General features: G+C 43.1%; 13 protein-coding genes across 28 annotated transcripts in view; 9 read left to right on the top strand and 4 right to left on the bottom strand.

The window, feature by feature from the left end:
• LOC110503805 (dual specificity tyrosine-phosphorylation-regulated kinase 1B) overlaps positions 1-17447 on the top strand; it is a 77613-nt gene extending 60166 nt beyond the window's left edge. For 2 of the 5 annotated variants that reach the window (XM_036970397.1, XM_036970377.1), the window contains exons 2-11: positions 6454-6599; positions 8325-8444; positions 9233-9421; positions 10875-11022; positions 11541-11827; positions 12977-13123; positions 13205-13366; positions 14506-14824; positions 16161-16264; positions 16412-17447. In XM_036970397.1, the coding sequence (XP_036826292.1) occupies positions 6537-6599; positions 8325-8444; positions 9233-9421; positions 10875-11022; positions 11541-11827; positions 12977-13123; positions 13205-13366; positions 14506-14824; positions 16161-16264; positions 16412-17173 (2301 nt within the window). In that variant the 5' untranslated portion in view covers positions 6454-6536 and the 3' untranslated portion in view covers positions 17174-17447. The remainder of the gene's footprint in view (positions 1-6453; positions 6600-8324; positions 8445-9232; positions 9422-10874; positions 11023-11540; positions 11828-12976; positions 13124-13204; positions 13367-14505; positions 14825-16160; positions 16265-16411) is intronic. The other 3 variants (XM_036970380.1, XM_036970383.1, XM_036970390.1) reach the window with 3 other exon arrangements.
• A 3188-nt stretch (positions 17448-20635) lies between these two features.
• zp3d.1 (zona pellucida glycoprotein 3d tandem duplicate 1) lies at positions 20636-24315 on the top strand. Its single transcript, XM_021592725.2, has 9 exons — positions 20636-21293; positions 21397-21509; positions 21612-21715; positions 21800-21974; positions 22069-22180; positions 22279-22367; positions 23194-23264; positions 23381-24060; positions 24186-24315. Exons 1-9 carry the CDS (start codon positions 20721-20723, stop codon positions 24240-24242), a joined length of 1974 nt encoding a protein of 657 aa, XP_021448400.2. The 5' UTR covers positions 20636-20720; the 3' UTR covers positions 24243-24315.
• A 3421-nt stretch (positions 24316-27736) lies between these two features.
• On the top strand, positions 27737-29978 carry LOC110512192 (taste receptor type 1 member 1-like). Its single transcript, XM_036970414.1, has 2 exons — positions 27737-27985; positions 28162-29978. Exon 2 carries the CDS (start codon positions 28817-28819, stop codon positions 29882-29884), a length of 1068 nt encoding a protein of 355 aa, XP_036826309.1. The 5' UTR covers positions 27737-27985; positions 28162-28816; the 3' UTR covers positions 29885-29978.
• A 172-nt stretch (positions 29979-30150) lies between these two features.
• On the bottom strand, positions 30151-45945 carry LOC110503794 (aldehyde dehydrogenase, mitochondrial). The gene is made up of 13 exons (XM_036970409.1): positions 45727-45945; positions 44936-45040; positions 44169-44309; positions 38945-39024; positions 37556-37667; positions 35573-35701; positions 35350-35463; positions 35114-35216; positions 32634-32818; positions 31667-31831; positions 30853-31010; positions 30588-30702; positions 30151-30394 (listed from the first exon to the last, which is right to left on the bottom strand). Exons 1-13 carry the CDS (start codon positions 45841-45843, stop codon positions 30362-30364), a joined length of 1557 nt encoding a protein of 518 aa, XP_036826304.1. The 5' UTR covers positions 45844-45945; the 3' UTR covers positions 30151-30361.
• Positions 45946-52869: 6924 nt separating this feature from the next.
• Positions 52870-58818, bottom strand: LOC110503786 (telethonin-like). The gene is made up of 3 exons (XM_036964264.1): positions 58771-58818; positions 53554-53735; positions 52870-53330 (listed from the first exon to the last, which is right to left on the bottom strand). Exons 1-3 carry the CDS (start codon positions 58816-58818, stop codon positions 52928-52930), a joined length of 633 nt encoding a protein of 210 aa, XP_036820159.1. The 3' UTR covers positions 52870-52927.
• Positions 58819-59624: 806 nt separating this feature from the next.
• LOC110512168 (frizzled-6) lies at positions 59625-73745 on the top strand. 2 transcript variants are annotated; one of them, XM_021592719.2, is made up of 8 exons: positions 59625-59844; positions 61389-61791; positions 65000-65196; positions 65480-65888; positions 67774-68376; positions 70822-70970; positions 71143-71574; positions 71671-73745. In XM_021592719.2, the coding sequence occupies exons 2-8, from the start codon at positions 61606-61608 to the stop codon at positions 71825-71827; spliced, it is 2133 nt and encodes a 710-aa protein (XP_021448394.2). In that variant the 5' UTR covers positions 59625-59844; positions 61389-61605; the 3' UTR covers positions 71828-73745. The 2 variants fall into 2 exon arrangements, with proteins under 2 accessions (XP_021448394.2, XP_021448389.2); XM_021592714.2 differs by having other exon boundaries at positions 59627-59844; positions 61480-61791.
• Positions 73746-75011: 1266 nt separating this feature from the next.
• LOC110512131 (collagen triple helix repeat-containing protein 1) lies at positions 75012-82029 on the top strand. Of its 4 annotated transcripts, none has more exons than XM_036970452.1 (5): positions 75012-75401; positions 76183-76266; positions 80013-80231; positions 80531-80747; positions 81350-81511. In XM_036970452.1, the coding sequence occupies exons 1-5, from the start codon at positions 75291-75293 to the stop codon at positions 81475-81477; spliced, it is 759 nt and encodes a 252-aa protein (XP_036826347.1). In that variant the 5' UTR covers positions 75012-75290; the 3' UTR covers positions 81478-81511. The 4 variants fall into 4 exon arrangements, with proteins under 4 accessions (XP_036826347.1, XP_036826351.1, XP_021448377.1 ...); XM_021592702.2 differs by lacking the exon at positions 81350-81511 and adding an exon at positions 81518-82029 and having other exon boundaries at positions 75033-75401; XM_036970456.1 differs by lacking the exon at positions 76183-76266 and having other exon boundaries at positions 75030-75401.
• On the bottom strand, positions 82023-90361 carry LOC110512120 (mitochondrial folate transporter/carrier). The gene is made up of 7 exons (XM_021592693.2): positions 89701-90361; positions 89295-89445; positions 86900-86985; positions 86101-86255; positions 84102-84215; positions 83727-83872; positions 82023-83442 (listed from the first exon to the last, which is right to left on the bottom strand). The coding sequence occupies exons 1-7, from the start codon at positions 89918-89920 to the stop codon at positions 83319-83321; spliced, it is 996 nt and encodes a 331-aa protein (XP_021448368.1). The 5' UTR covers positions 89921-90361; the 3' UTR covers positions 82023-83318.
• Positions 90362-90410: 49 nt separating this feature from the next.
• Positions 90411-93245, top strand: LOC110512109 (tRNA selenocysteine 1-associated protein 1). The gene is made up of 7 exons (XM_021592684.2): positions 90411-90571; positions 90958-91055; positions 91227-91326; positions 91537-91589; positions 91851-92007; positions 92098-92131; positions 92325-93245. Exons 1-7 carry the CDS (start codon positions 90548-90550, stop codon positions 92474-92476), a joined length of 618 nt encoding a protein of 205 aa, XP_021448359.2. The 5' UTR covers positions 90411-90547; the 3' UTR covers positions 92477-93245.
• A 2801-nt stretch (positions 93246-96046) lies between these two features.
• Positions 96047-107314, top strand: LOC110512078 (syntaxin-12). Of its 7 annotated transcripts, none has more exons than XM_021592670.2 (10): positions 96047-96195; positions 97177-97329; positions 97777-97846; positions 102856-102949; positions 103180-103317; positions 103472-103518; positions 103644-103755; positions 104185-104257; positions 104419-104501; positions 106642-107314. In XM_021592670.2, exons 2-10 carry the CDS (start codon positions 97230-97232, stop codon positions 106732-106734), a joined length of 810 nt encoding a protein of 269 aa, XP_021448345.1. In that variant the 5' UTR covers positions 96047-96195; positions 97177-97229; the 3' UTR covers positions 106735-107314. The 7 variants fall into 7 exon arrangements, with proteins under 7 accessions (XP_021448345.1, XP_021448346.1, XP_021448348.1 ...); XM_021592671.2 differs by having other exon boundaries at positions 96081-96195; positions 97195-97329; XM_021592673.2 differs by having other exon boundaries at positions 96153-96237; positions 97195-97329.
• Positions 107315-114816: 7502 nt separating this feature from the next.
• On the top strand, positions 114817-117507 carry LOC110512064 (popeye domain-containing protein 3). The gene is made up of 3 exons (XM_021592665.2): positions 114817-116000; positions 116111-116219; positions 116781-117507. Exons 1-3 carry the CDS (start codon positions 115498-115500, stop codon positions 117108-117110), a joined length of 942 nt encoding a protein of 313 aa, XP_021448340.1. The 5' UTR covers positions 114817-115497; the 3' UTR covers positions 117111-117507.
• Positions 117508-117910: 403 nt separating this feature from the next.
• On the top strand, positions 117911-127002 carry bves (blood vessel epicardial substance). Of its 2 annotated transcripts, XM_021592659.2 has the most exons (9): positions 117911-118082; positions 118743-119019; positions 119738-119862; positions 120521-120708; positions 120877-120985; positions 121215-121382; positions 124397-124538; positions 124941-124988; positions 125778-127002. In XM_021592659.2, exons 2-8 carry the CDS (start codon positions 118755-118757, stop codon positions 124979-124981), a joined length of 1038 nt encoding a protein of 345 aa, XP_021448334.1. In that variant the 5' UTR covers positions 117911-118082; positions 118743-118754; the 3' UTR covers positions 124982-124988; positions 125778-127002. The 2 variants fall into 2 exon arrangements, with proteins under 2 accessions (XP_021448334.1, XP_021448328.1); XM_021592653.2 differs by lacking the exon at positions 124941-124988.
• A 2687-nt stretch (positions 127003-129689) lies between these two features.
• The window catches only part of LOC110503781 (protein lin-28 homolog A-like), an 11832-nt gene continuing 881 nt past the window's right edge, over positions 129690-140640 (bottom strand). Inside the window, exons 2-4 of the mRNA XM_036970514.1 lie at positions 140412-140596; positions 136843-137036; positions 129690-130947 (exon numbers count right to left, since the gene is read on the bottom strand). Coding sequence (XP_036826409.1) covers positions 130578-130947; positions 136843-137036; positions 140412-140596 — 749 coding nt within the window. The 3' untranslated portion in view covers positions 129690-130577. The remainder of the gene's footprint in view (positions 130948-136842; positions 137037-140411; positions 140597-140640) is intronic.

Below are 140640 nucleotides of genomic sequence, written 5' to 3' on the forward strand. Positions count from 1 at the left end.
CCGGCGCTGTGAGCAGGCCAGTGATATGAGGAGGTTTAGCTGGTGTCTGGGCATTGGCAGGTGGAGATTGTCACCAGGAGGACAAGGAGTTTTTCCTGACCTGGACTCAGTTTATAAGCCTAATCTGCAGTCAGTTCACTCCGTAGGATGGCTCACACTTCCAGAATTTCCTCCTTTATCAAACTACTGTGATACTGTGGTCATATGATGATAGGTACTTCCCTCTGGCCTGTCTTCATCCTGTTGGATTGTATCCGAAGCCAAGGTGGTTGTATTTTCAGTCCAGTGATTGACAATGACCAGATGTACAAGCCAGTCATGTCATGACAATGATCTGATGCACCAATCATGTCGGGCAGTGCAGGCTGGAAGCGGACATTACCGCTGTGTCCTGATTGGATTGTTGCCCGGCATGTGGAAGCAAGAGTGTGACATTTGACCTTTGAGAAGTAGCTAATGGTCCGGGTCAGTACAGTGAGGGTCCAGAGCCTTTACACTGAGGGACATACTGAGATTCTGGACAACTAGAGAGGTTTCATGTGGAGGGACACACAGGTACATTATGACATAGAATTTGACAGATGGAATGTCATATTCATGATGTACAAGCAGCCAGTCTTGCATACACACATTCTGTCTCTCCCTCACTCTCACACCCCCTCTTTCACAGTCTGGGCTTGAAAGCCCAGTGTCAGAGTGCGCAGTATTTGTGTCTCAGCTGTGCCTGTCCCTCAGTGCCAGCGAGCCGGCTGTGCCGGGAAAGAGGAGCATGAGTGTCCGCAGTGACCTGACCTGGCCCAGACACAGTGGGCACCACGAGGGCATGGGCTTAGCTTCCCCTGCCACACTCCCTCGCCCTCGCTGGGTCTGCACCCTGCACGAGGTCAGCTCAGAGACAGTTCTAGAAGAAGATTTAGCTTTTGTAACTTTCTATTGACTGTGGTGCCTTCTCTTGTGACCACTGACAATGGACAAGGTTAGTCAGGAAAGTAGTCTGGCTGTCGTCAGCGTGACGACAGGGAAAGTGTTCTATTTACTGTTGTTCTAAACACAGAAGTAACTTGTTGGCAGCATTGAGTTGCTGTCTTCAAAGTTCAAGGTGATTTTACCATTCACAGAGGGAGCTCTAACGGTACTGCATTACCTGCCTGTTACCTGGCTCTGTTAGGTGTGCCTGTATGAGAGCTTGGAGATCCTGACCGGACATTGGAGAGGTGACGGTGGTCCTCCTTGCCCGTGTTGTGGCGGCGAGTGTGTTAATGTGTGTAGTTAGTATGTCAGTGTACCAGCCAGGCATCCACAGTGTCGTTGCATGAGTGGGAGGGTAATGGACACCAGTGACTTAAACAGTGGGAAACCGGTGGCCAAAAAGCTTCCTTCTGCTTTGAAGCATACAGACCTAGCTCTTTACCCACACTCTATCCCTTCTCTCCTTCCATCCCCCCACCACCTCTTGCCTTTTGCCCTGTGTCCAACTTTGGCTTGGTGGCACCACTACTCCCGTTACCCTAACAGGGTATAAGAGGGGCCAACACGGACAGGGGCGGGGGGAGGGACGGTGGGTTCAGCTTACACCCCCCCACACCATTTCCTTCCTGTTCCTTAGAGACAGATAGTGGGATGGTCTGTTGCTATGGTGACACACTGATTGTCAGCTGTAGAGGGGTGTGGTGGGATACCTCACGGTCCATGCACAGTTAATTGGTGCAAATGATTACTTCAGACACCCCTGTCTGTATATATTTAACCCAGTCCGATTTGACACTTGCATAAGTGAGGATGAATTCTACCCTGTGCAGTACACCTGTGTGTCTGTATATAGATGGCTGTGTGCCCTTACCTACTATATTTTATTAATATCCAGCCCCATTAGAGACAACATTTGTGTGAGTGCTTTGGCCGGTTGGGTGGGAGAGAGAAAGAGGTAACAGGCAGAGAGAAATAGAGGAGGAAGAGGGAGGGTGAGAGCTGCATTGTGGGAAGGGTTGCTGATACAGCACAAGCTACCAGGTTTATTTATAGAGACCTCACCGCCCAGCCCTTGGATACTAGCAGCCAATGAGCAGCCAGAGAGGAAGGGGGTGTCACACTCAGGAAGTTCTCAATGTGTTCACTTCAGCATTTAAAGGCACAGTGTGACATTTCTCAGTGCTCGGCAGATAGCCCTCATAACTATCGTCATATCCCTCCCAACTGAGGCCAGGGCAGAACAAGGCCTCTCATAACAACAGCAGTTTCCGTGCGTTATGAAATTCCTCTTCTGTTTTTTGTAGACCGGTTTTCTACAGTTTTCTTCGCAATTCTGATCCCAGTGCATCTACAGTCATTACTGTAGCAGAAAATGACAACATTGCAGGTGCAGCTGTCCTATTTAGTTTAACAATTTAAACTGTGTTGTATTGTTAACCTCTCACAATGCATGGCCAATGCTGGAGATTTATTAAACAGTCTTTGCTGTAGAACGTGGTCGTATTGATCTGAAAGGCTGATTAACTGTAACACTGTAAGCTCTGGATACAGGTCTGGTGTGAGTGTGGTTACCTGCTCACAATAATGCGATTATTGTGGATAGTCAGATTAATATAATAGTTTGATTAAACTGTTTACATGCTTTGCAAGAAGAAGGATTTCCATAATGATCCTGTTTACATGGACACATCTGAGATCAGGCTTCCTGGAAATAAATCTTATACCACAGCGAGCATATCACATTTAGAGTTTGGACAAAATTTGTATGTGAAAACGACTTCTAAAACGCATATATTGGTGTTCCAAACACACTTCACTCGGGCTAAAGAGGGAGGCCCGCTCTGCTGGTGCTAGCACATGCGCAGATCAAAGACACCGCTGGAATGTCGGTGTTCAAGTGTCCTAATAATTAAAAAGATTGCTCAGAAAACCGGGTGTTTTAAGATGAGCAGAGTAAGGTGTTTTTACATGACAATTGCATTATCCGCCTACTGCCATAATCAGTTTAATATTGAATTATTAGTGTACCGGAGATATAATGTGTGTGTTTCAAGTTTTATTAGTCGTATGTACAGGATACACATGACGTACATTGTTCAATAATGTGCTTACTTGCAGGTTCCTTCTCGACAATGCAACAGCAATAAGAAATATTATAAATATTTGTGTCTGAGTGTTTCTCTCTGTATCTGTGCTGAGACAGAAAGCAGTTTGAGATGAGTCGGCGTATGTAATGTTTCCTCCTTCCTTCTCAGCCCACTCCTGATGTCGGTGTTGGGACTCATCCTATAATAGGAGGGAATGCGTGCAGTCACCCCTCAGGATTGATGGTGCTCAGACGTGCTGTTTTGCACATTGTTTAAACTACGGCCATTGATCGGCGGGCTATTTCAAGTTGTAATGTGTCGTTGATAAATTTCACCCCCGTTATTCCTCACTTTAAAAGCCAGTGATAAAAGCATTGGCTGTGAAATATCTCATCACTTTTATATACCCCCTTTTTTCATATTCTTCTTTCTGCACTTTACCGGAGACATGCACTTAATCTGTTGGTCTGGCAGGACACTAGCAAGGTGGTCAATTGGACGTTGCACTGTAAGGGTTGTGTTGAAAGGGTTTTGCACTATAAGTAACCAAATTATTGAACAGGACATGCTGTTGGTACTGTTCAGTAGTGTAAGGTCATTGGTGCCCCATGTCCTCTTTTTAATCTTCCTCATGTAACGGATGTGAAACGGCTAGCTTAGTTAGCGGTGTGCGCTAAATAGCGCTTCAATCGGTGACGTCACTTGCTCTGAGCCCTTGAAGTAGTAGTTCCCCTTGCTCTGCATGGACCGCGGCTTTTGAGGAGCGATGGGTAACTGTTGTTGATGTGTGCAGAGGGTCCATGGTTCGCGCACACGGGTATGGGCGAGGGACGGTCTAAAGTTATACTGTTACACTCACATCTGGAGGGAAGAACAGAGTTGGAGACGGACAGACTTTTGACCGTCAGAATGTTTTATTAACTGGACATTTGAGAGATTTACCGGACCCATGTGTATTGGATGCATAACCTGATTAGGGCATCCACCCACAGTGCTCAGAATGACAGAATTCACATTTTACATTATGGTAATTAATATTAACAGAACATACAAGTTGAGTATACAACGATGTGCGTCCTTCTTACTGAATTCTGACGTGCACTTTGAAGATGTTAGAATAACTGCACGTTTATTTTTCCTCGGCCAACAAGAAGAGTAACGAGCAGCAACATCACTAGCCTGTCAATCTACTATCCCCATAGTGGAAAAGTTTACATGTTATATTGGTCAGTTTGTCGAGAAAGAAATAGCCCATTCCAAACAGATTCTGGGACAGTTGTGGAACGAAAGATCCCAAATTCATACAACCAGTAGGTCTAGGCTACATGAAAATGAGTGATGCAACCGATCAAAACGCTTAGCTTCAAATGTTGATCAAATATTAGTTCACATTTTAAGCCCAGCAATGCGCACAAGGTAATAGGCTTCGCGAGAATGTTCGTTCCATAATGCAATTCATGGGAAAACACCGTTAGCAAAGCGTACTGCACATGCGAGTGGTTTCATGTGACAGAGATGGAAATATCTGTTAGAAATGTAGAAAGAGGGATATCTAATGTGTAACCTTGCGCAGGTTGCTAATAGGACTAGTATTGTGCTTTGGCTAATGGACAATGAAAGAAAAGTTGCTATAAATAATTTTCTCGCATATGGTCTGATTTTGGCTAGGCTACTTTGAGGCAAGGTAAAACATGCCTCATATGTAGTAAAATGTTCATGTTTCAAACAATTAAGTATATGTTTTCAAAATGCGTACTTTCTCCAGCTCATTGCAAAATGGTGTGTGATACGCTGATGAAGCCTTCTTTTCGTTTCCTATGCATTTTCTGTTTGAGACGGTGTCTGACAGATTTTCCACTCTGTATCTGTAAACTGTACGTGTGATAAATATGATACATAACGAATATACTGTATATGCGCCAATTTAATTCCACTAAATTATGCAAATTAACCAATAGACCGATAAGTATGACCAGTCAAGTGTATTTCCATCGACGGGTATTTCCATCAATGAATAGGCTAAAAATCATTATTTTGCATTGTTTTGGCTGGCGCCAATTTTATTCACCGGCTTTAAAAAAATAAAAATAAATATCTGCCAAAAGCCGTCTACAGATTAACGGAAACCCTGGTCTAAACTTAAACTTTTATTCAAACTTTAACCTAGAACAACCAGGATGAACGTCTTGTCTTAAACATTCTACCATCCACAACTAGGTCAAAGTGTAGTCTGACTCCGTATGTGTTTATTAATGCCAGTGGAATGAGTTTCCAGGCCGGTTTGCTGAGCCACTGGCGGATGTTTGTGGTTTTTGTACAAGCGACCAGCCCCCCTCTAGCAAAGTTAGTGAGAGAGGTCAAAATTCTGCGGAGGCCAGGGTTTACCCAGGAGCCAGCGGTCTGAACTGCTGTGTCTTGGCATTGGTGGAAATCAGGCTTGAGCGTGCGGCACTGTCAATACCACCCTCGACTGCTCTTACCAAGCCTGCTGTGTTCCAGCCATTTTAGCTCGACTGCAGTCAAACTGCAGTCAAAGCAAAGTCTCAAGACTGCAGAGAATCTCAGTCAAATTGAACCTGGGATTCTGACAGAAAAAACAAGTCTGGTGGAACTTAATGAGAAAGCAAAGCAGCACACTAAACAGTGACTCGTCATTTTTTTGGGAAGGATGATGCAACAGTCTTGTCACACAGTGGTTTGTCCCATTGAAGCTCTAACCCTTCATTGTCCATATTTGCTAGCTACCTTGATGGAATCAGAAGATTTTAGTGCTCACAACATTCAGCAACAAAAATGGTTTGGTTAAGTTCCATCTTCTATATTTTGTGAGAAGCCACCTCTCCTTTTGTCTTTTCATATAAAAGCAGGAGTTGGAGAGAAAGTTCTGTTTGGAAATGTCCTGGTTTTGAGGCGTGTCAATGTGGACTACTGACAAAGGTCTCTTATATCTTTCTCTCTGTCACACACATGCACATTCTCACTTACAGACAGACACACTGGCTTTGTCAGGTTGACCTGCGCTAATGCTGATTCTGCTGAAATGGGACACCCTCTTGCATAGAGATATTTCACTCCACCATTATTTGTGTGGTCTTTCTGGCAGGGAGCTAAATAGCCCTGTGGAGTGGTACCCTACTAAGTAGCCACCCCACCCTCTTGCTCTACATCCTTGATAGGGTGTATGTGTGTGACTTCAAAGAACAGCCAAGAAGGGTGTGTGAGAGAGCACATGTGTGCTTTTCCTCTGCAGTGCAGTGCTCGTGCCCACACCCACGGCAGTGCCCGTGTATGTATGATGAGTTAGGAAGCTTCATGTCGATGTATTGCTTCTAAAAACCTTTCCCTCTCTCTCGTCCTTTCCCCCCCTTTCCTCCATCTCTCCGTCTATCCTGCGAAGGTGGAAGCAGCTCAGGATGCAAGCCCCCCTCCTCTACCCTCTGCCAGCCTGCCGCCTTGGGCTTCTCCCCCGCTGAGCCAACCATGTCGAGCCAGCACAGCCACCCCTCCTTCAGCAACATCCACTCCATGGCTGAACAGCAGCAGGTACCCAGCGGCTAACGCCCTCACAGGACACTCCTTAATGCTCTGTTTAGAATAATACTCTGTTTAGGAACAGACCTTTATACTGACGCTATATATACACACACACACACCCAATGCTATACACACACACCCTTATACTGACGCTATACACACCCACAACTCATCACGTGCACGGAGGTATTAGCATCACATACTGAATGGACATAATGAGAAGCTGTTGGATTGTAATATACATCCACAACCTCAAACACGTCAGCATCACATACAATACCGGTCAAAAGTTTGGACACACACTCATTCAAAGATTTTTCTTTATTTTTACTATTTTCAGCATTGGAGAACAATAGTGGAAACATCAAACTATGAAATAACACATGGAATCATGTAGTAACCAAAAATGTGTTAAACAAATCAAAATATGTTTGAGATTCTTCAAAGTAGCCACCCTTTGCTTTAATGACAGCTTTGCACACTCTTAGCATTCATTCTCTCAACCAGCTTCATGAGGAATGCTTTTCCAACAGTCTTGAAGGAGTTCCCACATATGCTGAGCACTTGTTGGCTGCTTTTCCTTCACTCTGCGGTCCAACTCATCCCAAATAATTTCAACTGGGTTGAGGTTGGGTGATTGTGGAGGCCAGGTCATCTGATGCAGCACTCCATCACTCTCCTTCTTGGTCAAATAGCCCTTACACAGCCAGGAGGTGTGTTTTGGGTCATTGTTCTGTTGAAAAACAAACGATAGTCCCACTAAGCGCTAACCAGATGGGATGGCATACCGCTGCAGAATGCTTTGGTAGACATGCTGGTTAATGGTGCCTTGAATTCTAAATAAATCATCAACAGTGTTACCAGCAAAGCACCCCCACACCTTCACACTACCTCCTCCATGCTTCACGGTGGGAACCACACATGCGGAGATCATCCGTTCACCTACTCTGCGTCTCACAAAGACACAGCGGTTGAAACCAAAAATCTAAAATTTGGACTCATCAGACCAAATTTGACCTTCATGTCTTAAAGGAATGATGGGCTGTCGTTTCTCTTTGCTTATTTGAGCTTTTCTTGCCATTTTATGGTCTTGGTCTTTTACCAAATAGGGCTATCTTCTGTATACCACCCCTACCTTGTCACAACACAACTGATTGGCTCAAACGCATAATGAAGGAAAGAAATTCCATTATGAACTTTTAAAAGGGTACACCTGTTAATTGAAATGCATTCCAGGTGACTACCTCATGAAGCTGGTTGAGAGAATGCCAAGAGTGTGCAAAGCTGTCATCAAGGCAAAGGGTGGCTACTTTGAAGAATCTCAAATATAAAATATATTTGGATTTGTTGAACACATTTTTGTTTACTATATGATTCCATATGTGTTATTGCATAGTTTGGATGTCTTCACTATTATTCTACAATGTAGAAAATAGTAAAAAATAAAGAAAACCCCTTGAATGTGTTGGTGTGTCCAAACTTTGACTGGTACTGTACTCTATTGACAAGCAACTACAACTACCATCACTGATAGACTGTTCTGTGGCTAAGCAACAGTGTTGCCTGTATACATAGGTTAACTCAAACATCCACAGTTATGTCATTGGAAGTTACTCCTGCCACTCACATTGTATAGTGACCTTTATTTACTTTAGTTCTAATTACCGCTAGTTAGAATACTGCAGGGTTGTCTTGGCCAGTTTTGGGGCTCCCCTCACCACCTGTCCCTTCCAGGTGCTGTCTGATGCGACCATACTGCAGAGGAGGATCCCCCCAAGTTTTAGAGATCCCGCCAGCGCACCGCTGAGAAAACTCTCTGTCGATCTGATCAAGACTTACAAGCACATCAATGAGGTGAGTGGAGTGTGTGTGTCAGCCAGCCATCAGGTCCTACAGGACTCTGCTGCTGCTGTTAGGTGATGTTTCCTGGAGATCATGACTCCTGCAGGAAACATCACCTCACAGCTTATCCAGTTCGCGGGTGGTTTGAGTAAAATAGATATGTTTTTATTTGTATTTATTTTTTCAATATTTTTGTGGGGAGGACTCAATATACTTTCAAATGAAAAACAAACTAATCAAAACTGTGTAGAAATGATATGACCTACATTCATATCGTTTCTTGACTGTCCAGCTCGCTTATCGCTTAAATAAAAGCTGGCAAGTCAGGGAACATCAGAATTCCCAAAACGATGGATAGAGGAATTTTTTTAGCAAAATGGACGGCGAGGAAGTATAACCAATTTTCAGTGCGGCCCTCTGGACCTCGTTGAAGACCAAATGAGGCCTCCAGGGCAAAATTCGTTTTACACCCCTTGTATAAACATTAGATGTATGGTTGCAAATTTCTGGTTGCTTTCCCAAATGTCGCTGGTTTCCCAGAAATCCCGGTTGGAAAGTTACCAGAGTTTTGCAACCCTAGGTATATGTAACCGCATTAGCATAAACTGATGTACTAGTGAAGGATATCAGTTTTATCATTGGTTTGGTCCGCCGAGATCTATCCAAACAGTAGTGTGGCAAAATAAGAAACATTAGTGACTTACCCCTCTTTCTCTTTTCCCGCCCATCCCTTCCTCTCTCCATCTCCTCTCCTCTCTCCATCTCCTCTCCTCTCTCCATCTCCTCTCCTCTGTGTCCAGGTGTACTACACGAAGAAGAAGCGGCGTGCCCAGCAGGTGCCCCCGGAGGACTCGAGCACTAAGAAGGAGCGGAAGGTGTACAACGATGGCTACGACGACGACAACTACGACTACATCGTCAAGAACGGGGAGAAGTGGCTGGACCGCTACGAGATTGACTCGCTCATCGGCAAGGGCTCCTTCGGGCAGGTCAGTGGACATGGGGGACAGACGGTATAGAGAGGGCAGGTCAGTGGGGAGAGGGTATAGGGGAGGATAGGTCAGGGTGGAGGATAGGTCAGGGGGTGTGGGGAGGATAGGTCAGGGGGTGTGGGGAAGATAGATCAGGGTGAAGGATAGGTCAGGGTGAAGGATAGGTCAGGGGGTGTGGGGAGGATAGGTCAGGGTGGAGGATAGATCAGGGGTAGGGGGAGGATAGATCAGGGGGTAGGGGGAGGATAGGTCAGGGGGTGGGGGAGGATAGGTCAGGGGGTGTGGGGAGGATAGGTCAGGAGGTAGGGGGAGGATAGGTCAGGGGGTGTGGGGAGGATATGTCAGGGGGTGTGGGGAGGATAGGTCAGGGTGGAGGATAGGTCAGGGGGTGGGGGAGGATAGGTCAGGGTGTGGGGGAGGATAGGTCAGGGGGTGTGGGGAGGATAGGTCAGGGTGGAGGATAGGTCAGGGGGTGTGGGGAGGATAGGTCAGGGTGGAGGATAGGTCAGGGGGTGTGGGGAGGATAGATCAGGGTGGAGGATAGGTCAGGGGGTGGGGGGAGGATAGGTCAGGGGGTGTGGGGAGGATAGGTCAGGGGGTGGGGGGAGGATAGGTCAGGGGGTGGGGGGAGGATAGGTCAGGGGGTGTGGGGAGGATATATCAGGGTGAAGGATAGGTTAGGGTGAAGGATAGGTTAGGGTGAAGGATAGGTCAGGGGGTGTGGGGAGGATAGGTCAGGGTGGAGGATAGGTCAGGGGGTGGGGGGAGGATAGGTCAGGGTGGAGGATAGGTCAGGGGGTAGGGGGAGGATAGGTCAGGGTGGAGGATAGATCAGGGGGTAGGGGGAGGATAGGTCAGGGGGTGGGGGAGGATAGGTCAGGGGGTGTGGGGAGGATAGGTCAGGAGGTAGGGGGAGGATAGGTCAGGGTGGAGGATAGGTCAGGGGGTGTGGGGAGGATAGGTCAGGGTGGAGGATAGGTCAGGGGGTGGGGGAGGATAGGTCAGGGGGTGGGGGAGGATAGGTCAGGGGGTGTGGGGAGGATAGGTCAGGGGGTGTGGGGAGGATAGGTCAGGAGGTAGGGGGAGGATAGGTCAGGGTGGAGGATAAGTCAGGGGGTGGGGGTAGGATAGGTCAGGGGGTGTGGGGAGGATAGGTCAGGGTGGAGGATAGATCAGGGTGTGGGGGGAGGATAGGTCAGGGGGAGGAGGGAGAAAGAAGAGGATGGAAGAAAAGAGAGGAGAAACACTTTAAAAATGTAAGGTGAAGAGTTACATGGGGTGAATGAAGTATGTCTACAGACGTGAGGAGAATAAATGGGTAAGAGGAAAGAGGAGAGGGATAATGAATATGTTTTGTTTGGTGAAGGAGCTTTGCCTTGGCCCCTACCACCTGCAAATGCTACAATCAACATGGCTGCCTGTCTGATCTGTGACCTTTGCCATCCCGCAGGTGGTGAAAGCCTATGACCACCACGAGCAGGAGTGGGTGGCCATCAAGATCATCAAGAACAAGAAAGCCTTCCTGAACCAGGCCCAGATAGAGCTGCGACTGCTGGAGCTCATGAACAAACACGACACCGAGATGAAGTACTACATAGGTGAGGACACACACACACACACACACACACACACACACACAGCTTTAAGCCCCACTTACGATCTAACACTATTGCATTATTGCATGTATACCATCTACTAAAATTAATTGATACTGTGCCTCTTTGATGTCACATGCAACCTGCTCCACATTTAACGTCTCAATTGAAATATAGACCAATGCCCTACTTCTCATATATCCCTATGTATAAGTATCATGCTACATATATATCAATCCAGTAGCCTTCGCAATGATAAACCTGTCACAGAATCACCTCTACCTCACTAAGCTCCTATAGCGCTGAGCGAGGTGATTGACACACAATAATATAATAATAGATGGCGTTTATATGGCCGAGCTGTTTTCCATGTGGTCAAAGCACCTCCACTCCAAGGGCACACTGTCACTCTGGAAGTCACCTCAACCACTACCCATGTAGAGCAGAGCACCCAGATAGGTTACTGCAGTATACTGTTTCCCCTACTAACCTCCCCCCTCTTCTCTCCTCTCCCCCTCTAGTCCACCTGAAGAGGCACTTCATGTTCCGGAACCACCTGTGCCTGGTGTTCGAGCTTCTCTCCTACAACCTGTACGACCTCCTGCGCAACACCAACTTCCGCGGCGTCTCTCTCAACCTGACCAGAAAGTTTGCCCAGCAGCTGTGCACGGCGCTGCTGTTCCTGGCCACGCCCGAGCTCAGCATCATCCACTGCGACCTCAAGCCCGAGAACATCCTGCTGTGCAACCCCAAGCGCAGCGCCATCAAGATCGTGGACTTTGGCAGCTCTTGTCAACTAGGCCAGAGGGTGAGGAGACTAGCTGACTAACCAAGCACAGAGATATAGAAGACCCTAATGAACCAAATGCATGTGCTGGGTGGGGGTCAGGGGAGGGGTGTTGAGGAGAGAACACCATTGGGTTAGGAGAGAGGGAGAAGCAAGGGGAGGGAGGACTACACCTTACCAAGCACATCAATATACACAGTCTACTCCTGAAATCAGTGCATTGCAGTTCACCACTCCCAATGGATCCTTTGTGAATTTTTCTGGGTATCTGCGTGCTTCTGTGTATTATATTTAAGATCGACCTAAACCAATGCATGCATCAGCAGTCGACTGTGGTTTAATATAGTAGGCCCTTAATGCATGCTATATCCCCTCTAGATGCTGCGGGGGGGGGGGGGGGGGGGGGTGTTGGGTGGAGAAGAGAATTGGAGCAGGGAGGGAGGAGGGAGCTATTGGGGGGGATAGAGACGCAGGGGAAGGGAGGGAATGGTAGAGGTAGAATGAATAAGAGAGAGCTTTTTGTAAACCAGATAAACGTTCAATGTATACTAACCTTTTCTAAAAATGTATAATTTGTGTGCTAATGCCTCTGGATATCTAAGGAAGAGGGAGAAGAGAAGGGTGGGGTAGATGGATGGATGGATGAGGGACAGAGCAGGAATAGCCCACAGATGATTCCATCTCTCCCGTTTCAAAAGAGAATGAGCTCAGTTTTCTGCAGAGGGTAAATAGACATGGAGAGGGAAGCTATGGAGGGAGGCCGTTGCCAGGTTGAATAAGAACTGGCATTCACAGCACGTCTTTGAGGACTCTTGGGAAGATGAGGAAATGGGCCTCACTACAGTGCTCAAGTATAGAATCCCAGCGGCTCTGCTGCACCCAGTTTAGATATTTCTACTCAGTTTGGCCTGCCCCGTGTGGATAAACGGTGTCACTGCACCACTTCCACCACCATCCTGTCTCCCTCCACCAGTGAGTGTGCTCTAATTTAGATTAGAAATGTTATTAAAGGGCCACAGCTCTGTTCTGCTGTAACCAACATACTGGAGCTAATACCTCTATCTTTTCTCATCACATTTTCTCCCCTCGTCTCTCTCTTCTTTTTTTTTCAACCTATTTTTGTTTCTTATATCACCTCATTCTGTCCCTCCGTCCTCTCCTCCACCACAGATCTACCAGTACATCCAGAGTCGGTTCTACAGATCTCCGGAGGTGTTGCTGGGCATGCCCTACGACCTGGCCATTGACATGTGGTCCCTGGGCTGCATCCTGGTGGAGATGCACACAGGAGAACCCCTCTTCAGCGGCTCCAACGAGGTAGGCTGTGAGAACACACACAGCATTGGGTGTTGATGCCGAATCTGTCCCTGACCTGTCCTGTTGTTTCTCTCTCTCCAGGTGGATCAGATGAATAAGATAGTGGAGGTGCTGGGGGTCCCTCCCAACCACATGCTGGATCAGGCTCCCAAAGCACGGAAGTACTTTGACAAGCTGTCCGACGGTCTGTGGACCGTCAAGAAGAACAAGGACATAAAGAAGGTACTTTACCCCTCGGCCTCCGTGAGTAAAACTCTGCTCTTACTTAATCTTCTCATCTCATCTCCGAACCACATCCCTCCTGTCACTCACAACGCAGTAGGTTCAAGTTCCCCGGTCACACCACAGATCTTGAATCAGATTACCTTGCTCTTACCCCCAAGCCTAAACTTAACTGCTAGGGGGATTGAAAGATATTTGAACCAAGTGTCAGTGGTTAGAGGCAAATTCTCAACGAACCTACTTGTATTAACCATTCACCCGTAGATAGAGAAAGAGAGATGGGTAGAAAACCGAGGTGGAAAAGGAAGGGGAGGAGGGTTAGCTTGATATTGGAAAGTAGTTTGTGCAGAATAGGTATTTTCTCCCTTTTCTCATTTCTAACCTAAACTCCCAATTCTTAGGAAGGAGATCTGAGTCCTCAGCATCTTCCTCCAGTCATCATCATCTAAACCGTAAAACCCCTCGTCACATAAGCTTTCTCTAATTGTCTAGAAAGGTCCTTATCGTTCCATTATTCTGTGTGTATCAGAAGCATTACATAGCCCTTAATAAGATAGAGGTTGGAGGTTGAACAAAGGGAGAGGCCTGGGTTACGTTGGAGGTGAGAGAAAGAGGGGGAGAAAAGTTTGGATCAGAGGTTAATTAACTTTGTCCAAAAGGGATTGGAGATGGTGGGGGATCAGCCATCTCACCCCAGAGGCAGGCACACCTGTGTGGGTGTGTGAGCACGGGTTTACACCTATGGGTGTTGGCATGTATTTTCACTAGACGATTAGGAGTTAAGTGAATGATATAGTGCAGGATAAGACAACTTATTGTTAGTTTTAGGACTAGGAGCTGATGGTCTTTAGACCGGAGAGCATGTAAGGATACATGTTGGTCTCATTCATTACAGCTTCTCATCACTGGCTTGGTGTTATGTAAATAAAGTAGACCTAATAGTGAGTCTATCCATTCATAATATGCATTCTACTGACCATCAACCATTTCACCGTCATAACAACATGCATGCTTGCATGTGTGAAATTCAACCATAATAATAACTAAGTCGCTAAAACTACCTCGAAGAAAATGAGAATTCAACAGTGTTTCTCTGCACCTCCCCGCATCCATATTCTCCATTCTCCCCCTTCTCTCACTCCCTCTATCTCCCTATTCAGGAGTACAAGCCTCCTGCGACGCGGCGGCTCCATGAGATCCTGGGGGTGGAGACCGGGGGTCCTGGCGGGAGGCGGGGCGGAGAGCAGGGGCACGCTCCCTGCGATTACCTGAAGTTCAAGGACCTGATCCTGCGCATGCTGGACTACGACCCCAAGACACGCATCACGCCCTTCTATGCGCTGCAGCACAACTTCTTCAAGAAGACGACGGACGAGGGCACTAACACCAGCAGTTCCACCTCCACCAGCCCGGCCATGGACCACAGCCACTCCACCTCCACCACCAGCTCCGTCTCCAGCTCCGGTACGGGACACAGCAGTTAGTATACAGTATACCCTTACCATAAGTCACAGTCCACTGCATGGGGAAACATCTGCAGAGGTCAAACCTCAAAAGAGCAAACTAAACATGGGCAGCTTATTTGATCCCATATTTCCCCCAGATAATTATCCCCTATGTTTGTAAAAAACACCAAGATTCCTTAGATTGAGAGCTATTGAAAGTCCATTGAAACCGTGTTGGTTAGTACAGTACTGTAAAGGATCTTGTCTGGGAGATCCCTCCCACCTACATAGTCTTCGGGGGAACACTGCAGTCTACTGCGTCATAGTGATGGTGGTTCAATGTTACATCTCAGCCAGCCCCTACAGCCCCTCACTCTCTCAACAGCTACACAGTCTCCGTAGAAACAAGCTCCTAGTCACTTCAGCCGCAGCTCAGTCCCTACAGCCTGCAGCACACCGTCACCATAGCAACAGCTCAGCCTCAGCGGCCTTTCCTCTGCCACAGCTACAGCTCCCATTCACCATGGCAACAGCTAGTCATCTTAGCTACAGCACCATGTTCAGCAGCCCAGCAACAGGTTATGGTCCCAGCAGTGATGGACTGTCAGTATGTTGACGTAACAAAACTATTGTGTATTCTGACCGACCGAGTGTCTTTTCCCCCTCTCCTCCCTTACTCCCCCTCTCCCTACTCTCCCTCTCCTCCTCTACTCTCCCTCTCCTCCTCTACTCTCCCTCTCCTCCTCTACTCTCCCTCCCCTCCCCAACTCTCCCTCTCCTCCCCTATTCTCCCTCTCCTCCCCTACTCTCCCTCTCCTTCCCCTCTCCTCCCCTACTCTTCCCCTACTCCCTCTCTCTTCCCCTACTCCCTCTCTCTTCCCCTACTCCCTCTCTCTTCCCTTACTCCCTCTCTCTTCCCCTACTCCCTCTCTCTTCCCCTACTCTCCCTCTCCTCCCCTACTCTCCCTCTCCTCCCCTACTCTCCCTCCCCTACTCTCCCTCCCCTCCCCTAATCTCCCTCTCCTTCCCCTCTCCCCCTACTCTCACTTCCCCTCCCCTACTCTCCCTCTCCTCCCCTACTCTCCCTCTCCTCCCCTACTCTCCCTCTCCTCCCCTACTTTCCCTCTCCTCCTCTCCCTTACTCTCCCTCTCCTCCCCTCCCTTACTCTCCCTCTCCTCCCCTCCCTTACTCTCCCTCCCCTACTCTCCCTCTCCTTCCCCTCTCCTCCCCTACTCCCTCTCTCTTCCCCTACTCTTCCTTCCCTCCCTTACTCTCCCTCCCCTACTCTTCCTTCCCTCCCTTACTCTCCCTCCCCTACTCCCTCTCTCTTCCCCTACTCCCTCTCTCTTCCCCTACTCCCCCTGTCCAGGTGGATCTAGCGGTTCTTCCAATGACAACCGGAATTACCGGTATAGTAACCGGTACTACAACAGTGCAGTTACTCACTCAGACTACGAGATGCAGAGTCCACAGGTGAGCAGAGGTTTAAACCTGACCTCACTCTGATGTCTCAGATCTCATCACATGGAACAACATGTTCTTCCTCTATACATGATATACTGTAGATTGTGCATTCTCTGTTTCTAACGATGACCTCTCTTCCTCCCCCCCACCGCCAAGGCTCCATCTCAGCAGCAGCTGCGCCTCTGGCCGGGTGGAGAGGGGGGCATGGGTCCCCTGTCCAACAGCGGCAGTAGCGTTGGCGACCCCCCATACCCCCAGCTGCTGCTGCACAAGCCGGCGGCCACCCAGCACTCACGCCACTTCCTGGGAGGCGGCGGCGTCGGGGGCATGATGGAACCCCACCACCCGCACCCCATCTACGGCGGTCACCACGGCAATGGGCGGGGCCTGCGGCAGACTGGGCAGGGGAACCAGCCCCAGGGCCAGGCTTCACAGGGCCAGCAGGGCCAGCCCCTGATGCCCATCTCCTCCCCACAGATGCCGGACAGCATCGAGCTCAGCCTCACACACCACCACCATCTGGGTCAGTCTTCCATCATGCCGCCCCCATCCAGCTTGGACTCCAGCCAGTACGGCTCCTCCAACCTCCACCTGGGCCTCTCTGCCTTTCGGACTAGGACGGTCATGGCCCCCCAGCCGCCCCCCGCCGGCTCCCAGCAACAGTTGGCTCAGCCCCCAGCCTCTCAGGACAGCTTGGTCGCTGCCTCCGGGCTTGGATACATCCCCCCATGCTACCCGGGAAGTAACAACAATAACAACCCTCCCCAGGGTAGCGTGGTCGGGGGCGGGATGCTCACCGGGGGGCCCCCACCCAGGGGAGTAGGGGGCGGTGGGGGGAGGCCGGACTCTGAGGAGTCCACCATGATGGGTGTGTGCGGCAGTGGAGGAGGCGGTGGTCAGAACACGGCCAACTCTTGATAAATCTTGAACAAATTCCAAAAGCCATACAATTTTAACAACGACAACATTACAATTTCAACATGCATACATACACAGTATACACTCTTGAGTTTGGAACAAATACGGCCACACATACAGTTACAGAGACAAACTTGTGAAATATCACAGGAGTTTTGTTTTGTTTTGCATGGGAGAAGGTCGAGGGAGAGTGGGAGAGTAAGAGAGGGAGAGTGGGAGAGGGAGAGTAAGAGAGGGAGAGTAAGAGAGGGAGAGTAAGAGAGGGAGAGTGGGAGAGGGAGAGTAAGAGAGGGAGAGTAAGAGAGAGGGAGAGAGGGAGTAAGAGAGGGGGAGAGGGAGAGTGGGAGAGAAGGAGAGTGAGGGAGGGAGGGAGAGTAAGAGAGGGAAAGTAAGAGAGGGAGAGTGGGAGAGAAGGAGAGTGAGGGAGGGAGGGAGAGTAAGAGAGGGAAAGTAAGAGAGGGAGAGTGGGGGAGAGGGAGAGTGGGGGAGAGGGAGAGGGAGAGTAAGAGAGGGAGAGGGAGAGTAAGAGAGGGAGAGTGGGAGAGGGGGAGAGGGAGAGGGAGAGTAAGAGAGGGAGAGTAAGAGAGGGAGAGTGAGAGGGAGAGTAAGGGAGGGAGAGTAAGGGAGGGAGAGTAAGAGAGGGAGAGTAAGAGAGGGAGAGTAAGAGAGGGAGAGTAAGAGAGGGAGAGTGAGAGGGAGAGTAAGGGAGGGAGAGTAAGGGAGGGAGAGTAAGAGAGGGAGAGTAAGAGAGGGAAGGCTTTGAAACCATTTTTATCCTTTTTTCAGTTTCTTTGTTTTTATTTTGTTGAAGGAAAGAAACGGGGCTCAGTAGTTGGAATGGAAAGTTTCAGATAAGTTTGTTTTTATTGTTATTATTATTATATTATTTGATTTTATGTGATTTAAGGAAAGGTTTGCAGCGAGATTTTTGTTGTTTGGGTTGTTTTTTGGAATGAAGACCGCAAAGGTAAATGAATGGTTTGAAAAGTGGTAATTGTTGGTTAAGAAGAGGGAGGCACGAGAGAGTACCCTTATGCTGGGTACCCTTATGCTATTTTTAAATTCCTATTTTTTTTCTTTGTTTTTGTTTAGATTTTCTGAAGTCTAGGTTTAATTGTACATGTTTTATTTATTAAACATCACTACATGGGGAGGAGGGTAAGTGGGGAGATCGGAAGAGCGCTAAATTGAGAGGTGGTTTATTTATTCATTTTTATTTTTATTTATACAGGTTTAGTTTTATTTGCTGATGGACAGAAAACACTTGCGCATACACAGAGAAACAAACAAACTAGGGTCTTTTTAGTTTGTTTTTCAGTTCAGTATATCTCACCCCCGAAACACACACACACTTTTGTTACATTTTTTTTCTTCTCTCGCTTGACACTGGCTTATATATCTGAAACTATGAAACAGATCATAGAAATAAAATGAAGCAAATGACAAAAACCATAGTCACCACACAGTGAGAAACTATACGATGAGGAGGCTGAAACATTTGACGAAGTGAGACGCTTTCAAGAGGAGAGGGGGAACAGAACTTCTTCACAAAAGGAGGAAGTGATTCAAGAAGAACAAAAAAACAACAAAAGATTTTGCCACAAGGAAAACCAAAATGCTTCCCTGTTGTTTAAAAAAAAAAAAAATAGTCTGCCTTCTACTTCAACATCTAACCAGAATCTTTCACCCTCTTTCTCTCTCTCTTTTCTTACTCACTTTTGTTTTGGACCGTAAACTACAGAAACGTAACACACATTTTGGGTTGGAGTAACTCTGGATATGCTAAGCCAAATCTTGCTCACTCTCTCTGTCTCGATCTCTCGCTCTCTTCTCCTCTCTGCCCCATTTTTCTGTTGGAAGGGAGGGGGGCAATATATAGCAGGAGGGAGGAGTACATACATATGAGGGGACACTTTCATGCCCTCCTTACCCCTACAACCCCAGTGACTCTGACTTCTCTGGCCTCTTTTCTTACTCCTGTCTTTTGTTCTCCCCTTCCCTCCCTCCTTCACGACACTCTGTGAGTGCTGTTTGCCATCAAGTTAAAAAAAAGTGAACTACTTCTCTCTCGGCTGCTATCTCCACTTTCAACCATGTTCGGATTGCTGCTAAAGAAAACAAACAGACAGATAAATAAATAAAAATAAACTTTTTAACCCTCCTGCTTCAGAAAAAAATGGAAAAATAAACCACTGCATCTCATGTATTTATTACTATTTAACAAGAAAAAGAAAAGGTAAAAATGAACCTGTTTTCTTCTGTTTTTTGTTTGGTTGCCTTCTTCCTGCTGGTGAAAGTTGGGCATTGACTAAATGTAACAGTTAAAGGTGGTATTAAAACACTGACTTAGTTTAAGTCAGCCACTGGGCGGGGCCTGAATGGGGGAAACTGGGTAAGAATAAAGTTGGATATATAAGAATAAAGAGTATACTTTTGCACACAAAGGTCAAATGCAAATCACAGCTTTCTGCTTTTTTCAGCTTTCAGTCGACAGACCCTCATCTGAGCAATGTGCATACAGTAGCAGGCCTACCACAAAGACAAACTGTTGATGTGGCAAGCTAAGTGATCACTGACATGGCATAATAAATCTGAGATTTGCGTTTGACCTCAAGTTATTTCATCCATTTTTTTGTACCTGAGTGTAACTGGTGTTGGGTGTGGTGGGGATGATGTCCATGAAGAACCACAAAGTTGGTGTAGCTACTAATGAACTTATTAGGAATCAGTCTCATTGTTTGGATAGTCTTGTGACAATATTTTATTGTTGCCCATATACAGTAGCAGGCAGCTCTGAGTAAAGTGTAAACATAGCATTACAGCTAGATACATTGATTGCTGGTTTACTATCAAGGTGAAAAGGTGCTACTGGAAGTGTTAAAGACAGGTTCTTGTTATCCTGATGGCCTACACTATACCCCTAGCTGTATCTTTGGTCTCAGCTTACGGTGGCACAATCCTCCATTCATCTATTCCGTTGTCAATGGAAATGCTGTTTAGTTCAACATGTTGTCTCTGTGAGGGGGGGGGGGGGGGGCAGTATGGTCACCTATACCATAAAACGACATGCAATTAGAACCAATTTAGGACCGTTTGACTCATGTTCATCAACACATTTGAGCTCTTCCTAGTTGAGAGTTATTGAATATGAATATAACAGGTGAAGGTCAAGTTTTGTATTCACCCAAGTCACTGAGTAAAATTGAGAGCACGGTTTATACTGGCATCTGGTGGATAGATAAGTGAATTACATACTCAAAGTTTACATTGTAACATAGTAGGCAATGCAAAATACGTTTTCATATGTCATTGCAAATATAATTAATCGAATCATTCATTGATAATCTACGCTCAGTAGCCTACATGCAACGAACGTCGCCGTGTGTGCCAAGTGCGTAATTGTTGCGCCAAAACCAGGTGAGCGCAATTAACACGCGCCTACAACATTCATCTTTAAATGGTCAGTCTAGTTTGCTAACAACAGTGTGTCCACGAGGCGCTCTGGACTACAGAGTTTTATTATTTTATTTCTGCGGTCACGTTGAACATGGCGCAAGTTGCGTGGATGTTTTGTCTGTTTGCATGGATTTTTTCTGCCTTTCCATTCACACAAGTATCAGCGGAAGCTGATTTTAATGTTGACCGATGGGAGGGTCAAGTGCATCAAGACTACCAATTTGCGGAGCGGGACCTCCTGGGCAATGTACCAGTGCGTGAGGTGATCAAGCCTCGGATAGGGGAAGACGATGCCATCGGTGCCCAGCGGTCAGAACCACCATACTACTTCCTTCCCATGTTCCAGCACTCGGCGGTTCCCGTCGTCGATAGGGACTTGTTCAGACCAGTCGTCGGGAAAATACGTTTCCCCAGTATCTTCACCACCCTCTTGTTTCCACCACAAAATAGTCCAGAGCGCAACCACTTCTCTCCCGTGCGTAATCCGCGTGGAGTGGAGGTGTGGTGCGGGTACAACCAGATCTCCGTGCGCATCAACAGAAGTCAGCTCAGGTTTAGGTGTCTGGCCTCCATGCTCTTCCTGGGCACTTGCCCCGTCACCCGGGTCACCCCACTTTTCTTTTACTTCCATTATGACTTGAATGACTGTGGCAGTACTCAAACGGTAAGATGTGTTGGGATGCATTTTGCCCTCACTATCCATTAGGAGCAGACTCTTAAACTGACCCTAAAATATGTACTCTTTTTATTCTGTTAATGACTTCCAGACCATGAATGGCCAGCTGGTGTACTCCAGCTCACTTCGCTTTTCTCCAGAACCACAAGGGCCAGTGATAAGAGCCATACCTCTCAACCTCCCCATTCAGTGCATATATAACCGGTATAGTGCCCAATAGACTAGTCTACAGTAGGCATTTATACTTCAGTCTTACTACTGTGTGATGAGTGGTTTTTGCTGTTTTACCATCCATTTCCTTAACAGATTCCACTACTCCTACAAAGTTGGCTATGTACCTGAGGTGCATGACCGCAATCTCTTGAAGAGTATGAATGGCAAACACATCTTTAGGCTCACTGCATGCAATGGTAAGTAAACATGTCCCATTACAAGAGTTTGCAAGTTGATTTAAGGGGCAGAGAATGAGGGGAAATCTTTCTCTCCAAATGCAGAGCAATGGGAACAATTGTCATCAGAAGAGGGCTATATGCTTGGGGAGCCAATGTACTTCAAAGCCTACGCTGCTTTTGTCCCCAAAGATGAGAGTGTGTTTGTTGATTCCTGCTTTGTTACGACATCCAATGACCCAAATGCCACACCTCGCCTTGAAGTCATTCACAACTTTGGGTAATCACACTTAAATTCTCACACACTGATGTAGATATAGCATTTGTATCAATCAATTCTAGTGGTGGGTATATCCGCGTGTATGTGTTTTTAGATGTATGGTGGACAGCAAGCGGAAAGGCAGTCAGTCCCAGTTCTTCTCCAGAGAGTCAAATGTCCTGCGCTTCACTGTGGATGCTTTCCTGTTTCCCCAAATCACTGCCAAGGTTAGGCTATATCCTTTTATGGCACACAAATGTTTCCACAACACCAGTGAATAAGGGAGGGTGTATCACATATCTATCTCTCATACTCTGTTCCACAGCATCTCTACCTGCACTGTACTATGACTGTCATGAAATCCACTTCTAAGTGGAGCGCCAAGTCCTGCACGTACAATAGAGCAGTGGGAAGGTAAACTGTCTTTTTGGAATCTCAACAGTAACCTCGACCAATCAGATGTATTTCTATATCCAGTGGTGGGAAAAGTACACAATTGTCACACTTGATTAAAAGTAAAGATACTTTTACTTGAGTATTAAAAGGTAAGTCACCCAGTAAAATACTACTTAAAAATCTAAGTATTTTATTTGAAATCTACTTAAGTATCAAAAGTAAATGCTATAAATCTTCTCAAATTCCTTGTATATGCAAACCAGACGGCACTATTTTAAAATGTAATTCTGAGTAGCCAGGGGCACACCAATACTCAGACATTTACAAACGAAGCATTTGTGTTAGTAAGTCTGCAAGATCGGAGACAGTAGTGATGACCGGGAGTTCTCTTGATAAGTCTGAATTGGAACGTTTTCTGTCCTGCTAAGCATTTGAAATGTAACCAGTACTTTTGGGTGTCAGGGAACATGTATGGGAGTAAAAAGTAAGTTTTCTTTAGGAATAACTAGTAAAATCTATATAAATAGTAATGTACAGATCTCCCCAAAAGGGTTGTACTTTAAAGTATGTTTTACTTTACACCACTGTCCCTCACAATCATTTACTCAAGAATTACATCACAAGTTACATAGACTGGTCATGATCAATGTGTAGGACACTGATGACAACATAAGTAATTCAGTTATTTCATGCTACATTGTTTTTTGCACTGGTTAACCAGGGGTTTATTCACTAGAAAGCTAACGAAACAGTGAGTGACCTACCTGAATTTGTCCAATAGAAACTCGTTTTTGTTGCAAAATGTTTTGGACTAATGATTACACCCCTGGTTATTTCTTGTTAGGTGGGAGGAGCTGTATGGCCCTCCCTCTGTGTGCTCCTGCTGTGATTCTGTCTGTGAAGTGTCAGAGTTTTGTAAGTATACAACAGTCAATGCTGGACCACCTCTTTTCTCTCTAATTCATCTTAAATTAATTCTTCAAAACTATGCATGTTGATCTGTAACTTGTGGTTCTGCCTGATGTAACCAGGGCCAGCCTTGACATCTCCTTCAGTGAAAAGCCTGATCACCAGTAAACCCTGGAGAGTGTTGGAGGACAGGGAGAAGAGTTTGCCCATTCAGGCTGAGGAGAGACAGGCAGATGGTGAGGAGAGGGTGGAGGAGACCTTGGCAGTTACTTATAGAGTGGAGAAGGAGAAGTTTAAAAGCTTGGCAGTCGCTCCTTGGGAGGAGGAGAAAAACATGTCAGTTGCTGTTATGAATAAGGTAGAGGAGGTGCAGGAAGGGACAGTTCTAGGAGAGGAGGGGGTGGTAGCCAGAAAAGAAGGGAGTGTGGAGGAGCCGATTGATGACAAACGGGCTGAGAAGGAGATGATTGAGGTGGCAGCTGACGAGCTTGGCACAGACCAAGTGACATCAAGTGTAACTTTGGAACATGTACCTGAGGAGAATACTGTGACGGTTAAGGAGGTAGCTCAGTGGAACATGTCGAGTGTCACCATGAATGCTAAGGTGTCAAAGAAAGCTAAGGAGCAGGTTGCTGGGATAGAAGGGTCAAAGGTTGAGAGAGTGGGGGTTGGACAGATGCCTTTGGTGGACGAAGCGGCAGCATTTCTGCAGGGGTACATGGAGCCTGCCGAGTGGAGAGAAGATTACCAAGGACCAGCCCTAGAGGAAGAGCTGGGGAGGTTTTGGAAACCATCCACAAAGGTTAGTTTTCATAGTCTAGTGACTGTTTCAATGCTGCCTACTTGAGTTTTAATGTCAGTTTAAGTTGCAATCATTTGAAGTGTTTGTCATACCAGCTGTTTTAAAATGTATCTATTTATTTTCAGGACAAGCTTGCTGTGCTGGAAACTTCTGTCCCTATTGGAACATTAACTTTAAATTAAATATTTCATAAGAATTACACCTAAGTGTCCTTGTATGATTGAATATTAAATTACCCCTGATATAAGCAGTGAACAATGCTCTGAATGTTTATGGTAGCTGGGCATTTGAGGGATGTATATTTGTGGGGGTGTATATTGAAGATGTAAACATATGGCATTCTCTGAAGGGTACAACTATTTTACACACAAAAATGACAGGGAGCTCAAAGGGAGACTGCAGAACTAGGGTTGCAAAGCCACTGGTAATTTAACAAAGTTCCTGGAACATTCTGTAATTTTGTTAACTAAAAGGTAATCTATGCCAACTTTGGTCATTTATACTTGAATATTTATTTCATTTAACCAGGAAGGTCTCATTGAGATTTAAAATCTATTTTTCAAGAGCGTCCTGGCCAAGATAGGCAGCACCAAGTCATTAAAAAAATGACAAACATGGAAAAACTACAAGTAATCTAGTAAAAACCATAGACTTCACAAGAGTATAACAAAATACCAATTCCAGTTTAAAAGTATTTTGTAAGGCGTGCCAAGACGATGGCGCAGAGTACATAAAAGCCCTTTTACCAAATTCAGTTCGGACATTTGGAACAGTTAACAGGATAAGGTCCAGAGAACGAAGAGAGTACGCACCACATTTCTGAACAATAAGGTAGTAAACCCAAAATGGCTTTGTAAATAAAAGTATACTAGTGAGCCTACGAGTGACTAGAGAAGGCCAGCCAACCCTGGTATACAAAGTGCAGTGGTGCGTAAGGGTTTTGCAGTTTAAAATAAATCTCAAAGTGCCATGGTAAAGAGTGTCAATTGATCTCAAACACTGAGCGGGAAGCATTCATATATAAAATATCCCCATAGTCTAGTAAAGGCATAAATGTAGCTGATACTAGCCTCCTTCTGGCTTCAAAATAAAAACAGGCCTTATTCCTAAAATAAAATCTCAATTTAAACTTCAATTTTTTTGTAAGTTGTTGAATATGCAATTAAAAAATGTTAATGCATTCATAGTATTTTTATCTATATTTGGGTCCATGAGTTTCTAGTGGATGGACCATATGTTTAATTAGAAAATAACCTAATTAATGAAACAATCTAAAAGATGCCATTATTTTCAAACTCTGCAACTCTTCCAACTTGACTTTTCACAACTGCCACCAGTCGGGTGCGAAAACATTAAAGACAAGTTTAAAAAATAAAGTGTATTTAATGCTGAAATCCTCATATTAAGACAAATGGTATTCTCTAAGTTGATGGTTTATATTTCGGATCATGTTATATGATTAATTCATATTTTACATGTGATAAATAAGGCCATGCAGAGGGCCAGAGATAATTAGACATCTGTGATAATCTGAAGTACCACTATGTCCTGTGATTTTAAAAAAAATCTAAAAACTTTAAATTACCCAAATGCTGGTAGTTTACTGGTAAACTTTGAAAGTTACCAGTAATATACCCTCCCGTTCAAATTGAATTGGCCGCATACACATATTTAGCATTAGGAGCTAGAAACAGAGCTGCCATGTCTATCGGAGCCACCTTGGTCACTACATGCAACCCTAGGCAGGACTGATGTAAAACTCTGTTTCAAGTTATTTTGTGGGGATGGCAACAAGTGGTGCATGAACAGTGTCTTTCAGATGCAAATGATGATGAACATATGTAAATTGCATAGTGCTGTCTGGTTCCAAAGAATATGACATTGATGCCACCAGTAGCATTGAATACAAGGCAAGCCAGCGAGCCTTTTGTATAAAATAATAGCCAATCAGTGTAGATCAACTGTGAATGGTCCTGGCACCCACAAAAAAAGTGTCAAGGGAAGTCAGTTTGGATTTGGCTTCACTCCAATCACATTGTATCGAGAGCAAATATTGACAAACTGGTTGTGCATCTCATTGTATTGTTGTCCTCTGGTGGTTAGCTAGTTATCTAAATTTGGCCCTTTCCTAAATTAGCCATGGATGATAGAGATTTGGACTTGTGGTTTTACTTAATTCTCTGTACTGGCCAATGATTATAATGGCGATTCTGATCCAACCATAAATTCATACATTGTGCCCCTGGCCAGAGAGGATGGAAGTTCAATATGTAACTAGATGTAGAAGGCTAATGTTAACTAGCTAACATTGCCCTTGAAATGAAATTTAGGCTAGCGGGCAAGCATTTTAGCCAGGTAGCCTAGGACAAAAAATGAAAGTGTGTACTGTATGACAGAGTGATAGACCGTTTCATAAACGTGAAAGAGAGGAGGATGGCATTGGCATTCTCTACAAGTATGGTGAGTCAACATGTTTTTTCTATTTTTACAAACACGACTGACTACATCATATTTATCTTATGTTTATTGGACTAAATTGTTTTTGGTATCTTTTAGTTGTCACTTTATTAGACTAAGCAGAGTTGATTTGATGATGTTGAAGGTGAAATTGTGCTGGAATAGTGGAGGCAGCTCATGTTTTCTTTGCGACTTGCGGTAACTCACCATGATTCTAAATCAATAGTTCTTTAGTGGTCCTAAAATGTTGGAAACATGAACTTGCTTGACCATGCTGTAGGTCATGTAACTGATTGGTACATGCAATATGCTTTGTGGACTTCACCAGACAGGTTGCTCTCTGTTTTTGTGAAGAAACAAAGGCATGGTTGAATTTATTCTGCCACTGTGTCTTCTTATTGTCTCAGCCTTAGGCCTATGTATCACGGTGTCAAGGCATATGAACTAACACATTATAGAGTAAACAATGCAATTATCACAACACATAGGTTGTAATATGGCTTTTTATTCTGGCTTGGCTTCTCCAGTGATTTTACCCACGCATCGCTACTGTTTATTCCATTCCATCCATTAATGCGCCCGTCCTCCTATAGCTCCTCCCACCAGCCTCCTCTGGTGGAAATGTCTAATTATTTTGTATAAAGGGATGTGTGAAAGACCTGACAGATATTTTCATAAACCTCAAGACATGTTTCCATAATAGCCTGACCATGGAAAGGTGGTTGTGGTTATCCAGGTATCTGAAGCACGGAAGAAAAACAAGGAAGTAACACAACATGTGAAAGATGATTGGTATCAGTCACCTCAGTAGATGGAGAGCATTTCAGCCTCGGCTCTAACAACTCTCTCTTACTTAGAAATCTACAATGTTGTTTCTTGTGGTGATGGTGTCATTTCACCTGGTGAAACAAAGTGACACATGCTCCTCTTTACCACGACTGAGCCTGGATGGAGACTACATTGTGGGGGGACTATTCCAGCTGCATGAGAAGTATGGAGGGACTGGTCCAGCGACTGAAACTGAAAACAGAAAACCTGAGGTGCTTCAATGTCACAGGTAAGGCCAAGTCTGCTTTCACCACTGGGGGAAGAAAAAAAATACTGTAAATGTCAAACTTTTTTGTTGCACACATGGACAGTAAAACTATGCAACCTTCTACATCCCAGGTTTACATTTTCCTCAGCAAGCTACCAGCAGATTCAAGTCATGAGGTTTGCTATTGAAGAGATCAACAACTCCACATTGCTGTTGCCTGGTGTCAGCCTGGGATATGAGATTTTTGACTATTGCTCTGACTTGCTCAGTTATGGGGCTGCTCTGGACTTTCTGACCCAAAAGGGAAGAGGAGGCATCCCCGTGTGGAACGGTACAAACTACAGACCTAAAGTCATCTCAGTCACTGGCCCGTTTGGAAGCAGCCAAACCATCAGTGTCGCCCCTCTGTACATGTCTGAGATGATTCTAATGGTAAGTAGTATTTTATGGCACAATATAACCTCATGATGGTGCTATTTATACAGTAGCTGCCTTGTGTTTGTACTCTTCAGGAATGGGTCTGTAGAACATTGCAATATAAATGTACCTGTACTGTAACAATCCTTGTTCTCACAAAAGCATTATCGTTTTGTGTTTTACTTCAACAGGTGACTCATGGGGCATCAAGTGTCTAACAGAGCTCCAAAAACAGATTTCCCTCCTTTTTCCGAACTATTCCCAGCGACAAATATCAGGTGGAGTCTATAGTCCGTATACTCCAACAATTTAACTGGAACTGGGTGGCTTTCATCGGTGGTAATGACTACAGCAGAGATGCCTTGACAGTTTTTCAGGATAAGATTAGACCAGCTAACATCTGTTTGGCGTACCAAGGCACCGTTCCCCAAAACCAATCCTTAATAGGGCGTCTATTCAACAACATAGCCATGTTCAATGTCCAGGTTATTGTAGTCTTTGCCAATGTGGAGTTTGTCATTCCTTTCATCCAAAAGGCCATAGATCTCAGAGTGAAGGAGAAGATATGGATCGCTAGTGAGACATGGTCCAACAGGTCAAATTCAAATTGGACAATCAAAGTATAGAGATTGATGAGAACGGGGACCCACCGGCTCATTACGACATTGTACACTGGGACTGCAAAAATAAAATATGTTCTAATGTGGACATTGGCTCATACCTTACCAACCCCACACCAAGCTTCCACATTAATGCAACTCTCATACATTGGTTTGAGGGCACAAAGGTTAGTACTTCTTCAAACTGGCTTCCACACCTGCTGTTTTGAGTGTGAGATCTGCTCTGATGGAAAGTACATCAACCACACAGGTACTGAGCAACATTGTTTTTGCCTGGAGTTTTTCCTTGACAGGTCAATCCGTCAGAAAGAACACCTGGCACCATTTATTACCTATGAATCACATGACAAAAATTGTTATCTGTACACATATTAGAATCTGTCACCCAGTTCTCTTCCCTTCCTCTCCCAACAGCCGATCCCTACAGCTGCATAGAATGCAAAAGGATGAGTGGGCCAGGAATGGCAGTACCTCATGCACTAAGCGCTCTATAGAGTATCTGCATTCTGATGCTCCATTGGCCATTTGTCTGATGTTCCAGGCCATTTCCATCATCCTCATCTCAATTACCATCTTGGTTCTGTTCCTTTGTAAGCATGACACCCCTGTGGTAAAGTCAGCCGGTGGGAGGCTCTGCTTCTTCATGTTGTGTTGCTTGTCCATGTCCTCCTCCAGCGTCTTCCTCTACATCGGCAAACCCACAGAGGCCATCTGCACCTTACGCAATTCTGTGTTTATAGTCTTCTATGTGGCCTGCCTGTCCTGTCTTGCTGTTCGCTCCTTCCAGATTGTCTGTATCTTCAAAATGGCCGCCAAACTGCCCAAAGCGTATGATTTCTGGGTCAAGCATGGTGGTCAGTGGATCACTATTATCACAACCACTGTCATAATGCTGTTTCTGTGCATTTTGTGGATAGCCATTGAAGGACCCAAGCCCAATCAGATAACATTGTATAGCGAGGTAATTTTGGATTGCACATATGGAGTCATCCCCATCTTTTATGGGATAGTACTGTTTGCCGTTTTGCTGGGTATTGCATGCTTTAGTTTTGCCTACATGGGAACTGACCTGCCCAAAAACTACGAGGGTAAATCTATCACTTTCAGCTTGCTTATCTTCTTCATCTCTTGGGTCATCTCTCTGACGGTGCACCTGTCCACCAAAGGAAAGCACACACTCTCCGTCAATCCTTTCTCTGTGCTGTGCAGTCTGTATGGTCTACTCTTACCTAAATGTTTGGTTACTTCTTCCCTAAATGGTTACTTCTTCCCTAATCATTATCATTACACCTGAGCATAATACAGCAGCCTATTTTCAAACTGCAATCCAGAGTTACACACTTCAACCTAGATAATGTACAGATGTTGAGACATATGACTTGTGTTGTGTGGCACTAGAACTGCCACTACTGTGTTTTGTTTCTTTTCAGTCTATATCTATATTTTGTAATCCCATACGGTTTTCCTCCTTAAAAGCATTTTGAATTGTTTGCCTATTAATAAAACACTTTTGCAATTACTGTTAGTCCAATCAGATGACAGCAGGTTCAAAGCAAGTAATAGCGTGTATCAAGTGCATTTATTATCCAAAATCCTTTCAAAGTTCACCCTTTCACTCTACAAGAGTACAAAACTACTCTGCATTGTAGCAGGGATTCACCATATTAAAGTCCAACTGAATAACTGAGGACTCTGTTATAAACAAAATAAAGGCTGATTTAGTTCCGTAGAGCCTTCCCTTTCCTTGATTGGAGGCAGAGTTCTGACGTCTTTACGAGTTTTTCTGGGGGACCTTGATCGTTACCTGAGGTAAAGAATAAAATATGTTTTGAAGCTTTGACATGAACACATTTTGTGAACATACATACAGCTGCTTGTGAGATGTTGCTGTTTATTACGTATGTAACGTGGCAACAGCGTTCATACGTTTACGTATGTGGCCCACTGGGGCCTGAACATTTTCTCCTACAGTTTTGTGGTGGTTATGGGGTCCTTACTGTTTTCACTTCAGTGTAGTTGTCCAGGCCATACTCTCCCAGCTCACGACCGTTACCAGAATATTTGTAGCCACCGAAGGGGGCTTGTGCTCCAAACACATCATAGCAGTTAATCCTTAGGAGAAAGAAATGGACAAACCACATACACAATTAGCTGATTATAAATGGGTCAACTTCAGCCAACCTCTGGACCTTAATACTACGAAAAGAAATGGACAATTTGATGGACATATTGTAAAATAAAGTAAGCTAGAAATCAGCGTACCAGACAGTGCCGGCGCGAAGTCCGCTAGAGATGTAGTGGGCCTTGTCGATGTCTTTGGTGAAGACAGCAGCTGCCAGGCCGTACTTTGTGTCGTTGGCTCTCTCAACCACCTCCTCCAGAGTCTTAAACTTCAGGATCTGCATCACCGGCCCAAAGATCTGAACACAGACAAAGTGTTATAGAGGATAAATTAATTTAAAGAATCTAACCTAAAGAGATCGGTTCTCTGAAGACAACATGTTACACACGTATGATCTTGTCTGGCTACTTTCCTTAGAGCTAGAATACTTAATTGAAACAAAAGTGTTCTCCTCGCCACAGTTTCGCTAAAAAGCTACGGGATGGAAAAATGTAACCACTCAAATTCATAGACTGTACATAGACGGCAAGGACCGACCATCCGTGATATCCAATGTATAGGTTTAACGATGTTTTGAGGCTATACATTGTTTGTTTACATTTGTTGTTTACAGACACTAAGGTAAAACAAGCTTATATTGTAAGTTCTGATGGGGTATGACAGGATATGAACTAAGCTCATGAGGCATTTATACATTCTATTCTTTAAGAATCAATTGGTATATATCATTAATTTACAAGTTCAAAAATGAATCTAGCAACTAAGGATTCTAGCTTCAGAATAGCCACACAAATATACTTTAGACAACCAAAATATACAGGCTTTTCTTTTCATTTTCATGGGTATAGCCAGTAGGGGGATTCTGTCAAGGCAGCCCCAGGAGCCAAAATGGTGAAACTTGACAGCCAGTTTCATGAAGAGTGAGTTGTTAATAATGACAATGCATTGCTGTACCTCCTCACGGGCGATGGTCATGCCGTCCTGGACATCTCCAAAGATGGTTGGTTGGATGAAGTAGCCACGGTCTGCAGCCACTCCTCCCCCGCACATCAGCTTGGCCCCCTCACGCTTCCCACTGCTGATGTAGCCCAGAATCTTCTTGAACTGTTCCTCATCCACCTAGATAGGGAACCGTTTTACAGTGCTCGTAAGTGGGTGCCTTATTAATGTGTTAGGAAGAGAGCTATAAACCAAACCAGACTACAAGTGCTTGTGTATATGCATGCAATGCAAGTGCATTCTTGTAGTTGTTTTCTGATAAAGGCTCTGCATTTGGAAATGCTGGTACCACAGTTATTTCAGTACAATAGAGTGTGCAGCTCTTCTATTTTTATCCAGTGTCTTATGTTTGGGTGTGCGTCTTCAACTCCTACTCTACTCGTCTGGGTGCGTCTTTAACTCCTACTCCACTCGTCTGGGTGTGTGTCTTTAACTCCTACTCTACTCATCTGGGTGTGTCTTCAACTCCTACTCTACTCATCTGGGTGTGTCTTCAACTCCTACTCTACTCGTCTGGGTCTGCGTCTTCAACTCCTACTCTACTCGTCTGGGTGTGTGTTTTCAACTCCTACTCTACTCGTCTGAGTGTGTGTCTTCAACTCCTACTCTACTCGTCTGGGTGTGTGTCTTCAACTCCTACTCTACTCGTCTGGGTGTGTGTCTTCAACTCCTACTCTACTCGTCTGGGTGTGTCTTCAACTCCTACTCTACTCGTCTGGGCGTGTGTCTTCAACTCCTACTCTACTCGTCTGGGCGTGTGTCTTCAACTCCTACTCTACTCGTCTGGGCGTGTGTCTTCAACTCCTACTCTACTCGTCTGGGTGTGTGTCTTCAACTCCTACTCTACTCGTCTGGGCGTGTGTCTTCAACTCCTACTCTACTCGTCTGGGTGTGTGTTTGTGCACCATGCAGTATTTCTAACCTGCGGTCCCTGCTCAGTCTTCATGTTGAAGGGGTCTCCCACCACCCTGCTCTTGGCCCGCGCCACACTGCGCTCCATAAACTCATCATAGATGGTGTCCTGCACGTATGTACGGGAGCCGGCACAGCAGCACTGGCCCTGGTTAAAGAACAGGGCAAAGTGGGACTGTTCCACCGCCTCCGCCACTGCAGAAAGAGAGAGAGAACACAGTCATACATAGCCGATATGTTTCCACTTGACGTTTTGCAGCATTGGACTCCATGAAATTGACATCTTCCATCCCTGGATTGAGGTACGTTTTCTGGCCATATCCTGCATTTGTCACTGCAGTGCAAACATTATAGCTGAGCGAGGTTTTGACTTGAAGCGGAAGGTGTATTTACTGCTGAACCTCAAGTCGAAACATATCGGCCAAGTCAGACACAGCAATCGCAATCAAACAAATAAAGACACACAGGCAAACATGCACATGCCTTAGTAGATTTCAGAGGAGGTACTATAGGAGGACGGGCTCATTGTAATGCTGGAATGAAATAAACAGAACCGTATCAAACACGTCAAACATATGGAAACCATTTTTGACTCCGTTCCATTGATTCCATTCCAGTCATTACAATGAGCCCGTCCTCCTATAGCTCATCCCATCAGCCTCCTCTGGTAGATGTCCGTTGTAAAAGTAGCAGATGCCTGCTGCAATTGATACTTCATAAACAAAAACGGACACCACGCTTTGCTTAAGATATTGCTAAATAATCTGTAGCAGACTATCCAAATGAAGTGTTCCCATTTTTTACATACAGTGCCTTGCGAAAGTATTCGGCCCCCTTGAACTTTGCAACCTTTTTCCACATTTCAGGCTTCAAACATAAAGATATAAAACTGTATTTTTTTGTGAAGAATCAACAACAAGAGGGACACAATCATGAAGTGGAACGACATTTATTGGATATTTCAAACTTTTTTAACAAATCAAAAAGTGAAAAATTGGGTGTGCAAAATTATTCAGCCCCTTTACTTTCAGTGCAGCAAACTCTCTCCAGAAGTTCAGTGAGGATCTCTGAATGATCCAATGTTGACCTAAATGACTAATGATGATAAATACAATCCACCTGTGTGTAATCAAGTCTCCGTATAAATGCACCTGCACTGTGATAGTCTCAGAGGTCCGTTAAAAGCGCAGAGAGCATCATGAAGAACAAGGAACACACCAGGCAGGTCCGAGATACTGTTGTGAAGAAGTTTAAAGCCGGATTTGGATACAAAAAGATTTCCCAAGCTTTAAACATCCCAAGGAGCACTGTGCAAGCGATAATATTGAAATGGAAGGAGTATCAGACCACTGCAAATCTACCAAGACCTGGCCGTCCCTCTAAACTTTCAGCTCATACAAGGAGAAGACTGATCAGAGATGCAGCCAAGAGGCCCATGATCACTCTGGATGAACTGCAGAGATCTACAGCTGAGGTGGGAGACTGAGGCCATAGGACAACAAAAGTCGTATATTGCACAAATCTGGCCTTTATTGAAGAGTGGTAAGAAGAAAGCCATTTCTTAAAGATATCCATAAAAAGTGTTGTTTAAAGTTTGCCACAAGCCACCTGGGAGACACACCAAACATGTGGAAGAAGGTGCTCTGGTCAAATGAAACCAAAATTTAACTTTTTGGCAACAATGCAAAACGTTATGTTTGGCGTAAAAGCAACACAGCTCATCACCCTGAACACACCATGCCCACTGTCAAACATGGTGGTGGCAGCATCATGGTTTGGGCCTGCTTTTCTTCAGCAGGGACAGGGAAGATGGTTAAAATTGATGGGAAGATGGATGGAGCCAAATACAGGACCATTCTGGAAGAAAACCTGATGGAGTCTGCAAAAGACCTGAGACTGGGACGGAGATTTGTCTTCCAACAAGACAATGATCCAAAACATAAAGCAAAATCTACAATGGAATGGTTCAAAAATAAACATATCCAGGTGTTAGAATGGCCAAGTCAAAGTCCAGACCTGAATCCAATCGAGAATCTGTGGAAAGAACTGAAAACTGCTGTTCACAAATGCTCTCCATCCAACCTCACTGAGCTCGAGCTGTTTTGCAAGGAGGAATGGGGAAAAATGTCAGTCTCTCGATGTGCAAAATTGATAGAGACATACCCCAAGCGACTTACAGCTGTAATCGCAGCAAAAGGTGGCGCTACAAAGTATTAATTTAAGGGTGCTGAATAATTTTGCACGCCCAATTTTTCAGTTTTTGATTTGTTAAAAAAGTTTGAAATATCCAATAAATGTCGTTCCACTTCATGATTGTGTCCCACTTGTTGTTGATTCTTCACAAAAAAATACAGTTTTATATCTTTATGTTTGAAGCCTGAAATGTGGCAAAAGGTCGCAAAGTTCAAGGGGGCCGAATACTTTCGCAAGGCACTGTATTTCTAACTGGATGCCCATCCAAAAAGTAAAGTCGCCTTGAGCCGTACTCACTGTTGGCATCAGACATGATTATGTTGGGGCTCTTTCCTCCCAGCTCCAGAGTGACCTTCTTCAGGTTGCTGGAGCCAGATGCCTGCTGGATCAGGTGACCTACCTGGACACATGGAGCTGCTTAGACAGTACAGGGTTCATTCTCATACACACACTAATACACTAAAACACATTGGCCCTTTGAAAGCAGTGACTCAGTTCTTTGAGATGCCTAAAGTATGGGCGGTCTGTCTTACCTCAGTAGATCCTGTGAAAGCCACCTTATCCACATCCATGTGGGAGGCGATGGCAGAACCAGCAGATGGACCCATACCAGGCAGGATGTTCACCACACCTGGAGGGAAACCAACCTGAGAGGAGAGAGAGAGGAGAGAGAGATAGAGAGAGAGGGGGGAGCTTAAGAAGTGTGGTAAGGAGGGTGTGTTTGTGTGTTATGTGTGTGTGTATTAGTGTACCAACCTCCTTGATGAGACTGGCCACATACAGGGCAGTGAGGGGGGTCTGCTCAGCCACTTTCATCACCACAGTGTTGCCTGTAGCCAGAGCTGGCCCCAGCTTCCATGCCTGCATCAGCAGAGGGAAGTTCCACTGAGGGAAGATAGAGAGGAAGACAGTGAACGGTAGAGTGAAGACAGACCATGTCAAACGTGTGCAAAGTACACAGACATAAATCCATGCAGGCACTCAACACATTAAAGTCCAGGCTGCCACTATATTTACACAACACAGCATTGCAGCCCTACCAGGTTTTGGAGGCAGGGTGTCACCTTATATTACCCCTCTCCCTCCTCCCAGTCTCTTTCACCATGAGACTGGTGGGACTGAAGCCAGCTCACTGAAACTGCTCTGCCTGCTCTTAATTCCTCTCCACTCCCAGTCTATTTCACCATGACAGACAGAGCAAACAAACCTGCTCTCACAGGCAAGAGGAAAGGGGCCACAAAATGGCAACGCTGGTCATTTACAAAATAGCCTCTAACACTCTACTCAGCAAATTGGATGTAGTCGATCACAGTGCCATCCGTTTTGTTACCAAAGCCCCATATACTACCCACCACTGCGACCTGTATGCTCTCGTTGGCTGGCCCTCGCTTCATATTTGTCGCCAAACCCAATGGTTCTAGGTCATCTATAAGTCTTTGCTAGGTAAAGTCCCGCCTTATCTCAGCTCACTGGTTACCATAGCAGCACCCACCCGTAGCACGCGCTCTTTCACTGGCCATCCCCAAAGCCAACTCCTCCTTTGGCCGCCTATCCTTCCAGTTCTCTGCTGCCAATGACTGGAACGAACTGCAAAAATCACTGAAGCTGGAGTCTTATATCTCCCTCACTAACTTTAAGCATCAGCTGTCAGAGCAGCTTACCGAGAATTGCACCAGTACACAGCCCATCTGTAAAAAGCCCACCCAACTACCTCATCCCCATATTGTTATTTATTTTTTTGCTCCTTTGCACCCCAGTATCTCTACTTGCACATTCATCTTCTGCTCATCTATCACTCCAGTGTTATCACTCCACTATGACCTATTTATTGCCTTACCTTACCTTGATCCCATGTGTAACTAACTCTGTGTTGTTTGTGTCACACTGCTTTGCTTTATCTTGGCCAGGTCGCAGTTGTAAATAAGAACTTGTTCTTCCAAACCCCTGAACAGCTTAAGATTCATCAAGGAGGTCCATTCCTAACCCCTGAACGGCTTAAGATTCATCAAGGAGGTCCATTCCTAACCCCTGAACGGCTTAAGATTCATCAAGGAGGTCCATTCCTAACCCCTGAACAGCTTAAGATTAATTAAGGAGGTCCATTCCTAACCCCTGAACAGCTTAAGATTCATCAAGGTCCATTCCTAACCCCTGAACAGCTTAAGATTCATCAAGGTCCATTCCTAACCCCTGAACAGCTTAAGATTCATCAAGGTCCATTCCTAACCCCTGAACAGCTTAAGATTCATTAAGGAGGTCCATTCCTAACCCCTGAACAGCTTAAGATTCATCAAGGTCCATTCCTAACCCCTGAACAGCTTAAGATTCATTAAGGAGGTCCATTCCTAACCCCTGAACAGCTTAAGATTCATCAAGGAGGTCCATTCCTAACCCCTGTAGAGCTTAAGATTCATCAAGGAGGTCCATTCCTAACCCCTGAACGGTTTAAGATTCATCAAGGTCCATTCCTAACCCCTGAACGGTTTAAGATTCATTAAGGAGGTCCATTCCTAACCCCTGAACAGCTTACGATTCATTAAGGTCCATTCCTAACCCCTGAACGGTTTAAGATTCATCAAGGTCCATTCCTAACCCCTGTAGAGCTTAAGATTCATCAAGGAGGTCCATTCCTAACCCCTAAATAGCTTAAGATTCATCAAGGAGGTCCATTCCTAACCCCTGAACAGCTTAAGATTCATCAAGGTCCATCGCTAACCACTGAACAGTTCCTTCACTTACCGGGATGATCTGGCCACACACACCGATGGGCTCATGGCGGGTGTAGCAGAAGAAGTCTCCATCAATGGGAATGGTCTTCCCCTCCCACTTATCTGCCCAGCCTGCATAGTACCTGTGCAAACACATGCACACACAGACAGACAGTAAAAACTTGGACTCAAGAATCCTCCAAAATATTACACCTTTCAAATACATCAAAAGGGATATGGGGGGTGTCAATATTTCTCAACTGCTTTACGTACTCACTACATTCCATACTCCGTAAATACCAGGACACTAGACTCAGTAGGGTTACCATGTATAAATGTTTATTATGAAATAGAACTGCAGAAACTATAGTTTCAGATATCAAGAGTAGAGGGAAATTCGGTTATTTATTTTTTCAAAGAAGGAAACTGTAAATGAGTATTTTTCCAATCTATTAAAAGGTAAACAAGCAGACTTGCAGTAGATTGAGATAGTGATCGGATCCACAGTGAGTATACAGTAAGCAGTCTAGGTCATGGTGCTGGGTGCCAGTCAATCAAATACAAATAAGGGAGGTTTGGCAGTCTGCAGTCACATTCTTCAGTCACATTCTTCTAAGAACTAATTCACAGTCAGTCTCATCCTCTTTTCCCCCCTCTCTTTCCCATCACAGTCAGTCTCATCCTCTTTTCCCCCCTCTCTTTCCCATCACAGTCAGTCTCATCCTCTTTTCCCCCCTCTCTTTCCCATCACAGTCAGTCTCATCCTCTTTCCCCCCCTCTCTTTCCCATCACAGTCAGTCTCATCCTCTTTTCCCCCCTCTCTTTCCCATCACAGTCAGTCTCATCCTCTTTTCCCCCCTCTCTTTCCCATCACAGTCAGTCTCATCCTCTTTTCCCCCCTCTCTTTCCCATCACAGTCAGTCTCACCCTCTTTCCCCCCCTCTCTTTCCCACCATTCTGTCTCTACCTCACCCTACAAACATTCAACCATATAGCATAATGCCACATCTGGCACTTATGATTTATGACAACTCATACATTTTGGTTTGCAGAAAGTAATAATAATAATAATAATAATAATGTATTACATTTGTAAAGCTTTTCATTATACAGAATAATATCAAAGTGCATAAAAAATTAAAAAATAGAACGTTAGAATGCAACTGACACAAAGAACACAGCTGACACTACAAGGATCACCAAGGAGCACAGCTATCAACCGAAAGCCTTCCTAAAGAGAAAGGTTTTTAGGCCCGTTTGTAAGGATCCCAGAGTCTGTGGTGCCTTCAGGTGATCCGGGAGGGCATTCCAAAGGCCGTCGGCAGTCGAGCTGAAAGCCTGATCCCCCAAGGACTTAATGCATGCGTTCATTTCACTGCTCTCACACATACACACTGCAATGTATATTACTGTGACTGACCTGAGGCACTTGACCACCATGGGCACGTCCACACTGTAGGATACGGCATAGGGCTTCCCATTGTCCAGGGTCTCCAGTTCCTATGGCAAAATAAGGTCAAAGTGTCAGAGTTCCGCCATGGCCTAACTGATGACGTTTGATTGAGGACAGATAGTAGCAAGGCTGTATTCTGTATTACGAAACATTGTCAAACAAAAGGTGTCATTGTACGCTGATGATTCATGTTTTCTTTTAAAACCACCATTAGAATCCCTCCACAGCCTCAGAGGATCTAGATACTTTTGCTAACCTCTCTGAATTAAAACCAAATGATGAGAAGTGTAATTACTATATTACGTATTGGATCACTAAAAAAATACAACTTTTACATTACCATGTAGTTTACCAATAAAATAGTCTGATGGTGATGTGGACATACTCGGTATTCATATCCCGAAATAAAAAAATGATCTCACTACAATACATTTTAACAGAAAGTTTGCAAAAATAGATATGATCTTGCTACCATGGAGAGGAAAATACCTGTCAGTGGAAGTCGGAAGTTTACATACACCTTAGCCAAATACATTTAAACTCAGTATTTCACAATTCCTGACATTTAATCCAAGTACAAATTCCGTCTTTGGTCAGTTAGGGTCACCACTTTATTTTAAGAATGTGAAATGTCAGAATAATAGTAGAGAGAATGATTTATTTCAGCTTTTATTTCTTTCGTCACATTCCCAATGGGTCAGAAGTTTACATACACTCAATTAGTGTTTGGTAACATTGCCTTTAAATTGTTTAACTTGGGTCAAACGTTTCAGGTAGCCTTCCACAAGCTTCCCACAATAAGTTGGGTGAATTTTGGCCCATTCCTCCTGACAGAGCTGGTGTAACTGAGTGAGGTTTGTAGACCTCCTTGCACACACACACTTTTTCAATTCTGCCCACAAGTTTTCTATTGGATTGAGGTCAGGGCTTTGTGAAGGCCACTCCAATACTTTGTATTTGTTGTCCTTAAGCCATTTTGCCACAACATTGGAAATATGCTTGGGGTCATTGTCCATTTGGAAGACCCATTTGCGACAAAGCTTTAACTTCCTGACTGATGTCTTGAGATGCTTCAATATATCCACATAATTTTCCTGCCTCATGCTGCCATCTATTTTGTGAAGTGCACCAGTCCCTCCCGCAGCAAAGCACCCCCACAACATGATGCTGCCACCCCCGTACTTCACGGTTGGGATGGTGTTCTTCGGCTTGCAAGCATCCCCCTTTTTCCTCCAAACATAACAATGGTCATTATAGCCAAACAGTTCTATTTTTGTTTCATCAGACTAGAGGACATTTCTCCATGTGCAGTTGCAAGCCGTAGTCTGGCTTTTTTATGGCGGTTTTGGAGCAGTGGCATCTTCCTTGCTGAGCGGTCTTTCAGGTTATGTCGATATAGGCCTTGTTTTACTGTGGATATAGATACTTTTGTATCTGTTTCCTCCAGCATCTTCACAAGGTCATTTGCTGTTGTTCTGGGATTGATTTGCACTTTTGTACCAAAGTACGTTCATCTCTTGGAGACAGAACACGTCTCCTTCCTGAGCGGTATGACGGCTGCATGGTCCCATGGTGTTTATACTTGCGTACTGTTGTTTGTACAGATGAACGTGGTACCTTCAGGTGTTTGGAAATTGCTCCCAAGGACGAACCAGACTTGTGGAGGTCTACAATTTTTTTTACGAGGTCTTGGCTGATTTCTTTTGATTTTCCCATGATGTCAAGCAAAGAGGCACTGAGTTTGAAGGTAGGCCTTGAAATACATCGACAGGTACACCTCCAATTGACTCAAATGATGTCAATTAGCCTATCAGAAGCTTCTATAGCCATGACATAATTTTCTGGAATTTTCCAAGCTGTTTAAAGGCACACTCTATATAAACTTCTGACCCACTGGAATTGTGATACAGTGAATTATAAGTGAAATAATCTGTCTGTAAACAATTGTTGGAAAAATGACTTGTGTCATGCACAAAGTAGATGTCCTAACTAACTTGTCAAAACTATAGTTTGTTAACAAGAAATTTGTGGAATGGTTGAAAAAACAAGTTTTAATGACTCCAACCAAAGTGTGTGTAAACTTCTGACTTCAACTGTATATATTTCATTAGTGATGCTCTTGCTGTCCCTATCAGTGGTGGAAAAGACTAACTTTATGCTTATGGGTTTACCTACACCTAGCGACTTGTTTTTTAAATTACATGAGCAAAAAATATTTCATTTTATTTGGAACGGCAAGCCAGACCAATTTAAAAGGGCCTATTTATATAACGAATATGAATTCGAAGGGCAGAAATGATTAAATATCAAAGCATTAGACCTCTCACTAAAGACTACATTCATACAAGAGTTAAACTTAATACGAACTGGTTCTCTAGCAGATTAGTAAGAATGTCTCACCACATGTTCAAGAATGCCCTTTTCCCATTTATTCAGATTACAACCTCTCACTTTCGGTTATTTGAAAATGAAATAATCTCCAAAATATCGCTTTTAAAAAAAAAAAAGCCATAGAAACTTGGTTGCAATTTCAGTTGAATCCACCAGAAAATACAGAACAAAATATTATGGTTAAACTCAAATATACTAATTGATAATATATAAATATATTGAATATATATTTAAAAAAAAATAGGAATAATCTTTGTAAATTATATCATTAATAGGACTGGTGGAGTTGTCACACATGCAGCTAACAAAAATATATAGAAATGTCTACTCTACACAAAATTACAACCAACTAATTGCAGCATTATTGCAAAAATGGAAGAGGCAAGTGGGGAAAAGTAAGGAACTTGTCTGACAGCTCGCTTGGAGTTCTCCAAAAGGCACCTAAAGGACTCTCAGACCATTAGAAATAACATTATCTGGTCTGATGAAACCAAGATGGAACTCTTTGGCCTGAATGCCAAGCATCACATCTGGAGGAAACCTGACACCATCCCTACGGTGAAGCATGGTGGTGGTAGCATCATGCTGTGGGGATGTTTTTCAGCGGCGGGGACTGGGAGACTAATTAGGATCGAGGGAAAGATGAACGGAGCAAAGTACAGAGATATCCTTGATGATAACCTGCTCCAGAGTGCTCAGGACCTCAGACTGGGGCGAAGGTTCACCTTCAAACAGGACAACGACCCTAAGCACAGAGCCAAGACAACACAGGAGTGGCTTTGGCACAAGTCTCTGAATTTCCTTGAGTGGCCAAGCCAGAGCCCAAACTTGAACCCAATCTAACAAATAACCTGAAAATAACTGTGCAGTGACGCACCCCATCCAACCTGACAGAGCTTGAGATGATTGCATGGAAGAATGGGAGAAACTCCCCAAATACAGGTGTGCCAAGCTTATGGCGTCATAACCAAGAAGACTTGAGGCTGTAATCGCCGCCGAAGGTGCTTCAACAAAGTACTGAGTAAAGGGTCTGAATACTTATGAAAATGTAATATTTCAGCTTTTTATTGTTAATATATTTGCAAACATTTCAAAAAATCAGTTTTTGCTTTTTCATTATTACACAGTGTGTAGATTGAGGAGATCATTTTTTTAAATCCATTTTTAGAATAAGTCTGTAACATAACAAAATTTTAAAAAAGTAAATAGGTCTGAATACTTTCTGAAAGCACTGTGTGTGTGTGTATATATATATATATACACACATTTTGGTTTATATGGGGGATTGGAAACCATGCAGACAATTATATTGCTGGAAGCCATCTGCAATGTTAAAGCTGATCTTACCCCATAAAAAATGTTGAATTTAAGAAAAATGCCAGATTGCTATACCTTCCTAGAAAAAGCTAATGGATAATCAGTGTTGTACACAGAAGCATACAGTATGTATTTAGAGGTAGGCCCTGTCACATGCTGCTAATGGGCCAAACAGATGTTATACTATAACATTGTCATATCAAATTACAGGGACTATTTGCTGCTACAGGGTGTTAACCAGTTCAGAGTCCAGTTAAACACCAGTAACCCTCACTTTAGTTAGGTCACCTTAGAATCCAATATTTTGAAAAACAGAGACCGTTGCACAAGCAAGACAAACCCCAGGGAATTCATTGGCTCATCGTCAAGAGTGAATCAAAGATTATTGTTGTCCACGCACCATTTATTTGGCTTGGCAAATGGGAACACAAGAGTACATGTGGTCAACATAACACACACTGCAAAATGTATCTATATACAACATTTACAGGCACATACAGTTCATGTTGAGCACATTGGACTGTACATACTTGAACATATTAGCCAGTCTTACAAGTACTAACGAGTCACTGGTGTTGGCTCTGGACAGACTCCCTCTCACATACACACCATATCCATATTTAACATGTAGGTGGAGCAAGCTCAGTGGACAGAATCAGTGCTATTTCCAGACCTGATGGACCTTGCACCCCTTGATAAGCCAATCTGACAGTAGTTAATCAAGTCCAACCTAAATACTGTACTAACAATCCTACTCTCTTATAATACACCCCCCCCCCCCCCCCCTCCCACACACACACACAAACTAAGCAGCTTGTTTCTCTCTCCATGAACCCATCCTTGTGTAAACAAAAGGAAATCTGATTTTAGCAGGGCCTCATTTACCAGGCAAAGTAGGGCAGCTTCCTATGCTGAAGCTGTTCATTCTTTTATCAAAACAAGCCCAGAGAAACCCTTTCACCACTATAGCCTTTCCCCTATTACTTTCACCAAACAAGCAAAACCTGTAACATAACATCAACAAATATGCTTTGTGTCTTGGAAGAGCAGCACTAAGGAATCATTTTACACCACTTCCACTGCAGATTCTCAGTGTTGATCATGTGACCTAGCCGTGACCCTGCGTCTCTATCTCTACCATGTGGCTTCAGTGCGGGTGCTGCTTAGGTCAGCAACCTGTGGAATACAGGACTAACACAGTGACTCTGCAAAATATGGTGCTGCTGTTTACAAGCCAAATCTATATGAACATACATTTTTTGAAGATAATATTTCTGGGTAAAACCTTTTCTCCACTGGAAGGTAACATTTGTCATCAGACAAAGCACTGTGCCACACAAGTAAACTCTAATACAACCCAAACAACTGCTTTCTTTGGCATGAGTGCCAGACCAGGAATGTTGTGCATCTAATTAGCCGCTCATAACACCACTTCAGGTTAATCATTTCCATTGACCAGCAGTAATGGGACGCCGTCACTGACCGCTAGGTAGGCTGTGTCCCTCTCGATTGCGTCTGCCAGCCGGCTCAGGAGCAGCCCGCGGTCCGACGCGTCCATGCGTCGCCATGGTGACCCAAACCGGAAGGCCTCCCTGGCAGCCTTCACAGCCTTGTCCACATCTGCCTGGAAAGACGGAGAAGGAGGCCAGAGGGAAACAGAGGGAGATGAAAATAAATATTAGATCGTATCATTTAAAAAAATGGAAAATAGAAATGACAACGCCTCACACTGCTGCTCATGCTCCCAGGTGATATTAATTTACAACAACGTTTCAGCCCTTAGATCATCAGGCATCATTTAAAAAATTACTTATCTAGTAATTCAATTACAACAATGTAACACAAAAAAGATGGTCACACACCTGGCCCCTACAAGATTGTGATCTAATTACGCCCGTTGTTTAGGTTAACCTTTCCCCTGGTTATTTCACCCTCTCGTCCTCCTACCACACCTAATTGTCATGTTTCTGCTTCAGGCAACTTCGTTGTCTTAGCATGCCAAGGATGTAGTGTTGTTGAATACAGGAACAGTGAGGGGCCTGTTCAAATGCTTTGAAAATGCCGCCTTCCTTCCTCCCTTCCTTGAGACAGTCATTACGACTGCATAGGTCCAAGCTATGTAGGCTAGTGGAACCCCTGCTTTCACCAATCCAATTATATTGGATCAGTGATTACTCCAAGGAACCAAGGATGTAAGTCTTGTAATTAGACAGAACAGGGCCAGGTTTCAAGGCAGTTCCAGCCACTGACCTTGTCTGCCTCAGCCACCTGACAGATGACCTCTCCTGTGGCTGGGTTGATGGTGGGGAAGGACCTCTTGCTGACGGCATCCTGCCACTCGTTATTGATGAACAGCTGTAATGAGACAGAGGAGATTTGATTAGGCTCTATGTTTAGATTACAGATGTTATCACAACTCTATCATCCAACAGACCAAAAATAAATTGGGAGCCAGTATAAACACTGTATTGTCCAGTTACATCCCATTACTTCCCTTCAGTTTTTATTTGTGCAGTATTGTAAGATACTGTCTCTGACATAATATTGCAGTGGTATAGAAGTCTCTTTATAAATTCCCCCAAAACAATTTAACAGAAACACATGCATGTACATTATGTGTTGTGTCTGTCTATGTACAAGATGGTCTTTCAACTCTAGCAAACGTTTTATTAATGCAACCCAGGAAGGTTTCTGGCTGTCTGCCACATTACAGTTTTGCATAACACCATCATACCCAACAATTATCTAGTGTATATGTAATTCAGTTGACCCAATGTATCGGATAAGTACGTAATCACAAGGTTCAATCAGGTCAAGCGTTTTAATGTCAACAAGAGTTATAAACAAGTAGGCTAGCTAGTCAAGCAAAAATAAAAAAATGCATCTAGTCCAAAAGATATTGCAATTCTCACGTAAACCTAGTTGCCTTGCAATGAATTGCACATGGCAGAAATACACTAAACCGATCATTTCAGTCGTGTGCAACAATGATAATAGCTACTCAACATGTCATTTACATGTTGTGAATACTTATCGCTTACCTTGTTGTAATGGACTTCGGGCTGTGCGCTTGGTACCGGGATGGCGGCTGCAGAATACTGACAATTCGAAATGCCAGAGATTCGAGGCAAAGTTCGGGATAACACAATTCGGAGCATCGTGCTTCTTCAACACAAATGTGTGTGTCAACCAGGAGAGCGGGCTTTCACAAAGTATTGTACAGTGAAGTCGATCGTCATCTGTCACCCGCCCCCAAGAGCATGCGCAGTAGAGCCTTCCTTAGATTACGTTTACAAAGTGAAATGTAGGCTATAGCGCCTGCATCAATACCGTTCAATTTCATAAAGAGGAAAACATTGGTGGAAAACATTACATAAATAAAATAAAAAATAGCAAATGAGACCTCAAAAACACATTTTGTTACAATACTTCACATCATCTTTGCAACAGCCTACCTAACACCCAAAAACAAGCAGACAGGTTATGCACACCCTCATTTCCAGTGGTGTAAAGTACCTAAGTAAAAATACTTTAAAATGCTACTTAAGTATAATTATATATTTTTTGTTGGGTTGGGGGGCTGTACTTTACTGTTTATATTTTTGACAATTTTACATTTACTTCAATACATTCCTAAAGAAAATAATGTACTTTTTACTCCATACATTTTAGCTGACACCCAAAGGTACTGTCACGTTCTGACCATTGTTCGTGTGTGTTTTCCTTGTTTTAGTGTTGGTCAGGACGTGAGCTGGGTGGGCATTCTATGTTGGATGTCTTGTTTGTCTATTTCTATGTCTGGCCTGATATGGTTCTCAATCAGAGGCAGGTGTTAGTCATTGTCTCTGATTGGGAACCATATTTAGGTAGCCTGGGTTTCACTGTGTGTTGGTGGGTGATTGTTCCTGTCTCTGTGTTTGCACCAGATAAGACTGTTTAGGTTTTCACATTTAATTATTTTGTAGTTTATTCATGTATAGTTTTTCCTTTATTAAACAAACATGAATCATCACAACGCTGCGTTTTGGTCCGACTCCTCTACTTCACCCGAAGAGAACAGTTACAGAATCACCCACCACAACAGGACCAAGCGGCGTGGTAACGGGCAACAGCAGCGAAAGGAGGAATGGACATGGGAGGACGTTATGGACAGCAAGAGTATGGACTATACTACTTGGGAGGAGATAGACAGGTGGGCGGTCAACCCAGGGAGAGTGCCGGAGCCCGCCTGGGATTCGATGGAGCAGTGTGCGGAAGGTTATCGGAGAATGGAGTTGGCGAAGCAAGCACGGCGGCGCGGACGGAAGCCTGAGAGTCAGCCCCAAAAACTTATTGGGGGGGGGGGGGGCTCACAGGGAGTATGGCTACGCCAGGTAGGAGACCTGCGCAAACTCCCTGTGCTTACCGGGGGGCTAGAGAGACCGGGCAGGCACCGTGTTATGCTGTGGTGCACAAGGTGTCTCCAGTGCGGGTGCATAGCCCGGTGCGGTACATTCCAGCTCCGCGTATCGGCCGGGCTAGAGTGAGCATCGAGCCAAGTGCCATGAAGCCGGCTCTACGCATCTGGTCTCCAGTGCGTCTCCTTGGGCCGGCTTACATGGCACCAGCCTTGCGCTTGGTGTCTCCGGTTCGCCTGCATAGCCCAGTGCGGGCTATTCCACCTCGCCGCACTGGCAGGGCGACCGGGAACATTCAACCAGGTAAGGTTGGGCAGGCTCGGTGCTCAAGAGCTCCAGTGCGCCTGCACGGTCCGGTCTATCCAGTACCACCTCCACGCATCAGCCCTCCGGTGGCAGCTCCCCGCACCAGGCTTCCTGTGCGTGTTCTCGGCCCAGTACCACCAGTGCCAGCACCACTCATCAGGCCTACAGTGCGCCTCGCCTGTCCAGCACTGCCAGAGCCTTCCTCCTCTCCAGCGCTGCCGGAGTCTCCCGCCTGTTTAGCGCTGCCAGAGCCTTCCGCCTCTACAGCGCTGCCGGAGTCTCCCGCCTGTCCAGAGCTGCCAGTCTGCAAGGAGCTGCCAGTCTGCAAGGAGCTGCCAGTCTGCAAGGAGCTGCCAGTCTGCAAGGAGCTGCCAGTCTGCAAGGAGCTGCCAGTCTGCAAGGAGCCTCCAGAGCCGCCAGTCTGCAAGGAGCCGCCAGAGCCGCCAGTCTGCAAGGAGCCGCCAGAGCCGCCAGTCTGCAAGGAGCCGCCAGAGCCGCCAGTCTGCAAGGAGCCGCCAGAGCCGCCAGTCTGCAAGGAGCCGCCAGAGCCGCCAGTCTGCAAGGGGCCGCCAGAGCCGCCAGTCTGCAAGGGGCCGCCAGAGCCGCCAGTCTGCAAGGGGCCGCCAGAGCCGCCAGTCTGCAAGGAGCCGCCAGAGCCGCCAGTCTGCAAGGAGCCGCCAGAGCCGCCAGTCTGCAAGGAGCCGCCAGAGCCGCCAGTCTGCAAGGAGCCGCCAGAGCCGCCAGTCTGCAAGGAGCCGCCAGAGCCGCCAGTCTGCAAGGAGCCGCCAGAGCCGCCAGTCTGCAAGGAGCCGCCAGAGCCGCCAGTCAGCAAGGAGCCGCCAGAGCCGCCAGTCTGCAAGGAGCCGCCAGAGCCGCCAGTCTGCAAGGAGCCGCCAGAGCCGCCAGTCTGCAAGGAGTCGCCAGTCAGCATGGAGCAGCCAGAGTCGCCAGTCAGCATGGAGCAGCCAGTCAGCATGGAGCAGCCAGAGCTGCCAGTCTGCCAGGATCCGCTATTCAGCCAGGATCCGCCATTCAGCCAGGATCTTCCAGATCCGCCAGTCAGCCAGGATCTGCCAGAACTGCCAGCCAGCCAGGATCTGCCAGAGCCAACTACCTGCCTGAGCTTCCTCTCAGTGCCGAGCTTCCTCTCAGTGCCGAGCTTCCTCTCAGTGCCGAGCTTCCTCTCAGTGCCGAGCTTCCCCTCAGTGCCGAGCTTCCCCTCAGTGCCGAGCTTCCCCTCAGTGCCGAGCTTCCCCTCAGTCCCGAGCTTCCCCTCAGTCCCGAGCTACCCCTCAGTCCCGAGCTACCCCTCAGTCCCGAGCTACCCCTCAGTCCCGAGCTACCCCAGTCCCGAGCTGCCCCTCAGTCCAGTGGGGCCCTTGGTGAGGACTACTAGGCCAAGGTCGGCGGCGAGGGTCGCCTATATAGGGACGCTAAGGAGGTGGACTAAGACAATTATGGAGTGGGGTCCACGTCCAGCGCCAGAGCCGCCACCGCGGACAGATGCCCACCCACACCCTCCCCTATAGGTTTAGGTTGTGCGTTCGGAGTCCGCACCTTGGAGGTGCTGACCATCGTTCTGACCATCGTTCGTGTGTGTTTTCCTTGTTTTAGTGTTGGTCAGGACGTGAGCTGGGTGGGAATTCTATGTTGGATGTCTTGTTTGTCTATTTCTATGTCTGGCCTGATATGGTTCTCAATCAGAGGCAGGTGTTAGTCATTGTCTCTGATTGGGAACCATATTTAGGTAGCCTGGGTTTCACTGTGTGTTGGTGGGTGATTGTTCCTGTCTCTGTGTTTGCACCAGATAGGACTGTTTAGGTTTTCACATTTAATTATTTTGTAGTTTATTCATGTATAGTTTTTCCTTTATTAAACAAACATGAATCATCACAACGCTGCATTTTGGTCCGACTCCTCTACTTCACCCGAAGAGAACCGTTACAGGTACTTGTTAAATTTTGAATGCTTAGCAGGACATGAAAATGGTCCATTTTACACACTTATCAAGAGATCATCCCTAAAACATTCCTAGAACATGCTCTAGATACTCAACTAGTCTAAAGAAGGAAATTTGTATTGCTTCTATAATCAGGACAACAGTTTTCATCTGTGCTAACATAATTGCAGAAGGGTTTTCTAAAGATCAATTAGCCTTTTAAAATTATAAACTTGGATTAGCTAACACAACGTGCCATTGGAACACAGGAGTGATGGTTGCTGAAAATGGGCCTATGTACGCCTGTGTAGATATTCCATTAACATTTCTAAGTGACCCCAAACGTTTGAACGGTAGTGTATGTTTTGAGAGACAGATAGGCATACATTTGCACAATGAGCACTATTTGTTTTCAATAAAAATTGGAGACCAAAATGTGTTTACATGCTGTGAAAATTCTAAGCCAACCCCATCTTTTTTGTCCCATAGTTGGGCACACGTCAGTTTTGTTGCTAAACAACCAACCATATTTCAGAGGCAGTGCCTTTTTAATAGTGGGGTATAACGTCAGACTGTTCAAAAGAGACAAATGTTTACCCATGAAACAGGATCTGGCCTGCCAGCCCAATAAAGTGAGTTAGATAAGGATAGATAAGACAGGTGTGTCTTCCCATGCTTTATCAGCTTCCTGAAAAAAACCTGCAAAGCTCTATTGAGACTCATTGTGTGGCTGTGTGATCAGCAAGGCCTTAGTAGACAATGATGTGTATAAACCCTGGAATGCTAATGCTATGTAGTGGCTAGTGAGAGGCTTTGAAGCTACTGGCTGCCATATTGGTACTCCCCAGAAGGAGCCGTTCTCCATAGGAATTAATGGAATTGTACTTTATTTTTAAAAAAACTTCAAAGGACAAAATGACATGTATTTAAGTATTTCTTTGTTGTAGTGGGGACAGCAACATTTGTAAAAATAAAATAAATGTTTAAATGCTTTCAGGAATATTTTTTTAGGTGTTGATTTTGAATTTTCAGGTTCAGTTCACTTAATATAATTTAAAAGTATGCATTATGGTGTCTGTAATAGAATATACTTATCAAAAACAAATGTAGACATTAATACATTTATTTTAGAGCATTAAAATGGCTCCGTGGTAGCTTCAAAACAGCGCTGCCAATATTTAATTAACCGTAGTACTACATTCGGGTAGGTATGGTAATCCTTGAGGCATAGTAATCCTCTATCTGCTGTATCTACGGCCAGGAACAAGTTGTTTCACCCCACCCCAGACAAGGGTGCTGGTTCTAGGCTGAAGCAGTAGCCCAGGGTGCCCAAGGTTCCTATGTGGGAAGGTGGGACAGAGGTGTGGAACTGTAACTGAACTTGAACTAGTAGGACCATGGACGGGACCTCGAGAGATATTTCAGCTTCTGCTAATGTGATGCCTAGTCACTCTACCCCTGCCTTTATGTACATATATGCAAATACCTCATACCCATGCACAGTGTTATATTTCTGGTACTGCCTGTGTATAGCTTCATTATTTTGTATTTTATTCCTCTTGTGACATGTATAATTAGATTTGATTGATTTGACTGGACTTTGACAGCAGTGCTCTGCAGAGTGGGGCAACTACACTGAGTGTACAAACATTAGGAACACCTTTCTAATATTGAGTTACACCCCCTTTTGCCCTCAGAACAGCCTCGATTCATCAAGGCATGGACTCTACAAGGTGTTGAAAGCGTTCCACAGGGATACTGGCCCATGTTGACTCCAATTTTTCCCACAGTTGTGTCAAGCTGGCTGGATGTCCTTTGGGTGGTGGACCATTCTTGATACACACAGGAAACTGTTGAGTGTGAAAAACCCAGCAGTGTACTTACCATACCCAGTTTAAAGGCACTGAAATATTTTGTCTTGCCCTTTCACCCTCTGAATCACACATACACAATCCATGTCTCAATTGTCTTAAGTCTTATTTAACCTATTTAACTTTCCGCACTTTCATCTAAATGGATTGAAGTTGATTTATCAACTGACATCAATAACGGATCATAGCTGTCACCTCGATTCACCTGGTCAGTCTGTCATGGAAAGAGCAGGTGTTCCTACTGTTTTGTACACTCAGTGTATACTGTGTGACACCAAGCTGTTTTTCTGCAGTAACTGTATGTTCATGATGCCACCTTGTGGCATAGATGTTTAACTGTATTATCAAATACAACATTACCACAGAAATGAATTAGTATAGAGTACCACAGTATGAGTCATAATACCCATAAAACCTAGTGGTCAAAAAGGGAAATGGTTCCAAAATTTTTTCCACCATTCATTTTCCCCGTAGGGGATTTAGAAACACTTCAAATAAGGGCTGTGTTTTGTGTAGGCATACGTGACATTTTAACAACTGTGTAAAGGTGACTTTTATCAATATATTTGCCTGTATTTACCCCCCCCCCCCCCCCCCCCCCCCCAAAAAAAAAAGCTAATTATCTGCTAATGTGGCTACCATAAAGAACTACAAATAGCATGATAATTTGGATGAGCCTGAAGATTTGAGGCAAAGGTAATATTCTCTGGATTAACTATCTAATGTTAGCTATATATAGTAATTAATAAATTGGCTACATTTCTTTAAATTGACAATTCTGTCAACTGTCTTGGGCAAGTTTTAAATTGGCACAATACCTGTTAGAAAAGGTGTCAGCTAGATATGACCTGCAGGAGCTTGCAGGGATTTGCAGTCTTGCATGATGTCTACTTTGATGATAATTAGTATTTTCGAAACTGAGAGTAAATAATGGTGAATATATTGATAAAAGTCAACTTGTCCAAGAGATATTTACATGGTTTTCAAAATGTCTTGCCAGGATAAGCTTACATGAAACACAGCCCATATTTCCCTATGGGAAAAATTGTGGAAAAACGATTGGAACCATTTCCCTGTTTGACCACTATGTTTTATGGGTATTATAACACCTCCACCGTGGGGCTCTATTACACAGAACCTTTAGAATTTTGTTACTGATGTCAACTATAGGCAAGTCTGTCTGTGAATGAAATGAAATAAACACACCTGTGAAAATACATACTGAATGGGTGGGGGATGAGATCCCATAAAGAAATCCTTTGTTTGGATTCATTTTTATTATTGCATGTATTTGTTACATTACAGATCACAGTACACCAGTCAAAATGTTACACGTAGGTATAGGAAAGGCATTTTCATTTCCATCTTGATGCTTCACCACTAGATGGAGACATTAGCTTATGTTTCCTCGTATCGCAGCACCAGCTAATGTCCATGACAATACCTTAAGAGGTCGGTCCTACATGAGGTTTGCCAATAAAAAACTTTCCTAGGTTGAATATACTGACCATGATATCTATGATACTGATCAAGAAAATGTTGTCAATTCACTTTATCCTTTCCACATGTTAACAGCTCCCTCAACATAACGTTCACAGCCAGAATTATGTTAAAAGTCTCTTTATAAAGAAATTAATAATTCCCTTCACCTTTCCCTTTGCCCATTTACACATTGCTGATATAATTTCCTCTGATTTGACCTCCAACGTCCTGCATTCATTCTTCCTTTTCAACCCCTGAAGGAGTGTGAAAAGTCACGTGTTGGGGATATAAGACTAGATGCCCTGAAGTTAACACGGATAGGTTGGGAGACTTTAGGCAAGTCCTTAGTGATTTCAAAAATCTCCTGTTTATCTGAACATACTCCTTTGGCGATCGTCTCAAACTCCATGATATACTTGTACTCTGATGGAGAGGGAGATCTGTACAGGTCTTTCGGTGAGGCGGCTTTGCTGGGAGTGAAGATGGGCACACGGAGGGCGTTCTTGTACGGCAGCTGGTACTCCTTCAGCATCCCACCCCTTGTGCCCATCTTGATCCTCTGACTGGGGTTTCTCTGGACCAAGAAAATAACCACCTGTTTCTGCTTGTAGGTCTCCTTTCTCAAGGAGTCGTTTTCAAACAATGTGGTCCTGGAGTCAAGCAATAGTGTTTTTTAAAGAGCCGTTTGAAAGTGTCCTGCTGTTCTTAGACACATGATTAGTAAGACCAATATAATATTTGTGAAAATGTGTTCATTTAGTGAATGATGATAATGAATTTGTGGCACACATTGAACATGACCACCAGCACTCGGCTGGAACAGTGATTATAAGCTCAATTTGATGAAACTATCGATCATGCTAATGTACATACTGTTGTTCTGGTCTCGTTTCCATCACCAAGTCCAGCCAAGTGGCCTGGTAGGACTCCTTCTTCTCCTGGTCCTTCTCCTTTACATCGCAGTGGGCATTTACTAGATACACATCCCCACTGTTTAGACTGTTAATCTTGTGTGTGTAGAGAATAGTGGAGAGAGAGGTGAGAGAGTTGACTAACTACCTGTTAGATGTGCTAATCTATAAGCTTCTCTGGGACTTGCTTTTGGCTGGAGATGAAGGACAGTTGGTCTGTGTGTGAGGTTGTGTGTTGTACTGTGGTTCTCCAGAGCCTCTTATAATGTTAAGGTTCTATTTTTACCCTACTACATCATACCATTGCCAATGCTGTCACCGTGGTTGGCTCAGGTTGGTTGGTGTTTCAGGTTGGTTCACAGCTGTCCTGTGAGGAAGGTAACCAGTTGAAAGAGTGACTAACACCAATTTAATTTCATTGAGTTGTATTAGCATTGTATTAACCACACAAACAGGTTAAAGGTCAGTCATGCGCCTCAGACTTCTCAGATACCTCATAGGCTAAATGCTTCAGGATATTTCTCAAGGTAATATGACCTCTGGTACCAGAGTTGAGCACATAGTATACATTGTATTTAATCTTTCAAAGAATTGTACAGTTGTATAAATAAACCTAGGTGGAGACTTAGAGTAATGTTCAGAGTCCATTGTTCTTGTATCATGCGTCAAAGTTTTCATCATCAGTGCATGTATTAGTGGACAGATTACCCAGGTATTCCTCAGTAAGGGTTGCCCTGTAGTTACATCGGTACAATAATTCCATGTGATGATGTAGAGGTATAGATCCTGGAAATGCTAGCATGCTATCTGGAAGTTTTGCAATAGATGGACCTCTCTTTACATTGTCCTTTAACAATACTGATTTTGTCACTGAACAGATTGACCAGATTTGAGTAGTAAATAATATATTTAAGATATTTTCAACATCAAGGCCTTTTTAGCGATGCCATACATGCTATCTATATAATTTTCTAAAGAAAACAGAGAACTGTACAAGTTTATGTGTGCCTTTACTGATCACCAATCATCACTTTGGACAAACAATATGTTATGCCACATTTGTCATAGACCAACTGTGGGTCTCACAAGCAAGTTGTTGTGTATATAGTGCCTTTCTGTTAAATGTGATCTTTGCCTTACACCATTTTAATAACAACATGGTAGATTAATCATCGAAACTAAGAACTGACTATTTAGATGTGATCATTTTCTTCTGATTATAGTTTTAGGGAGGAATACAAACACCAAACTACACTGAACAAAAATATACAGTTACAGCTCATATAGGGAAATCAGTCAATATAAATAAATAAATTAGGCCCTAATCTATGGATTTCACATGACTGGGCAGGGGTGCAAACCGGATGTGGAGGTCCTGGGTTGGTGTGGTTACACGTGGTCTGTGGTTGTGAGGCCGGTTGGACGTACTGCCAAATTCTCTAAACCGACGTTGGAGGTGGCTTATGGTAGAAAAATTAACATTACATTTTCTGGAAACAGCTTTGATAGATATTACTGCAGTCAGCATGCCAATTGCACGCTCCCTCAAAACTTCAGACATCTGTGGCATTGTGTTGTGTGACAAAACTGCACATTTGTTTGTGGCCTTTTATAGTCCCCAGCATAAGGTCCACATGTGTAATGATCATGCTGTTTAATCAGCTTCTTGACATGCCAATGGCAATGACAGTTATCTTGGATTCATCCCAATGAGAACAGCCTGTTCTGTTGAATCCATCAGTTCCCAAGGAAAATATGTATGATGCAGAGTTATCATGGCACTGAAAGTAAATGAGCAAAGGTTAATTTCAAACAACAACAGAGCATAATGTTACTTCTGATTAAAACCAATAAAATATTGGTTATCTGTTTCCTCGGATAATGCTTTTTATAACTTTATAACATATAAAATATGATTAATCACCCTGGTATCAAGACTAATTCAAGGTTGAGTAGGCTAAGTAAGAAGTGTGTCCACAAATGTAGTGACATTTCTATTATATGTAAATAGTTTATGATTAGTGAAAGCCATAATGTAGTTATTTTGCTAGATACTTGTAATGATCATGCTGTTTAATCAGCTTCTTGACATGCCACACCTATAAGGTGGATGGATTAACTTGGCAAAGGAGAAATGCAAGGATGTAAACTAATTTGTGCATAGACTTTGAGAAAAATAAACTTTTTGTGCATATTTTTTATTTAATCTCATGAAACATGGGACCAACACTTTACATGTTGCGTTTATATTTTTGTTCAGTATACATTGATAAATCATGGCTGATGGGTCTATGAGACAGTATAACAGCCTCTGATTGAGGAACATCAAGTGCCCGCTGGGGAAATTATTTGGGGTCATTCTGTAAGGACACTATGATGAAACAGCTTTATGCCATGAGTTCAGCGGGTAGGCATGTGAGCAATGATTGATGCAGTGATGGAAGATTGAAAATGTCTCCCTGAACTGACATTCTCTGCGTACAGTGCCTTGCAAAAGTATTCATCCCCCTTGGCTTTTTCCTATTTTGTTGCATTTGGATTTCATGTAATGGACATAAACAAAATAGTCCAAATTGATGAAGTGAAATGAAAATAATAACTTGTTTAAAGAAAAAACTGCATACGGTATTTATTCCCCCCTTTGCTATGAAGCCCCCAAATTAGATCTGGTGCACTCAATTACCTTCAGAAGTTACATCATTAGTTAAATAAAGTCCACCTGTGTGAAATCTAAGTGTCACATGATCTCAGTAGATCTCAGTAGACCTGTTCTGAAAGGTTCCCAGAGTCTGCAACACCACTAAACAAGCGGCACCATGAAGACCAAGGAGCTCTCCAAACACGTCAGGGACAAAGCTGTTGAGAAGTTCAGATCAGGCTTGGGTTATAAAAAAATATCAGAAACTTTGAACATCCCACGGGGCACCATTTAAATCCATTATTAAAAAATGTAAAGTATACGGTACCACAACAAACCTGCCAAGAGAGGGCCACCCACCAAAACTCATGGACCAGGCAAGGAGGGGCATTAATCAGAGGCAACAAAGAGACCTAAGATAACTCTGAAGGAGCTGCAAAGCTCCACAGCGGAGATTGGAGTATCTGTCCATAGGATCACTTTAAGCCGTACGCTCCACAGAGCTGTGTTTAACGACAGAGTGGCCATAAAAAAGACATTGCTTAAAATAAAAAATAAATAAGCAAACACATTTGGCGTTCGCCAAAAGGCATGTGAGAGGCTCCCCAAACATATAGAAGAAGGTACTCTGGTCAGATTAGGATAAAATGTTGCTTTTTGGCCATCAAGGAAAACGCTATGTTTGGCGCAAACCCAACACCTCTCATCACCCCGAGAACACTACCCCACAGTGAAGCATGGTGGTGGCAGTGTCATGCTGTGGGGATGTTTTTCATCGGCAGGGACTGGGAAACTGGTCAGAATTGAAGGAATGATGGATGGTGCTAAATAAATGTAAATTCTTGAGGGAAAACAGTTTCAGTCTTCAGAGATTTGAGACTGGGATGGAGATTCACATTCCAGCAGGACAATGAACCTAATTATACTGCTGAAGCAACACTTGAGTGGTTTAAGGGGAAACATTTAAATGTCTTGGAATGGCCTAGTCAAAGTCCAGACCTCAATCCAATTGAAAATGTGTGGTATGTCTTGCTGTACACCAGCAGAACCCATCCAACTTGAAGGAGCTTGAGCAGTTTTTTTATGTCACAATTCAGTGCCACATACCATTGTCAGCAATAGGTGCTGCAGCTGTTATCATGCATTGCTCCAGGAAGCTACATTGGTGTCACAAAGCTTAGTACTTCAAATACATCAGCAATTCTTCAGCCCAACTTCACATGGAAAATTAAATGAACAAGCTGTCACAGGCTATGGCGTGGGTTCTTGGCATTAACCTCTAGCCGTGAGGCTGAAACTTAGTAAGCTGGTATTGGGCAATGACAGTTATCTTGGATTCATCCCAATGAGAACAGCCTGTTCTGTTGAATCCATCAGTTCCCAAGGAAAATATGTATGATGCAGAGTTATCATGGCACTGAAAGTAAATGAGCAAAGGTTCATTTCAAACAACAACAGAGCATAATGTTACTTCTGATTAAATCTAAAATATTGGTTATCTGTTTCCTCGGATAATGCTTTTTATAACTTTATAACATATAAAATATGATTAATCACCCTGGTATCAAGACTAATTCAAGGTTGAGTAGGCTAAGTAAGAAGTGTGTCCACAAATGTAGTGACATTTCAATTATATGTAAATAGTTTATGATTAGTGAAAGCCATAATGTAGTTATTTTGCTAGATACTTCACCCTATTAGCAGAAATCGTATTTTGTCTAAGTAATTTTAGCTGTCGGCTGTGGCGTTAGCTGTTCGCTCTGAACTGATTCAAACTGATTCACAAATCATGGGAATGTATCGTGCTTTGCAGACTGACTCCCAGAGGCCGGTGTTGCTAGGCAACCCCCTGCACTTGCGGGGCAGGTGGCCTGCTCCCTTCGTGGCTAAAGCCAATGTGAGAAACGTGCCATTAAACATTTGTGCTATGAAACAACATAAATACGTGATTCTGCCCCACAACAATTATTTGCTAGATTCACGATAGTGTTGTTCGACAAAGCAAGGAAAGTAAACTTCAAAACGTTATGTTTTATTGGAATTTGCAGCTGTTGTTAGTAAGTAATGAATCTGCTAGCTTCTGACATGACTTTCTATATCTTTAAGTGTCTGATATCGCTGATTAAGACATTTCAATTAGGTCTGAATGGTGAGGAAACATGATAGGGTTGATGGACATAGACGGGGAAAACATGACATAAAGTCCAAGACACGATCCAGTGGGATAATCAGAAGAGGGAAATTAATGTGTGATTAAGTTAAAGATACAGTCCGGGATCTTAAGCACAACACATTTGTAACATATTGTACGAAGTTGATTCATAACATTTCATACAAATTGCAAAAATGTAACATGTCTTACGAAATGAATGACAAAGTACACCATTGGATTACATAGTAAACAAAAAAATGTGTACCCGTTTTGGCTTGTGAGCACTACATTCAAAACTACTGTCTGAAATTATTCAAAAGTTCTGGAGCATCACTTTAATGCCTGATGACAAACTGAATTATTCAGCTCCATTGTTCCTACAAACCAACGTTAGTGGGCGTGGCGTATCGGAGCATGGAGTTTGAGTAGCCAGGCATCTTTAATTCTGCACCATCAGGATGCAGTGGTCGTCCACTTATGGGTACATGATGGAGGCTACTTGTGTGAAAGAAACAGCTGCTGATGGGACAGCGTGAAAATAAGTGTTTTTCAAGTTACAGGTTTTCTAGTAAATCTTTATTTTCTGAAGGCAAGTCAAGTGCTATGCTGCCAGACCCAATCCCCCCCAGTTGAGAAAAGAGGAATGGGCAGCACCTTTGACCAAAATGAGATGGTATAGAATGCAGCCGAGATTGTATGCTATTATTGTGTTGATGACATGTGACCCCCTAAACACGACTTCAGTTACTGTAGTGCACTGCCTCTCATTTGTTTTTATAACCTGATAGGCCTACTATCTAGTCGCTAAGTGTCTCAACTCAAGACTTCTCAAATGTATGTGTCAAGATGTTTCCAGACTTCAAGATGATGGCTAAGTCCTATGCATGACATTTGGATTTTTGTTACCGATTTTTGTCCCCAAAATTGGCTACAATATGATACACTGTAGGCCTATGCTTCCTATAACCATTCCTGCCATCTGCTGGTGAATCCAGTCAGTCACATAATACAACCATGATCTGCATTTCCTTGTCATTTCATCTGCAGCCTTTTTATGTGAATGTTGTATCTTTAATGTTCAACTTGAATTCTCCCCTAACAGTGAAAAATATAATAATTTAAGAAAAATCATAATTTAATTGTACAAAATTGATACAGTGTTATGATGCATGTATTATCTGAGCTCGAGGACTATCCATCTTGGAATAGTACCACTATAAAATACATAATGTTTGTGGCTACACTGTCTACGCTTGATAATAGCACCTGCATATAACAACGGCCAGTATTTCCCCGGATTGTTACTGTAATGGGTGTTGTATCGAACACCGAGACAGACAGGATGTGGAGCTGAAAGAAAGAAGGCGGAGAATAGTTCAAAGTCGCTGGAAACATTGTCGCAAAATCCGAAAGGATTGCAATGGAACGATTACCTTTATTTAGAATAAACTAATAACGAAAGGGTAAGTGTAATTGTGACTTTTCTGTCCTTGTCTAAATAAATGTTACATTCGAAACTTATCGAGGCCCTTTCCAAGGCACTGAAACAGGGATATTTACTAGTCGCACTTCCCGAAGTTGGCTGCCAGACACGGGGAACAAATGGAGATTCCGAATGCCAATTTGGGAAAAACATGAAGAAAGGAACTGTATATTCCCATTCTATTCCATGTAACTGCAGTATTCCATGTAACTGCAGTGTAATTTTCTTAAACCTTTGATAATAGGGTTTATTCTGAAGTAGTTAGATTTTTCATTTTTAAAGTAAAAAACATGTTCTTTTAAATAATTTGACTGGAGTGTACGTGATTTGTAACCAAGTCAAAACATTTTACTATTCAGTAGCCTAATTTGGGAATCGAATATGTTTTTTGTTGGCTAAAATATTCCAAACTATTGAACATGATAGAAACAGTCACGTGGTTCGCTATATGCCAATCGATACAGTAGCAAAACATTAGATTGTTTGGTAAAATCACAATAATAATCATTAAATTAGTTTTGATTGATTTGTTTATTGTTAAAGCAATTCTCTCCACAACTCAAACATGTAAACATAACCAAAACAACCATACAAAAGTGCATAGGACTATTGCAGCAGATTAAAAATTGAAATAAGTGATTTATGTTGAGAGGTACAGCAAATTATACACTTATTGAATGCAAACTGCATGCATTCCAGACGGTGCTTTCTGTGAATGATTACCTGTGTGAGATTAGATGTCGTGGCATGCTCCAATCAGACATTGTTACATACCAGACTTCACAAGACACTTAAAGCTTTAAACCTGTATCAACAAGCTGATGCTGTTATTGAATTAGTCTGCAATTCAGTGTGCAATTCCACCACATAATCTATTCTCGACTGCAGAAGAGACTGGACAGATGTATTTCTCACTAGCAATAATCCACTCAGATCAATATGAATTATCTGTGTGTAACCTTTATTTAACTAGGCAAATCAGTTAAGGCCAAATTATTATTTACAATTACTTTGTAAAGTTTATCAGTAAGGTGTTATAAATATTGACGTTCAAGGCCCAATGCAGTGAAAAAAAAACGTGATTTCCTGTGTTTTATACATATTTCCACGCAATGAGATTGTGAAAATTATGATAATGCCCTTTTAATGTAAGAGCTGTTTGAAAACACCACCTGAAATTTCAACCTGTTTTTCTGGGATGGTGTTTTTGCCTGCCTGGTGATATCAATAGAACAATAAGAAAGAGTTCAAAACCTCTCTGCTAATAACAGCTAGTTTTCAGTTTTCCTCTCCCGACTGAGACCACTCCCAGACAGTCCTAGCAAATGTCTTTGCTAAGAAGCTACTCATTTTTTTTGGGACCACTTTAATAGAAAACAATCACATTAAGGTACTTAATTGTAACCAGAAATGATTTGAAATTGAGAAAAAAATGCTGCATTGGACCTTTAATGCTTTGGAACCAAACTCCATACTAGCCCTTCAAAACACACCAGATAAATTATTCTCTGTTCTTTTTCAAAGCTTGGGATTTCCAAACATGCCACCGTGCTGATGCCATGGTGGCAGATGGGAACGTTTTACCTGTCATTACTCCTTTTGTCTCCATGGATAGGACCCCAGCAAGCCTAGAGGAATGTAGATGAAGAGTGATTCGGCCTCCAACATAAAGTTATCCCTCCACTGAACCAAATAGGGCTGTTTATACACAAAGAGTTTAGCCTAGCAACCGGCTGCCACCATGATGATATCCAGGCTGGTCTGGGTGTGCCTGGCACTGATAGGGGCGAGGAGCTGCCACGCCCACAGTCTATTCACCTGTGAACCCATCAAGGTGCATCGCTGCCTGGGGATGCTCTACAACATGACTTTCTTCCCCAACATGATGGAGCACTATGACCAGGACATAGCAGCCAGCAGGATGGAGGTGAGTGTTTTTCACTGTGATAAAACCCTTAGATTTCAGAAACGTTCAGTGTAGTGATGCTGGGCGGGCGGGCAGGTGAGGGCAGCGATCGGTTGAAGAACATGCATTTTGTTTTACTTGCATTTAAGAGCAGTTGGAGGCCACGGAAGGAGAGTTGTATGGCATTGAAGCTCGTCTGGAGGTTAGTTAACACAGTGTCCAAAGAAGGGCCAGAAGTATACAGAATGGCGTCATCTGCGTAGAGGTGGATCAGAGAATCACCAGCCGCAAGAGCGACATCATTGATGTATACAGAGAAGAGAGTCGGCCCGAGAATTGAACCCGGTGGCACCCCCACAGAGACTTCCAAAGGTCTCGACAACAGGCCCTCCGATTTTGACACCCTGAACTCTATCTGAGGAGTAGTTGGTGAACCAGGCGAGGCAATCATTTGAGAAACCAAGGCTGCTGAGTCTGCCGATAAGAATGCGGTGATTGACAGAGTCGAAAGCCTTGGCCAGGTCGATGGATACGTCTGCACAGTATTGTCTTTTGTCGATTTTGATATCGTTTAGGACCTTGAGCGTGGCTGAGGTGCACCCATGACCAGCTCTGAAACCAGATTGCATAGAGAAGGTACGGTGGGATTCGAAATGGTCGGTGATCTGTTTAACTTGGCTTTTGAAGACCTTAGAAAGGCAGGGTAGGATAGATATAGGTCTGTAGCAGTTTGGGTCTAGAGTGTCTCCCCCTTTGAAGAGGGGGATGACCGCGGCAGCTTTCCAATCTTTGGGGATCTCAGACGATACGAGAGGTTGAACAGGCTAGTAATAGGGGTGGCAACCATTGTGGTGGATACTTTTAGAAAGAGAGGGTCCAGATTGTTTAGCCCAGCTGATTTGTAGGGGTCCAGATTTCTGGATTTGTGTGAAGGAGAAATGGGGAGGCTTGGGCAAGTTGCTGTGGGGGGTGCAGAGCTGTTGACCGGTGTAGGGGTAGCCAGGTGGAAAGCAAGGCCAGCCGTATCTATAGTAATAGATGCATGCAGTACCTACTGCTGACAGACAATCTGACCAAATGGCCTGTTGGAAAGTGTGCCATAATGGGATCTAGGTATTGTTATGAAGTTGACTCTCCTGTTGCTCTTCTGTTCAGTGTTATTCGATAGGATTTTCCGGGTTGAGGACTAGCCCTTTCCTTTAGGGGCATTGTTCCTGTTACGAATGTCAATGTGCCAATATTCCTCTAGTATTTGGCAGCTTAGTGGTAACACTTTCAGCACCTGTAAGGAAATAGACCTAAATAGAGTGAAAAACGAGTATATATTTTTAGTATACATAACAAACTCAGCTAATGCATTTTGAAGTTAGGATGCCATATTGCGTAGCCAGCCCTTTCCTGCAGTCAAATGACCAAATCGCCATCTAGTGGCCTCATGGGTGAAATGTTATTCATATTTTCATATATATATATATTTTTTTAACTGACAGAGATCCGGTGTTTCTATGTCAAATGGTTTCGTTATTGTTCAGTCTTCTGTGATACATATAAAGTGTAATATTGGGATGCTATATTTTTATTTAATACATTTCAACTCTATTTCTGACATGGTACAGGTGTTTTCTTTTTCTAAAGCCCAGAACCATGTGTGTGAGGTGTATATTTGTTTAAGACTACCAAGAAACACTCTGTTAATTGAGTCATTGCTATCCATAGTCAAGGGACCTTGTGTGGAAATCCACAGTAGAGGGATCAAACTTTTTGAATGAGGATATACAGAGTCCCCAATTCCAATACACTCTAAACATAAAAATACAAGAAACTGCAGATTGTAGACTAAAAAGAGCTCTTTGAGATGGAGTTTGGAACCTCTAAAGAAGTGAAACAAGGACTCATACAGTCCGAGAGCCAGTTCCCCAGCCCCCGTCTAGATCTGGGCTGCAGCCAGCCTGGAGCTGGGGAAACCGTCAGGGAGAGAACGTTGAATAGTGTGGTTGTTAGATTGGTCCTGTGTTGATGGTTGGATTGATGGGGAAATGTTGCTTATACAGTGTTAACATCGGCTGGATTCACTGCCTCCAACAGTCATAGTTCTTTCTGCATAACTGCATTTGTAAACTGAACAGGACTGTTTGATAACATGGTGTATCTGATCCAAACCAAGTGGCCCTTAGATTAAGATGGCAACATGATACAGTCTGTAACCTTTGAAGGATACAGTTATAATTGTTTTGGGAATGATTTGTGGCAGTTGTTTCAGATGGTATCTTAAGATTTTGTGATATGGTCGTTACTTCGACAAGATCTGTTTATTTGGATAAACTCTGTTAAGCGTGACTCAACAATGACAAAAATAACCATTCATGCTTTGGAAAGATATGTATTCATACTTTGGTAGAAATAACTGTGAACTGTTTAACGGTTGCTAGAGCAGAGCAGCAGCTTTAGTGTGATGGAATGGATACTGAGCAGAAGCCCAACAGTTCTGCCCATTCCAGTCAACATCCCTCTTGACTCCTGGTTTCCAAATAGTCCCAGAGTCATTTCCTGATGCCCACCCCCACCCCCTCTACTCAAATCTGTTGAAACTGAGACAGCCTGTGAAAGGAATCCTTTGTGTGGCACCATAATACAGTGCATTACAGCCTCTTATGTACTGTAGCCTTTTTAGCTTTTCCAACCAAGTCACGTGTACAGGAAAATAAAACGATTCTATTTCTGGATCTGCCCATGGCAAGGGAACTGCATGGACTGTATTGTGGCCGTGAGTGACGGTATTAACCTCATGTTGACTGACTTTTTAATTACAAACTGTTGTGATGTCTAGATGAATCTAGTTGAAATCAATATTGGTTGTTTGTATTAAAAACATACCTGACCAGTTGTTCAGCTCCACCCTTACAGGAACATGGTACTAGTATTTGCTAGGGTAGAAAAATTCCGGTAACTTTCCCAGGTTTTCCCAAAATCCTGTTTGGAAGATTCCTGGAATTAGGACAGAAATCCAGAAACTACAACCAGGACTTCTGGAAAACCTTTGAATTGAGGGAAAGATACTGGAATTTTGCAGTCCTAGTATTTCTTGAACCATAAAAATCTGAATGGATATATGTCTATCTTTTGCTCTCTCTCTCTCTCTCTCTCTCCCTTTCTCCCTCTTTCTCTCTTTCCCTTTCTCTCTCTTTCTCTTTCACTCCCCCTGTCCCCTTCCCTCCCTCTGTCTCCATAGCCCTTCATGCCGCTGGTCAACCTGCGCTGCTCTCCGGACGTACATCACTTCCTGTGTCAGGCCTTTATCCCAGCATGCACTGAGGACACCAAAGTGATCCGGCCATGTCGCGACCTGTGTGAGAAAGTGAGGTCAGACTGCAGGAAGGACATCAGCACCTTCGGCATCACCTGGCCTCCGGAGCTGCAGTGCGACAGGTAAATGTGACTGACTGAGTTGAACTCAATTCTCATGGTCTCAGGCCAGGTTACTCATCAACGTGGGCGAGGTTCACTGAACCACAACATCAGTTACGTGTTGTACTGTGCCAAGTTGTATAGATGAAAAGGCCTGACATTTTTCAGGTGACCAAATAGTAAGCGTTTATAAACTGCTTGCTAACAGCCAGTTGACCAGTTATTACATTTATCAGCACTAAGTTTTGAAATGGTATCCATTTAGTTATGGTTTTGACTTTTTACCCTACTTTTTCTCCTCTAGGTTGGAAGATTGCCTCTACTCTCCAGATGGCTCAGTCCTGCCACCAACCAGAGTGACCACACCCAAGACCTCTCTGTCTGCCAAGAGGGACATGGGCTTCTGGTGCCCCCTTCAGCTGAAGACCCGACCCGGCCAGGGATCCACGTTCCTGGGTGCCGGGGACTGCGCTCCCCCTTGCTCCAACATGTACTTCAAGCCCCATGAAATCGAGTTCGCCAAGACCTTCATCGGGGTGTGCTCCATCGTCTGCCTCTGCGCCACGCTCTTCACCTTTCTCACCTTCCTCATCGACGTCAAACGCTTCCGCTACCCCGAACGGCCAATCATCTTCTACGCCGTGTGCTACAGCTTCGTGTCGCTCATCTACTTCATCGGCTTCCTGCTGGGGAACAATGCATCCTGCAACAAGGTCTGTTTATGTCTGTCTGAAATGGCAACCAATCCCCTGTATTGTGCACTCCTTTAGACCAGCCCCCAGCACCCTATGGACCCTGGTCTAAAGTATTGTTCTACAGTGCATTCGGAAAGTATTCAGACCACTTTTTCTACATTTCGTTACATTAGTCTTATTCAAAAATGATTTTAATTGATTTTTTCCTCATCAATCTACACACAATACCCCATAATGATGAAGCAAACATTTTGCATTTTTTGGGGGGCAAATGTATTAGAAATACAAATATCACATTTACATAAGTATTCCGACCCTTTACTAGGTACTTTGTTGAAGCACCTCTGGGAGTGATTACAGCCCGAGTCTTCTTGGGTATGACGCTACCAGCTTGGCACATCTGTATTTGTGGAGTTTCTTCCATTGTTCTCCGCAGATCCTCTCAAGCTCTGTCAAGTTGGATGAGGTGTGTCGTTGCACTGCTATTTTCAGATCTCTCCAGAAATGTTCGACCGGGTTCAAGTCCGGACTCTGGCTAGGCCACTCACGGACATTCAGAGACTTGTCCCAAAGCCACTCCTGCATTGTCTTGGCTGTGTGCTTAGGGTCATTGTCCTGTGGGAAGGTGAACCTTTGCCCCAGTCTGAGGTCTTGAGCGCTCTGGAGCAGGTTTTCATCAAGGATCACTCTGTACTTTGTTCTGTTCATCTTTCCCTCGATCTTCACTAGTCTCCCAGTCCCTGTCACTGAAAAACATCTCCACAGAATGATCCTGCCACCACCATGCTTCACCGTAGGGATGGTGCCAGGTTTCCTCCAGATATGACGCTTGGTATTCAGGTCAAAGAGGTCAATCTTGGTTTCATCAGACCAGAGAATCTTGTTAGTCATGGTATGAGAGTCCTTTAGGTGCCTCCTGGCAAATTCCAAGCGGGCTGTCATGTGCCTTTTACTGAGGAGTGGCGTCTGTCTGGCCACTCTACCATAAAGTCCTGATTGGTGGAGTGCTGCAGAGATGGTTGTCCTTCTGGAAGGTTCTCCCATCTCCACAGAGGAATGCTGGAGCTCTGTCAGAGTGACCATCAGTTTCTTGGTCAACTCTCTGACCAAGGCCCTTCTACCTCGATTGCTCAGTTTGGCCGTGGCCAGCCCAAGGAAGAGTCTTGGTGGTTCCAAACTTCTTCAATTTAAGAATGATGGAGGCCACTGTGTTATTGGGGACCTTCAATGCTGCAGAAATGTTTTGGTACCCGTCCACAGATCTGTGTCTCCACACAATCCTGTCTCGGGAGCTCTACGGACAATTCCTTCGACCTCACGGCTTGGTTTTCGCTCTGACATGCACTGTCAACTGTGGGACCTTATATAGACAGTTCTATGCCTTTCCATATTATGTCCAATCAATTGAATTTACCACAGGTGGACTCCAATCAAGTTGTAAAAACATTCCAAGGAGGATCAATGTAAACAGGATGCACATTCGAAAGTCTCAAAGCAAAGGGTCTGAATACTTATGTAAATAACGTATTTCTGTTTTACATTTTTAATAAATGTGCAAAAATGTCAACCTTTTTTCGCTTTGTCATTATGGGGTATTGTGTGTAGATTGAGTAAAAAAATGAATTTAGTCAATTTTAGAATAAGGCTGTAACGTAACAAAATGTAGAAAAGGTGAAGGGGTATGAGTACTTTCCAAATGCACTGTATGTAAGGAATAGGGTGGCATCGGGATACAGCCCATGCCTTGTGATGTATGTCTTATGACGATATCTGAAGTCATGTAGCTATATATTGTGATGTTTTATATGTATGCCAGGTATACTTATTTTCCTAGCAAACTTCTCTATGGGACATAAAAGTAGTCATTCATCCGTTAATCTATTTATTCATTCATTCATTCCAGGCGGTGCACCCGGCTGCCATGGACACGGTAGTGCTGGGCTCCCAGAGTAAAGGCTGTACGTTACTCTTCATGCTACTCTACTTCTTCTCCCTGGCCGGCATCGTCTGGTGGGTCATCCTCACCATCACCTGGTTCCTGGCCGCCGGGCCCAAGTGGAGCTGCGAGGCCATCGAGAAGAAGGCGGTGTGGTTCCACTCTGTCGCTTGGGGGATCCCCGGAGCACTAACCGTCATGCTACTGGCTCTCAACAAGGTGGAGGGAGATAATATCAGCGGGGTGTGCTTCGTGGGTCTCTATGATCTGGACGCGCTGCGGTACTTTGTGCTGGCGCCACTGTGTATCGGGGTTGTGGTTGGGCTGTCTCTGCTCCTGGCTGGGATTGTGTCGCTCAACAACGTGCGTCAGGTGATCCAGCACGATGAGAGGAACCAGGAGAAGCTGAAGAAGTTTATGATCCGTATTGGGGTGTTCAGTGGTCTGTACCTGGTGCCCCTGGTCACTCTGCAGGGGTGTTATATCTATGAACAGAGCCAGCGCTCCACCTGGGAAAACACCTGGATCAATGACCGTTGCCAGGAGTACAGCATTCCCTGCTCACACAAGGTAACACAAGCTCAGCACTAGAACATTTTCATAATAATTTGATATCTCTATGAATATATGCTGCTGCAAAATGAATCTAACATTAATAGATGTTAAAAAAATCATTGCTCTTCTTAGGCCTTCTTTCAGCCACAGTAAAATGTATGATTATATTTGGCAGATGTTTAAATGGAAATGGTATCATTAAGCAATAAGGCACGAGGGGGGTGTGGTACTCTACAACATCCGTAGAGTATGTCCCTATCTCACACAGGAAGCGGCGCAGGTCCTAACCCAGGCACTTGTCCTCTCCCGTCTGGACTACTGCAACTCCCTGTTGGCTGGGTTTCCCATTTGTGCCATCAACCCCCTGCAACTTATTCAGAACGCTGCAGCCCACCTGGTTTTACAACTTTCCCAAGTTCTCCCATGTCACCCCACTCCTCAGCACACTCCACTGGCTTCCAGTTGAAGCTCGCTTTCACTACAAGACCATGGTGCTTGCCTACGGAGCACTGCCTCTCCCTACCTATGCTCAAGCCCTACACCCTAACCTGAGCACTCTGTTCTGCCACCTCTGGTCTCTTGGCCATCCCACCCCTATTGAAGGACAGCTCCTGCTCAGCCCAGTCCAAGCTCTTCTTCTTTTTTATAATAATAAAATATTCATGAAACAACAAAATTGCACTTGACCCCCCCACCCTCTTTCTAGCTTTGCTGATAGCTACTTTATTGAGAAAATGTGAACTTACTGTGATATGTGGTTGTCCCACCTAGCTATCTTAAGAGGAATAATTAAGAGGAATCTCTCTGTATAAGAGCATCTGCTAAATTACTCAAATGTTAATTCTCTCAACCAGCTTCACCTGGAATGCTTTTCCAACAGTCTTGAAGGAGTTCCCACATATGCTGAGCACTTGTTAGCTGCTTTTCCTTAACTCTGTGGTCCGACTCATCCTAAACCATCTCAATTTGGTTGAGGTCGGGAGATTGTGGAGGCCAGGTCATCTGATGCAGCACTCCATCACTCTCCTTCTTGGTACACAGCCTGGAGGTGTTGGGTCATTGTCCTGTTGAAAAACAAATTATAGTCCCACTAAGCCAAAACCAGATGGGATGGTGCATAATTGCAGAATGCTGTGGGAGCCATGCTGGTTAAGTGTGCCTTGAATTCTAAATAAATCAGACAGTGTCACCAGCAAAGCACCCCCACACCATAACACCACCTCCTCCATGCTTTACAGTGGGAAATACACATGCGGAGATCATCCGTTCACCCACACCGTGTCTCACAAAGACACGGCGGTTGGAACTAAAAATCTCTAATTTGGACTCCAGACCAAAGGACATATTTCCACCGGTCTAATGTCCATTTCTTGTGTTTCTTGGTGTCCTTTAGTAGTGGTTTATTTGCAGCAATTCGACCATGAAGGCCTAATTCACAGATCTCATCTGAACAGTTGATGTTGAAATGTCTGTTACTTGAACTCTGTGAAGCATTTATTTGGGCTGCAATTTCTGAGGCTGGAACTAATTAACTTATCCTCTGCAGCAGAGGTAACTCTGGGTCTTCCATTCCTGTGGCGGTCCTCATGAGAGCCAGTTTCATCATAGCGCTTGATGGTTTTTGCGACTCATACTTGAAGAAACTTTTAAAATTCTTGACATTTTCCGTATTGACTGACCTGCATGTCTTAAAGGAATGATGGACTGTCGTTTCTCTTTGTTTATTTGAGCTTTTCTCGCCATAATAGGACTGTCTTCTGTATACCACCACTACCTCGTCACAACACAACTGATTGGCTCAAACACATTAAGAAGAAAATACATTACACAAATTCACTTTAAACAAGGCACACCTGTTAATTGAAATGCATTCCAGGTAACTACCTCATGAAGCTGGTTGAGAAAATGCCAAGAGTGTGCAAAGCTGTCATCCAGGCAAAGGGTGGCTATTTGAAGAATCTCAAATATGAAATATATTTAGATTTTTTTTTTGGTCACTACATGATTCAAATCAAATCAAATGTATTTATATAGCCCTTCGTACATCAGCTGATATCTCAAAGTGCTGTACAGAAACCCAGCCTAAAACCCCAAACAGCAAGCAATGCAGGTGTAGAAGAATTATTATTATGTTATTTCATAGTTCTGATGTCTTCACTATTATTCTACAATGTAGAAAATAGTCCAAATAAAGACAAACCCTTGAATGTGTAGGTGTTCTAAAACCCTTTGACCGGTAGTGTATATGTCTATTATTACACGGCTAATGGCTTGGCCATATACCACAAACCCCTGAGGTGTCTTATTGCTATTATAAACTGGTTACCAACGTAATTAGAACAGTAAAAAGTATTTTTATGTCATACACGTGATGTACCACAGCTTTCAGCCAATCAGCATTCAGGGCTTAAACCACCCGGTTTATAATACAGTTTATAACACTGTAATGTTGTGTTTCAGACTACAGAGTCTGGTCGTCCAGACCTGTCCCTATTCCTAATTAAATACCTGATGACCCTGGTGGTTGGGATCTCAGCTGTGTTCTGGGTCAGCAGCAAGAAGACCTGCTCAGAATGGGCCTTCTTCTTCAACAGGACCAGGAAGAAAGAGTAAGGACACTTCACTAATGCCTGTCTCTCAATGGCACCCTAAGGCAAAAGTAGTGCATTATATAAGGAATAGGGTGCCATTTGAGAAGCAACTTGGGTTTTACAGTATGCAACATTTACAGATTGCAGATGATATCATTCTACTGTGTTCTAATTCTATTTCTCTATCCAGCCCCATTAGTGAGAGCCGCAGAGTTCTCCAGGAGTCCTGTGAGTTCTTCCTCAAACACAACAGCCGTGTCCAGCACAAGAAGAACCACTACAACCCCGGCTCCCACAAACTCAAGGTCATCTCCAAGTCCATGGGCACCAGCACTGGTGCCTCAGCCACAGGCAACCACGGCACCTCAGCAGTGGGCAACCATGAGGCCATCCGGGGACAGGCTTCTTTCTCAGAGGCCAGGGGCTCATCTGAGGCCTCCGCCAGGGAGCAGCTGGAGAGGGGCAGCTCCACCCGTGGCTCCAGGCTGAGGGAGAGGGAGAAGCAGCCCAGTGGACAGGCCCTGTCTGGGGGGAGAGAGGGGGCAGAGAGACGTAGTAAGAAGGGCAGCTCCAGCAAGGTTAGCAGCCGCTCAGAGAGCTTCCACAGAGTCCCAGAGGGAAGGTAAAGACAGATACTTTCTGACCTACACATACGTACTTCAAAAGGTTTTGTCCGCTCCACTGTTTACAGGTTGTTTTTTACAAACTTGTCTTGTAGGATGACTCCCCGGAGTGAACTATCAGAGACGAGACAGATGCCCAGTGGACAGCACCTGGCTTTAAGCCACTCCCACAGCGGCAGTGTGAAAGGCTCCGTCCCTCACCTGGTTCGCCAGTTACCAGAGGAGAAAAAGGACAAGGACAGCAGCTGTTGAGCCCAACCAGCAGGCTCCTATGATACTTAACACCAACAAAGATGGGGGACTCTGGTCCTCAGGGGCTGGACTGAGTGTCTGCTGGTTTTTGTTCTGTTCTTCCTTTCAAATGAGCAACTGATTTAACCTGTCATACCATACCAGATGTGTACACTTGGAACAATCAGTGATATTAGTGGATCGATTCAGTACCTGAGGGAGAATAGAGAGTTGAGAAAATCCAAAGGACAGGAGTTTTCCTTCACACCACAGAGACGGGAAGGAAGAGACTAGGTGGGCCACCAAGGTCCTAGAGTTCCCTTCAGTGACCGACCCAACAGGTGTAGCTACTGTACATCAGTCAGCTTGACTGGATCACTGGACACATCAAGGTGAATGAGGTTAGAGAATCATGCAGCTCTTCAGACCAACAGTTGCATTTCCCTGCTGTAAAACAGTCACTTCGGTTGACATATTGTTTATTTACTTATGAAAGCTGTACTTTTCTGAGGGTAGATTGATATGTAAAGTGTGTCGAATATACACTGGCAATATTTATGTAAACTATTTTATTTTCTATCACTGGACTAGTCTTTACACTGAGTTTAAGCGCTTGAAAATCTGAAAATCGTGAAGGTTTCACCAAACAATCAGAACTTCAACAATATCTAGCTGTGGTGGTTAACTCTTTTTATTTTATTTTTGTATTCAAATGGTTAATGTCATGTATATGTAGACAATTCCATCATGAAACAATGAGAAGCAAGCATAGCAGTTCTGTAGTTAAAGTAATTGCAGTAGACAGGAGGTTCTCACTACCAATACAATCAGTATGCTACTCTACTTTTCATTCCTTTTCCATTAGTGTTTTTCAGTATCTCTATAAATAGTTACATAAGCATTTTTCAATTTGCTGACTCTCGTCATTAACTTAATTTCCAGTAAATCTTAGTGGAGCATGTGTTTTTTTTATACTACAGTTTCTAGAAGAATGTGCCTTGTGAACTAAATCATGGTTTTCAGATAACCTACTTTTTGTCTGTCTACCTACAGATGCTTTACATGTGTGACAGTCATTCCATGTGCGTATTCATCTCCAGTGAAATATGTGGACAAAGTAACCAGGCTTATTTCTGGCTCTTGACCTTATGTAAGTTGTTGTGGTTGGACATCTCACTACACTAGAGGAGTTACCACTTAGAGATGAACCCAGTGCAAATACTGAGTGATACTGTACAATTTGTACAGAGATCGAATGTCTTTTTTTGGAGTTTATATTTCTGTTACGCAATTATCGTTAAACCAAATATAGTAGTATGTATACCTAACATAACTGATGATACAATATGAAAACACCAGTAGAAAAAATCAGAGACGAAATCCAATCCAAAGCATGTACCTAGTTGAGTTGATATTTTTTTACAAATGTGTGGGTTTTGTTCAGTATTTCAATTGTCATGATTCTTACCGGTAATCCATGAATTGTGTTTGACAGTACACATTTTCCTTGCAAGCATTTTCCCGAAAGGCCTGTTGGGAATAAGTCTTGTACACTGTATTAATACATCCATACATACTCACAATCATTTGATAAGTATTTGAATCCCTCCCATGCTGAATTGTTTTATTGTCTTTAATCTGACCCTGTCCTTGATCTTCATCCATATCTATTGTATATGATTATGTGGCTATCAGAAGACAAAGGTTCCAGCTAAAGGGAATGTGTTATCTTGCTTCCACTCCTTCACAAATGAATAATATAACCACTACTCATCCTTGATTGGTTGACTTGTTTAGGCTATACATTTTTTGTATATATATTTTAAATTCCCTATACATTTTTGTGAACTTTTGTAGTCTTATGTTGTATGTACTATTTGATATATATTTTGTATCAATTATATTTCCTTTTAATAAAAGATTATTGAATCAAATAAAATGTAATTTGTCTCATGAATGGATGCCTAGTTTTGTATTGCCCATACAGATAGTGAACCATGTTGTCATTGTGTTTAAATTCCGCGTTCAAAACAACTGGGAACTCGGAAATCCGACTGGGAAAAATCTTTTCGAACGTTCATCCAACTCGGAATTCCAAGTCGGAAACTCTGTCTTTCTAGAGCTCAGACTTTCCGACCTGAAAATAACTGACATGATTTGACCTCGTTCTTTTCTGGGTTCCAGTTGTCTTGAAAGCACCAATATACATAACCTATAATTGTTTGTAGTCATCAACATTAATCATCAGCTAGTCTACAGGAAAAATACTTAAGGAAGATTTCAATTAAATAAAGCCTCCTTTTCAAAAAAACATTGGAGGAGAAGATCAGAGGGGAGGGACCTCTGACTTTCTCATCCAATGGGTTTTGAGTGTTTTATTTTACCTGGTAAATTGACTGAGAACACATTCTCATTTACAGCAACGACCTGGGGAATAGTTGGAGAGGAGGGGGATGAATGAGCCAATTGTAAACTGGGGATTATTAGGTGACCATGATGGTATGAGGGACAGATTGGGAATTTAACCAGGACACCGGGGTTAACACCTCTACTCGTACGATAGGTGCCATGGGATCTTTAGTGACCACAGAGAGTCAGGGCATTTTAATGTCCCATCCGAAAGACGGCACCCGAAAGAGTGTCCCCAATGAGGTTAGGCTAGAGGACACAAGGTGTATGCCATTGAGTTCTTCCCAATTTCATGAAATAACAGACTAGAATACCCACATATAACTGATTATATACCATGATGTGGATCTACAATAGATGAGAAATTACATAGTTCCATTTTCCCAATCTGTTATTAGTGGTGGGGCACAGGGCAGCCCACAACAACTGTAAACAAGCTGAAGCATAATCAAAATGTTGGGTTCTATTCAATCTATAACGCTGAAGACAATTCCTCTTTTGTTCTTTATTGCGCCTCTATTATTCCTCAAGCAAGGTGGGAGGCCGATGACATCACGATTCCCACCACACCAACTCCTTGAAGTTTGCAGTTGTGTCTAAAAAACACTATTTTTCTCAGCAACAACAAAATAATCTCCCTTTAGTGTGTGCACTTTATGTTATTTATACTTGAGATATCGCTTTTCAACAGTAAAAGTTCAAAATTCGCTGGAGCCGTTTGTTGTGAAGCAATTGAGGGGGAGCAAATAGCCTAAAACGGGTCTTGAACAAGTGGCCATGTGGTTAACACGTTCCAGTTCCAGACCAATTGACACGCAGTAGGCTCACATTAATATAATTAATATTTGTAAGTGAAATGTTATTTCCCGCCCATGACAACTTCTGAGTAGGTCCAGACATTTAACAAACTTTAGCGGCAAAAACTCATAAATCATATGCTATGCGAGAACACATTTACAGGCAGAGCATAGGCGCGCTCTAAATTTCCCTCATCCCCACTCACTTGAAATACGGCGCAGCACAGCAGCAGGGAATCCTTGCCGTGGTCTCTCTCGATCTTTTGGGAAAATAAAAGATGGTATCAGCTCTAACTCGTCTGCTGCTCCTCACCTGCGTGATTCTACCTTTCAATGGAGCAGAGAAATTGAGAAAGGCACTTGACAGGAAGGATGTTGAATACGAAAAGGTAAAAAAAAACATCTCAAATAAACTATTTTGGGTTAAAGCTGCACAGTCCTCAAAGTGCCGAAAACTACATAATCTCATCCCGATTCATTTAACCAATGTTTAAGCCGTTAATTGTTGCACATTTCTTTCATTATTTCATCCTTTAAAATATCAAACGTTTTTTTCAAAGATATTTTATTTTCAGTGATTTTCAGTTCCATATCTACTACCATCATTTTGAATGGGCTATGGATGATTGGTGCCACGTTGACCAGTGGCAACTCGCAAATGTTCTCTCAATATTAAATGGCATATTGGGCATAACTGACTCAAACCAGAAGCTGGCAAAGGTCCAGCATGCAGAAGAATAAAAAAGACCCAGACAGAAGTCATGAGGGGTCTGGCTGGTTCATTGTTTGTTCACTGGGCACAGACGTCAGCTCCACATCTAGTTTGGATTTACATTTGGTTGAGTTGTCAACTAACGTGAATTCAACAAAACATGTCACCATGTCATTGGATTTACGTTGGGTGAAAAAAGACGAAATGTCATTATGTTGATGACTTTTTTCAAATCCAATTAGTTTTCCACGTTGATTTAACTCATCACATTGGAATTACGTGGAAACGACGTTGTTTCAACCAGTTTTTGCCCAGGAGGTTTAGCCTACTGTAAAATAGTGGGTGGTTTGCTTTGGTGTAGTCCTAGTGCCTACATCTGATCAGCAGTAAAGGACTGCATGGTAATAATAACTGAGTAATGTGATTTGATGAACATCATCTTGTTATTATCTGTCTAGTGTACTGGAAACGATGCAGACAAACCAAACTGCACCAGAATCTCTGCTGAATCCAATTCAAGAACCTCTTATTTGAACAACATGGTAATAATCTCATCCTTTCCAGAGCGTATCGTTTTTTTCTTGCCACTGTAACGTTACTGTGTATTCTGTATGTCTTTAGCAGCATGCTCTCAGCCTGGTTTGAAGTCTGCACACGGTTTGCTGAGACGTCACTTTTTTCTCTATGTTGGGTCTTCTTTTTTGTCCAGCTCGTTTGAACAATTTGGATCTGTGTAAAACCTAATTGAGTCCAAACTTAATGTATGGTGTGTTGGCGATTTCTCAATGTTAGTCCACAGTTACAATAACAGTCACTTTCTCTGTTATCACAGCAGAAGTATGTTTGTCTGTGTAAAGTATAAACACTTTATATTATACAGTGGGCTACTGCAGTCTGTTCAGCACGTTTCGGATTAGTTAATAGGAAAGTCAGCTGTGTAGCTGAGCGGAACAGAGGTGCCTTTCATGGTTTTTGAATTCTCTCCAGAAACAAATCAAGCCCTCATAAACGTCTGAGACATCCATTCTCTCAACGGGGGTCTAATAAGGATATTGGATCCAGTCCTGTATGGCTCAGCTGATAGAGCATGGCACTTGCAATGCCAGGATTGTGGGTTGGAGTCCCGGGACCGCCATAAGTAATGTATGGATAAAAATGTCTGCTAAATGGCATATATTAATAAAGGATAATAACCACATTTTTATAGTCACAGAGGCATTTACATATGGTTGTAACGCTCGTCCTCTTCTTCTGACGAGGAGTAAGAGAGATCGGACCAATTTGCAGCGTGGTAAGTGTCCATTTTAACATGTACAACTGAACACTACAAAAATACAAAATAACAACGTGAAAGAACGACACAAACGAAACAGTCCCGTGTGGAACAACACTGACACGGAAAATAATCATCCACAACTCAAAAGTGAAACCAGGCTGCCTAAGTATGGTTCTCAATCAGGGACAATGATAAACAGCTGCCTTTGATTGAGAACCATACCAGGCCAAACACAGAAATCCCAAATCATAGAAAAAGGAACATAGACAACCCACCCAACTCACGCCCTGACCATACTAAACAAAGACATAACAACAGACCTAAGGTTAGAGCGTGACAATGGTCACTTATAGGTTACGGTATTATGCATCACAAATCCCATACATGTGCTCAAGTGCTTTTATAGGAGAATACTTGGTTTATCTTAGTCACAATCTGTCATTTCAACAGCATGACCCTGGTACTTTGTTTGGTAAGCTGTGGGACTCAGACACATCACTCCCCCAGTCAGAGCAGACTGGTGGCTCCACCATATGGTGGCTCCACCATAGTCACTTAATGGCAAAAACGGACCTGGGTCCGGTTTTCTAATAGCGATGGAACGTAGGCTTGCGAGTGTTTTAACGATGCATTTTCCTACAAAAGCCGAAGATATATGAGGCGTTTTCCTAATCACCATGCAGAGAGAATTGTCGTGGTGTATCGTTGGAGCATGTGTTGATACTGTTAGGATCAAAAGAAAGTGAGTACTGCTCTTGGATCAGCTTTCTCAATCAAAATCTTTCTTTAACATTATACGTATTTCACAATACTGACAACGGATCAGCTCCTAGACCTAGAGAGATATTTGTATTTATTGATTTTTTATTTTACCTTTATTTAACTGGACAAGTCAGTTAAGAACACATTCTTATTTACAATGACGGCCAAGGAACAGTGGGTTAACTGCCTTGTTCAGGGGCAGAACGATATTACCACAGATGGCTGGAAATATTGAGGGGTATTATTCTAATGATAAAATTGCACTAAATCACTGATTTGGCAGATCATTGTGCACATGTTAGGCTACACATCATAAAATATGTTGAGACGAATTAAAGACAGCAAAATATAACACGTTTTATTAAACTTGAAATGTATTTCAATATGATTGAAATAGGCCTATAGCCTACTGTTTATATTTTAATTCGGCCATCTCTCATTTGAAACATATTTTTATAAGTCGCTAGTTTGTATCAATTGCAAGGACATTGGCAACTTTCAATTTCTAGTCAACTTTGTTCTGAAGATATCGTGTTCACAGAGACAGATGTGATTTTATGTTTAGCGGAGATCTTCTGTGTATAAAGTGAAGTGGGAGGGCAAAAAAAACATCTAACGGCACGCTTAGCTGTTCTATGAGTGGTCTGAGGCAGGCGTTAGATTTCGAGTGTTTTCAAGTTCAACGTTAATAACGATGTTTTTGAACTTAGTCTTAAGATGCTTTTGGGAAACCTGGCCAAAGGCTCTTCAGGCCTGGTATATTGCTCAGTATACCATTTGTGTCTCGACAGCTGGAATTTAAATACGGCATGTAATTCCATAGCCTACCCCATTTTATATTTGTTTTTGGCATTCCTGAAATGCTCATTGTCTAAAAGTAATATGAACAATATCAGCTCAAGTTAGAACAAGTTCTTGAAATAACCAGTTCACTGTAATATAAGCTGACGTTGTCTTTGGTTTCTTATTTGTTATTGAAGACTCAGTCTTTGCACAGCACAGCACAGCACCACCTAGCACAGCACAGCACAACCTAGCACAGCACAGCTGCATGACTAATAAAAAGCGGACATTTTCCTAGCCGATTCTCAACGGTTACTAATGACTCCATTGAGCACTGGCTAACTTTTTCCTATGTCCTTTTATATCCTTTAAGTGAATGTTCTTGATCTGAGAACAATGTTACATATTTATTCTGATACAATGTGCTTAACTAAGAGTATCACAAGTTTGTATGTTAAATACTTGACTCTAGGCCGAGTACATCAGACAATAGCACAGAAAAATACTTCCTGATTTCCATCTACTCAGTTGCTGATTCACCAAGTATATCTACGTATGAGAGTCTTGCGATAAACAGTCATGTTAGAGAAGCATGGTTTCTCTCTCTGTGTGTGGTATGGTTACTCTGGCCAGCCAGCCTGTCTGTAGGTCTTTGAGTCACTGTGAGTAAGAGGGAGCATCTGTCTAAACAAAACAGAACTGGACATTGAATCATGCTGGTCTGTCTGTCTCAAGTCACTGACTGACCACAAACACAGGAACACAGATTTACACTCTGAATTCCTGCTTCATTCACTCTATCACTCACTTCATTTGGTCACAAAAGGCCCAGACAATTGACATCTTCTTTTGCACTTTTGTGATTGGGAGTCAAGTCCCCCTGGACACAAACTGGTTGAATCAGTGTTGTTTCCACATCATTTAATCAAACAAAAATCAATGTGATGAAGTTGAATCAATGTGATGAAGTTGAATCAATGTGATGAAGTTGAATCAATGTGATGAAGTTGAATCAATGTGATGAAGTTGAATCAATGTGATGAAGTTGAATCAATGTGGAAAACTGATTGGATTTGCAAAAAGTCATCAACTTAAAAGAATTTCAGAAATGTTTCTCATTTTCTCACCCAAATTTTCACCTAAATCCATGACAAGGTTCACATTTCTGTTGAATTCACGTTAGTTGACAACCAAATCAACTGTAAATCAAAACTAGACATTGAACTGACGTCTGTGTCCACCATTATCCATTACAGGTCTAGATGTTCATTGTCATGAATGTGGGCACATACATTTGATGTAGTTCATATGATGCTAAGATGACAACCTGGCACTTCTTAACTCTAGGTGGTATGTTATTAGTGTGGTTATTAGAACAGTCTGTCTCTCCCTCTTGTTCCCCATTATAACAGTGTCTCTCTCTCTCCCTCCATCTCTTCCTCTCTCCCTCCCTCACTCATTCTCCAGTACAACAGCTGCCCCCGGGGTCCGGCTGGCACCCCTGGAAGGGAGGGTAACCCTGGCACCAATGGCATCCCTGGGACTCCTGGCATCCCGGGGCGCGATGGCATCAAGGGGGAGAAAGGAGAGTGTGTGAGTGAGGTGTTTGAGGAGCCATGGAAACCCAACTACAAGCAGTGTGCCTGGAACTCACTCAACTATGGGATCGACCTGGGCAAAATAGCTGTAAGTGGCAGGCAATGCTCATTAGACAGGATCTGGGGCACAGAGTAATACAGTTACATCAGCATTATTACTATGTTGATCATCCATAATAAGGTTGATTGTGTTCGTTTAGAGAAAAACATTTGTTATTAACATGTTATTTTCATTGTCTCTTAAGCCTGTGTACTAACAGTGTAATTGCTAGTAACAACATTGTATTATTCACACTGAATTGAAATGAGACATGAATACAAAACATAAAACATTGAAGATGCTATCATTGGATGCTAGTGTCTCCACCTCTCGTGTCTCCCCTGTAGGACTGTACATTCACCAAGCTGCGTTCAGACAGTGCCCTGCGTGTGCTCTTCAGCGGCTCCCTGAGGCTGAAGTGTAAGACAGCCTGCTGCCAGCGTTGGTACTTCACCTTCAACGGAGCTGAGTGTACAGGACCTCTGCCCATCGAATTCATCATCTACCTCGACCAAGGGAGCCCTGAGCTCAACTCCACCATCAACATACACAGAACCTCATCTGGTAATCAACCTTACACTCACTATATACAGAACCTCATCTGGTAATCAACCTTACACTCACTATACACAGAACCTCATCTGGTTAGAGATTAGACCACCAACATGCACAACTCATCCAGTAAACTGAGTTATTGTAGCTAGTGGTAGCTATTTGTTTGTGGTGGTATTTTGCTTATATATCTCAAATGTGAAATCTATTGTAGCCTTAAAATATGAATAATATCTCTACTATTACTGTTTAAATTCTACTGTGAAGCAAGACATTTGGCATATGCATGCCTACTCCATAGTTTTCCTTCTTTAGCTGCCAAGTTCACCAGTGTAGCAAGACCAAAACAAAGCAATTAACAGCCCTTGTCTTGGCACACATACGGCAGTGTGAGTGTTCAATGTAACTCAGGAAGTTGTCTTGAAAATAAACCCCAATTACCTTAGTTTTTCTCTCAGTGACACTTTACCCGAATTTAGAGTAACTTCTCGTCTTGTCCCAGTCTAAGGGTTGTGTGAGGGGATCTATGACCTGTGTATTCCTCTTGTCTTGTCCCAGTCTAAGGGTTGTGTGAGGGGATCTATGACCTGTGTATTCCTCTTGTCTTGTCCCAGTTGAAGGGTTGTGTGAGGGGATCTATGACCTGTGTATTCCTCTTGTCTTGTCCCAGTCTAAGGGTTGTGTGAGGGGATCTATGACCTGTGTATTCCTCTTGTCTTGTCCCAGTCTAAGGGTTGTGTGAGGGGATCTATGACCTGTGTATTCCTCTTGTCTTGTCCCAGTTGAAGGGTTGTGTGAGGGGATCCGGGCAGGCCTGGTGGACGTGGCTATCTGGGTGGGGACCTGTGCTGACTACCCCAGAGGAGACGCATCTACAGGGTGGAACTCTGTATCCAGGGTCTTCATAGAGGAGCTGCCCAAATGAGGCCTTCTTTATTAAGTGATGGGACCAGGCCCCATAGAGAAAGAACCCCTAACAATACTTCTGAAGCCTTTGACTACATATCAGTTTAGTTTCTGGATGGGTTCCTAGTCTTTGACAATGTCCTCTGGCCAATCAAACAACTTCAGTTGTGGCTAAATCCTACTACAATATCACTGATGTTCACTTGAATGTTTTGTACTACAGCACCTGGGTAGGGTCTAGTTTATTGGCCACCTGAAATTAGATTTATTCCTCATTAGTCCCATTCCTGTTTAATAAAGGAAAGATTTTGGCTGTGCATGTAATCTGTTGAAGTCGTACATTTTTAAATGAATTACTGTCAATAAAGTAATATTTTGTATGAATCAAGCATTGTGTTACTCATTATACTATAACATGTTTTCCTATCAGAGAATATATTTTTTTGAAAATGTGTGAATTCATAAAGAAATGCATTTAGTGTATTTAAATGCATTTAGACATAGTTTTTTCAAGTGACAAGTGAACACAGCATAGCTGTTAAATTGAATCTGAAGCAAAGAAAATGTACCAAATGTTTTCCTATCAGATAGGACATTCTTTGAAAATGGCTTTGTTGTTACGCTCCTCGCTTGAATGAGGAGACCAAGGTGCAGCGTGGTAGGCGAACATCTTACTTTCATTAAAATGACCACCGAAAAACAACAAAATACAAAACAAACGTAAAGTTCTGCAGGCTACACAGCAACTATACAAAAATCAAGATCCCACAAACTAAAGGTGGAAAAAAGGCTGCCTAAGTATGATCTCCAATCAGAGACAACGATAGACAGCTGCCCGATTGGGAACCATACCCAGCCAACAAAGAAATAGAAAAACTAGAATGCCCACCCAAATCACACCCTGACCTAACCAAATAGAGAAATAAAAAGTCTCTCTAAGGTCAGGGCGTGACATTTGTATGACCAGGTAAAATCCTAAAGAAATGCATGTGCGGATCCCTTTTTCCAAATGACACGTGAACACAGAACAGCTGTAAAATTGAATCTGAAACAACAAAAAAGCTCACAAATACAAAAGCAACATAAAGGTTGAAACTAGAATAGAATATTTTACCTGAAAGAAATGGACTAATGCCAATTCAAACCTGATATTTCAGATGAAGACTTCTGAAATTAACAATATTTCAAAGATGTTGAACAGTGCAATCAGTCTCTGTGATCATTTCCTATGGCATAATCAACATGAAGGTTTACATGCACTACAGTATGATGCCAATAAGTTACATTAAAACAAATTGGGGGTACATTAGTACCTCCAGTGAGGTCTGTTCTTCTGTGATGCATCCAAGAGACAGAGACCAGTCTTTAATTACCAGCATTGTCAACATCATCGTCTCTGAGAATGCCAAACCTCAAATGTATACGATAGGCGCGAGTCCTGGTTTTTCATAGTGGTAATAAGATCTAATTCCACCACATGCTTTAGGAGTTCCTCTATGGTTGTTTTGACTCGGCTGCCAGAGGTGTATCCAGGTGATATGTCTGCTCCAGTTGTCCAGTTACCTGCTGTGACAGTTCTGGAGACTTCAGTTCATGGCTTATCTTATCTAGCACCACATACACTGTCTGAGTCCCTTCCTATTTGTGGTCCTTCCATGGCTATCTCCTTAGTCCTCCTCACTTCTGGCCCATCAGGAAGCGAGTCACGTTCTCATAGACCACGAAGGTGATACAGCAGGCTGGGGTGACACGGATCAGGTTGGGCACCATGCCTTTATAGAACCCTAAAGCTCCCTCATTCCTGTGGAGGAGGGGCCAAAAGAAACACAGTAGTCACTATGTGGGAGGGAAAAAAAAAAAGATTGAAATGGCAGCATTGGTATGGGCAAGATTTCTTGTGGCTCTCTGTAGAGTTAGAGTTTGAAGCTGCAGATCTTCGTTGCTTCACACTGTTATGTTACCAAATCCCATGCACATGGTTATATGCACACTTAATAGTCAATTATACCAAGTTTTGGCTAGTTAACCTAAAACTAGCTGTTTTCCCTGTATGTACAGTTAACCAACAGTGTGGTCTTGGCCTACCTCCATGTCCTCCTGACCACATCCAGGACTCCATTGTACTTATTATGCTGGTCCTGCAGGCGAGCCCGCACCACCTGGTAAGGGTATGTGGTAGCCACAGCAAATATTTTGGATAGAGCTGCCATTGTGATGTATTCCAATGCATTCTGGTCAGACGGAGAGAGAGTGGGAAAGACAGAGAGGTTGGAGGAATGATGCCTGTGAGTCACTTCTTTCATAAGCATTACGGTAATTCTTCCAGAAATCCTGCAACACTTAGATGTGGGTTTTCTTTATAAGTACTTTAAAAGGTTTATTCCCCATATGGTTGAGTCATTAAAACTAGGTGTGGTTATAGAAGTCTTAATGTTTCCTCACTCTGCAGTCTGCACTCACCAGTTTAGCTTCTGAAGGCATTTTCTTGTATTTGTTGTAGTCTCTCTTCAACTCCTCATAGGCCATGAACTGCAATGCCCCGTGTGACGTGCCAAATAAACCAGGAACATACCCCTGGAGGATTAAACACAGGGGTCATTTATCTGTACCTGACAAATAAACTTTGAAATTAAATGTTATATATTATCTTCCAAATCCAATTGATATGATCATGGTATTTATAATATTGAAAAATACTTACAGCTGATATAAAAACACTAATATCTTGAAAGACAATTAATCCTATCGACTACCCAGGCTGTTCCAATTCCGGTCCTGGAGGTCCAAAACACTTCCTGGTGTCCCAGATCTGAATTAGTCCCTTGTTAGGAGAAGATGACAATCCGAAGTGTTTTAGCCCTAGAGGACTGTCATTGATCAGCCCTGCCATGTGCATGATCTACTCCTACTAACACTGACTTTGCTGATAACTACTTTATTGAGGAATAAATGAACTTATTACTATGACTGTGAACAGCTGTGTAAAGTAGTTAAGTAAAAATACTTTAAAGTACAACTTAAGTAGTTTTTTGGGGTATCTGTACTGGTTTGGTGCCGCCTGGTTTGCTTAATATAAGGAATTTGAAATAATTTATACTTTTACTTTTGATACTTAAGTATATTTTAGCAATTACATTTACTTTGACACTTAAGTATATTTTATATTTTATATATTATATTATATTATATATTTTATATATTTTAATGGGTGATTTTCACTTTTGCTTGAGTTGTTTCCTAATAATGTATCTTTACTTTTACTGAAGTATAATAATTGGGTACTTTTTCCACCAATGACTAAAATGTGGTTGTCTCACCTAGCTATCTTAATTAAGATGAATGCACTAAATGTATGTCCCTCTGGATAAGAGTGTGCTAAATTGCTAAAAGGAAAAATGGAGGTACTGCCCCCTAGTGGTAGTCTATAAAACATGCATTCAAATCTTATGCAACTACAGTACATATGTAAAACTTCAATAAAGGCTGCACTATGTAACCTTTTGGGTAAACCGACCAAATTCACATAGAAATGTGAGTTATAGGTATGTCACTCATTGAAATAAAGTCTAAGAAGTGGTAGATCTGTTCTATGTGGCGATTTCTATGATTCTGGTTCTTAAGTTTTGTTTTTGCCTCTTCAACTTTCGGTTTTGTACACCAGCTTCATATATCTGAAAAAACAATATGTTTGGGTATGGAAAAGGTATTTCACAGCGGTTTAGATGGTAGAATGATTCTCTACACTACACTTGCTTGTAAAATGAAATGAGGCCAACTATTCGATATTTGAGCAACCAGGAAATGGTGGAGCAATTTCTGCATAGTGAATCTTTAATAGCAGGGGTGTTGATTTTCTTTAATCACTGAACACAATCTGTGCTTATTAGAGACAGGTTTCTACTTGAGCCAGGCGGCTATTTCGTTAATGCACACAACTTTTGCACAATGAAAAGTTGAAAAGACTACCACACTGATTATTGTGACCAGTATGACCAGTATAAACATTATAATATCAAATCCATTGTAGATCAGACTTGCAAAGACAAGACTGCCAAATCATACACCCCAATTTCGCCCATCAGCTCCATGGAGAGCTCCATTTGATCTCATGTTTTCTTTTTGGTGGCGCCAACAATGACAGAATTAAATAAAGAATGTCGACCCAGTGTTTATTTGAAACAGGCGTTTACTTGCTGAAATGTCTGCCGATGCCCAGCTATTAAAAAGGACAGCTATTTGAGACTCAGAATTTAATTGAAGTTTCATGGTACATTGCCTAATTTGAGGCTGTGAGGGGTCATAAGGAGAAAACATGTTTACATATGACACCATTCACATGTCCTGCACATTCACTGGACCTGGATTTTACTTCTAAGCAGACAAGAGTCCTAATAAGCTCTATTCAGGATACAGCCATCATACATACAGATGACAAAACCTGGGTTATACTGAGCCTCACCCTGTACAGTCCAGGTATCCCCTCATGCCGGTAGATCTTCACCAGTGCATCTATCATCCCTTTATACTGTTTCCTGGTGGGATCAGCGTTATACTGCAGCACCAGGCGAGTCTTAGTCACCCAGATAGGGTTGGTTAGGGTGAGAGTCAATACACCTGGAGACGGAGGAAACAGAGGTGAGTTTCTGAGCTATCACACACACACACACACACACACACACACACACACACACACATTAAACCAAACTACAAGCTCTACGCTACATTACATGGAGCCTGTGAAGCATGGAGCTGGTGAAGACATCCCTATCTCATTAAGTTGAAGTAAAGTCACTTGAGGTTGGTAGAACACGACACAGAGCAGTCAGTGTCTTTCTTCCCTTTACCATTGTCTGGCAGTGAGTGCAGTGCATTAGTTTATTCCACTGAACTCTAACATGATTAGGCTAGGGTAAATCAAATCACATGACTGTATATAGCCAGAAAAATAATCAAATGTCAGCAAATTGACCAGTATCTGTATACATATGAACTTTTTCCTTAGTCAGAGTCAAATATTTTGTTCCAACGAGTCAGTCTGATTCAACTAATCAAAGTCTGGACTAGAGGAGCAGACTATGATATGTTTATTTAGCTGTGTAACTGTTTGATTGGAATGAAAGCATGGACCGACCCACACTGGTCCTATGCGGATAAATCAAACAGTGTTGACCTTCCAAGTTGTGGTTATAGACATTGTATTGACCTCACGCCACCATCAGTGTGTGTGTCCCTGGGGTATAGACAAAGGCAGTACTAACCTGCTTGGGCTGCTGACAGCAGGTGTTCTGTGGCACTCAGTTCAGACTGACGGCCTTCCTTAGTGTACGCCTTGATGGCATTGTAACTGTGGGGGAAGTTAACACAGACAGTACAGAAAATTAATTGGACACTTCAATAGACAAATCCCAAAGCTACCATTGCTATTTAAAAGTGCTATTGTCAACAGTCATGTTAAGTTATGAGTTCATATTTGATTGGATAGTTCACAGAGTTTCAAACTGGGCTACAGGATATCTGCCATTTGGGGGGGGGGGGGGGGGGGGGGTGTTCATGTGAAAAATAATTATATTATGAATATCGCTAACTGCAACAGAATACCATCGTGGTTACAGTTTTTATGTCTCTGTGTCCAGTATGAAGGAAGTTAGAGGTCGTTTCACAAGCCAATGCCAACTAGTTAGCGTAATGACTTGAAGTCTACACGAACCGTTCCTGTTCAACCGACTCTGGGGAAGTCTCGAACTACCACTTTAATTTGGAGGAAATTACAGTCATTGGAGCTAATTACAGGGTTTTTTTCTGTATAGGAAATTCTTAGGCAGGCCGTGGTCATTTTCAGGACAGAAAAACTGTTTCAGTGTCAACTTAAACAACCAAAACCAGATAGAAAGCATGCTATATATACACAGTACAAAAGTTTGGACACACCTCCTCACTTATAACAGAATCAATAGGCATGTGCCCTGAATGCGATATTTAATAAAATAGATTCTCCCTGACTGTCTAGCTATTATTTGACTGTTAGTACTCAAATATGGTATTATTAAAAATATATACAGTACCAGTTAAAAGTTTGGACACACCTACTAATTTTCTAAATTGTATAATAATAGTGAATACATCAAAACTATGAAATAACACATATCATGTACTGTAGTAACCAAAAACAGTGTTGAACAATTCAAAATATATTTTATCTTTGAGATTCTTCAAATTAGCCACCCTTGGCCTTGATGACAGCTTTGTACACTTTTGGGATTCTCTCAACCAACTGTCTTGAGGGAGTTCCAACATATGCTGAGCACTTGTTGGCTGCTTTTCCATAACTCTGCAGTCCAACACATCCCAAACAATCTCAACTGGGTTGAGGTCGGGTGATTGTGAAGGCCAGGTCATCTGATGCAGCACTCCCTCACTCTCCTCCTTGGTCAAATAGCCCCTAAACAGCCTGGAGGTGTGTTGGGTCATTGTCCTGTTGAAAAACAAATAATAGTCCCACTATGCGCAAACCAGATGGGATGGTCTATTGCTGCAGAGTGCTGTGGTAGCCATGCTGGTTAAGTGTGCCTTGAATTCTAAATAAATCACAGTGTCACCAGCAAAGCACTCCCACACCATAACACACCTCCTCCATGAATCACAGTGGGAACCACATGCGGAGATCATCCGTTCACCTACTCTGTGTCTCACAAAGATACGGCGGTTGGAACCAAAAATCTAAAATTTGGACTCATCAGACCAAAGGACAGATTTCCACTGGTCTAATGTACATTGCTCGTGTTTCTTGGCCCAAGCAAGTCTCTTCTTATTATTGGTGTCCTTTAGCAGTCGTTTCTTTGCAGCAATTCGACCATGAAGGCCTGATTCACGCAGTCTTCTCTGAACAGTGGATGTAGAGATGTGCCTGTTACTTGAACTCTGTGAAGCACATATTATTTGGGTTGCAATCTGAGGTGCAGTTAATACTAATTAACTTATCCTCTGCAGTAGAGGTAATTCTGGGTTTCATCATAGCACTTGATGGTTTTTGCGACTGCACTTGAAGAAACGTTCAAAGTTCTTGACATTATCAGGATTCACTGACCTTTATGTCTTAAAGTAATGATGGACAGTTGTTTCTCTTTGCTTATTTGAGCTGTTCTTGCTATTATATGCATAATATGGACTTGGTCTTTTACCAAATAGGGCTATCTTCTGTATACCACCCCTACCTTGTCACAACACAACTGATTGGCTCAAACGCATTAAGAAGGAAAGAAATTCCACAACTTAACTTTTAACAAGGCACACTTGTTAATTTAAATTTATTCCAGGTGACTACCTCACGAAGGTGGTTGAGAAAATGTCAAGAGTGTTTAAAGCTGTCATCAAGGCAAAGGGTGGCTACTTTGAAGAATATAAAATATAAAATATATTTTGATTGTTTAACACTTTCTTGGTTACTACATGATTTCATGGGTGTTATTTCAGAGTTTTGATGTCTTCACTATTATTCTACAATATTGTCGCCTTGAAGTAAAAAAACATCAACCTGGGATTGACTACTGAAATAAAAAATAAATGTCAGCCGATGCTTGCATGCTGTCATGTCATCTAGCGTAATAATTATCCCAGAGAAAGTAGACCAGTTTTACTTCTTCTGGTTATACATACAAGAAAAAGTAGAGTCCCCATGATGCCCCAGCACCCCAGATGTTTGGGGTGACTCCTTGGTAGAGTCCTCGGACCCCCTCCTGCTGCCACACATATTTCAAACAATGGACAATGCCATTATATTTAGGTCTCAGGTCCAGTCCATCACTCACTGCAGAAAAAAGACAAGGCAGGGGAAAACATGCACTGTCAGAGTCAACAGAACATCAACTGTCCATTCAAGTTATAGCCAGGTAGCTAGCTACTCCTATGTTATTACCATGTGATGATTGCATCATTTGCAGGTTCCCAATCGTACACCTGTCAAATGTAGAAGTTAGCTAGCTGCTGCAAATCGTTTTCAGTCCGGACAAATACACACCTTGTAACTAAGAGTTTTAGAACCACACATTGACCAATACGTTACCTGCAAATCTGATTTTGACTAGGTCAAGAGGGTGCAGCACCAGTGTTGACACGACTCCTCCACTGAGTCCTGCAACCAAATTCTCTATTTTGACATGGCTGTAGACTTGCTGGATATGTCCAGTTATGGAGAAAGGTGTGCTACTTCCAGGGGATCCCGAAGAAGCAGGAGCAGGAAGTCCTGTTGCAGCTGTCTCTTGATTTGAAGCAACAGGACTCATGTTTAGCTAGTTATGTGAATTTAGCTAGAAGTTAACATCTACTACTTAATTCTTCAGATGTTATTCAACAGAACGCGCACGTTATCATGCTACAGTAAAATCTAATCCCGGAATCCAAAAGGCACATACTTGAAATAACCACATCATATTTTAAAACGTTTTAGTGACCCACGTTTTTGTCATGTGGACAAGCTACATTTCTGTCCGGCACGACCTTTCCAATGACTCGTTCGCAGCAGTTACGCTGCGTTCAAACCAACTGGAGGTATCCGACTTCAGTAAGTTCAAGACAACTGGGAACGAGCTCCGCCTGAGAAAAATCGTTTTGAATCGTCATCCAATTCGGAATTACAAGCCGGGAACTCGGGTCCCTTGCTTGAACTCCGACTTTCCAACTTGAAGATGATTACCGCTATTGCAGAGTTCCCAGTTGTCTTGAACGCACCAAGATCACCAAAACGTTTTAGGAAATGTGACGCAATGTGGAGGACTTTACTATCCCATAATGCAACAGTGAACGGCACACCCCCAACCACCAGCCACAAATCCTCTAGATGGCAGTCTGTAGATTTACCACAGTGTGTTATGAAGCTCCACTTACGTTGGTGATCTGAAATTGTAAACAAAATGAGTTGCTTATGGATGGGTAATGTAAGTCCTGATATGTTATTATAATAACGTTGCATGCATAGAAAACTAGCATTAGCATATCCTAGCTCTTGTGTGACTCCCACTTTAGGATAGCTAGTGTAGCTAGCTCGTTAGCTAATAGATGCACCCTCAGGCATTTTCATTATTTGGCCAACGTTAACTAGTTCTTGCTCACTGACAAGCCCTAAAGAGCCCTCTAGTCTCATGAAGCCTGTCATTTCCAGGTGATAAAGACCACCAAGTCAGTGACCCTGAAAGTTTGAGAATATGTTCAGTTGAATGTAGCTAGCTAGCTACATTAAGTTACAGGGTGTAGGTAACTTACAGTAGCTAGCTAGAGTAGATGTTTTCTGTTCAGTTTAGTGTTTTTCTCTCATCCCCTGTAGCTAGAGCCTTACATGGACGAGAAGTTCATCTCTCGTGCATTCGCCACCATGGGAGAGCTTGTGGTGGGGGTGAGAATCATCCGGAACAAAATGAACTGGTAAGACGGGAGAACATTAGGCTACTGAAGGGTTATGACTGATATACTTTTTTTTGTCTTTGGGAATGTCTAGTAGCCACTGTATATTACTATCACTATTCAACAACAGAAGAAATTGCACAAACACGACACGTACATGTATGTGTTTTGGTCCTTCTCCACTTTGTGTAGGGGTGCAGCAGGCTATTGCTTTGTTGAGCTGGCGGACGAGGCCACTGCTGAGAGGTGTCTCAGGAAAGTCAATGGAAAGCCTCTCCCTGGAGCCACACCGGTACAGGACCACACACACACACAGCACTTAATGATTCCACATTGATTTCCAATCTCGAATCGACCCATACCTCCTTCACCTATCTCAGGCACTCTGAGAAGATTGGATATGTATAGGGCATATGGTGAACTCTTGATATACCCATTAACTTTATTAGAGATAAATAACGTCTGGAATAATCCATTCTGAACAAAACTCTCTTCTCTCCAGCCGAAGAGGTTCAAACTAAACCGTGCCACGTACGGAAGACAAGGAGAGAACAGGTATGTACTGCATGCCTCTGAACTGACTTTGTCCAGGGACTAACAGAGCCTCCTTTCATACAGTAGAGAAGGTAGTTGTGTGTAGATGAAAGAAGGCACTTTTACTCCATTCGTTTGGTATGTTCAAGTTGTCTCCCATCACGGATGTAGGAAATATCCCAAATAATCCACGCTTTTCATTCATTACTCAATTTAAATAGCATATTGATTTTTAATAAATATTATGTTTATTCATAAAGGTTTTCTTTCCTGTATAAACAGAGGTGGTTACTCAGACAACAGGTACAATCAGCCATACTCATACAACAACAGCCAGTACTACCAACAGTACCCTGACTACTACTCCAACTGGGGCTATGACCAGAACACGGGCAGCTACGGAGGTTACAACTACAACCACTATGACTATAGCAATCAGGTGTGTTCTCCCACCCCCTCTACTCTATCGCTCTTTACATATACATAAGCGGTACCATGTTGTGAGGAAAGATCTGTCTCTTTGTTTTAGGGTTATGGGGAGACTGAAGATGATGGATTGGAGTGTGAGTGCTCTGTTTTCTTTCATTTCTCAATCTTCATTATACAAAAAAGTGGCTTAAGTATTTGACACTATTTGACATAATGTATTGGACCCAGGCCAGGAGTATAGCCTACAAACTGTCCAGTCTGTCTGATCTTCATGGCTCTCGTGCTGTGCCCCTTTGTCTGTGTGCCTTGTGTGTGTGCCTCCTGCAGACCCCATGGTGGCACTGGATGTGGTGGCAGCCAACAGGCAGTACATGGAGGAGAGTGAGGAGCTGTATGATGCCCTCACAGACTGCCACTGGCCTGCCCTGGAGCCTCCTGGTCCAACTGCTGCTGCCCCATCCAAGGCACAGAAGAGCTAGCAGACCCCCTGGTCGACAGACTCTCTCAACCTCTCGATGTGGATTGTTTGGAACAGCCCAGTGTGAAGGTTCAAAGGGTAAAGGCATCTCGTCCTGCCTGCCAAGAGGAGCTGGTCTTCAGTGTCTCTTACACTTGCAATGGGCTAAGCTAAGCGAACAGACCACAGTGTGAACCCAGCTCCAGTGACTGAAAGGATGCCCCCCTCATGTTTGAATTTTTATTTTTATTGCTCACCCCCACTCATTTTTGGGGGGTTATTGGGCACTGGTTTGGTTCCAATTGCCCAAATGAACAGGCTTGTTTCGGTGCTTGATGTCTTTGTAATCATATCTTCAAGGACTGCGGTGCTAGTTTGAGCCTGTCTTTTCCCTCCCTCACATAGCTACCTTTTTCATATTTATTGTCCACACTGGAAAATAGAATAAGATTGAAATATAATCCCTATTCGACACCCCATTCAACCTATTGATTATCTATCTAGGGTCACTTGCTTCTTATTGTGGAGTGGAAGACTGTGTAGTGGGTGTTTTAAACCTTTCTCCTCCACGTTATAATTTGAAAGCTGTGGTACAGACAGGATTGTTGATTCTGCTTTATGTAAATACTCGTCAACAGAAGACAATGTGGAAGTGCGTGTATTCACTTTATAATATCTTACATGAATAATACATTATAAATGCTTAATAAATGAATATAAATGCTTTTACATTTTTTTATATAATGAAATACTTTAATAAATAGGTTATGAATGCTTATTCTTCAGAGTTATTACAAGTGTAACTGTTTCATCAATGGCAAATGCTATGTCCTGTATAGCAGGATATGATGGTATTATTTATGGCTAGTCTACAGATCGCCTCATATTACTGTAGTAGAAATACAGTATCAGATCAGCTTGTTCAGTGATAATAGCTCCAAGACCACATGCTGACTGCAGCAAAGAATATCAGTATCTACAAGCTCACATCACCAGTGTTCATATTTCTTGCTTTTGACGATAAACACTTGCGACATTGATGCTCTGAGACCGACATGTATTAAAATGTGGAAAAACCTAATTCCGAAACACACTTCACGGCCCTAAAATAATCTGTTACTCTATTTGAAAAGATGAACTACAAACCTGCTCTTGTAATAACAAGAGTAGAGAAGCACAAAAACTATGATATATGTTGTTTTTTTTAATTCACCAGATGCCCAGTAATTAATTGAGGGGAAAGTATTCCTTCCTAGAATCCTCAATTATAGGCTGGAATCAGAATCCTGAAACAATAGTAAAACAGCCATTCAGATTGCATCTGGCTACCTCAATCATTCCACACACCCAGCACCAGAGAGAGAGTCTATCATTGCAGACTGTTCTCATAGACTCAATGTAACATAGTATACGTATATCCAGAACACTAAAATTAGTATGTTATGTTTAGTTTGGTATGCTTACATAGAAGGTTTCTTATGGCAAAAACAAAAGTAGGTTGGAATGGGTGGGTGGATCATGTGAACGTCTAACACCCCAAAGGTTGCGAGTTCGAATATCATTATCGACAATTTTTACATTTTAGCTAATTAGCAACTTAGTAACTACTTAGCATGTTAGCTAACCCTTCCCCTAACCTTAATCCTTTTAGCTAACCCTTCTCCAAACCTTAACCCCTAGAGCTAGTTAACATTAGCGTTAGACACCTAGCTAACGTTAGCCACAACAAATTGGAATTTGTAACATATACGTTTTGCAAATTTGTAACATATTGCACGTTTTTCAATTGGTAACATACGAACTGGATGATGGACATCAACAAATTAATACATACCATATGAAACGTAACATATACTAAATCAGTGGTCACCAAACAGTCGATCTCCAAGGCATTCCTAGTCGATCACCAAACATTTCTGTAAAAAAAACAACGATAAAGCCTTGCGTTCCTATTTTTTGTTTTTGTTTTGCCTGTTGCCCTAGCACCGGGAAGGCAAAGTGTTCCCATGTTTAACCATTTCATGTGTCTGAAGGTAGAACTCCGCCTACCCGGCAGGCCCAGAGAACAACTCAAGTGCATCTATAGGCCTACAGCTGGCCAAAGATATGGCTCAGATGACTGTGTCTGCACAGTTCCTCAAGCCATAGACTGGAAAAAATAAGCATCAAACGCACAGCAAAGTTGATACTGAGATTTAAAAACTTTTAAGACCATGCTTAGAGAGAGAAAACGGATACAGCAAAGAACTGCTGTTTTTATGTGTAAGTTCATGTTTAAGTTGCTATTCAGCACTGTCAACACTTTGTTCAAAACCGCTATAAGACATTAAATGTGCATTCTCCCTACTTCCAAACGCTACAAACAGTACTGCAGCTGCAATGAATGAGTATAGCGAAGTGTTCCGATCAACTTGTCTCTTTTAATATCAAGGAATATTTCACTTTCTCTGGACATAGGAGTAACAACATGAATTGGTGCATGAGGCAGAAATAATGCAGTGTGACTTGAGTTTCGCCATCAGCTGGAAGACTGTCCTCTTTTCTCAGCAGAGGGAAGGAAGGTGTAGGGACAATGAGTCGGGTGAGAGGCAGTCTCACCACTGGTCCCTCCCTCCCCTCAAACTGACCATCAGATGTAGGCCATCAGTCGAAAAATATATATATATATATTATCGTTCTGCCCCTGAACAAGGCAGTTAACCCACTGTTCCTAGGCCGTTATTGTAAATAAGAATGTGTTTTTAACTGACTTGCCTAGTTAAATAAGCTTAAATAAAAATTATGCTCACTTAGCAGTGCTTCACGAGTAATACAACAAATTATCTATTACCAGTGTGATCATCTACCAGTTTTTTTTTCTAAATGGTCTGAGAATAACAACATTGGCAGGGTAATTCCAGCATAGCCAATACGCAGTGATAATGTATTGGGCCTATAGCCTACTGCACAAACCTCATTGCTACAGTACTGTTTTTAATTGGTTAATGTTGCATAGGCTTACGTTTTTTAAGTCATGATTTAAAAGTCAGTGGTTGATCTCAGCTTGCATTTTGACTAAATGGAATGTCACGGATGTAAGTACAGAATAATACGAAATGCTCTGAGACCATGTTGCAACATTTTACCCACTCAATCTGTTCATGTCCTACTAATGGGCCTGACACCGGCTGGTCATGTGAGTGCAGCTCAGTGCAGCAGCCTTTGGGATCCATTATAAGAAGCAGTGTGAAAGTCATGGGACAGGCACAGGGCAGCCTACTACTGCTGGTCTCTATTTAAACAAAAGGCTTAGTTATTCTATCGTTAGTTATGTTGACCTAGATTTTAGGACTGACTGACGGATGTTGCTCATAGTGGCTTGATAATAATGAACCTGCAGATTGAGTTGCACTCCAATCATATCCCAACGCTCATATCAGAGATACGAATCTGTCATCAACAGAGAAAGTAGCCTATAACCTAACATAAACAAATCTGAATTCATAAAATGAGTTACTTTTCTATCGGGATACACTTGACCCGAAGTGGCTATTTTACTTATGTAGTACAGATCTAGTATGTTGTTTCAGTTGATGAGTTTTTGTCTGCTGCCTCAGAAAATGAGCAGAGTAGCGACTTTGACACAATGACATGCGCACGCTGAAATACTGTGACGTCGCATTATGGGCTCGGTCTTAAAGAAATCTCATAACACAGAGACATAAACTGGAAACGACGCGTTATACTGCAATCCCATTGAAAGTAAGGGTTTCATCATAATATTGTATCAACCATTTTACAGATGTAAGTAGAAAACATATTTATATTGATTGTCTACACTGGTAAAAAAAAACACCCAGAAAGTAGGCTACGTTGCGACTGCCAGTGCCCCTAACTGTCAGTGATTCAACTGGATAGGCTACGTTGTATCTACCGCGTTCAACACATAATATGGAGCTGGTTACAATTGTTTCTAACCCAATGCAAAGTGTAGCTGTTTTCTTAATTAAGTTGAATTGCTTGTCTTGCGTCTTTTAATTATGCTAGTGGCCTATAGGCTATACAACTCATTGAACCCAATACCCTATATGAGCATGTCAGACTGACTGAGGGCTCTCTATAAAAAATGTTGAATGTTATTCCGGCTTGTCGCTGTCACTTTATATTTTTTGCCGAGATTTCAGATGTTATGGTTGAATAACAGTGTTAGACCGAGGCTATTCTTAAATAGTCATTCATGTTCAATTGGGCTACACTATAGCCTACAATCATGAAATGAGCAGCTCACAGAATTGTCTAATTAATAATCAGTTAACATGATAACAACGTGACCTCATATCTTGGTCATAGTTGACCCGCTGAATACAATTTCTGGGATATTTTTTTGCAACAGTAAATTACTGTTATCTGGGCCATTATAATGAAGTAGAGCGCCAAATAGACTGGTATTTTTGTTATGTGCACATGGATAGCCAGCCTACAGTCGGCTCGGGTGGCTGCCGAACCTTCGCTCCGATTGTAAACAACCTGCGTTCATGACGAAATGTGGCCTAGCCTATGCGGCAATGTGCACTGTAAGTTTTCGATATATTATAGCCCATAGTGGTCGGATGGAGGATAAACCACAACTATTTTTCCTTCCAAGCCTTACTCTTATGTAGCTTCAAGTGACGATATTATATGTACTCTGATAATGGTGCTTGTTTGAATATTTGAAGGCTGCTATATGTGACTGTATGACAGGTGTGTCCAACAATTCAGTTCCCACTACGGAGTGTGACACGCCAGGAGCAAGGATGTCATACGGGAGAACAGACAGCTACCACTCGCAGCCGCGAGACTTCAGCAACCTCACCCAGACATGCAGTGTCAACATCCAGAAAATCACACAGAACAGTAAGTGGTGAAATGAACAAGACAGTGACAGAACCCAGTGTTTTACTGCTGCAAGCGACACCTTGTTGCAATGCACATTTCCCTATATGGTATATTAAAGTAGGCACATTCTATTCTATAACCTACCCTAACACCAGACACTCACACTTTGGACAATTTACTATCACAAATAAGTCTAGAAGGCTTGATGTTTTGGGTCTATTTGTGTCTTCCACCTACTTCTGATCTCCTCTCTGAAATGAACTAGTATTAGGCAGAGATGTCTGAAGTCAAGAAGAGGACCTTCTGAGACAATAATAGCCTGAGTATGCCTACAGTATATAGTACTCTATTTAGAGAGAGAGAGAGAAAGAGGGATAAAGAGAGAGAAGAGTTGTTCTATCCTGCTTTCTCAGTTCCCCCTTCTCTTAGTTCAGCTCACTTCACAGTGTTTGTTTTGCTATACAGCTGGGCAGATCAAAAACATGCTGTACCAGATGGGGACGAGGCAAGAGACGCCAGAGCTGCAGGACAGACTGTGAGTACTACTGACACTACTGCAGACTACTCCTACTGACTACTACTCAGTAACTAAGTAACTACTTACACTAACTGACTGCATCAACAGTTAGTCTTTTCCACCACTGATGGGGACAGCAAGAGCACCACTAATGAAATATATACAGTTGAAGTCAGAAGTTTACAAACACTTAGGTTGGAGTTATTAAAACTCTTTTTCAACCACTCCACAAATTTCATGTAAACAAACTATAGTTTTGGCAAGTCGGTTAGGACATCTACTTTGTGCATGACACAAGTAATTTTTCCAACAATTGTTTACAGACAGATTATTTCGCTTATAATTCACTGTATCACAATTCCAGTGGGTCAGAAGTTTACATACACTAAGTTGACTGTGCCTTCAAACAGCTTGGAAAATTCCATAAAATTATGTCATGGCTTTAGAAGCTTCTGATAAGCCAATTGACATCATTTGAGTCAATTGGAGGTGTACCTGTCGATGTATTTCAAGGCCTACCTTCAAACTCAGTGCCTCTTTGCTTGACATCATGGGAAAATCAAAAGAAATCAGCCAAGACCTCAGAAAAAAAATTGTAGACCTCCACAAGTCTGGTTCATCCTTGGGAGCAATTTCCAAACGCCTGAAGGTACCACGTTCATCTGTACAGACAATAGCACGCAAGTATAAACATCATGGGACCACGCAGCCGTCATACCGCCCAGGAAGGAGACGCGTTCTGTCTCCTAGAGATGAATGTACTTTGGTGTGAAAAGTGTAAATCAATCCCAGAACAACAGCAAAGGACCTTGTGAAGACGCTGTAGGAAACAGGTAGAGAAGTATCTATATCCACAGTAAAACGTAACCTGAAACATAACCTGAAAGGCCGCTCAGCAAGGAAGAAGACACTGCTTCAAAACCGCCATAAAAAAAACAAACTACGGTTTGCTACTGCACGTGGAGACAAAGATCCCACTTTTTGGAGAAATGTCCTCTGGTCTATTGAAACAAAAATAGAACTGTTTGGCCATAATGGCCATTGTTATGTTTAGAGGAAAAAGGGGGTGGCTTGCAAGCCGAAGAACACCATCTCAACCGTGAAGCCCTGGGGTGGCAGCATCATTTTGTGGGGGTGGTTTGCTGCAGGAGGGACTGGTGCACTTCACAAAATAGATGGCATCATGAGGGAAGAGGAAAATTATGTGGATATATTGAAAATCTATCTCAAGACATCAGTCAGGCAGGAAGTTAAAGCTTGGTCGCAAATGGGTCTTCCAAATGGACAATGACCCTGTCACGACTCCTACCGAAGGTGTCTTCCCCTTCCCGTTCGGGTGGTGGTCGTCGTCGCCGGCCTACTAGCTGCCACAGATTCTTTCCTCCCCCTCCTTGCCTGTTTACTGGTTACACCTGTTATTCAAATCAAATTTATTTATATAGCCTTTCGTACATCAGCTGATATCTCAAAGTGCTGTACAGAAACCCAGCCTAAAACCCCAAACAGCAAGCAATGCAGGTGTAGAAGCACGGTGGCTAGGAAAAACTCCCTAGAAAGGCCAAAACCTAGGAAGAAACCTAGAGAGGAACCAGGCTATGTGGGGTGGCCAGTCCTCTTCTGGCTGTGCCTGGTGAAGATTATAACAGAACATGGCCAAGATGTTCAAATGTTCATAAATGACCTGCATGGTCGAATAATAATAAGGCAGAATAGTTGAAACTGGAGCAGCAGCACAGTCAGGTGGACTGGGGACAGCAAGGAGTCATCATGTCAGGTATTCCTGGGGCATGGTCCTAGGGCTCAGGTCCTCCGAGAGAGAGAAAGAAAGAGAGAATTAGAGAGAGCATATGTGGGATGGCCAGTCCTCTTTTGGCTGTGCCGGGTGGAGATTATAACAGAACATGGCCAAGATGTTCAAATGTTCATAAATTACCAGCATGGTCGAATAATAATAAGGCAGAACAGTTGAAACTGGAGCAGCAGCACGGCCAGGTGGACTGGGGACAGCAAGGAGTCATCATGTCAGGTAGTCCTGGGGCATGGTCCTAGGGCTCAGGTCCTCCGAGAGAGAGAAAGAAAGAGAGAAGGAGAGAATTAGAGAACGCACACTTAGATTCACACAGGACACCGAATAGGACAGGAGAAGTACTCCAGATATAACAAACTGACCCTAGCCCCCCGACACATAAACTACTGCAGCATAAATACTGGAGGCTGAGACAGGATGGGTCAGGAGACACTGTGGCTTCATCTGAGGACACACCCGGACAGGGCCAAACAGGATATAACCCCACCCACTTTGCCAAAGCACAGCCCCCACACCACTAGAGGGATATCTTCAACCACCAACTTACCATCCTGAGACAAGGCTGAGTATAGCCCACAAAGACCTCTGCCACGGCACAACCCAAGGGAGGGGGGGGGGGGGGGCACCAACCCAGACAGGATGACCACATCAGTGAATCAACCCACTCAGGTGACGCACCCCCTCCAGGGACGGTATAGAGAGCCCCAGTAAGCCAGTGACTCAGCCCCTGTAATATGGTTAGAGGCAGAGAATCCCAGTGGAAAGAGGGGAACCGGCCAGGCAGAGACAGCAAGGGCGGTTCGTTGCTCCAGAGCCTTTCCGTTCACCTTCCCACTCCTGGGCCAGACTACACTCAATCATATGACCCACTGAAGAGATGAGTCTTCAGTAGAGACTTAAAGGTTGAGACTGAGTTTGCGTCTCTGACATGGGTAGGCAGACCGTTCCATAAAAATGGAGCTCTATAGGAGAAAGCCCTGCCTCCAGCTGTTTGCTTAGAAATTCTAGGGACAATTAGGAGGCCTGCGTCTTGTGACCGTAGCGTACGTGTAGGTATGTACGGCAGGACCAAATCAGAGAGATAGGTAGGAGCAAGCCCATGTAATGCTTTGTAGGTTAGCAGTCAAACCTTGAAATCAGCCCTTGCTTTGACAGGAAGCCAGTGTAGAGAGGCTAGCACTGGAGTAATATGATAAAAAAATGTGGTTCTAGTCAGGATTCTAGCAGCCGTATTTAGCACTAACTGAAGTTTATTTAGTGCTTTATCCGGGTAGCCGGAAAGTAGAGCATTGCAGTAGTCTAACCTAGAAGTGACAAAAGCATGGATTAATTTTTCTGCATCATTTTTGGACAGAAAGTTTTGGATTTTTGCAATGTTACGTAGATGGAAAAAAGCTGTCCTTGAAATGGTCTTGATATGTTCTTCAAAAGAGAGATCAGGGTCCAGAGTAACGCCGAGGTCCTTCACAGTTTTATTTGAGACGACTGTACAACCATTAAGATTAATTGTCAGATTCAACAGAAGATCTATTTGTTTCTTGGGACCTAGAACAAGCATCTCTGTTTTGTTCGAGTTTAAAAGTAGAACGTTTGCAGCCATCCACTTCCTTATGTCTGAAACACATGCTTCTAGCAAGGGCAATTTTGGGGCTTCACCATGTTTCATTGAAACGTACAGCTGTGTGTCATCCGCATAGCAGTGAAAGTTAACATTATGTTTTCGAATGACATCCCCAAGAGGTAAAATATATAGTGAAAACAATAGTGGTCCTAAAACGGAACCTTGAGGAACACCGAAATTTACAGTTGATTTGTCAGAGGACAAACCATTCACAGAGACAAACTGATATCTTTCCGACAGATAAGATCTAAACCAGGCCAGAACTTGTCCGTGTAGACCAATTTGAGTTTCCAATCTCTCCAAAAGAATGTGGTGATCGATGGTATCAAAAGCAGCACTAAGGTCTAGGAGCACGAGGACAGATGCAGAGCCTCGGTCCGATGCCATTAAAATGTAATTTACCACCTTCACAAGTGCCGTCTCAGTGCTATGATGGGGTCTAAAACCAGACTGAAGCATTTCGTATACATTGTTTGTCTTCAGGAAGGCAGTGAGTTGTTGCGCAACAGCCTTTTCTAAAATTTTTGAGAGGAATGGAAGATTCGATATAGGCCAATAGTTTTTTCTATTTTCTGGGTCAAGGTTTGGCTTTTTCAAGAGAGGCTTTATTACTGCCACTTTTAGTGAGTTTGGTACACATCCGGTGGATAGAGAGCCGTTTATTATGTTCAACATAGGAGGGCCAAGCACAGGAAGCAGCTCTTTCAGTAGTTTAGTTGGAATAGGGTCCAGTATGCAGCTTGAAGGTTTAGAGGCCATGATTTATGCATTGTGGTGATTAGTTGGGCTTTCTTAGTCAGCCAGCCAGCCTGTTTCTTTGTGCGGGATTGTTTGTGTAACATTTGTGTATGTTGGAGTTGAACGTGTTTGTTCCTGTTCGTGGGTTTTGCTGGACTGTTTTAGTCTCTGTGTTTGGGGCATTTGTTTTTTAGCACCCAGTGTTTCGTGGCCTATGTTCGCCGTGTGTGCATTAAAGAGCACTACCTTGAACTCTCTGTTTCCTGCACCTGACTTCACACCCATGACACCCAGATTGTTACAGACCCCAAGCATACTTCCAAAGTTGTGGCAAAATGGCTTAAGGACAACAAAGTCAAGGTATTGGAGTGGCCATCACAAAGCCCTGACCTCAATCCTATAGAAAATGTGTGGGCAGAACTGAAAAAGCGTGTGCCGAGCAAGGAGGCCTACAAACCTGACTCTGTTACACCACCAGTTCTGTCAGGAGTATTGGGCCAAAATTCACCCAACTTATTGTGGGAAGCTTGTGGAAGGCTACCTGAAATGTTTGACCCAAGTTAAACCATTTTAAGGCAATGCTACCAAATACTAATTGAGTGTATGTAAACTTCTGACCCACTGGGAATGTAATGAAAGAAATTAAAGCTGAAATAAATCATTCACTCTACTATTATTCTGACATTTCACATTTTAAAAATAAAGTGGTGATCCTAACTGACCTAAGACCGGGACATTTTACTCGGATTAAATGTCAGGAATTGTAAAACATTTTTTTAGTTCAAATGTAGTTGGCTAAGGTGTATGTAAACTTCCGACTTCAACTGTATGTATGTGTGTTTGTGTGTTTGCTACTCACAGCCAGCAGGTACAGCACTACACCAACCAGCTGGCCAAAGAGACCAACAGACACCTGAAAGATCTGGGCTCCCTGCCTCTCCCTCCCTCTGAACAGGTGAGTGGAAGTTAAAGTATCCTGATACAGTATATCATCTTATCTAACAACCCAAATGTGTAAATCATATCTAACTCTGGCGAGGACATCTCATTATACAGTATATCCTACTGAATCTATTCTGTTCTGCTCTGCTCTACTCTACTCTATTTTACTGTGCTCTACTATACTCTACTCTACACTACTCTACTCTAATCAACTTTACTGTATTGTGTGATTGATCCTTCCAGAGACAGCAGAAGATCCAGAAGGACCGACTGATGAATGACTTCTCTGCAGCGCTCAACAACTTCCAGGCAGTCCAGCGACGGGCGGCCGAGAAGGAGAGGGAATCCGTGGCCAGGGCCCGGGCCGGGTCCCGCCTCACAGTAAACACCCTGCTTTCTCATTGGCCTAGAATTAGCCATCTGTCATAGTCACTCACCAATAGTGTTATTAGAAATGCATTGTCATATTACAGACTTATTAGTGTAATGCAATGTGAATGAGAGTGTTTCAATGATGGGTTGGTTTTTATTTAAGCAGGAAGATGAGGGGAACGTCGATGAACAACTTGTTACATTTGAAAAGTAGGTACACAGTTTAGGTAGAATCCTATCAAATATTCTGTTAGAATAAAAATGTTAAGTTGTAACTAAGGTGTGTGTTTGTGTGTGTCTGTGCCCGTTCGTGTGTGTGTTTGGTGTGTGTGTAGAGATGATGATGACTGGAGTCAGAGTCAGACCCAGCAGCTGGAGGAGCCAGAGGTCACAGAGGAGGACCTGGAGGTCATCAAGGAGAGAGAGACCAACATCAGGCAGCTAGAGGTACTCACCCAGCTACCAGCTCCACTCACATTCCACACAGGAATCACAAAGCCACACTACATTTACATTTTAGTCATTTGGCATATTGTTGAATTCCAAATCAACCCTTTGCCCAAACTCTAGTCAGTGGAGGCTGGTGGGAGGACCTATAGGAGGACAGGCTCTGTGTAATGGCTGGAATGGAATAAATGGAACAGTATCAAACACGTCAAACATATGGAAACCACATGTTTGATACCGTTCCATTTATTCCATTCCAGCCATTACACAGAGCCTGTCCTCCTATAGCCTGCCCTTAGCCCCTATTCCCGAGTACAGCCACTGCTGTAAATCTGACAGGACTGGGGTAGGGGATAGGGAGTAGGGTTCGATTTGGACTTCAGCCTAACTAACCCTGGTGGTGATTTTCTCCTTCTCCTCTCCGTCCAGTCTGACATCATGGATGTAAACCAGATCTTTAAGGACCTGGCTGTGATGATCCACGACCAGGGAGAGATGATCGGTTAGTAGACGTGAAATGGATTTTCTCCCTCTCTGGTTTGATATCATGCTGGTTCAGAAGGTTGCTGTCTGTGATGGTTTAGAATTCCATCTGATACTGTATCAGTCCTGGCTCCTGTGACCCTGCCCTTCACTGTGTCACCTCTCCTCTCTGTTTCGCAGACAGCATTGAGGCTAACGTGGAGAGTGCAGAGGTCCATGTAGACAGAGGGACCGGACAGCTCCAAAGGGCCGCCTACTACCAGGTAGGGCTGTGACAATCATGGAATGACCACCATTATTGTCATAATTGTCATTTTTGTTGAAAAATGTTTGACCTTATAATGCATCTTTGAAAATTAGCTATAGCATACCTAATGAATACTAGTCTAATAAAAAGCATGAGCTGGCACACACCCAGATAATTTTTTTTAGTGTAGAGGTGCTGACTAACGGAAAATATACCGAATGTTGTTTTTATACCTAATGAATACAACACAGCTTTGGTGATACCCCTGTTGTGTCTTTGGCTATGCCGGATTAAGTGATATGACATGCTATTCTATAAAATCATTTTTCTGTAATTAACATTATTAACATTAGCTAATCAGGTAGATAATTAACTAGACAGTCGGGGCACCACAATATAATGTTTATAGAGCTGTTACCTTCTGAATAAACTCTTAAAGACCTAGTGATCTTTTACTTCAGTAACAGTCAATATTTAATCGTCACCTTATTTCAGTCTCATCTGAAAGTTGTAAATTCTTGGTTATCTTCACGAACCCTGGCTAACCAGTTGAATCAGCAATACAAAATTAGCTTTAATCATTTATTTACTAAATACCAAAATAATCACACAGAATTACATATACACAGATTGTATCATACATTGATTACAAATGATTTCATAAAGGAAAACGTCCCTAGTGGACGGAACAGATATGACAGCTGGTTACACACAGAGAGGGGGTTTGGGTTTGAGTGAAAGAGCTGGAAGACTGAGTAACAAAGGGAGAAGCTATGCTATCGTAAATACAGTATCTTATGCATTCTAAATTACCGCCCATTTGAAAAAGGAAAATACAATAAATATTTACTCTGAGCTCCGTAGATTGGTCGTAGATCGTAGGCCGGGTTGTCCAGCATGGATCTCTGGTCCTCTGAAGACTGTCTAGTGGTGAACTGGAGCGTGGTAGAATGGATACTCTGTCCATCCTCTCCTAGCCCACGTTTAGCAGGCGGAGGGGGTAGCACTTCTTTAGTGAATAAGAGTTCAAAGTTCACACCAAGTGGTCATACTTTAAGCTCATGCTATATTCTGGCTGGTATAGTCGAAATTCATCCTTCCGGCGTGTAGGTTGTCACCTTCACATTGAAATTCAATGCCAATTGCGTTAGGTTCTTGCTGATGCTGGCTTAGTTCTGTAAGTGGTCTTTGTCCTTTCAACGTCGGGACTGCCAGTCCGCACGTCCTTGGAACAGGAAGTTACATTTTCGTAAAGGGGCTTATATAGGATTGGGAGAGAGGCCCATGTTTCGTAGTTTACAACCAGTGTCTGTTCACATGGGCGGGGCCACTGAGTTGAGCATAGTTTCTCGATGATAAACCGTTCTCTCATTTAAGAAGCTAATATTACATTTAATCGTTTCACAAATAGTTTAATATTTAAACATTTAAATTGCAGAACAATTCCATGTGAATCTGATAACTAGAATGTGTTGACTTTCCAAGATATAGTTTATGTCATCCTGTCATCAATAATCATGCCTCAGACGCAAACTGAACTGACATCATATTCATTAAGTCCTAACGCATATTTTCAACTGGTTGGACTACCGAAATATGGTTCCGTTTCCCTCCTTTTGATGTGCCCAGAATCTCAAAGTTAACAAAGGGCTTTTTCAAGAGTCAACTCTATAGAATAGAGAGAGAGAAATGGGGGGGGGGGGCTATTTATGGGGGTTATAAACCTCCCCATCAAGCCTACGTCATGACACCCTTGTCTCAAAAACTAATGGTTTTGACCATTTGGAACTTTTGGAAAGGAAGCTTTTCCTCCCAACGTGCCGTTCTGCTTGTAAAATAACTTGACCCTCTTCATGTAATAAGGAAAAACTGCTATTAGGTAAACTATTTCTACATGAAAATAAAGTTTCATCCCCTCTCCTAAAACGTATTAAGACCATTCTGACAATAGTTTTGGTTATTGTCCATACTTGTCGGTTACACAATTATACAACAATTGTGTCAGCCCTGCTACCTGGTATCAACACCATCACAACATGGGCCATGTTTGATTTGTAGATAAGTCCGAACACTCATTTAACCAGGCGAGTCAGTTAAGAACAAATTAATATTTCCAGTCACAAATCACGGCCTGTTTGTGCTCCCTCCCCCTGTAGAGGAAGTCCCGTAAGAGGATGTGTATGCTGGCCATGGTGGTGTCTCTGGTGGTCACCGTCCTGGCTATCATCATCTGGCAGGCCATCAAATGAGAGGACAGGAAGAGCACTGGGGAAGGATTTTAAGGGTACATCGCACTGACAGCCTAGAATGGCTTCCAATGGAACGTCTGAGTGAGTGAATGTGTGTGTGTGGGGGCACGGGTGTGCACGGGCGTGCTTTCAAGCAAGATATAGACAGAGGCGTAAGGAATAGATTGTATAAATTCTCTTCCCCATCTGTATATATTATATACTAACTGTTCTAACACAGCCCTGCACTTCCATGTCAGAAATACAAATCATCTCTGTCATCATTACATACATTACTGTGTTAGAATATGTCTGATCTAATGCAATATTGCACAAGTTTGTATGTATATAAATGCCATGGGTACGGTTTGATATGGTTTATTTTCTGCCTCCCTATTCTCTTCATGTTGTAAATGTCTGATTCTCATCCAGATGTCTTATAGTCTATAGTATTACCACAAGGACATGATGTAGTTGAGATAAGGAAGAGTCCTTTGATAGCACACAAACAACAAACAAAATGTTTGTATTATTACTATGATTATTATTATGATTATTATTATGCTCACTTTCATTAATAAAATCAACTGTGCAAAAAGTCCCGACTGTGTCACGCATGTCTATATACGTTCCACAAGATGGCGCTGTTATACCGGTATTATGAGGTAAACTTATAAGGTTACACAAGAACCATGTAGTCTACCATGCTTTTATTTAGCTATTAAACAAGTCAAGATATACTAAAGAGCGTAGTAGTCTTGCAATTTTGCAGTGGTATTGATTATGTGTGGTAGGTTGGTTAACATATTGGTACCGTAATAAAACATGTTTACCATATGTTTATAAGACACTGTCCTGCTAAATATGCACAAGGTTAGAGATCATTTCCCATGGTACTGTCATGGGGATTTGAAGCGGGGATGATGGTTATTGTGGAGGCTGTCATGCTCGACTCACACCTCTCCCTTGTGATTAGTGAGCTAGCCTAGTTTACCCCTGATCCAGGTCTATTACCTACGGGTGTTGCCTTTCCAGCTCTTGTCCCAATCCTAGTGCCCTGCTGATTCCAGCTGTGGCACCAGCCTTACATTCAATGGTCGCCAGGGTGGGGGAAACCTGTAATAAAAACCACTCAGCAAGACAGCTAAATCAGGGGATAGGGCGACCAATAGCTCCCCAGACTCTCCTAGGACTGTAAGATACATTCTCCACTCGGCAACTGTCATTATTAAAATAATTTTTACACCTACAGGTGCACGCCACAAACCCTTCACCTGTGGACCTGGAGTTACTCCCTGTAATGGAATTACTGTTCCATGAGATGAGAGGTATAGTTACCGTCAGGGTTGGGTAGGTTACTTTCTAAATGTAATCCATTACAGTTACTAGTTACCTGTCCAAAATTGTAATCAGTAACACAACTTTTTGATTACCCAAACTCAGTAATGTAATCTGATTACATTCCGTTACTTTTAGATTACTTTCCCCTTAAGACGTATTATAAGAAGACAAAAATGGCATCTATTTCAGGACAAAGCAACGTTAAACATAACATAGTTTACATAGCTGGCCATAAATGGATGTTCAATTTAATTTCAAACTTCTTCAGGCTAGGGTCTATTTTTCTCCACTTCCTGTCTAACTGACATGCCCAAAGTAAACTGCCTGTTACTCAGGCTGAGAAGCCAGGATATGCATATAATTGGTACCACTGGATAGAAAACACTTTGAAGTTTGTAGACATGTTAAAGATAATGTATTAGACTATAACACAATTGATATGGTAGGAGAAAATCCAAAGAAAAACCAACCAGAATTTTTTTTATTTTGAGAGCCCATGCTCTTACAATGGAAAGCTATGCAATTCCAGCTCACAGATTGTAATTCCTATGGCTTCCACTAGATGTCAACAGTCTTTGTTCAAGGTTTCAGGCTTGTTTCTTCCCAAATGAGGAAGAATTTTGAGTTTTGGTACTGGGAGTCAGAGTTGGAAATCAGTCTGCACGCGCGATGAAGAGGACATGCACCTGCTAATTTTACTTTCCTATTGAACATACTATCAAATATTATAGTTTAATTACATTTTAGGGTACCTGGGGATTGGATAGAAACATATTTTGACTTATTTTAACAAAGTTTAGCGGTAGCTTTTTGGATTCCTTTCTCTCCTGTTGAACGAGTGGATTACTCAAATCGATGGCGCCAACTAAACTGACCTTTGGGAATATAAAGAAGGATTTTATCTAACTAAACAACCATTCATGTTGTAGCTGGGAACCTTTGGATTGCAAATCAGAGGAAGATTTTTTTAAAGTAAGTGTTAATTTAATAGCTATTTGTGATTTTATGAAGCCTGTGCTGGTTGAAAAATATTTTGATGTGGGGCACCGTCCTCAAACAATCGCAAGGCATGCTTTCACTGTAAAGCCTATTGTAAATCGGACAATGCAGTTAGATTAACAATGATTTAAGCTTTTAACCAATATAAGACAGTTGTATGTACCTAGATGTTTAATATCCACAATTTTTATGATTATTTATTTGAATTGTGCGGCCTCCAATTTCACCAGAAGTTGTCGACCTGTGTCCCGCTGGCTGGACGCCTAGCCCTATTTATGGGTTGGTTATGTAGGCTTCTTTTAACCTATTGCTTTATACTACATATATATATATATATATATGATTAAATTATAGCTTTACATTAAAACCAAAATATATATCAGAATTCCAGTCATTCCAATAAATGTTATTCCCCTTACTCTTCAAGAATAGGACATTGAAATATGGAAGTATAGATTAGCCTAATTGTTTTACCTGAGCATGACCCCCAAACTAAGGACTTATTAGCCAGCCCTACTCTGTTGTTTAGGATTTTGTTGTCATGTAGGACTGAATGGGCTCGTTGATTTGAGTTGAAAAGTAAATGCTGCGCTCATGGAACGGCATGCTTTGAGCACTACTGAAAAGTGCTATTTACATGTGAAAAATGAACGTCATATGCTGGATTCGCTATAGGACTATTGTTTACCTTTTTGTTGGTGACACTTTGATATCTTGATAATATGCAGCTGTTTAAAGGGCAAAAACAGTGCCCCGCCTCTGTTATGGTAAAAATCTGAGGGATGGGCCTACAGAAATGGGCGAGCAAGGAAGCCTACAAACCTGACTCTTTTACACCAGCTCTGTCAGGAGGAATGGGCCAAAATTCACCAAACTTATTGTGGGAAACTTTGACCCAAGTTAAACAATTTAAAGGCAATGCTACCAAATACTAATTGAGTGTATGTAAACTGGGAATGTGATGAAAGAAATAACAGCTGAAATAAATCATTCTCTCTACATTCTTATTCTGACATTTCAGTCTTAAATTAAAGTGGTGATCCTAACTGACCTAAGACAGGGGATTTTTACTAGGATTAAATGTCAGGAATTGTGAAAAACTGAGTTTAAATGTATTTGTCTAAGGTGTATGTAAACTTCCAACTTAAACTGTAGCTGTGGTGCTATAAGTGGTCTTCATCACCATGAGATGATCTATCTGTCATTCCTCCCCCGGTCTCCGTCACCTGCCACTTTGGCTCAAGGGTTTATCAAACCGCCCTCCCCTCTTCTCCTCCCCTTCATCTACACTGATTGGGAAAGATTTGCTAAGTGGAAACAATATGGTGGAAGCTCATCATTAGGCTGGCTTTAACGTGGTCAGATCTTTCAAATCAGTGCAATGAAGGAGAGGAGGCGAGGAGAGAACAGACTTTTAGACAATGTAGAGCGAGCCAGTGAGTCAGTCCTCTTGTGTTAGTCACACACACCTCCCTGGTCCTCCTAGCTGTGACTATGCAAACAGCTTCCTGATTACTGGAGTGGGACCTACAGGTACACTGACTAATGAAGAAGACAAGAAAATTATGACTCCTCTGCTCCTGGACATGTGTTCACATGACTGTGTGTGTGGGAGAGATGGAGAGTTTACTGAGTTTGACTGCAGCAAAGCAGAACCAATGGCTAGCTAGCTACCAACTCTGTGAAGCTAGTTGGGATGTTTTTAATGCCAGTACTTTATGTTGGGGACATATTCAGAGTGATGTGTGTGACTGGAGCTTTGAACTCTGGAAAGAGTGTCTCTCTGTGTGTGTGTGTGTGTGTGTGTTTGTTTGTTTGTTTGGTTATACACTCTTTAAAAAAAAGGGTTATTTGGCTGTATTCATAGGAGATCTCGTTTATGATCCAGGGAGAACCATTTTTGGTTCCATGTAGAACCCTCTGTGGAAAGGATCCAAATGGAACCTAAAAGGGTTCTCTACCTGGAACCAAAAATGGTTCTTCAAAGGGTTCTACTATGGGGACAGCGGAATAACCCTTTTAGTTTCTAGGTAACTCCTTTTTTTCTAAGAGTGTAGGAGCCATACTCAGAGTTTTGACAGGCGCCATACTCGGAGACACCGCTCACCTTTTCTCTTTTTCTTCAAGTCCAAAAAAACAGAAGAGTCTCGTGTTCGTCAGAAAGAATGAACAAATGAATGTCTCTGGAGCACAGAGAGAGAAAAGGCCAGAAAAGATTCCCCCGTCTGAGTCTCTCTCATTATGCGAGAGGAATGAGAGGCACTTCATTTTCCATATTCTCTTTTACCAGAGGCCAGTCCCTTTTCTCCTTTTCCCTTTCCTGTCGTGTGTGTGTGTGTGTGTGTGTGCACGTGCGCGCGTGCGTGCGTGCATGTCTGTGCGTTGTATAGACCCAGAAACATTTCTGCGAGGCTATCTGCTGCTCTGATGGACACGTACAGGATGAAGACAACGAGGAGGAGGAGGATGGCCTGTTTTCTCTTCTCCACTACGAGATGCAACAGATTCTCTCTGCAACAGGAAATCAAAGTAGGCTAATACATGGCTCTTTTTGAGGTAATGACAAATTTAAAATTCTCTAGTTCCACTCCCAGGACAATCTCAGTCCTCCTGTCAAATCTGGGCTCTGGTAGCCTATCAATATGTTGCTGGTACCTGTAGTTACATTACTTCATTTGTATTTGTATTTATTAGGGATCCCCATTAGTTCCTGCCAAGGCAGCAGCTACTCTTCCTGGGGTCCAAACACATTAAGGAACTTACATTACACATTAAACAAAAGATAAAACAGTACATCATGTAACATTATTACACCACTACATATCTACAATACAAAATGTATAATACCACCATAAAACAATATTACAATGTATGTGAATGTAAAGTGTGTGTGCTAGTGTGTGTTGGGTATAAATGAAACACAATATTCTCTTCCTTCATAGAATATGTGCCATAATAAAACTGTAAACCAATACTTTCATAGCCTCGTTGCAATATAAGGCTTTCTGAGACAAACAAACCCACACCACTTTCTTCGTCTGATCTGCCTTTCATCCCCACCCCAGCTCAGTCCATGTATCTGTCTGTCCCCTGTCCCCCACCCCTCCTTACATGCCCCCAGTTCTGTCCCCTTCCTGTAGCTCTGTGTTCCCCTAACACGAGGCAGCAGGCCTGTCACCCTGCATTTGTAGAGCTGGACTGCCTCCTGGGACAGTGTGTGTGTGTGTGTGTGTGTACGTGTGTGTATGTGTGTGTGTTTGTGCCTCCCAGGACAGTCTGACTCATTTGTATGCAGGAATGGAAAACTATCAGTTCCATGGAAACAGGGGTCAATCATAGCAGATCTCCGTCTCGCCTGTCAGTTAATGAGGAAATAATTGAGTTCATCGTCCAGACTCCCAGATGAAGGAAGGGACACAGGAGAGTATGTGTGGTATGTATGTATGTGAGTGTGTGGTTAATAGTTATGGGATTGTAGGTAATGGCTGCATCTAATGGAGAGTAATGGGACACTATCACAAGCCTGTCCCTTGTCGGACTTATCTTGTCAATCATGGTGTGTGTGTGTGTGTGTGTGTGTGTGCATGACAAAATACATCAGTGTATCTTTGCATGAGTAGAGTCATTAGAGTTGGCGTACAGTGTGTGTGGTTTCCTCAGTCAATCCAAGGTCCAGGGTCTCTATCTGGGGAGTCTCTAAAAATAACCCTAATGACAGTGCTGAGAATTCTCTGAAAGAGATTCATTACGCCTCGGTTTGAGATCACCAGTGTTGTGTGTGTGCGCATTTGTCTCTGTGTCTGTGTGTGTGGAGTGTGTGTAGGGGTGGGTGTATTTGTCTGACATACTGTATTTTCTCCTAACCAAAGTTAGTACCAGACATCCAGATATCCCTACATGCTCATACCTATTGGCATTTTTTATACCCACCTGCTCTCTCTCTATCTGTCTCTGACTGCCTGTCTCTCTTTCCCTCTCTCTATCTGTCTCTCTTTCCCTCTCTCTATCTGTCTCTCTTTCCCTCTCTCTATCTGTCTCTGACTGCCTGTCTCTCTTTCCCTCTCTCTATCTGTCTCTGACTGCCTGTCTCTCTTTCCCTCTCTCTGTCTCTGACTACATGTCTCTCTTTCCCTCTCTCTATCTGTCTCTGACTGCCTGTCTCTCTTTCCCTCTCTCTATCTGTCTCTGACTACATGTCTCTCTTTCCCGCTCTCTATCTGTCTCTGACTGCCTATCTCTCGTTCCCTCTCTCTATCTGTCTCTGACTACATGTCTCTCTTTCCCTCTCTCTATCTGTCTCTGACTGCCTGTCTCTCTTTCCCTCTCTCTATCTGTCTCTGACTGCCTGTCTCTCTTTCCCTCTCTCTATCTGTCTCTGACTGCCTGTCTCTCTTTCCCTCTCTCTATCTGTCTCTGACTGCCTGTCTCTCTTTCCCTCTCTCTATCTGTCTCTGACTGCCTGTCTCTCTTTCCCTCTCTCTATCTGTCTCTGACTGCCTGTCTCTCTTTCCCTCTCTCTATCTGTCTCTGACTGCCTGTCTCTCTTTCCCTCTCTCTATCTGTCTCTGACTACCTGTCTCTTTCTTTCTTTCTTTCTCTCTCTCTCTCTCTCTCTCGGACAGATGAAGACCTAAGGGATAGATACTTCTCTCCCCTCTCTCTGCCAAGGTTGTTTAATGCCATGGCCCAATTAAGACCATCTCTCTCTAAATTAATGAGGGAGAAGGTCCACCATTTGCCAAACCTGAACTTACACACACACACTCACACACTGGCGTGTGGAGGGTATAAGTCCTATTTATAGACAGGTTGGGTTTATGATAGTCTTTGTATAGTTGGCAGGCCACTGGTAGCTGGCACAATCTACATCACATTCTCCCTGTGTTTAAATGTAGTTGTACACTCACGTACACACAGTGCTTGAATTGGTCCGGTGCACAGCAACACCTCTAATGTTGTACTGGTTATGTTCATCTGAGACTGGAGTGTGTCCCGGGGGATCAACACTGCTCCAATATTTGCTCTACAATATGAACATTGACTATGTCGCCTAAAATGTACCAACGCTTAAAATGAGTTGCACCTCTTTTATAATGAGATTGAGTTTGATAACCAGGGTAGTGTGTTGGTGAGTGTGTATGTTTAGTGCTCTGAGCAGCCCGTGGTGCAACCACAATGTTGACCTTAGACTGGAGTGTGGGAAGGGAGATAACCACTCCTAGCAACAAGTCACTCACAACAGCTGAAGCCAGGGTCCGATTCCACCACTACATACCTTCAGACTGTCCCTTACTGTTTCCAATCTCCCATAGACAGCTGTGGTAACCTTCAGTTTGAAAAGAGGGCAAGAATTCCTCAGAGAGAGAGAGAGAGAGAGAGAGAGAGAGAGGGGGACTGAGTGAGACAGAGGTGGAGGGCTGAGAGAGAGAGAGCGAATGAGAGAGAGAGAGAGAGAAAGCACTCATACAAACACAGAGAGCACTGACACAAACACAGAGGATGTATCTAGCTCTGTCTGTCTGACATACTGAAGGATTTGGACCCAGGGGATCTCTGCATGTGATTGCAGCATGTCCTAAATATTTCACACCGCCTGAGTTTTCAGTCCTCTGCAGCTCTGTGATTCTCAATGTCACCTTGACTGTCTGGTCAGGTAGGCAGCAGCTCACCAGGGGAAACTGCAGTGGGTTATTTTAGCCCAGATAGATCACTGCTGCCTCCCTGCCTCCCTACTGCTAGTCTACCACTGTGATTTATGATGTCCTGGTCTGAAAACAGAGAGATCAAGGAGTGGGAAAGACACACAGATACAGACACACACACATACACAACCTCTCATTAAAGTTGAGCTTTTTTATCCACCCTACTCACCTTTACACCTATAACAAGTAGTGGAAGTGTTACAGCCCTACTGAGTTGTTGGAGACCACCTTCTGTCAGAGACCTTGGAGGCTTGTCATTCATCATCACAATCTTCTCTTGATCAGGCAAATTCATAACCCCATCATCACAGTATATGTTTAGTGAGTTTGAGAATTATCTGAGATTTGCATTGAAAGGTAAACATGTTAGGCCTACTTGGTGTTGTTGTGTAATGTCATTTGCTCAGGCTGTAATTTGTTGAATGAGTAATTTGATATCCATACATCTTATATCTCAATATCGCATTTCAATTATTGGATATATCCTAGACGTCATGTGCATAGAAGATATGGTTTGGTTGAGCCCGATAGAGCTTTAATCAGTTGGATGTCAGGACCAAGCGGAGCAGTAGGCTCCTTAGCCACCCCCGTCCCGATACCCGGGTCATATTTTAAGAGGTGATATCATCAAAACTTAGGGCGATTAAATGTTAGGGTGGAAGTCTCCGTGACGTTCCACTTATTAGTTTTCTCTTACCACCTCTCTGTTTTCGAAAAAGTGACGTGCTCCCCACGCGCGACAATGGAGGTGCCAGAATTTTTCCCACCTCCTGAAAACTTAACGGCGGCTGTCGTGCACCCATTATGCGAAGAATGGAAGGGGGGATCCGAGGTTGCCATCTTCCACCTCGCCAGTATCTTCCTCGTTTTGGGGTTCATGGGAGGGAGCGGGTTCTATGGGCTCCTCTACTTGTTTACCTTTCTGACGCTCGGTTTCTTCTGCACAACCATTTGGTCATGGTCGGACGCGTGCACCACCGACACCTTTTTGTGGAATTTCGCTCTCTTTGGGGTATGTGCAGTTCAAGTGGTGCTTGTCGCCTACCGACTGAGGAACGTTACTTTCGAAAAGGAGTTTCAAGATCTGTACAGCTACCTGTTCAAAAAGCTGGGGGTGTCGCTCACCCACTTCGGCAAGATAGTCGCCTGTTGTGAAGGGGACATCCACACTATAGAGAAAGACCACTGTTTTGCTATGGAGGGCAAGACTGCAATTGATAAGCTGTCCGTTCTTCTGTCCGGCAGGTGCATCTGAACTTCACTTTAATATTTTATACAACTGTATTTGATGTTATGTCACATAAAATCGCCTAATGTCCCACTTTTAAATTTTTTTTTTAAATTTTTTTTTACAGAATTCGTGTGACAGTAAATGGAGAGTTTTTACATGACATATATCCTTTCCAGTTTCTCGATTCACCTGAATGGGACTCTCTCCGGCCATCAGAGGAGGGACTTTTCCAGGTAAATAGTAAACTGATCGAATAATGCTAATTTGGGCTAATGTGTCTGGCATATACACTGAGTATACAAAACATTAAGAACACCTGCTCTTTCCATGACATAGATTGACCAGGCCAATCCAGGTGAACGCTACTGTATGATCCCCTATTGAAGTCACTTGTTAAATCCACTTCAATCAGTGTAGATGAAGGGGAGGAGACAGGTTAAATAATAATTTTTAAGCCTTGAGACAATTGAGACATGGATTGTGTATGTGTGCCATTCAGAGGGTGAATGGGAAAGACAGAAGATTGAAGTGCCTTTGAAATGGGGTATGGCAGTAGGTGCCCGGCGCACTGGGTTGTGTCAAGAACTGCAATGCTGCTGAGTTTTTCACGCTTAACTGTTTCCCGTGTGTATCAATAATGGTCCAACACCCAAAAGACATCTAGCCAACTTGACACAACTGTGGGAAGCATTGGTCAATATTGGCCAACATCCCTGTGTGGGTGCAGCTCAATATTAAGGTGTTATTCATGTTTGGTATACTCAGTGTATAAGCGTTCGTGTTTTCTTTCCCAGGTGACCCTGCGTGCAGATAATTGCTGTAGGTACGTTTCTTGGAGACGTAAGAAACTGTACCTACTCTTCGCCAAACACCGCTACATCGCCAAGGTCTTTGCGCTCGTGGTGCGGAATGACATCGCGGACAAGCTGTACTCCCTCAACGACAAGGCGTTCGACAGCCGCGGGTTCCGATATGATCTCCGGTTACCCACCTACTCTCACGTGCCCCCGTTGCCTGAATTAGACCGGACAGATGCGTTCCTACGAGTCCCAGCGCAATATGACCATGGACACCGTGCCCGTGTCCCTATAACTATAACAGCACCGAAAGAGACTGTCTCGTGACTGGAACGGAACTCTTTAATGTTTGTTTTTCATTAATGGATGTTGTTTTTGTCTGTTTGTTATCCTCAAGTGCTTAGGCTATAGATAGGGCATAAGCTATGTAATTTACGCATCAACATAGAATACATTGTAGCACATCAAGTAACCCTCCACTTGGTTTTCCATACATAATGCAATAGGCGCGCGCGCGTGTGTGTATGTGTGTGTGTGTGTGTGAGTGTGAGAGAGAGATTTTCTCTGCATCAAAATACCAGCGAAATGTTACCCCTGATTTCTGCTTATGTTTTATAGTGCACTTTACTATCTGTCTGTCTTAAATTGAGACTGTATATTCAATTTCCTTACTGAGTTTTTTTGGTCGATAGTTGTGTTTAATCGTAATAAATTATCAACAATGCAATGTAACCCTATACGTTTTGTATCTCGAATAACTTTCATTAAGCCTACAACATTTTCCTCCGGGAGCGTGAATTTCTGTCGAGCAGCCAACAGGTGAGTGTCAATCACTTTCTCGCGCTGACCATGGCGCTGACCTTGGTGCTGATCTCATTAATACCTGCTCTTGTCAACCTCATCACGCAGCTCATGTCACCTCTGGATGGGGAAGAGGCACTGTTCAATTAGGTTTACCAACATCTCGAAACACATAACACGATTCACTCGACGGGCTTCATAATATTATTTTCTAGGAGTTGCTGGCTGCTAGGCTATATTTTCAGTTAAAGGGACGTTTTACCTCCCCCTGTTGGCGTGCCCGGACTATGCTGGTGCGCAGCGGCGGGGTAGTGTTGACTGCTGTCCCCTCGCCTTGCCCATTTTAGTCAATGCCTGTCAGTTCACTGGAATGCGCGACTCACATTGTGCAGTCCCCCAGCTCGCGAGGACATACATTTATAGCTCCTCATTACGTGTCCATTGTTTTCAATTCATTATCCTCTCCAGCGACGCCTTTGATCGATTGTTGTCAGATTGGTAAGTTACATCTCCAATTTTCTGTTATCTTACTCTGACTGAGTGGTGAAAGGAAAGTTACCGCTATTTCTTAAGACGTCTGCCGGTGCGTCCCGTTAATTTTCTACAAGCAGGGTATTGTAGCCGACTCACTTCGCACGTTTTCCATTTCCATTTCACAATCTATATCAAATATTGTCATGCGTTAGTCGGGAGATCCGCTCAAAACCCAGTTGAGGTTGATATTTTCCCTTAAAGTGAAACCTTTCAATATCACTCCAGTGCTGTATGATCGGTGTGATGAATTCCCAGGCTATTTACAGTATTAAATCTGTTAGTTGATGAATCAAGTATTATGTTGACAGTGTCAGTAGGCCTATAAGCATCTAAAAAGTTATTCTAATGCATAAGTACATAAAATAAAACATTTGGAAATACAGTAATCTGTTAAGAAAATCTGTTGAAACCTGAGGAGATTGTGATAGTGACAAACTGATGTACACTATGAGAACAGCAGCAGTGTGAATTGAAATTTCAACTGCTAAAATCTGCTGTTTTTACCATCAACACTGTAACACTTAACTTGAAAGGTACCAACATAATAATACATTCATAACATCTACATACCCCATTCATAAGCAGTACATAAACAACCACAACACCCTCCCCACCTCTCTCTAGGTGAGGATCAGGATGTCTTCCTCTCCGGAGATGACCAGTAGCCTGTTCTACACCACCCTGGCCCCCCTGCGGTCGGCAGTCCCTGGGTCTGTACCCGGGGCTGGAGGTGGAGGTCTGGTGATGACCACCATGGAGCCCAACATAACCTCCTGTGAGGAGTGGGAGGAGGCCCACCACCTGCTCTTCCACCTGGGGAACCTGTCTCTCCTCCTGGGCCTGGTCATCCCCACCACCCTGACCCTGCACATGATCCTGCTGCGCCTCATGCTGATGACAGGTGTGTCCATACTGGCCTCTGCTGGCCCAGATTACAGTCCAACTCGGCGGTCATGGTACGATTGTATTACAAACTTTTCAGTTTCATTACCAGCTCTACCACCACAGTATCTCTCCCTTCTCTTCAAAGTATTCACTTGTTCCCTACATCTCAAGGATTCATATGCATTGAATTGCTGTTAGAAATATGATACAAACACTATCGTGAGTGAACGAGTCCACACTTCCTGGAGAAGGGGGAGTTGCTGTGGTAGTACAGCTGGGAAAGACACTGAGTAGAGTGGAATGATATCGTATTATGACCACTACAGTATGTTGGTGGTAGTACAACTGGGAAAGACACTGAGTAGAGTGGAATGATATTCATATAATATGACCACTATGTTGGTGGAAGTACAACTGGGAAAGGGACTGAGCAGAGTGGAATGATATCATATCATGACCACCATGTTGGTGGTAGTACAACTGGGAAAGGGACTGAGCAGAGTGGAATGATATCATATTGTGACCACTACAGTATGTTAGTGGTAGTACAACTGGGAAAGGGACTGAGCAGAGTGGAATGATATCATATCGTGACCACTATGTTGGTGGTAGTACACCTGCCTACTGGAGTTTTTTTCAAGCTAGTTTAAAAATGTACCGCTATAGGGCAATATCAGGATATAACTCAACCAATAATAACTAAAGTGTGCTTTATTACTTCCTGTCCCTGACAGGAAGCTGTCTGTTCATCACCTGGGCAACGCTGTACCGGTGTAACCTAGATGTCATGGTGTGGAACGTGGTCTTCCTGCTGGTCAACTTCATGCACTTCTTCTACCTGGTCTACAAACGCAGACCTGTGAGTTCTGCCCCAACCCAACACAGTCCAGTTAGAGGCAGACTGTGGTCCATTTATATACCGTACATACATACAGCTTAGAGTAGGTACAAGTTGCCTGGAACAGTTATTTTGATGAGGACTTTTGGATATGAGTTTTCCATTGTGTCTTTCAGCGGTGAGACAGCCAGTCACATCCCCCTGGCGTTGGGGCCACTGTCTCTCTCTACCCAAATGAGATGCAGGTCTTTCAAATGCACTGCTGCCACCAGGGGACTTTCAGTGTGTAGGGGGCCTTCACATACCTGACCACCTCTCCTCATAACGAGGAAGGAAGTTATCTATACATCTATATTGCTGTCCTCTTCACTCCCATGTCTCCACTCCTCCCTCCACCTACTAAAACTGAATGACATACATGAGTGAATTATGTCCTATCAATTCAATATCAAGGATGAGTAGAACTAGGTGGCCCTCACTTTATATTGGCTGCTGTGGTGACATTGTCTTAAAGACTCTAAAATATGCTTCATGCCTGGTCCTTTATGATACGCCCTGTGGTTATCCACCCTGAATCAGGAGCCTAGCTCAAGTCACGTCAATCATCCATCATAACGCTTTATATTCCCCTCTGCCAGCTACAGACAATGAGCTGTAACCGTGCTGTGTCTTCTGTCAGATTAAGATTGACAGGGAGCTGAAGTCAGTGTACAAGCGGATGTTTGAGCCCCTTCACGTGCGCGAGGCCCTGTTCCAGAGACTGACGGGCCAATTCTGCACCATCCAGAGCCTGAAGAAGGGACAGGTGTATGCTGCCGAGGACAAGACCTCCGTGGATGAGCGCCTCAGTATCCTCCTTAAAGGAAAGTAGGTATCACTCTGAGACATCTCCCTGTCAACTATCTACCATGTCATTCCATCCCCGATTTTCCATGAATGGTGTTTGAGAAAATAAGGTTTAACATTCTGTGTGCATCTGTGTGCATTTGATCCGTCCACGGTCATCCATGTTGACTATACGTTTTTGTGTAACAGAATGAAGGTGTCATATCGAGGTCATTTCCTCCATAACATCTACACGAACGCCTTCATTGACTCCCCTGAGTTCAGATCAACCCAGATGAACAGAGGAGAAAAATTCCAGGTAACTAGACACTCAGATTATTGAATGTACCATTTATTTATTAATTGTATTTCTTATTTTTTATTTGATATATATAACCCATTTTACCACTTACCCATATTCCAGTTCATAGTGTATCCATACTGGGTAGACCAAACAACACAAGTACTGTTGGCATGATTAGGTCATGATAGGGCAGGTTTGATACCATGACAACCTGTCATGGTATCAACCTGTGATTCATTTACAGGTGACCATCATGGCGGAGGAGAATTGTAAATTCCTGTGTTGGTCCAGAGAGAGGCTCACCTACTTCCTGGAGTCGGACTCCTTCCTGAACGAGGTGTTCAGGTACCTCATTGGCAAAGACATCACCAACAAGCTGTACTCGCTCAACGACCCCACTCTCAGTGACAAGGTGGGTTTAGTCACTGTTCAGAAACTGAGACACTGTAGTTTCTATTTTCTACAAACATACACGGAATGTACAAAACATTAGGAACACCTTCCTAATGTTGCGTTGCACCCCCCTTTGCCTTCAGAATAGCCTCAATTTGTCGGGGCATGGACTCTAGAAGGTGTCGAAAGCGTTCCACAGGGATGCTGGCCCACGTTGACTCCAATGCTTTCCACAGTTGTGTCAAGTTGGCTGGATGTCCTTTGGGTGGTGGACCATTCTTGATACATATGGGAAACTGTTGAGTGTGAAAAACCCAGCAGCGTTACAATTCTTCACACCAGTGAACCTGGCACCATACCCTATTCAAAGGTACTTAAATCTTTTGTCTTGTCCATTCACCCTCTGACTGGCACACATACACAATCCATGTCTCAACTGTCTCAAGTCTTAAAAACCCTTCTTTAACCTGTATCCCCTTCATCTACAATGGTTGAAGTGGATTTAACAGGTGACATCAATAGGGGATCATAGCTTTCCCCTGGATTCATCTGGTCAGTCTATGTTATGGAAAGAGTAGGAGTTCCTAATGTTTTGTACACTTTGTAAACAGTGTAATTGTGATTTGGTCATTAACCTTCCTAAATTAAGAATTGTCTCCTTAGATTCAATTATTATTATTATAATTTTTTTCACCTTTATTTAACCAGGTAGGCAAGTTGAGAACAAGTTTTCATTTACAACTGCGGCCTGGCCAAGATAAAGCAAAGCAGTGTGACGCAGTCTATATACAGTGTGTGCAAATGAGGTAGGATAAGGGAGGTAAGGCAATAAATAGGCCATAGTGGTGAAATAATTACAATATAGCAATTAAACACTGGAGTGACAGATGTGCAGAAGATGAATGTGCAAGTAGAGATACTGGGGTGCAAAGGAGCAAAATAAATAAATAACAGTATGGGGATGAGGTAGTTGGATGGGCTATTTACAGATGGGCTATATACAGGTGATCTGTGAGCTGCTCTGACAGCTGGTGCTTAAAGTTAGTGAGGGAGATATGAGTCTCCAGCTTCAGTGATTTTTGCAGTTCGTTCCAGTCATTGGCAGCAGAGAACTGGAAGGAAAGGTGGCCAAAGGAGTAATTGGCTATGGGGGTGACCAGTGAAATATACCTGCTGGAGCACGTGCTACGGGTGGGTACTGCTATGGTGACCAGTGAGCTGAGATAAGGCGGGGCTTTACCTAGCAAAGACTTGTAGATGACCTGGAGCCAGTGGGTTTGGTGACGAATATGAAGCGAGGGCCAGCCAACGAGAGCATACAGGTCCAAGTGGTGGGTAGTATATGTGGATCAGAGAATCACCAGCAGCAAGAGCGACATCATTGATGTATACAGAGAAGAGAGTCTGCACGAGAATTGAACCCTGTGGCACCCCCATGAAGACTGCCAGAGGTCCGGAAAACAGGCCCTCCGATTTGACACACTGAACTCTGTCTGAGAAGTAGTTGGTGAACCAGGCGAGGCAATCATTTGAGAAACCAAGGCTGTTGAGTTTGCCGATAAGAATGTGGTGATTGACAGAGGCAAAAGCCTTGGCCAGGTCAATGAATACAGCTGCACAGTATTGTCTCTTAATGATGGCAGTTATGATATCGTTTAGGACCTTGAGCGTGGCTGAGGTGCACCCTTGACCAGCTCTGAAACCAGATTGCATAGCGGAGAAGGTACGGTGGGATTCTAAATGGTCGGTGATCTGTTTGTTAACTTGGCTTTCGAAGACCTTAGGAAGGCAGGGTAGGATAGATATAGGTCTGTAGCAGTTTTGGTCTAGAGTGTCTCCCCCTTTGAAGAGGGGGATGACCGTGGCATCTTTCCAATCGTTAGGGATCTCAGACGATTCGAAAGAGAGGTTGAACAGGCTAGTAATAGGGGTTGCAACAATTTCGGCAGATCATTTTAGAAACAGAGGGTCCAGATTGTCTAGCCCGGCTGATTTGTAGGGGTCCAGATTTTGCAGCTCTTTCAGAACATCAGCTATCTGGATTTGGGTGAAGGAGAAATGGGGAGGCTTGGGCAAGTTGCTGTGGGGGGTGCAGGGCCGTTGACCGTGGTAGGGGTAGCCAGGTGGAAAGCATGGCCAGCCGTCGAGAAATGCTTATTGAAATTCTCAATTATCGTGGATTTATCAGTGGTGACAGTGTTTCCTAGCCTCAGTGCAGTGGGCAGCTGGGAGGAGGTGCTCTTAATCTCCATGGACTTTACAGTGTCCCAGAACTTTTGGAGTTTGTGCTACATGATGTAAATGTCTGTTTGAAAAAGCTTGCCTTTGCTTTCCTAACTGTCTGTGTATATTGGTTGCTAACGTCACTAAAAAGTTGCATATCGCGGGGGCTATTCGATGCTAATGGAGTACGCCACAGGATGTTTTTGTGCTGGTCAAGGGCAGTCAGGTCTGGAGTGAAGCAAGGGCTATATCTGTTCCTGGTTGTACATTTTTTTGAATGGGGCATGCTTATGCAAGATGGTGAGGAAAGTACTTTTAAAGAATAACCAAGCATCCTCTACTGATGGAATGAGGTCAATATCCTTCCAGGATACCCGGGCCAGGTCGATTAGAAAGGCCTGCTCGCTGAAGTGTTTCAGGGACAGTGATGAGGGGTGGTCGTTTGACTGCAGACCCATTACGGACGCAGGCGATGAGGCAGTGATTGCTGAGGTGTATTTGGAGGGCAGGTTGGTTAGGATGATATCTATTAGGGTGTCCGTGCTTACGGATTTGGGGTTGTACCTGGTAGGTTCATTGATAATTTGTGTGAGATTGAGGGCATCAAGTTTAGATTGTAGGATGGCTGGGGTGTTAAGCATGTCCCAGTTCAGGTCACCTAACAGCACGATCTCAGAAGATAGATGGAGGGCAATCAATTCACATATGGTGTCTAGGGTACAGCTGGAGGCAGAAATAACATAATTATGATGATGATGGTGGTGGTGACACCGATGATGACGATAACGATGACAATGTTTACATGAACAGGCAGCGAAGAAGATGGAGCGTCAGCCCAGCCTGTGTTCCCAGGTCTCTATGATGCAGATGAGGAACAGCATGGGCAGCACCAGTGACACCGATGACATCCTGAACCAGATCCACCGTGGAGGCTCCAGTGGCTCTTCACATCGTAAGTTTCACCGCCTCCCATCAAGCTGTGATACTATTGGTCCATCTGTCAGTATCCAACAACCTGATTAGCTATTGAGTCTGAAAAGGACTGACACTATCATGCCACCTTTTAATAGTGACAAGTTTTGATTCACGGTGGATCTTTGCCAGGTCAATAGTAGCTGTTAAACAGTCCCTTAATTTACTTAAATCATGAGGCATTATGGGTATCCGCGGTTGAGTCCGTCTTCGTCGTTTAGCCCTCATATCCTCTCTGGTGTGTGATGTTAACAGACACTAAATCCTGGTTTATTCTGGGTTTAGCTCCAATCTGACAACATTGTTTACTAGGTGTTGTGTTCTAGTTATTCTCTGACATTGTTTCTCCTGTCCCCTCCTCCACCACCTCCTCCTCCTCTAGCTGTGAATCAACCCACTCTCTCAGATCACACCTTGCCCTGAAGGGGGTGTAAGACTATCTCTTTTCTCTCCCTCCCCCTGCCCTCAAATTCACCTTCCTAATGCCTGAGTCCCAGATCTGTTTGTGCTGTCTTGTCAACTATCATTTGGCTTGACAATGACATAGGAGTTGGCAAGACAGTTGAAACAGATCTGGGACTCAGGCTAGTTCATTCCCTCAAACCCAACCCTAAATATTTAACCCTACAGCTCTGCACTATGTTGCCTGTTCTAAAACGAGTGATCCCCGGTAACCTGGTTTGTTGTTTTAACATCTTCAAAGTTCAGTGTTTAAGAAAAGACATAATTCATTCATATCATCCATCCTGTAGTAATAGTGCTGCTGTACAACTCCTACTGGAACATGTTCAGTATTTAGGCATACTTTAACCCCAATAGCTTCTACATTATCCTGTTGCAATTTCCATATCAAATGTAGGGGTTGAATTGCAAATGTGAGTGATATGTCTGGAAAAGGATTCAGAATGATTTTGTTTTCTTATCATGTTGATTTAACTTCACACTGTCTTCCCCCTGTCTCCAACACAAACATACACTATGTGAAATTAGGGCCTATCTGTGTATTCTGTCAAATGTGTGGTTGTGATTCTGTTTTGTTTTTAAAGTATTGTCATATGAGTCAAAATGAAGGCTTGTGGAATTTGTGACCTATGATAACCTTGTTTGTGTCACCTTTAGGGTGTGTTCGTCTGTGGCCATATGAAAACACACACACAGTTACATAAAAAAACCACACACACCTCTATTCCCACGCTAACCGTTGTGTCCTTTTTTCCAGAAAAATCTCCTGCCTCCAAGACATCCAAAACGATGAAGCCCATTGAAGAAAAAATAGAAGACGACGTCTTTATAGAGTCTGAGCCAGACTCTCCTGTTAAGAAACGCCACACCCCCACGACAGCCATAGAGGAGGTGTAAGGAGATGTGATATTATCCTGCAACAACACCACTGATCACCCACCTATCCTGTAATCTGATACAGACCCTGGTTAGTTATGGTAGAATAACTTACAACAATAGCTTGAAAAAGGCTTTTACATGATCAAAATATCTATCTACATATAGCTGGAAAACAGAACTGTAGATTTTGGCATCTCACGTTGTCTTGTAGTGTTTGGTATTATTGTGAGTTTGTAGCTGTTGTACTTTTTAAATCCTGTTTGATTGGATGTTGTACAATGCCTTTGCTTAGCTCTTATTCTCAGTGAGTGTTCCAAAAGTATTACGTGTCACAACCACAACATTTTAGTGTAAGCACAACCTCTGAGGAAGGTTTCTGTTAAACCTTTTACTCATTGTGTGTCATATTGTGTGATTAATTATCTTATTTATGCACTGAGCTTCTGCAGTGTTGTGCTTTGATGAATGCACATTTAACATGTTAAACCTCCTGGTCAATGCTAACCATTTGAGGCTGTTGTGCTGTTTTTTTCCAGTGTACAAGTTTGGGATCACTTTTTTTATGCCATGATAGTTACCTTATATTAATTACTCAGAGGGAACACTTGAAAAAGAAATCAACAGAAATGATGGATAGCTCGTAGACCTCTGCTTTTTATCCTATAGCGCCCTCTAGGAGCTATCATGAGTACTACCGGTTTATTTTCTTAGTCTGAACTACTGTCACTGTTTAAACCAGGTCAATGTTCAAACACATTCCATGGAGGGCATGTTTTGTTTTTTCTTCCAATTAAGACCCAGACAACCAAGTGAGGGGAGTTCTTTACTAATTAGTGACCTTAATTCATCAATCAAGTACGAGGAGCCAAACAGAAACTCGGCCCTCTGTGGAATGAGTCACATCCCTGAAAGATCAACCAGACCAAAAGAAGAGGTTAGCAACAGGCTTTATTATTTCAGTCAAATAAACCTTTTGAATATCTCCGACAAACCATGATTGATGTAACAAAAAAAATGGCTTTGAATACAATGAATGAATTGAATATAATTCATTCATTCAGGCCAACAGGAAAACAATAAAACAGATATCAGTGCTCTTTTGAGACGTTAAGACAATCTTCTGCTTTGGAGGAACACTTGATTGTATAATACAACCACAGCGCTGAAAAAACATACACAAGGTTTTATTTTTTAACAAAAACGGGAGTTCATCACATCACAATATGTACTGGATGTGGGCTACACAACAGTCAGTGCTTTCTGCATTGTCTTTGGGACATATATCTCCACAATAAGTGCTTTGGTTCAGTCTGTATCCACATGGCTGCCTCAACTGTTACAGAAATGTTGCAGAATAGTTGGGGTCAATTCCATTTCCATTTAGTCAGTTCAGGACGTCAACTGAAATTTCAATTCCATTTTTCCTAATTGCTCTCCAAATGGACTTGACTGAATTGAAATGGACTCCTACCCTGTTACATAACCATGAGGTAGTGATTCACTGTTGCTTACCTGTTATGAATTGATCATTAATACACATTATTAGAAGATATGATCCATACAAGGTTAAAACAATATCAGTAGTTACATCAAACTCTGAGGATCAGAGAGGTTACAACACATAATTCACTGAGGTGTTAAAGTTGCCATATAAACAACAAATATGACTAAATCATACATTTTTTTTGTCAGATGAGTTTGACAGAAACCACAGTTCCATGTCCAGCAGTGATTTGATGACAGTAAAAAACATTATGAACATTTCTTACATAATCATCATTATTTGAATCTAAGGAGAAATTCATAACTTAGGATAGTGACGAAATTGCAACTACACTGAGTGTGCAAAACATTAGGAACTCCTGCTCTTTCCATGACATAGACTGACCAGGTGAATCAAGATGAAAGCTATGATCCCTTATTGATGTCACCTGTTAAATCCACTTCATTCAGTGTAGGAGACAGGTTAAATAAGGATTTTTAAGCCTTGAGTCAATTGAGACATGGATTGTGTATGTGTGCCATTCAGAGGGTGAATGGCCAAGACAAAATATTGAAGTGCCTTTGAAATGGGGTATGGTAGTAGGTGCCAAGAACTGCAACGCTGCTAGGTTTTCCACGCTCAACAGTTTCCCGTGTGTATCAATAATGGTTCACCACCCAAAGGACATACAGTCACTTGAAACCAATAGTGGGAAACATTGGAGTCAACATGGGCCAGCATCCCTGTGGAACGCTTTCGACACCTTGTAGAGTCCATGCCCCGACGAATTGAGGCTGTTCTGAGGACAAAAGGGAGGTGCAACTCAATATTAGGAGAGTGTTCTAAATGTTTTGTACACTCAGGGAAATAGGCCTGTGTGTAGGATTTCACAGTTTGGTCCTTTGTCTTAGTGATGTGACCAAGGAACGCTAAGACAAACAGAAACCATAATGTAAACAGAATATAAATGACCAGAACTGACCACTAGATGGTGGTATGCACTTACAATAACACACAGGTTCACACAGATGTGGACATGTCTGTTTACAATGTAACATGGACATAATAACAGTATGTATACCTAGAACTCAGAGGTAGTTACTAAGATCAGTACATAAGTCTATAGAGTTGAACACTATATCGATATCACATGGTTGGCTTAAAACAAAAACACATTTAGTTCTATGATGATGATTCAACTCAAAATGAAAAGTCAACTTTTTGGTAAGTTCCCTGAGAACATTCTTCCTACTCCAAGAAAATATAACACTTGAGTCCTCCAGGGATCTAGTTTGGTTTGTGCTAATGTTTGATTATATATATGATCTATGATTATAACACATATTCACTGTCAGTAAACATAGTAGAGCCTAGACGTTCAATTCATAGCTGCATTACAGAATATATCTGGGCTTTGTTTCATGAAGTATCATGCCCTTCAGTCACACAGTCAGAAGATTGAAGGCAAACATTTCACCCCATTGATTATTTGTCATCTTACACTTCCTACTAAGGTCATTCGATTAGATTAAGTTTGATTTGTCAACACACATTAAGAAGTGACTGCTCCGCTGACACACTGAGAATTCCTTTTCACAGTCAGTCAGTGCAGCTGTACCCTGTGGGAGAGCGAGTACTGTATGGTCATGATATGGTGTGAGTAAAGTTAAAAGAAACATAAACCATGTCTCCTTATAAATGTATTGAACATACATCTTAATATTTACATTGATTTACATTGATTTACATTGTATTCTTATTGATGAGGATGAATGAGACCATGAGGAGGCAGGCACTTCTTCACTGCCCTGAACAGACAAATGATCATATTAGCATTGGTTTAGTTAGAAACAGTTTCCCAGGCACAGATCTAGTCTAGTCCTGGACTAAAAAGCACGTTCAATGACGATCAAGATTCTCCATTGAAAGGGCGTTTTAGTCTAAGACTAGGTTTAATCTTTGTTCGGCAAACCGGGTCTAAGAGGTATGATTGGGGTGTCTTTGACTACCGTCTGATGAAAAACGCACAGAGAAAACCAAGGCTTCGAACCGCCCTGTGTAGTTCTCCAAAATAGAGAAAGAAAATCTAAGAAATACTTCCCGTTGGAACAGGTGAATCCAGGTGAATGGTGAATCCAGGTGAATGGTGAATCCAGGTGAATGGTGAATCCAGGTGAATGGTGAATCCAGGTGAATGGTAAACCCAGGTGAATCCAGGTGAATGGTGAATCCAGGTGAATGGTGAATCCAGGTGAATGGTAAACCCAGGTGAATCCAGGTGAATGGTGAATCCAGGTGAATGGTGAACCCAGGTGAATCCAGGTGAATGGTGAATCCAGGTGAATGGTGAATCCAGGTGAATGGTGAATTTGAACAGACTGAGCTTTGGGACAATATGGTTCAGATCAGGTAAACGATCAAAAAAGAAAGAACAAGATTGCTTTGGCTGTTTGTGTGTCAGTCCCATTCCCAGTTGTCTTCTTATTGCAATTGATAGTAGAGCGGATGTCAATGAACCTGACTGAGCGATGGAAACAAGGGTGACTGACCATTCCTGTGCTACCAATCTGAGGTAGATGAGGCTGAATCTGTCCCAAGAGGTAGCTAAGAGTTGAGGTCTATCTATGTGGAGATGGATTGAGTTGGCCCAGGAGGTAGCTAAGAGTATAGGTCTATCTATGTGGAGATGGATTGAGTTGGCCCAGGAGGTAGCTAAGAGTGTAGGTCTATCTATGTGGAGATGGATTGAGTTGGCCCAGGAGGTAACTAAGATTATAGGTCTATCTATGTGGAGATGGACTGAGTTGGCCCAGGAGGTAGCTAAGAGTATAGGTCTATCTATGTGGAGATGGATTGAGTTGGCCCAGGAGGTAGCTAAGAGTATAGGTCTATCTATGTGGAGATGGATTGAGTTGGCCCAGGAGGTAGCTAAGAGTATAGGTCTATCTATGTGGAGATGGTTTGAGTTGGCCCAGGAGGTAGCTAAGATGTACAGCGTTTGGTAGAGGGAAAGTCTGGGAGGGATTGTGGAAGTAAAATAGATACTTTACTGTCCATTTGGTTAGAAATGTGGATCTGCTTGAGGTTGCTCAGTATGTGTCTGTGTGAGGAGGAGACTGATCAGACTGAAGGAAGGTGGTTTTATTGGACCAGAGGTAATACTAACAGGTGGCATCCGTCCATGGTGGATGTGGATCAGGATTGTTTCCACCTGTGGTGTCCTCCAGATCTCCTCTGGATCTGTGCCGGGTCTTCCGGAGAGCTGGAGGACTTGCTGGAGGACTTGCTGAGGGGGGAGGAACTGTCCTGAGAGGGCTGGGAGTGCCTGTTTCCCTGCCTGGGACTGGGGCTGTAGGAGGTGGTGGTGAAGAAAGAGGGGTACTGGTCCACAGTAGTGCGTCTTCCCTGAGTGGCTGTGGCAGGGCCGGGAGACAAGGGGCCGGGGGGGCGGTGAGGACAGTGGGCCACCATGTGCGTCGCGCTCTGGCAGTAGTGGCACTTCTTTGGCTGGGGCGGCAGGCCACACTCTTTGGCATGGTGGTCTAGTCCTCCACAGTTATAACATCTGAGACAGAGAGTGGAGATCCTTGTCACATTCCAATTCACAAACAAGACATTTCTTTCAACTTCAGGGCTTAAAGTGCATATTTATTCTGAATTTAAAGAATAAAACCTAGAACTTCTTATATGGGATATCGTTACATTTTCTCTAGAATGTAATGCATTATGGTACAAATCCTATTATAACATGCTTACTAGATTGGTTTAATTATATTTACCCAAAATCTGTTGGTCCAAATGTATCCTTTAGATGGCAGCATTTCACAATACACCATAGAATACGCCATAGAATACACCATAGAATACACCATAGAATACGCCATAGAATACACCATAGAATACACCATAGAATACGCCATAGAATACACCATAGAATACGCCATAGAATACACCATAGAATACACCATAGAATACGCCATGGAATACACCATAGAATACACCATAGAAAACGCCATAGAATACACCATAGAATACACCATAGAATACACCAATACTGAACCTAACAGAAAACAGTTAAAGTGACCAATGCAAATACAATACTTCTCATATGTGTTCTTATCAAGAGATGACAAACCAAATAAATAGATCATTATTTTCCCTGATAAAATGTGCATTAATAGCAGTTGCCAACATGCTGATATGTATAGCTTACTGCCAAATGTATATAGAAATTAAGTATGTCTACAACAGGCCTAAGGCCTGCAATAAATAACCAAGACGCTGCTCACAGGCGGAAACAATGACAAGGCGATATACATTGATGACAAGGCGAAACAAAGCAGGGTTCCATACAGGGAACTAAGGCGTGTCACTCCAGCCGGTTACATGGTCTGTTTTACTGAATCAAATAGGAAGCTATTCAATTAACTGGTTAATATATAAGAGCAAATCATACCAATTCATTTGCAATAGACGTGATCAGATCATAAACAGATAGGATCATTAGTTATCAGATCATAAACAGATAGGATCATTAGTTATCAGATCATAAACAGATAGGATCATTAGTTATCAGATCATAAACAGATAGGATCATTAGTGATCAGATCATAAACAGATAGGATCATTAGTGATCAGATCATAAACAGATAGGATCATTAGTGATCAGATCATAAACAGATAGGATCATTAGTGATCAGATCATAAACAGATAGGATCATTAGTTATCAGATCATAAACAGATAGGATCATTAGTGATCAGATCATAAACAGATAGGATCATTAGTGATCAGATCATAAACAGATAGGATCATTAGTTATCAGATCATAAACAGATAGGATCATTAGTGATCAGATCATAAACAGATAGGATCATTAGTGATCAGATCATAAACAGATAGGATCATTAGTGATCAGATCATAAACAGATAGGATCATTAGTGATCAGATCATAAACAGATAGGATCATTAGTTATCAGATCATAAACAGATAGGATCATTAGTGATCAGATCATAAACAGATAGGATCATTAGTGATCAGATCATAAACAGATAGGATCATTAGTGATCAGATCATAAACAGATAGGATCATTAGTGATCAGATCATAAACAGATAGGATCATTAGTTATCAGATCATAAACAGATAGGATCATTAGTGATCAGATCATAAACAGATAGGATCATTAGTGATCAGATCATAAACAGATAGGATCATTAGTTATCAGATCATAAACAGATAGGATCATTAGTGATCAGATCATAAACAGATAGGATCATTAGTGATCAGATAATAAACAGATAGGATCATTAGTTATCAGATCATAAACAGATAGGATCATTAGTGATCAGATCATAAACAGATAGGATCATTAGTGATCAGATCATAAACAGATAGGATCATTAGTGATCAAATCATAAACAGATAGGCTCATTACGACATTATTAACTTGCAGTCAGATGTTATACGGCTACATTTCAGGCCGGTCACCCAGTCAGATGTTGTAAGGCTACATTTCAGGTCGGTCACCCAGTCAGATGTTGTAAGGCTACATTTCAGGTCGGTCACCCAGTCAGATGTTGTAAGGCTACATTTCAGGTCGGTCACCCAGTCAGATGTTGTAAGGCTACATTTCAGGCCGGTCACCCAGTCAGATGTTGTAAGGCTACATTTCAGGTCGGTCACCCAGTCAGATGTTATAAGGCTACATTTCAGGCCGGTCACCCAGTCAGATGTTATAAGGCTACATTTCAGGTCGGTCACCCAGTCAGATGTTATACGGCTACATTTCAGGTCGGTCACCCAGTCAGATGTTATACGACTACATTTCAGGTCGGTCACCCAGTCAGATGTTATAAGGCTACATTTCAGGCCGGTCACCCAGTCAGATGTTATAAGGGTACATTTCAGGCCGGTCACCCAGTCAGATGTTATACGACTACATTTCAGGCCGGTCACCCAGTCAGATGTTATAAGGCTACATTTCAGGCCGGTCACCCAGTCAGATGTTATAAGGCTACATTTCAGGCCGGTCACCCAGTCAGATGTTATACGGCTACATTTCAGGCCGGTCACCCAGTCAGATGTTATAAGGCTACATTTCAGGCCGGTCACCCAGTCAGATGTTATAAGGGTACATTTCAGGCCGGTCACCCAGTCAGATGTTGTAAGGCTACATTTCAGGTCGGTCACCCAGTCAGATGTTATAAGGCTACATTTCAGGCCGGTCACCCAGTCAGATGTTATAAGGCTACATTTCAGGTCGGTCACCCAGTCAGATGTTATACGGCTACATTTCAGGTCGGTCACCCAGTCAGATGTTATACGGCTACATTTCAGGTCGGTCACCCAGTCAGATGTTGTAAGGCTACATTTCAGGCCGGTCACCCAGTCAGATGTTATAAGGCTACATTTCAGGCCGGTCACCCAGTCAGATGTTATACGGCTACATTTCAGGTCGGTCACCCAGTCAGATGTTGTAAGGCTACATTTCAGGCCGGTCACCCAGTCAGATGTTATAAGGCTACATTTCAGGCCGGTCACCCAGTCAGATGTTATACGGCTACATTTCAGGCCGGTCACCCAGTCAGATGTTGTAAGGCTACATTTCAGGTCGGTCACCCAGTCAGATGTTATAAGGCTACATTTCAGGCCGGTCACCCAGTCAGATGTTATACGGCTACATTTCAGGCCGGTCACTCAGTCAGATGTTATAAGGCTACATTTCAGGCCGGTCACCCAGTCAGATGTTATACGGCTACATTTCAGGCCGGTCACCCAGTCAGATGTTATAAGGCTACATTTCAGGTCGGTCACCCAGTCAGATGTTATACGGCTACATTTCAGGCCGGTCACCCAGTCAGATGTTATACGGCTACATTTCAGGCCGGTCACCCAGTCAGATGTTATAAGGCTACATTTCAGGCCGGTCACCCAGTCAGATGTTATAAGGCTACATTTCAGGCCGGTCACCCAGTCAGATGTTATACGGCTACATTTCAGGCCGGTCACCCAGTCAGATGTTATACGGCTACATTTCAGGCCGGTCACCCAGTCAGATGTTATACGGCTACATTTCAGGCCGGTCACCCAGTCAGATGTTATACGGCTACATTTCAGGCCGGTCACCCAGTCAGATGTTATACGGCTACATTTCAGGCCGGTCACCCAGTCAGATGTTATACGGCTACATTTCAGGCCGGTCACCCAGTCAGATGTTATACGGCTACATTTCAGGTCGGTCACCCAGTCAGATGTTATAAGGCTACATTTCAGGCCGGTCACCCAGTCAGATGTTATACGGCTACATTTCAGGCCGGTCACCCAGTCAGATGTTATACGGCTACATTTCAGGCCGGTCACCCAGTCAGATGTTATACGGCTACATTTCAGGCCGGTCACCCAGTCAGATGTTATACGGCTACATTTCAGGCCGGTCACCCAGTCAGATGTTATAAGGCTACATTTCAGGCCGGTCACCCAGTCAGATGTTATACGGCTACATTTCAGGCCGGTCACCCAGTCAGATGTTATACGGCTACATTTCAGGCCGGTCACCCAGTCAGATGTTATAAGGCTACATTTCAGGCCGGTCACCCAGTCAGATGTTATACGGCTACATTTCAGGTCGGTCACCCAGTCAGATGTTATACGGCTACATTTCAGGCCGGTCACCCAGTCAGATGTTATAAGGCTACATTTCAGGCCGGTCACCCAGTCAGATGTTATAAGGCTACATTTCAGGCCGGTCATCCAGTCAGATGTTATACGGCTACATTTCAGGTCGGTCACCCAGTCAGATGTTATACGGCTACATTTCAGGCCGGTCACCCAGTCAGATGTTATAAGGCTACATTTCAGGCCGGTCACCCAGTCAGATGTTATACGGCTACATTTCAGGCCGGTCACCCAGTCAGATGTTATACGGCTACATTTCAGGCCGGTCACCCAGTCAGATGTTATACGACTACATTTCAGGCCGGTCACCCAGAGAGTTACATATCGCAGCTTTAACTCTTTCAGATGGAAACAAAGTGTTTTGCATGACTGAGCTGGAGGCTTGCAGGGGGTCCCTCACGGTGGCATCTTCAATTAGAACATGCAAGGGGGGAGAGGGAAGGAGAGGAGAGGGGGAAGGGCATTGGAATTTAGGTTTCATCCAGGCTAGTTCGCTTGCTTGGGAGGTTACCTACCAATACCCACTCCTCCACTCCCCAACCCCCAACACATAGACTCCCAATCTAGCTGGTAAGAGTGAATAACCAGTTTTCACAAGACAAGCTGCCATGCTGGTAGTAAAGGTTTCACAATTGTCGCTGAACCTATGTTTTTGTAACATATCAATCACATAGGCAGGCACTGTTTAGACACATGGTTACATAGTTCACACAACGTTTATGTTGGCATCATTTCTAATACTCGCACAGAACAACAAATCAGCTGAGGTTTGACTTTGAAGTCAACCAATAACTCAAGTGAAGAGAAAGTTGTTGGCACAATTTATTTGTAAATTCCAAAATGTTAAAATATTGTCAATGTTTATAAATATCGGGGAGCCAAGAGTTTAACAGTGTAACACTGTAATACATCAATCCATGAAATAAAAAATATAATAAACCAATATAAAGAATATAAAAAATCAATTCTGGTGGATGTACTAAAGGGAATGTAGTGTTTATAAAATGTTTTTAATCTGCCTATTTGGATCCAGCCAGAAGCTCTGTTACTGACCCAGAAAGGTCAGGGGTTAGAGGTCAACACACTGACCTCAACATATTTCTATTCCTTCTTTTGAAGAAAGATCCCTCTTACATTATAACAATGGGGAGGGAAATTAGGATGAAATGTCTATACAAAAAATAAGTATACATTGTTAAATAAATGTGCTAATTGATGTAGCATAGGCCTAACTCGGGTCATAAAATTAGTATCCACCATAACGCAACATGATGCAATATAACATCACCTAACGATGAATAAAAGGCCAATCCTGTATAAAATAGAAAGCCTGTTTCTATTTTATACACTGACTGAGAATTCCTCTTCAGTCTAAAGTGATATTTGCTCTACATTACAACATTGCATCTGGATGGGAAACAGCTGTTAAAACAGAACATCTACAAATGTGAACGTTTGACATAATGTAAATAATGCAGCAGGAATACACAGAACCTCTGAATCATACACAGGTAAATACGAATATGCAGCTACTGCTAAATTGATTACATCAATGCACACATACACAGGCACACGCACACGCATGTACGCACATAAACACACACCACTAATGATCACGGCAGTACTACTCTGTTCCTTCCAACATCATCTGTTCTGTTGCCAGTCTCAGGCTCAATTCCCTCCCTGCAGCAGCAGGTCTTACCCACTCTATATTCACCCATAACAGAACATTGACTTGAAAGGAAAGTATGTGCTAGTAATTCTATTTCTATGGTTCACTCACCGGTCTCCCTTTGGCTTCCATCTCTGCGGTGGGGCCAGGGGTTTGGGTTTCTGTCTCCTCTCACTGCCCGAGCAGGGGCCTCCCCCCGGGCCTGTGACTTGTACAGACTCCAGGCCCCTGGGGGACCACTGGAAGGTAAACTCTAGTGGCTCTCCCTCCTGCAGTCTGCGAAAGCCCTCCATGTGTAGTTTGCTCTGGGATAGAAGGAGGAGGATAGGACAGGGACAGGATAGGGAGAAGAAGTCACCGATTAGATTGGGATCTCATGTTCTAGTCACACACAGTAAAACCAAATCAACCCACCTCTCCATCTAGGTATCAAGCTCATATACATCCATCCACATCACGTTTGATAACTTTCTACCATGTATCCAAATACGCGCTTGAGGATGACTTTTATGGCAAAGACAGACAGCCGTCATAATGACTGATCCCTACAGTGACTTGCTCCCTGCCATTCCCTGGGTCTGTCGCTGTGGACTGAGCAGATTGGTTCACTTCCTATACCAGAGGATTCAGATGGACCTTAGCACACTACAGCAGAACACTATACTTCCTTAATGCATTCATCCTAGCGTAGCTGGGCGAGACAACCACATCTCACAGTCGTAGTGTGTCAAATAATATGAATTGCTTGATTGAGGTTCATGAGGGAAAAATAATACATTTCATCCATCAAAGAAAAACACAATTACCAAATAGAAAATACTATTTCACAATTATTTTATTATAAACATTTAAATAGTAGGTATATATTGTATATAAATGGTAATACTATTTATGTTTTATCAAATTAAACACAGATCATTTAGGTTTTGAATATATTCAACATTTCCTAATAATCTCTCAATTAGAGCTTTATTCCTTTTCTTAAACAACTTTTCATAAACAACTTTTACTATTAACTTTTACTATTTTACCTCAAATGACATTTTCATGGATCTTGTCCAAAATGAATGTTTACTAAATTAATTCATACATTTACAGCAACTGTTACCTCAAATACAGCCTTAATTAAGCCAATTTACCCCCAGTTCACAATACATAATAACTTTTTTCTAATACACAAAAGGAATAGTACTGATTAAAACAAATTATTTGACTTCTGTGAAAGTTGTTTACAGTAATGTAAATTATTGTATATCTGAACAACTGCAGTGACAAACCCCCCTCCCCTAAAAACAAATAACTCCATCTAGCAATGAATAAAACAAACGGAATAACTCATGAATCCTAATGAAACCACATGCAACGAAACTTAACCCTTTACAGAGGCCAACAACTAATCTAGCCCATATTTCTACGAGTCACTCGTAGTCACCGATTTGCATTTCAACAGAAGTCAAAGCATAGGTTCAGGATTCTCTGCTCCAGACACCTCGTCCTCCTCCTGACATATCTGAGCCATCAGCCCTCAGCCCAGGCCAGCTCTCTGTTAGCCCAGGCCAGCTCTCTGTTAGCCCAGGCCAGCTCTCTGTTAGCCCAGGCCAGCTCTCTGTTAGCCCAGGCCAACTCTCTGTTAGCCCAGGCCAGCTCTCTGTTAGTCCTGCTGGAGCCACCTAAACTCTGGGCTACCACAGACCAACCCAGCACAGCAGCCATTTTGCCTGTTTTCGGTTGGGGGAGAGTGTAAGTTGGCCTGGAGAATTTGGGAATGAAAACGGGCATAGAAGAGAAGGGAAAGAGAAAAAGAGAGCAAGGAGACAGAGCAAGGGTACGGGGTATATACAGTACTTTCATTTAATTTCTCCAGCACATGGTCTGTTTACTAGCTCTTCCAATAGTGGATGAAGCTTTTGCCACTGGAAGGCTTGATTTAGAGAAACGTGATATGAATGAGAGGGTTGGAGAGGCCAGATATGATGAATAAATGACAAAACCCCAGAGTTCAGGCTGGGTTAGGCTTCAGCAAGTTTAACTCCTGAATATACCTCAGGCATTTGTTGAGCTTCAACTGTTTCATCGTCAACAGATCACAACAAATTCCCAGTTTAAAGAGAGAAGTTCCCCCATTTGAAGCAGTTATTCAGGTCATTCTACAAAGCCATATGCGGTCTCTCCACAGTCCTCTCTACAAAAGCCTCCTGTTAGTCATTTGTTAGTCACATTTAAGCTATGCAAGGAAACCTAGAGTATATCAATCCACGCAACTTTGTGAAACATTCCCAGAAATCAGTCTCAGATTCATGCACCAAATATTTCCCAGTTAAAATGAATCTGAATTGTAATTGAAGAGTGAGTAAATCATTCATTGCAGTGGTCTCAAAAGTCTGTGGAGACAGTGATTCAACATCAAACAAGCAGGGGTCAAAAGCACACAGACAAATAACATACTGCAACTGCATTGCTCCAACAGCGTTGGTTAGCAGTTAGATGCACTGCCGTCATATGCATTTCATCAGCTGGCCATAGAAATCAGTCTTCTCTACAATCAGTCCCTCTATCAATAGATGACTCGCTGTAAGGAGGAAGTCACGTGAACACAAGTGGGTATCTTTTTTTCCCTTCTCCCTTTTCTGAGGGAACAAAACACCAGGAAGAAACAAAGACTGGTATTAGCCTAGCTCTGGAAGGAAGGAGGAGCCTGCCAAACACAGTGAGATGAGATGGACTGATGGGCTTTCATAACCAAGGATCCACTCCAGCCAGTCTCCCATCACATCATACACTATGTCCCCCACCACACCACTCCCAAGCAAATCCTACTACATTTACATCTGAGTCATTTAGCAGACGCTCTTGTCCTGAGCAACTTACAGTAGTAGTGAGTGCAATACGTTTTCGCACTGGTCCCCTGTGGGAATCTAACCCACAACCCTGGCCTTGCAAGGGCCATTCTCTACCAATTGAGCCACACAGATTTGGGACTAGGCAAGCTAAATCAAGACTAGACAAGCTAAATCAGCACACCTAAAATGTGGCAATATTTGGGTGGATTTGGTGGAATTCGGGCTCTAATTAGGCTGTAAAGTGTCAATGGAATCTTGCAACATGGCACGGGATGGTGAAGGAAAGCAGTGCTATATAACATGCACAGCCCAAAGCCCACACGAGTGAAATAATGTCCAACATCTAAATCTGGTTGTGAGGTTGGCCTATAAGCACACGGTTAACCTGACAACCACCATGCATGCACCACCTATCTTTTCTTTGGCTTAAAAAAAACCCTCCTATAGAGAGCCCCTTCCCCCGTCTTCTGGGTCTATAAAACATGACGAGTAATCTATCAATCACCCATTTTTACAATGCAAAATGATTTTACTATAACAATAATTTCCCAAATGTTAATTATTTCCTGTAGTCCTAGATAGATAGACATCTCAAATAACAGCTCATTCACGAGGACTCAGATTCTATGATTCTCCTGATGCTACATCTTAGGTGTTACAATGTTACAACTGCCCCTCAACAATGTCTGGTTGATATAAAAACTATCCAATAGCCTGCACTGTGTGGTCACCTCGTATAGGAGTGGGACAATGTGTATCCAACTCCTGTAGACATGAGGGTTCAGCTTGACTATCTATCAGCTGATTGTTTGTATCCATAGATGGTTCAACTTAACTTACTTGGTGAACAAATACATCCATAGGAGGATCTACGGGAGTTCCCCCACGACTAGTCATGGATATAAACCCGAAGCCCATCCGCACATTGAACCACTTGCAGTGGCCTGCGCCGTGCATGGACTGTTGCTGCCCACCCTGCAAGGATCCTGGCTCCTCTCCTCTATCGCCACCTTTGCCCACCCCTCCTGAAAGCAAGTCGAGAATACAATGTTAAAACATAAATAAAATC

This window comes from Oncorhynchus mykiss, chromosome 3 (assembly GCF_013265735.2).
Source record: "Oncorhynchus mykiss isolate Arlee chromosome 3, USDA_OmykA_1.1, whole genome shotgun sequence".
In the NCBI taxonomy this organism is placed as follows: domain Eukaryota; kingdom Metazoa; phylum Chordata; class Actinopteri; order Salmoniformes; family Salmonidae; genus Oncorhynchus; species Oncorhynchus mykiss.

Excerpts from the sequence above, each read along its gene's own strand:
- bves (XM_021592653.2), top strand. The coding sequence starts at position 118,755 with ATGTCTTCCTCTCCGGAGATGACCAGTAGCCTGTTCTACACCACCCTG. Across the intron at positions 119,020-119,737 it reads GCGCCTCATGCTGATGACAG|GAAGCTGTCTGTTCATCACC; the intron begins GTGTGTCCATAC and ends TGTCCCTGACAG. Across the intron at positions 120,709-120,876 it reads AGTATCCTCCTTAAAGGAAA|AATGAAGGTGTCATATCGAG; the intron begins GTAGGTATCACT and ends TTTGTGTAACAG.
- LOC110512131 (XM_021592702.2), top strand. The coding sequence starts at position 75,291 with ATGGTATCAGCTCTAACTCGTCTGCTGCTCCTCACCTGCGTGATTCTA. Across the intron at positions 75,402-76,182 it reads AGGATGTTGAATACGAAAAG|TGTACTGGAAACGATGCAGA; the intron begins GTAAAAAAAAAC and ends TTATCTGTCTAG. Across the intron at positions 76,267-80,012 it reads CCTCTTATTTGAACAACATG|TACAACAGCTGCCCCCGGGG; the intron begins GTAATAATCTCA and ends CTCATTCTCCAG.
- LOC110512064 (XM_021592665.2), top strand. The coding sequence starts at position 115,498 with ATGGAGGTGCCAGAATTTTTCCCACCTCCTGAAAACTTAACGGCGGCT. Across the intron at positions 116,001-116,110 it reads TCCGTTCTTCTGTCCGGCAG|AATTCGTGTGACAGTAAATG; the intron begins GTGCATCTGAAC and ends TTTTTTTTACAG. Across the intron at positions 116,220-116,780 it reads CAGAGGAGGGACTTTTCCAG|GTGACCCTGCGTGCAGATAA; the intron begins GTAAATAGTAAA and ends TTTCTTTCCCAG.
- LOC110512192 (XM_036970414.1), top strand. The coding sequence starts at position 28,817 with ATGGAAAGTACATCAACCACACAGGTACTGAGCAACATTGTTTTTGCC.
- LOC110512109 (XM_021592684.2), top strand. The coding sequence starts at position 90,548 with ATGAGTTGCTTATGGATGGGTAAT. Across the intron at positions 90,572-90,957 it reads GTTGCTTATGGATGGGTAAT|CTAGAGCCTTACATGGACGA; the intron begins GTAAGTCCTGAT and ends CATCCCCTGTAG. Across the intron at positions 92,008-92,097 it reads ACTATGACTATAGCAATCAG|GGTTATGGGGAGACTGAAGA; the intron begins GTGTGTTCTCCC and ends TCTTTGTTTTAG.
- LOC110503794 (XM_036970409.1), bottom strand. The coding sequence starts at position 45,843 with ATGCTCCGAATTGTGTTATCCCGAACTTTGCCTCGAATCTCTGGCATT. Across the intron at positions 35,702-37,555 it reads TGTGTGGCCAGATCATCCCG|TGGAACTTCCCTCTGCTGAT; the intron begins GTAAGTGAAGGA and ends ATCTTCCCTCAG. Across the intron at positions 35,464-35,572 it reads TGGCCAGTCTCATCAAGGAG|GTTGGTTTCCCTCCAGGTGT; the intron begins GTTGGTACACTA and ends CTCTCCTCTCAG.
- zp3d.1 (XM_021592725.2), top strand. The coding sequence starts at position 20,721 with ATGGCGCAAGTTGCGTGGATGTTTTGTCTGTTTGCATGGATTTTTTCT. Across the intron at positions 21,294-21,396 it reads ACTGTGGCAGTACTCAAACG|ACCATGAATGGCCAGCTGGT; the intron begins GTAAGATGTGTT and ends AATGACTTCCAG. Across the intron at positions 24,061-24,185 it reads TTTGGAAACCATCCACAAAG|GACAAGCTTGCTGTGCTGGA; the intron begins GTTAGTTTTCAT and ends ATTTATTTTCAG.
- LOC110512078 (XM_036970475.1), top strand. The coding sequence starts at position 96,977 with ATGTGGCCTAGCCTATGCGGCAATGTGCACT. Across the intron at positions 97,847-102,855 it reads CCAGAGCTGCAGGACAGACT|CCAGCAGGTACAGCACTACA; the intron begins GTGAGTACTACT and ends TGCTACTCACAG. Across the intron at positions 104,258-104,418 it reads CGACCAGGGAGAGATGATCG|ACAGCATTGAGGCTAACGTG; the intron begins GTTAGTAGACGT and ends TCTGTTTCGCAG.
- LOC110512168 (XM_021592719.2), top strand. The coding sequence starts at position 61,606 with ATGATGATATCCAGGCTGGTCTGGGTGTGCCTGGCACTGATAGGGGCG. Across the intron at positions 65,197-65,479 it reads CCGGAGCTGCAGTGCGACAG|GTTGGAAGATTGCCTCTACT; the intron begins GTAAATGTGACT and ends TTTCTCCTCTAG. Across the intron at positions 71,575-71,670 it reads CACAGAGTCCCAGAGGGAAG|GATGACTCCCCGGAGTGAAC; the intron begins GTAAAGACAGAT and ends CTTGTCTTGTAG.
- LOC110512120 (XM_021592693.2), bottom strand. The coding sequence starts at position 89,920 with ATGAGTCCTGTTGCTTCAAATCAAGAGACAGCTGCAACAGGACTTCCT. Across the intron at positions 89,446-89,700 it reads AGTCAAAATCAGATTTGCAG|TGAGTGATGGACTGGACCTG; the intron begins GTAACGTATTGG and ends TTTTTTCTGCAG. Across the intron at positions 83,443-83,726 it reads GTGGTCAGGAGGACATGGAG|GAATGAGGGAGCTTTAGGGT; the intron begins GTAGGCCAAGAC and ends CCTCCTCCACAG.
- LOC110503786 (XM_036964264.1), bottom strand. The coding sequence starts at position 58,818 with ATGCCTGGCTACTCAAACTCCATGCTCCGATACGCCACGCCCACTAAC. Across the intron at positions 53,736-58,770 it reads GATACGCCACGCCCACTAAC|TTAGTCAACTCTCTCACCTC; the intron begins GTTGGTTTGTAG and ends TCTAACAGGTAG. Across the intron at positions 53,331-53,553 it reads GAAACGAGACCAGAACAACA|GACCACATTGTTTGAAAACG; the intron begins GTATGTACATTA and ends GCTTGACTCCAG.